This window comes from Cricetulus griseus, chromosome 2 (assembly GCF_003668045.3).
Source record: "Cricetulus griseus strain 17A/GY chromosome 2, alternate assembly CriGri-PICRH-1.0, whole genome shotgun sequence".
NCBI classification, from domain to species: domain Eukaryota; kingdom Metazoa; phylum Chordata; class Mammalia; order Rodentia; family Cricetidae; genus Cricetulus; species Cricetulus griseus.
This window is the reverse complement of record NC_048595.1, coordinates 295,688,985-295,833,163: the sequence shown is the minus strand read 5'-3', so window position 1 is coordinate 295,833,163 and position 144,179 is coordinate 295,688,985. Positions and strand designations below refer to the sequence as shown.

Below are 144,179 nucleotides of genomic sequence, written 5' to 3'. Positions count from 1 at the left end.
TAATATATCCAAACTTAAGGAATACTATGAAAGCAGTGCTAAGAGGAAAGTTCATAGCACTATGTGCTTAGATAAAGAATTTGAAGAAATCTCACACTAGTGACTTAACAGCACACTTAAAAGCTCTAGAAAATAAAAATAAACAAACTCACCCAGGAGGAGTAGACAGCAGGAAATAATCAAACTCCAAGCTGAAATCAGTAAAATAGAAACAAAGAACAAGAATAAGTGATATCAACAAGATATCCAAACCAACTAAAAGGCAGAGAGAATATCCAAATTAACAAAATTAGTAACAAAAAGAAGGACATAATAACAGATGCTGAGGAAAACCAGGCAATCTTTAAGTCAGACTTCAAAAACCTGTACTCAACAAAATTGGAAAATCTAAAAGAAATGGACAATTATCTTGACAGGTACCACATACCAAAATTAAATCAAGACAAGATAAACAATTTAAATAGACCTATAATCCATAAGGAAATAGAAGTCATTAAAAATCTCCCAAACAAAAAAAGTCCAGGGCAAAATGGTTTCAGTGCAGAATTCTACCAGAATATCAAAGAAGAGCTAATATCAATAATCCTCAAATTTTTCCACACAATAGAAATAAAAGGAACATTGCCAAATTCTTTTTATGAAGCTGCAGTTACCATGATACCCAAACAACACAAAGACTCAACTGAAAAAGAGGATTACAGACCAATTTCCCTCATGAACATTGATGGAAAAAATACTCAATAAAATACTGGCAAAAAAAATCTAAGAACACATGAAAAAGGTCATCCACCCTGATAAAGTAAGCTTCATCCCAGAGACACAGGGATGGGTCAACATAGGAAAATCTGTCAATGCAATCCACCATATAAACAAACTGAAAGGAAAAAGAAAAAAAAACACATGATCATCTCATTAGATGCTGAAAAACACCTTTTAGATATGTAAAAACAGCTTAGTCATGAACCCCACTACACCCAAGGCTGTTTCTGATGACCAGACCTCAGTGGTATCACTCACTACAGATAAGCAGACCTGGTCCTAGAACCACATGACATCCATTGGACAGCATATAAACAGAAACCAAGAGCAATACTCTACTCTAGACATGCAAAGAGACATCACCTTGATCAACCCTGGGGATAGAGCATCTCCCTCAAGAGCATGACCCATGAGTCAGAGACTTCTGTTACAGACTGAACCTGAACATCCACTAAGATGCATTGCACAGATGAGCAGCCCTGGTGGGTTAGGCTTAGGACCATATTTGGGAATTCAGAGTGTGAACCTTGGGTGATGACTCTTGGCATACTAAAATGTTATACTAGCTATGCATATCTACCTTCTGGCTCACAAAAGTTAGGGTCACTTTCCTATGACTGATGATTGCCTTAAGTGCATCAGGATAAGGAAAGGAAAACTTTTCCAAACCAAATGCCAGAGAACAGATTTTTAAAGAAACAATGTATGATTTTGATTATACACATAAAACAACTTGTTTTCTATAATTGCTTTATGAGTAAAAAAAAAGTTTTGGAAAAAATTTATCCCTGTTTTTTTTTTATGTGTATGTTTGTATGTTTGAGAGAATGTCTTCCATTTGTGTACAGGTGACACACCAGAAAAGAGCCTATCAGATGCCCTGAACCTGGAGTAGCAGGTAGTTATGAGCCTCCTGATTTGGGTGCTGGGATCTGAACTCAAGTCATCACCAAGAAGAATATATGCTGAGTCACCTGCCAAGCCCAATAATACTTTTCATCCAATAATCTAAAAGTCTTTCACAGATTAGCAACAACACAAATAAATAGATAAAGTATATAAATGATCTTAGGAAACATGATTCATCAATATTAAGATGTTGTTTATGGTCTATTTGCACCATAAAGTAAATACAATCCAAAGACAATGCCCAATAATTTATAAGAGAAAAGCTGATTCCTAAGTTATATGCAAAATGGAAACACTCAGTATGCTGAATGCAATTATTTAAAAAAAACGTATACACATTGATACAACATGACTTCTATATTTACCACAAAAGCGACAATAATCAAGAATGTATACAATATTTGTACAAGAATATAGGATGAAGAGAAAAAGCCAAGAACAAAAGCAAGAAAATCAACTTTTAACCAAAAGACCAAAGGAAACTCAGCCAAACACAGCTACCTATGATTCTATGTGTACAGAAATTAAAGAAACACAGATTTCACAACTCCAAAATATTGATTAAAAGTGACCCTTAAACTCTTAATTTTCTGATCCTCCAGCTACTGATATTTCTTCCAGAAAGGACCCATGCTCTAGAGCCCTCCCAGCAAATGGAGGTGATATCCTCCAGAACCAACTATGACTCTACAGCCCCTTGTGCCCCCTTGTAGTTTTAGGCAAACACAGCACCAATGATGTCCAATCAAAAAACCATGTGAAGCATAATTTAATGTCTGATTCCTGCCATGTGGATTATGTCACAAGATGTGACATCTTCCCTATTCACCTGCAAAATACTATGCTAACCTGAAATACCTCTACAGCTCAGAAACTCCTTTTGTGCCCTAGAACTGAACTTCACTGAATCCCACCATGGTGACTGGAAGTAGCTGTATTGCTGAGGGTGGTGCCCACCCATCAACTTTCTACCAGTTTCTAAACTATCGGTAACATTTGTAAGACAAACCTGAAAGTGAAATGTAATATTCAGAACTTCTAGAAACCAGACTTTCAGTTTTCTAATCTGTATTTCCACTGCACAACAAAAGCAATGCCTGTGTGTGCACACTGGATAGTGATATTACAAGCTCACAGTCTCCCATCCCAGGATGGCAGAGCCTTCCCCTCCCGTGGCAATCCACATTCAACAAAGCTCAGAGGCCAAGTGCCACTGCCCAGGTCAACACAAGGGCCAACAGAACCTCGATTTGGCTCATGGTCTATCCCATTCCAAGCAGTTCAGATTCTGGTAGCTCAGACAACCTAGTGTGGGATCAGTGGCCCACACAATCACTGTGGCATGACTTGTGGTCTTCCTTACAGCTCCCCACTGCAGAACAAGAAGAGAATCCTGGGAAGAACTTGTAAGCTACCTCCCACTGGTGCTCCTGATGGCTAAGCCTTCCCAAAGTTCATCATTAGTTAAGACAACACTGTTGGGCTTCAGGACATTAGCAGTTACCTTACTGGGTGAGCAGAGATCAAATGACTCGGACCACATGGATCCTCCCAGCTTTGTCATTCCACACTACAGTCAAACAGGGTCCTAATCTGGGAAATTCGTAGTTCAGTAAAATCCTCCTATCTCCCAGAACACATCCTGTTCCTCTTCCAAGGCACAGAGTCCTAAATGTGAACATTCAATTACACACTCAATGTCCAGCACAGTCAACCCTTTGCTTCATAGATGGGAGGTCCTGCAACCAAATACAGGTCACATTCAAACAGAATCTGTGTTAAACAAAAAGAGGCCATGGATGAGAACACAAGGAAAGGGCTATGGGAGGCCTTGTAGGCAGAAAAGAAACAGTGGAAATGATGTAATTATAATCCAAAAAATTTATGTTAGAAAGTTGAAAAAGGCTTTATAGCCATGCGCTCCAGAGACTAGGGATTTGTATTGGAGCACATCAAGTACTATTCATTCCATTTCTCTCAAGGCAACACTATTTTTCCCAGTTCTTCTATTTAGGTTGAAATGCTGTAACTACAGTAATTTTGTTTCAATGACAAGTTCTGTTCTTTATCTAGAGTCTTGATTTCGTGATCTGTGCACTGAGAAATGGTCAGTCAGGACATTTATGAAATATCTAAAAATGATTACCTGATTCCACATGGTTAATGTCAACTACTGAACTACTGAACTACTGTCACAGCAGGAAATCTTTTTTCCTTCTTGTTTGCCCCCCTCCCCCACTTTCTGTGCTGTGTGTGACTACACCTGCTTTACAGTTGGTGAATGAGATTCAGAATAAAATATAGAGAATTTGGAGAATATTCATTTACTGGGTTATTTTTCCTTCCCAGAGACCAGTCAAGGCCCAGCTTGGATGGAGTTGCATGACTATCTTTCTAGCACTGGGGAGCAGAGGCAGGATTAGGTGTTCAAAGCAATTCTCAATTACATAGTGTGAGGCAAACCTGACCTTCAAGAGAATTGATCAAAACCAGTGGTTCCTAACCTTCCTAATTCTGTGACCCTTTAATACAGTTTCTCATGATGTGGTGATCCCCCAACCATAAAACTATTTTCAGTGATACTTCATAATTATAATTTTGCTGTTATGAATTGTAATATAAACATCTGTGTTTTCTGGTGGTCTTAGGCCAGTCCTGTGATAGGGTCATTTGATTCCCCCAAAGGGAACTGTGGTCCCACAGGTTGAGAACTACTGTTCTAAACTGATACATATAAATAAATAAATAAATAGCACTTAAGAAAAAATGGAATGAAATTCTTAAATCAGAAAACAATGAAAAATAGGAACAAAGGGATTATGGCAGTAATGCATTGAAAGAAAATGAAAATTTTGAAATGTTATCAATAATTGATTTCTTAGAGAGATAAAAATAATTGAAAGAACACTTAGCTACACTGACTTTAAAACAGAGTAGGCACTTCCCTGGTAGGGAGAATGCCATTAATAAGACATGTACGTCTTTGTCCATGTAAAATGTTAGCTACTGAGTGCTATAAGCTGACACACAGTTACAGCCAATGGCCTATGTCTTAAACCTGTGGCTTACTTAACTTTGTCAAACAGGATTACACATATCTGTATAGGAGAGTTGGCTAATTGGAAAATTAATATTTAGTAGTTCAAGCTATGCTTTCTAACCTGTACACCCACCAATTCTGCCTGTCTTCATTCACATGGAAGGAATTAATACCTGCAGGGAAATTACACAGAAAGTCACTCACCCTGCCCCATCAGGCCCTTCTTTATAATGGAGACCCCTGCAGCTCACTCTCTTAAACTTCTGTGATCTAGCACTACAGTGATCTCAGTAACAAGGGTATTTCTAAACACAGTTCTTCTCCCAGGCCTCTGTGCAGACACAGCCACAAGAGTGAAGTTATTCAGAGGCTGCCAGCCTGGCCCATTGAGTTGCACAGATCACATACGAGCACGCTGGACCACGCAGGACCAGGAAGGAATATGGTGGGTGAACTCTGTATCTGGCCTTGGACTCTCACCCAGCCAGAGTAGAACCAACCACACTGGCTTCTGAGCCTCAGCCAGACACCCCAGCTAGTCTGGGGACATCGCCCCTCATGAACCAAGTAAAGCCGAACGCAATGTGAAGTCAGAGCTAGATGGATAGCAGATAGTTTATTACAAAAGTACTCAGGCAATGGAGGCAGTGACCAGGTTTACACTGGAGCCAGAGTGACCTGCAGATCTCTGCTCAGAGCTGGCGGGGAGGGGGGGATGGAGGGGGGAGCACCATGCATGACTCTCTGATACTTATTTTTCTTCATTTTTTTATTAGAAAGAAATTATTTTACATGTTAATAGCAGGTCCCTCTCCCTCCCCTCCTCCCCTGCCCCCCACCCACTAACACCCTACCTATCCCATGCCCTTTCTGCTCCCCTGGGAGGGTGAGGCCTTCCATAGGGGTCTTCAAAGTCTGTCATATTCTTTGGAATAGGGCCCAAGCCAACACCCTTGTGTCTAGGCTCAGGGAGTATCCCTCCATGTGGGATGGGCTCCTAAAGTCCATTCCTATGGTAGTGATAAGTACTAATCCACTACAAGAGGCCCCATAGATTTCCAAGGTCTCCTCACTGACACGACATTCAGGGGGTCTGGATCAGTCCCATGCTGGTTTCCCAGCTAACAGTCTGGGGACCAAGAGTTCTCCCTTGTTCAGGTCAGCTGTTTCTTTGGGTTTCACCACCCGGGTGTGGACCCCTTTGCTCATCAGTCCTCCTTCTCTGCATCTGGATTTCAGTTCATCAATCTCATTATCAGGAGAGGGCATTTAAGGTAGCCTCTCCTCTGTTCCTTAGATTGTTAGTTGGTGTCATCTTTGTAGATCTCCAGACATTTCCCTAGTGCCTGATTTCTCTTTGAACTTACAATGTCTCCCTCTATTATATTGTCTCTTATCTTGCTCGTTTCTGTTCTTCCCCCAACTCAACCTCCCTGTCCTGTCATGTCTTCCTCACCCCTCTTCTCCCCTTCTCATTCTCCTAGTTCCCTCTCCCCTACCCCCATGCTCCCAATTTGCTCAGGAGATCTTGTCCCTTTTCCCTTCTCCAGGGGACCATGTGCTCTTAGGGTCCTCCTTGTTTACCAGCCTCTCCGGTAGCCTGGGCTGTAGGCTGGCAATCCTTTACTCTATGTCTAAATTCCACATATGAGTGAGTACATACAATGCCTGAATTTTTGTGACTGAGTTACCTCTCTCAGAAAGGTTTCTTCTAGTTCCATCCATTTGCCTTTGAAATTCAAGATTCCATTGCTTATTTTTCTGCAGAGTAGTACTCCATTGTGTAAATATACCACATTTTCTCTAACCATTCTTCAGTTGAGGGACATCTAGGTTGTTTCCAGGTTCTGGCTATTACAAATAATGCTGCTATGAACATAGTTGAACAGATGTCCTTGTTGTAGGAATGTGCTTCTTTTGGGTATATATGCCTAAGAGTGGAATTGCTGGATCTTGTGGTAGGCTTATTCCCATTTTCCTGAGGAACTGCCATACAGATTTCCAAAGTGGCTGTATGAGTTGGCACTCCCACCAGCAGGTCTCTCTCCACAACCTATCCAGCATAAACTGTCATTGGTGTTTTTGATTTTAGCCATTCTGACAGGTGTAAAATGGTATCTCAGAGTTGTTTTGATTTGCATTTCCCTGATGGCTAAAGATGTTATGTGTCTTATGTGTCTTTCAGCCATTTTAGATTCCTCTATTGAGAATTGTCTATTTAGTTCTGTACCCCACTTTTTAATTGGATTATTTATTATTTGGTGTTGTGGAAACTAGCTTCTTGAGTTCTTTGTAAATTTTTTAGCTCAGCCCTCTGTCAGATGTGGGGTTGGTGAATATCTTTTCCCAGTCTGTGGGCTGTCATTTTGTCTTGTGACTGTGTCCTTTGCTTTACAGAAACTTCTCAGTTTTAGGAGGTCCCATTTATTAATTGTGGATCTCAGTGTCTGTGCTACTGGTGTTATGTTCAGGAAGCAGTCTCCTGTACCAATTCTTTCAAGGGTATTTCCTACTTTCTCTTCTAATAAGTTCAGTGTGTCTGGGTTAATTTTGAGGTCTTTGATCTATTTGAACTTACATTTTGTGCATGGCAATAGACATGGATCTATCTGCAGTCTTCTACATGCCAGCATCCAGTTATGCCAGCACCATTTGTTGAAGATGCTTTCTTTATTCCATTGTATAGCTTTGGCTTTCTTGTCAAAAATCAGGTGTTATTGGTGTGTGGGTTAATATAAGGGTTTTCAACACAATTACATTGGTTTACCTGTCTATTTTTGTGCCAATATCAAGCTGTTTTCAGGACTATAGCTTTATAATAGAGCTTGAAATCAGGGATGGTGATGCCTCCGGAAGTTCTTTTATTGTACAGGGTTGTTTTGGCTATCCTGGGTCTTTTGTTTTTCCATATAAAGTTGAGAATTGGTTTTTCAAGGTCTGTTAAGAATTGTGCTGGGATTTTGATGGGGATTGCATTGAATCTGTAGATTGCTTTTGGCAAGATTGCTATTTTTATTGTGTTGATCCTCCTATCCAAAAACATGGGAGATCCTTCCATTTTCTAGTATCTTCTTTAATTTCTTTCTTTAAAGACTCAAAATTCTTATGATACAGGTCTTTCACTTTTTTGGTTAGCGTTACCCCAAGGTATTTTATGTTGTTTGTGGCAATTGTAAAAGGTGATGTTTCTCTGATTTCTTTCTCAGCACATTTATCTTCTGCATATAGTAGGGCTACTGATTTTTTTGAGTTAATCTTGTATCCTGCTACTTTGCTGAAGGTGTTTATCAGCTGTAGGAGTTCCCTGGTAAAGTTTTCGGGTCACTAATGTAGACTATCATATCATCTGAAAACAGTGAAAGCTTGACTTCTTCCTTTCCAATTTGTATCCCCTTGATCTCCTTTTGTTGTCTTATTGCTCTAGCTAGAACTTCAAAGACAATATTGAAGAGATAAGGAGAGAGTGGACAGCCTTGTCTTGTTCCTGATTTTAGAGGAATCACTTTGAGTTTCTCTCCATTTAGTTTGATGTTGGCTGTTGGCTTACTGTATATTGTTTTTACTATGTTCAGGTATGTTCCTGTTATTCCTGATCTCTCCAGGACCTTTATCATGAAGGAATGCTGGATTTTGTCACAGGCTTTTTCAGCATCTAGTGAGATGATCATGTGGTTTTTCTTCTTCAGTTGGTTCATATGGTGGATTACAGATTTATAGATTTTCGAATGTTGAACCATCCCTGCCTCCCAGGGATGAAGCCTATTTGATCACGGTGGATGATTTTTCCGATATGTTCTTGGATTCGGTTTGCCACTATTTTATTGAGTATTTTTGAATCTATGTTCATGAGGGATATTGGTTTATACTTCTCTTTATTAGTTGTGTCTTTGTGTGGCTTGAGTACCAAGGTAATTGTAGCCTTGTAAAAAGAGTTTGGTAATGAACCTTCTGCATCTATTGTATGGAACAATTTGAAGAGTATTGGTATTAGCTCTTCTTTGAATTTCTGGTAGAATTCTGCATTGAAGCCATCTGGCCCTGGGCTTTTTTTGGTTGGGAGACTTTTGATTATTTCTTTTATTTCATTTGGGGTTATATGTCTGTTTAAGTTGCTTATCTGTTCTTGATTCAATTTTGGTAAGTGATACCTGTCCAGAAAATTGTCCATTTCCTTTAAATTTTCAAATTTTGTGGAGTACAGGTTTTCAAAGTATGACCTGAAGATTCTCTGGATTTTCTCAGTGTCCATTGTTATGTCCCCCTTTTCATTTCTGATTTTGTTAATTAGCATGATATTTAAACACTTGCAGGTGTGGTCAGAGGCACCTGTGTCAGCCCTGAGTGGGCGTGTTCAGCATTTCCCTCTACAACCAAGACCAGCCACTCCTACCCAAATGGGGACAGCAAACCCTCACTCACCATGATCAGTCACTCTCCACATGGTAGCAGTGGCTGTAAGGATTCAGGCATTATGCTGGCCTCCCCCTGTCACCTGGCAGAATGCACTCACAGGCAATACCCTGGTCATCCCAGGGTCCCATGGTTGCATAGTCTGCATGAAGGTGCAAAGGACCCCTTTAAAAGAAAGATCCCTGCCCACTTATGCTCTCTTTCCTGCTCTTTTTCCTGCTGTTCCCCTGGGGCAAACAGGACTTTTTCTGTCTCCCTTTTCTGTTCTCTCTCCATCTCTGTGTCTCTTTACCTCTTTTCTCTTTCTTTCTTTCCCCTTCCTTTTCTAATAAAACTTCTCACTTAATCTCTGTCTGCATGGCAAATTTGTCCCCAGCCTCAGTCACCCTCACCTGCCATGGAATATGCCAAGGTTCCTCACACAAGGTTACCCTCATGCTTTATCATAACAGCAGGCCCTCAGTCACCTTGGCATACTACTCTTCCATGTCTGTGAAGAGCAGTGCTCACTCACCATGGTGCAGCTGCTGAGCTGATCAGTGCTCTCCCCTGTTGGGACCCAGCCCCCATGAGGTCTCTAAGAGTTGTTTTCCAGCATAACCACAGGTACCTCCTGTTTTCCTGGCCTCACCCTACTGGGATCAATATCCTGTTGTGAACCCTTGGACCTGGGGTTTTTGTAAGTTTGTATATAAGGCTGCTCCACAATAAAGGTGAGAGACATTCTCTCAGAAAAGGACCAGGAGTCTTGTTCATCCAAATCTCCAGGCTTTAGCCCAATACTCGGATTTAGTGGCCAAGAGCAGCCACAAATGGAGGCCTCACTGAGATTAGGAAAGGGGACCCTGAGAGATCACCCTCAGAAGGCTGGAAAGCAAGTAAGGAGTTGTGAGGGTGGATTGCAAAAGGTACTAGAAAATAGGTACCTCAACTCCTGAGAGAGTTGGATTGGCAAAAGGTATTAGAAAATAGGTACCTCAACTCCTGAGAGAGTTGGATTGGCAAAAGGTACTAGAAAATAGGTACCTCAACTCCTAAGAGAATTGGATTGTAAAGGCACTGAACAATAGATACCTCAACTCCAAAGAGAGTTGGATTGGATTGTAAAGGCGCTAGAAAAGGGGTGCCTCAACTCCTGAGAGAGTTGGATTGTAAAAGCACTGGAAAAGGGGTACTTCTTCTGAGAGAGTTGGATTATAAAAGCACTGGAAAAGGGGTGCCTCAACTCCTGAGAGAGTTGGGATTGGAAAGTTACTGGAAGGGGTGCCTGAACTCCTAAGAGTTGGACTGCAAAGGCACTGGAAAAGGGGTGCCTCAACTCCTAAGAGAGTTGCATTGCAATGGAGATCACAGTCAATCACACAGATAAAGTTTAAAGAGACAAGATACTGGTAAGATTTAATTTTAACTTTGGATTAAAGAAATGTGGGAAATCCACCACTGAGGAATCCCTCCTCCAGAGCTACCCACCAGCAGCCAGCTGACCCAGCAGCCCGTGCTTTTGTCCACTTGAGCCTGCTGCGGGCTCTAGTCAGCCAGCAACGATGTGGTATGCACAGGCTGGCTGGAGAAATTGCCTCCTGAGAAAAAGTTGGGGCGCTATGCTTGGAAGAACCCTGACCTTTAACAAACAAGAGCTCCAAAAGAGTTTTATGTTTGATATCATTACCAATGAGCACACCTTCTACCTGGTGACTGAGACAGAGGCTGACATGAATAGGTGGGTCCAGAGCATCTGCCAGATCTGTGGCTTCAGTCAGACTAAAGAGAGCACTGATGCCCTGAGAAACCTTTCTTCAGTCAGTCATAGTCTCCGCTCTTCTCCAGCTGAATTCAGCAGCTCCAGTCATCACCAGCTCTGAGCAAGAAAGTCCTCAGCCCTTTCACACTCTAGCCAGCTACTTGTGCCAAGACACATCCAGCCTGCCTTGTCCACCAGTGCTCCTCAGGAGTATCAACACTTGCACCAATGCATAAAATGCAAGGAATGCCAGCTTCTCGAAGAGCACCGGACAGGAGAGTGATACAGCCGCACAAAAACTTGCCCAGGGCAATAGACACTGTACAATACTGTTATCAATGAGCTCCCTTTCAAGACACCTGTCACCAAGTCTTTTTCCACGGTCAACCACACCTTTAACTCCAGCTTCTCTCAGTACTGCCGTTCCATCTCCAATACAGACTCCAGAGACAGTGAGGAGAATTATGTCTCTATGTAGAACTCAATGTCTTCATCCCGGGAACCCAGTGGCACTAACAACGCAGCTCCAAAAAAGAGTCCATCCACATCATCTGTCACATCAGATGAGAAAGGAGAATATGTCCAAATAGATGAAGAAAAGACCCAGGCCTACAAAAAACCATACAGAAATGGACAAAGATGCGGCAGTCCTCAAGACCCTCCAAAGATGCCAAGCTATGGTAAGGATGGCCATCCCTGACTCCTCCTCTCCTTTGTGACTTTTGTTCAAAAGATGTATATATGTTCTGTATGTATGGTGTGGCCACACGTGTGTGTATGAAGTGTGATTGTAAATGTGTGACTGTTAACAAAAGAATGCTATTGTGTTGTCTTTAAATCATTAATTGCTGGGGAAGAAGCAACAGTTGTTAAAGTACGGGTTACTTGGGAGGGAAATTTCTGCTTTTATTTCCATGGAGGGTGAAGGGATGCTATGGTACCAGGCTTCCAGAGTGGTATGGTTTCATGGGGCAGGACCCCCTGAAGCAGTGGCCCAGGTGATCTGAATATTTGTTTTCATTTAAATTTGGTCAGTTAGAAATGGTAGTAGTCACAGTCAATCACTTTTAAAAGGAAAAAGGAGGAATATGATATAGAAATGATACTTTGTATTGGAATGGATCCTCATTTGTTGATACTTTGTATTTTAATGGATCTTCATTTATTGATATTAGTTAGGTTTTCTAGATATATAGATATTTCCAAACCTTTCAAAGACCTATAGAAAATATGGCATTTAAATGTTTAGGGTTTTTCTTGACAGTGAGACACAATTGCGCCTGGCACACCAATTATATCTGAGAAGAAGATGGGCATCCAAGAAACTCGTTATAGAGTTTGACTTTGACATGGCAAGACCAGCCATTTGGGCAAGAAGCTACTCTTGCCTGAACTGTTTAATTGTTGCTTTATAAACTGGACATGCAGGACCCACAGGAAAATGCCTAAAGGGTTCCTGCTTCATGGAGGAGTACAATCTGCCAATGCAGGACAGTTTAGAATTCCCTGCTTCATGAAAGAGTCTGCCAGACATTCTACAGGACACAGAAAAAAAGATGACAGACAAACTGCCAATGCAGGTGGACAGTTTAGAATTTCCTGCTTTGCTGAGAAGTCTGCCAGATACATTGTGGCCTGTAGGCTAAAGATGGATGCCCCAAGGTTACTGAGAAACTTTGGGTGACTGTCTAGGAAGCAAGGTGTCTCTGTCAGTTCTAGAATTTATATATTATCCTTCTATGGTCTTTGATGGAGTTGATAGGTAGTTATAGTAACACACTAAGAATGGTTAAAATCTTATAGTTCTTACTTGATAACTGTTTTGTTATATATAAAGAAGGGGGAGATGTTGGGACCCAGCCCCCATGAGGTCTCTAAGAGTTGTTTTCCAGCATAACCACAGGTTATGCTCTTCCTGTTTTCCTGGCCTCACCCCACTGTGATCAGTATCCTGTTGTGAACCCTTTGACCTGGGATTTTTGTAAGTTTGTATATAAGGCTGTTCCACAATAAAGGTGAATCTCTCAGAAAAGGACCAGGAGTCTTGTTGTTCATCCAAATCTCCAGGCTTTTGCCCAATACTCGGATTTAGTGGCCAAGAGCAGCCACACTCTACAGAACGAAAGGCATAGCAAAGGAGACAACTTCTGACTTCCTCTGCAGAAGAGCTGAGCCAAAAGCCTGGCTCCCAGAAGAAACCCTCCCATCTGGCTGGAGGGTCGGCAAGAGGCTCTGATTGCCTAGTGAGGCCTGAGTGACAGGACCAGGTAAGCAGAAGAGATACAGCACAATGGTTCCCAGCCCTGGCTTCCAATATATGGACAGACCTATCCCAGATTGGCTGGAGATTTCTGCCAAATTCAACAGCAAGTGTTTTGTTAATGTAAATCAATGGGTTCAGTTTTAAAAGGAAGCATACAAATTCAGAAGGAGGTTAATAAGACAGTGTTGCTTGTTGTGCCCAAGTCGACAAGATCCCCAGAGACCACCAGGGAGACAGACCCACCAAACTGCAAAAGCAAGGTTTTAATTGTTCATCCAACCATGACATCTAGCAAGCTGACACAGCAGCCTCCAGAGGGAGCAAAGTTCCCTGTCTACTGCTAGGTTTTAAAGACAAAAGTTGCAGGATTGTATCAGTAGGTATGGGTTGGTTTCTGATTGGTTGACATTTGGGAACAATCAGGAGAATTTCTCAAAGCCATATTTTGGCATGAAATACCTATGTACCAATTATTTTCATTGGTTAGTGCTGAGAGGGAACATTCTGTGGTTTCTGTGGCTTTGTCTTGTTACTTGCAGGTGGCCTGTTGTACATAGATACCAGTAGTTTTTAGAACTGTATCCTGGAGACTATAAGGGAGGTTTTGGTCTCCCCTGGAGTTTCGTTTGTGTCCAAACAGTCCCCAGGAACCAAGTATCTAGGAGGTGGGGGGAGGGGAGGTCTGGAGTTTCTTTGGGTTCAGTTTTGGCCCTAGGTTCCTGGAGGCCAGAGGATCTGGAGTTTCCTTGTGTCAGAGGCCTATGTGTCTTTTCTGTAGCCTGTCAAGGATGCTAAAGCAGGGGACTGAGTGAGGGTCTGGTCCCTTCATTTCTAGAAGTGAAGCTTTTGAGTTTAGCTTACCCCTTTCATTGCACAAGAGGAACAAGGGGTAACTCAAGAATGTTGTAAACAAAGCCCACAGTAGCATTGGTACTGATGACCACAGCCCCTTGTGTGCAAAGTGTTGGGTTCTCAGGATCTAAAGCAACCCCTTCCCAAAGGCCCTGGCTCCAGATCATTACCAGTTTTCCTAAGTATATCCCTGGAATTACAGATGGAGGTCTCTTTTTGCTCTATACATCAGGGCCTTCGAGAAACCTCCCTGTTATGTCTTTAAAAAATACTGGTTAGTGGAAACGTTAATGGAAAACCATCACTGGTGATGCAATAAGCCAATCAGACTGAATTAATAAATTAAAGTTTAATCTCAGCAAAGAATTCATGGGTGGTCCCAGAGGAACAGAAAACTAGAAACCACGAAGTGAATCAAGAGGTGGGGACTTTTAATGCCCTCCGGGGGTGGAGCCACCAATGGTGGGCTTTTTAGGGGCAGAGTCTGGACTGAGGTGACTCCAGGGGAGGGCCCACCATTGGCACCTTGGGGGCAGGGTTTGGAACAGGGCTAACAAACCCTCCAACCTCTTTACATAGATATAGAAGCCTGTAGGGCTTCCACCTAAACAACCCAGACTCCTAGGGTATGGGCCTTCAGTTTAAGTCTGGTTTCTTCCTGCTGACAAGGGATGATGTGGGTAGGCGGGGAGTCAGGACTCAGTGGGCTCACATTCAGCAGTAGGTGTGGGTGGGGAAGTATTCAGTTAACTGCCATCCTGTAGACCTCAGGCATCTCTTCCTTGAGGGAGCTGAGAAGGCAGGTTCCAAGGAGAAAAAAATAGATTATTATCATTGGCCCTATGCAAGGGGCTCACTGTGGGAAAGGGGACAACTGCTAGAATGAATGGAATGGAGAAGTATCCTGGTTGTTCAGAAGAGGCAAGGGAAACATGAGAGGGGGTATGCCCTTTAAAAGCAGATTTCAGTTGTTGGATTGGTGCCCATTTGAGCTTGTAGAGGTGGTACCAATCTCAGGAGCTGATGCAGATGCTGGCTTTAGTTGGAGGACCTTCTATGGGCTGGCCTTGGCCCAGGCAGGAATGAACCTACAAGATATGCTCAAATACGGGTGGGGTCAAAATGGGCCTTGGAGACTGTTTTCACCAGACCAGATTTCTTGATACAGAAGCAGAACTTCTCCCATGAACTTGCAGGTATCTGTAAGACAGCTGGAACAGATTTACATCTTGATGTCATAGCAAAAGGCTATGGCTTTAGGTTAAAAGATATGAACATTTTTAGAAAACAGCCAGAGGAAATTTAAAACTCTGAACCTCTGAAGTTACATCTGAAACCTGTTAATCCCTGGCTATGAAGCCTGTGAAAGAGGCACAGCTGTGTTTACTTTCAACAGGAAACTTAACTAATGAACTAATGAGCTACAGGTAGCCTAGTCATCAAACACCATCAGATAGGTCCCAGAGGGATAAATAAATTAGCAGAAGTGACACAGCTTTCCAGCTACATAGGTGATCCCAAGTCTCCATGGTCTTTGGGGAACATAAGTCCCAAACCAAACCAGTACTTGCCTTTAGCTACTAAGCCCAGGAGGACTGACAGGTTTTCCTGTGTGGGTAGGGATTGGTCTACCTGTCTTGGCTGGATGGGACAATCAGTTCCTCCAGTGTCCTGTTGTCCAATCCAGATAGGGACCAGGAAGTGAAGGTGAAAGGCTATGTGACTGGCTTTGTCACATCCAAAGCATGCCTCCAGGTGGAAGTTTTTCTGCAGCCATCCATTTTCTTGGAGGAGATACAGGGTGCAGCCAGAAGATGGCATGTCTATCTGTCAGTAAATGTCTTGTTGTTAAATGTCATACTCTAGCATCTGTAAAAGCATTTGAGAATCACCTGTCAGGTGTATCTAAATTAGATAAAAATTGTTTAGGTTAAATTCAGTAGAAGATAAAACCAAGTTAAACAATTTAGTATTTTACCACCAAATCACTTGTGTTATAGTGCTCACCTCCATCCCTACCCAGAGACCACCTTTCCAGCAGCTTTAGGTAAATAAGTATTACTGACTGACACTGTGTAACCACTGGCTTGTCCCCCAGAAGAGTGGAAGGCCCAGGAAGTTGGGAAATGTTCTACATCTTTATGCCAGCCAGACACAGCAGGGGGCACCTATAATTCCAGAATTTGTGAAGCTAAGGTAAGAAGATGGTGGACCGAAATCTAGACTAGGCAAGACCTTGTCTCAAGAATTTGAGGGGAATTTTTTGCCAGGTACAGGGCAGTGGATTGAGGAGGAAGCGAAATGCTGCTATTACCCAGATGCTGACGATAGTGGGCAATGCTCTCTCTCATGTTCTGGGCCTCTTAAAGGGACCTGGATAGAGAAAGGTAGCCTAATAAGTGTCAGTTGATGGTTGTGTCAAAGCTTTCCTGGGCCCATTATCCAAGGTGCAACAGACGACAACTAAATCAGGCAATGGGGGCTGTCCAGTGCTGGTGACTCAGGCTTTTGGTTCTCACTGCACTGGCTGAGCCATGGCTGCCTAATGGTTCTACCACAGTCAATAAGTACTAGAGCTTGTCTTGTCTCAGTCTGCAAGGAAAGAAGTGCTATTGGGTCTGAGGACAGTTTAACACTCTCTGAGTTATGTTGGAACCAAAGGTGTGACTGAAAGATTGTTAGTCCAAGTAAGATATGAGATTAGAAACCTGGAAGTGGGGAAAGAAATAGAGAGGAAAGGTGTAACCCAGAAAACAGTACTGACAGGAGGCACTGAAGCCAGCTATGGTATACTAGGATGGAGTCCAGTGAGTTTAGGTTCAGTTACCACCACCAGCATCATCAACATTGTCCTTGCCAACAGAAACAACATGGTGGAGGTCTGGCCCTGGCTCAGCACACTGCTCTGGCAGGCAGGGGCCACTAGGACAAAGTTGTTGTAAGGCTCCAAGGTGCAATGAAGTTCTGTTCTTGCACTCCCTCCATCAGGTGCTAATGAAGGTGATGGACAAATATCACCATGTCCTTGCCGTTCTGGATCGAGCTGTCCAATGGCACAGCCATCTGCTGATGGTGTGTGGGGTCTCCTGCAAAGAATGGGTGTTTAGAAGAGAAGGCCAGCACTTCCATGAGCATTCTCAGCCCCTAACCCATGTTAACAATCCTACTGAACTTACTGCTGTCTTCCTTAGTAACATCAGCCAAAACACCATTACAGGGCCTGTAGCCTGGACTGTTGCCATATAGGATTTAGGTAAAGGATTTGCCATTCCAAGCCTTGAAAGAAGCTATCCCTGAAGGGAGAGGGGATGACTTGTTTGTAGAATAGCCTCTTCATGCCTTCCCCTTTTGCCTGGTCACCAGATTCCTACAAGGCAGCAATATCTGCCACACCTACCACACCCACACCTACCAAAGATGGAGGTCCCCTAAGTGTATAGCCACCAAAAGAGAAGATAAAAGAGTGTTCACCAGTGACAAGGATCATTGTGTCCTGCTCACTGGTGAGCTAGTCTGATGGGGATGTCCTTCTGTACATATGTTACCCTTATTGGTTGATGAATAAAATACTGTTTGGCCAATGGAGGCAGGAAGATTGGTGGGACTAGGAGACAAGACAAGGAGAATTCTGGGAAAAGTAGGCAGAGAGAGACCAGGAAGAGATGCCATGTAACCAAAAAAAGGAGTAACAGGTCTGGGCATTCTCCAGTAAGCCAAGATCACATGGAAATACATAGATTTATAGAAGGGGGTTAATAATTTAGACAGAGCTAGCCAATAAGAAGCCCTAGCCATCAGCCAATAATTTTATAATTAATATCACTTCTGTGTGTTTATTTGGAGCTAAAGCGACAGCAGGACCTGGCAGGACAAGAAGAAAATCCAGCAACACTAGTCTGTCTTGTCAATGGCTGAGTCAGACGTGACCTCCTCAGCAAGTGCACGATAAGGTATAAAAATATGGTGGTCATACTCGATGGGTATGGCCCACTGCAGGAAACAGGGATGGGGAGATGCTTGAGCCTGTCTTGGACTCTGTCTCTTCCTGCATTCTCCTGGTCACAACCACCCACCTTCCACAAAGAGAGAAAAATCTTGAGGGTTCCTGCTCAGCATGTGCACAGCCACTTCTATTAACTTCTATTATCTCTACCAGGGAAGGGTCCTGAGTAGATGTCATATCTCATGTGTTCAGGCTCAAAGAGGCCTAAAGAATAAGAAAATCCATAGTGAACAGCAGACCGGGTAGTAGGGATATCACCACACACACACACACACACACACACTTACTTTCCTAATTAAAGGGTTCCAGGACAGGAAATAGGAATTATTACCCATTAGGTGTGTCACAGATGGGTCATTGAATGAGCTCTGTGTGGCTACAAATGTATTTGGCTCCCTGTAGGGACACAGCCAATCTACTACATTCAAATATACAACCCTCACTGATTTCTTACATGTCCTTTGCTTTAGTGCCCCTGATAACTGGTGCTTTGCAAGCCACTCTTGAATAAGGTTCCAGCTGGGCCAGTGTTAGCTGGATATTACTGCTCTGGTGTCTCCTTGGGAAATATGTACATGCAGCCACCACTGAGGTTCATCTATAATCAATCAGAGGTGAACTTGGGATCCAACTGATTCTGTATTTCCCCCCAACAGCACCTGGTGCCAACAGGTCTCAGGGAAGGGACTCTCTTGGGCTGCATCTTCTTTATCCAACCCCACCAACCCCTGGCTACCCTAGAGGGCTCAGAACTCAGATTGTGGGCTGAATAGTCTACAGTGAGTGACACCTTGATCCAGCCCTACTCCCCCACTTTTGGAGCTCAAATCAATGTTCATGTTAGAGATGAACTGTGTAGAGATGTCCTTCAGCGCCGAGGGAGTACCAAGTATGGTTCATTGTGTGTACTTGGATGCTGTTCTGGAGAGGCATGCTGCACAGAGTTAGTGGTCAGCACTCCCACTGCCTTTCCTGCAGAAGATGTCAGGTGAGCCACCCAGTACCCCAGATGTACCCATGTCCTAAAGCCTTGCCCCAGCCATCTGCATTCTTAGTGCAGTTATATTACGAAGATGACTTCATTCCCCATGTTGTGTTGCACTGGCCGAATTGTGTAGCTGCACTCAAGCCGCTAACCTTGAAATTAGTTTTGATACCTGCACTCCAAAAGCAATAGTCAGTATGAGGACAGGGTGTCTTCCTTGCTCTGTGTAGGTCTGGCCTCAGTCAATACTGTTGAGGGCAAATCCTATACCTCCAGTTTCTATGCCAAAGGCCTGGACCACGTGCTTAATTTTGGTGACTGTCCCAAGGTCACCATACTGAGAGCGGTAAGTGCCACAATGTTGCCTAAGTAGTGGGGCTGCAGGCAGAGGAGACAAGAGCAAATGGACACTGCTCATCTTGAACACTCTGTCTCTCTAGGTGACCCCTCATATCTGTAGCAGGCAGCTGTACCCTGTTGTCAAGAGACCTACGGCAGGTAGGATGTAGCCATACTCCCGCGTGGAGTGCAGGAGCAGAACCACATCTCCCACTTCATGGCCTTTGCAGGGGCCTGGAGGCCTACACTGACTGCTGTCTGGCGCCCCCTGCTGGCCAGAGCGGCGCCATCACCCAAGGCCAGACCACAATCACCTCCACAGGCCAGTGCAAATCCAAAGTCACAAACAGCTCTGCAGGCCAGGCCACTGTCCTGCTGTACCTGCAGCTGCTTGCTGGTCAGCACTCTGCTGCTAGTAGGAGCAGCCATGGTGGAGTCCTACGGTCTAGTCCTCCTCTGGGCTCATCCCCGGGGTCCCACCGCTGGTTCCTTTCACTCATGGCTTCCTTTGCACTATCAGGTCCCGTATTCACCGTGCTCCACCCAAGGGTCTTTCTGCTGGTTTTTGTGTCATACATTGAGACACCGGCTCAGCATACAGCTCTAGGGGACCCCTCTGAACAGGGCTTCTGCTTCTCAAATAGCTGTCTCCGTAGTGGGAGGTACTGATTGGTACCCAAGAGACTGAGGCCCAGGGTTTCCCCAGAATCCACTTCACACCCTTCACAGGGACCCAAGGATCTTAGCTTTTCAGGCCTTGGTTTGCACTCTTGTCCTTTCCATGAAAGGAAATCCAAGCAGAGGTCCAGGAGGCTGTGGGGTCTCATTAAGCTGCTCGAAGCAGCCTTTGGCCAACCACCTCTGTCTATCTCAGGCTGTACATAAATACGGAACAAAGAATATTTCCTGCCCTCAGGGCTGCCAGTCCTTGAAGAGACATAACAATAACATCAAGAAAATAAAGCACAGCAAAAGTTGGCAAAGATGCAGAAAAAGAAGAAAACTCTTACTCATTGTTGGTGGCAGTGTAACCTGACTGTGTCACTGTGGAAAATAGTGTGGGGGTTTCTCAACAAACTAAAAATGGAACTACCATATAATATAGCTACTATAGTACACCTGGATGTATACCTGAAGGATTCTATATCCTACCAAAAAAAATGCTTAGACATCCATGCTAGTTGTTCCTCCATTCACAATAGCAAGGAAATTAGATGGTCATCAAAAGATGAATAGGTAGTGAAAATGTGGTACATGAAGACAGTGGAATTTTATTCATCTGTAAAGAAAAATAAAGTTATACAATTTAGAGACAGGTAGGTGGAACTGGAAAATATTACATTAAATGATATAACTTGAGCTCAGAAAGACAAATGCCATGCATATGCTATGGAATATTTCTTTAAGACGTGTTGCACTCATCTGTGCTGTGGAACATTTGTTTAATGATGCAAAGAAATGTTGCATTCCTTTATGTTGCATTTGTTTAACTCTGTGAAGCTGTCTTACTGTGCCTGTCTAAAACACCTAATTGGTCTAATCAAGAGCTGAACAGTCAATAACAAAGAAGAAGAAAGGATTGGCAGGGCTAGCAGGCAGAAGAGAGATCTGGGAAGAAAAAATCGAGGAGCAAATAAAGGAGAAGGAGAAGAGGACATCAGGGGCCAGCCACCATGATACAAGCCAGGGAGTAGGAAGTCAAGAAAGATACACAGAAATAGAGGAAGCTAAAAAAGCCAGAGGCAAAGGTAGACAGGATAATTTAAGTCAAGAAAAGTTGGTTAGAAACAAGCCAAGCTAAGGCTGGGCATTAATAAGAAAGAATAAGACTGCCTGTGACTAAAAAAAAAAGACTCCACGTGATTTATTTGGGAGTTGGGTGATGGACCCCCAAAGAGCAAAAAGTAAAAGAGTAAAAAAAAAAAGACCAACTACACACCTACACACATGCTTTCTCATACATAGACCTAGCTTCTAGTTTTTATATATGTATACTTACAGAGAAGTGAGTGTGAATATAGGCTATGAACATAGAAAGGGGTTCATGAGAGGGAAAATAGTTTTAGAAAGGAGAGTAAGGAGGATAATAGAACATGTGACATAAAGTAGAAAGGCGAATACTGGAGCCAGAGTTTGTAAGTGGAGAGTAAGGGCAGGGAGATGAGAGAGGTGAGTGGGTATGGGAGGAGGGGAATAGAAAACCAAACTAATTATGTATGAAAATGTCATAAGGGAACTTACTATTTTGTATGCTAATTAAAAATAATTTATAAGATCATCTGCTCGTCACCCATCTAGTTTATTTTAAAATAGAAATAAGAACCTAGAATATATTGCAATATATCTAATAACTACCAAATTATCTAGCTGATAAGCAGGAAAAAAACTGGATTGCAGTGTTCTTATTTTCCATGTGTAGGGCTATTTTCATGCTTTGAATTAAGTGAACTCTTTCAGAATGACTGTGCAGAGAATATGTAAATAGCTCTCTCTTTTTTATGCAATTCACCAGGCAATGTACAAAGCATTTTATATAAAATCTAATTTAATACTATAACCCTAATGAAATAGTGATATTATTTTATATATAAAACAAAGGGGATACCACACACAAAATTATAAGATGTGCCCCATACCACTCTAGTAGGATACTGTGGAAATAAGATATTAATTCATGGAAGCAGGCAAAGTTTAAGTAGCACCTGACCCCCACACACATACTATGTCTATGTACATATATGTGCTTGCAGAGAGATAGTATGATATTTATCTAGAGATACAAATTCATAAAACACATCTAGATATCCATAAGAATTATATGTATGTAATTAGCCATTTTGGAGGCATTTTAGTATATATCATGTCATGATTCTTTGAAGTTTTAAGTCTATAGTTTGATACCTTATGGTATGAAATTCTTTGTATTTCTTTAGTGTCTCCATTGATATGAATAAAAATTTAAATAAATGAAAATTAATGGGCACAGTCAAAATTTTGCAAATAATGAAGATGCCAAAACTTACAGAGACATTTTCATTGAGAGAAAAAAATAGGTATAGAAAACAATTGGAAACATCAATTTGCTAAAACTGGTTGTTAAATTAATTAAAGAACCCTATAAACTACTATGAGAATATAAATATATTATCATAGAAAACCATGACATTTAATTCTTTGACATAGTCAAATTATTATCAAATCAAATTTAAGCAGTCATAATTTATTGTTTTGCTACATATATATGATTTGAAACAAATATTTGCATTTCTACAGTGTATACTCTTACTATGAAAATCATATATACTGGCATGTATAGAAAATACTTAGAAGACAAAGCCTAGTGCTATAAGTAGTTACATTTTGGTGATAAGATTCAGGATCTTTTTTGTTTGTTTGTTTTTTGAGACAGGATTTCTCTATGTAGTCTGGCTGACCTGTAACTAGTTCCAGGCTGGCCTGAAACCCAGAGAGTGTTGGGATTAAAAGCATGTGCCACCACCACCCAGCTTCAGAATTAGTCAGAATCATTTTAATATAAATGTCATCCTATTTTTAGTGTGAGAAATAAGCTTAAACTTTGATTGAAGAAAAAAAAGCATAAAAAAATATGAGAAAGTGTGCCAAGGACACTGTTCTACAATGGGTGCAAATTCAGAATTCAGTCTCACCTTGACCCTGATGAGGTTGTGAAGCTCAAAGTCAAAGACTATGTAGGCTATAAGGTATGTGCTTATTCTCATGGTAGCTTCGAAGTAGTCTTCCACAAGGCCCCCTTCAAATTCAATTGTTTTAAACTACAGCAAAGGGAAGGAATCCCTATGTGAAAATGGAATGTTTCATGGCTGTACCTGGTGGATAGCAGGAAAGTAAGAGGAGTTCCTCTTTGTGAAGGGCATTCAATGGCCTTTTAGATAAATGGCCTCTCCGGGCTGTATTTCTTTTATCCCTTTCTTAAAAACACAAAGCACTGCTTTTGTTGCAACAAAAGATGTTCACATGTTGCTGCTTGAAATTACAAAAACATTTTAGATAAATGTTTCTACTTCTAGGCTTCTCAGAAGAAAAAATACTTTAGAATGGCTCTTTCCCTTCTTTTTATGTAAAACAATAACCTCTTTAACAGAAGGAAGCAGGAAGCAAAACTTTTCTAGATGCTTCACTTTGTCTTTGAATTCTCTTATGTGGGTGTGAGGTAGCTGTTATTTCACAGGTGAGGAAATAGACTCAAAAAAAAAAAAAAAAGCTAACTGAAATGAAGGCGGTCACAGGACTAATTTCACAGCAGGCCCAAAATTCGGATGTGATTTTACATTCCTTTACAAACTGGCTGTGTGACAATTTGAACCATCGTCTTATTTTATTTTTGCCTCATTGATTCCTCAATGAAAGCAGTCAGGCCAAGATGGTCATTAGTAATTTAAGCTTCTGCCCATCTACTGAGGAAGCAGGAAGTTTTCAGCCTGCAGTCTGGCTAGCTACATCCATCAAAATCACTAGGTAATTACTGAATTCTATCTTCGTTTAATCTGAGTACCTTTTCCCAGAGAAAGTTTCCACTGTAGCACTGTTCTCCTAAATATATACAGATCCTGTGACCTGAAATCATCACCTCAAGTTAGTTACAATTCTAGCCCTCCCTGCTCCCCACCTCTCTCAACAAGGTGGGTTTCTGGCAAGACTGATATTGGTTTGTTCAGCTTTATGTGTCAGCTAAATGACAGTTTTGTTGAGGAACATGGAGTGACTCAATGCAGTGCTTTAAATGTGAAATTTCCCCCCATAGGATCATTATCTGAACACTTGGTCCCCAGATATGTGCCATTTTGGAAGGCTATGAAACATTCTTTAGAAGAATGGAGCCTCAGTAGAGGCCATGAGTCACTGGAGCATGGCCCTGAGGTATTATAGCCCAGCTCCTCTTTCTATCTGCTGTTGGCTTCCTGTTGCACTGAGGTGAGTAGATAAGATCCTTATCACTCCTGCTACCACAACCTTTGGTACCCCTTCCTATTCGTGGTAGATTGTACTCCCAAAACTGTGAGCCAAAATAGACCTTTCTTTCAATTGCATCTGGTAGTGGTTATTTTTCTATGGTTGTAATAAAACACCATGACCAAGGCAATTTACAGAAGGAAGAGTCATTTGGATTTATGGTTCTGGAGAGACACGAGTCTATCGTGATGGGAAGGAACGGCAGCAAATATGGGCATGGTGGCAGTAGCAGGGAGCTGAGTGCTCACATTTTCAGACACAAGCATGTAACAAACACACACACACACACACACACACAGAGAGAGAGAGAGAGAGAGAGAGAGAGAGAGAGAGAGAGAGAGAGAGACAGAGAGAGAGAGACAGAGAGAGAGAGAAGTATGAGGCTTTTCTACACTCACACTCTGCCCCCAAATTACCATCATTTCTTACTTAAACTACTGCAATGACCTCCCAAATGCTTATTCTGTGCTTTTTGTCTCCATTACATACGTTCAGCATACATGTGATCTTTGTAATCAGCAAGCAGCATCAGAATTTTCCAGTGACTTCCCATTGAAACATAGTAAAAGACTGCATTCCTTTCAAGGGGCTAAGGCATAACATCTTCTAACACCTTTCCACCCAGGTTACTCTCCTCAAACCACAGATACTTTCTCAGTCAGACTTATAATGCAGTCTTTGCCCTTGCCCTAAGATGTTCTCATGAGTGTGCTCTGCTTCTCCCTGACTCAATCTCATCCGTCCTTTGAAGGAAAACTGTAAAATATCTCTATTTTCCTAAAAGTTCATAAATAACACTTTACAGATATTGTTATTTTTATTCATGATATTGAACTTCCTCTCTTTTATTATGTAACATCACCTTGTGTGTATGACTACTGGTGTAAAGGATTCTAGTTAAGTTGTGTGTTAGTCCTCAGCTTATTTTCAACATATCAAAAATCATAGAAATGAAATTTGCATTGATATTATTCTAACTAAAATATTTGTTGACTTGAAACAGACATCCCAGAACACACTGGGTTTTAATGAGAAAAGTTCTGAGAAAGTCCTCCCAAGTTATATGAATTGTCTTCTTAGGTCTGGTTAGGTGTTTACAGGCTAACTAGTATAAATCATGAGTGTTCAATAAAGGAACAGGTGAATGACTCTCCAAGATGATTCTGTAGTGAATCACAGCTCTCTGGACCATGTCCCAGGGTACTGCCCAGTATGCTGTCCTGTAGCCTAAATAGCACCACAGCAACCAAACACCTTGGGGGGTGGAGACGTCGGGATTATATCAATCATGGGAACCATAGAAACAGTTGATCCGAAAGTCTGAGACCAGGTCCTATCACCTACCCTACACAGCATGCCAGATTCATTCTCATTCAGCTGAGAAGACAAAATCTCTTTAAAGCATCTCTACCTTGGGTTTTGGTCACTATTCTCAGTATGAAGTTCTGAACTAAAGATAAACACAAGAAAATTATTGTTGCCTTATTCCATGTCATTGAAGATCTGAATGGAAACCATATTTTCACTTTCTGTTCCCTTACTATCCACACCTGGGATACCTCCTAATTCAAATTGCTAGCTAATTCATCATAGTCTAGTATGAATGCTGCTTAATATATGTTGCCCGCACCTTTTCTATCTGAGACAGGGTCTTTCACTGATCTGAAACTCACCAGTTAAGCTAAGTTGGCTGGCCAGTGAGCCCCAGAGATCTACCTGTCTCTTCATCTTCAGTGCTGAAACAGGTACATGTTATCATGCCAGGGCTTTTTGCCTTGGTTCTGGGCATCAATCTTGTGTCTTTATGCTTTGAAGTTGAGTGCTTCATGGATAGAGCTACTTGCTAGTCCTATGTTGGCATTTTACTACTTAGACATTCAACCAAAAAAATTTTTTAAGAAGCTATCATCTGGCAAATATAAAAACAGATTTATGTTTATATTTGAAACACCCAGAATAAATAAATAAATACATAAAGTGAATGGAAGACAACCATGGTTTTGCAAGTGCTCAATACTAGGTAGTCAAATACAATAACTGCTGAGACAAGGAAACCAGTACAGAAACCCTCTATTTTTCAAGTCCTGAAATTAAACATGTTTTGAACAATTTGGAGGGGAGAGTCTATAAGCAAACCTAATGATAAAAGATTTGTGTTTGAGAGTTCTCACTTATCTATCATTTGTTACAATACCCTTCTGATGGGGGATGTCCTTCTGTATATATATTTCTCTTATTGGTTGATGAATAAAACACTGTTTGGCCAATAGAGTCAGGAAGATAGATGGGACTAGGAGACAAGGAGAATTCTGGGAAAGATAGGCAGAGAGAGACTGTGAAGAGACACCATGTAGAGACTGGGAGGATAAGATGCGCCAGGCATTCTCTGGTAAGATAAGGCCATGTAGAAATACATAGATTAGTTTAATCCCAGCACTCAGGAGTCAGAGGCAGGCAGATCTCTGTGAGTTTGAGGCCAGCCTGGTCTCCAGAGCGAGTGCCAGGATAGGCTCCAAAGCTACACAGAGAAACCATGTCTCGGAAAAAAAAAAAAAAGAAAGAAAGAAAGAAAGAAAGAAAGAAATACTTAGATTAGTAGTTATGGTTTAATAATTAAGACAGAGCTAGCCAATAAGAAGCCCAAGCCATCAGCCAACAGTTTAATTATTAATATAAGTTTTTGTGTTTTTATTTGGGGGTAAAGCAATGGAGGTACATGGCGGACAAGCAAATCTCCAGCAACAGTCTTCAGCTATAAAGAGTATTTTTTATTCAGTGGCAGCTCTCCTGTGCTTTTAATACTTGTACATAGTTTTGTGTTTATGCTAACAAATGATATATTGCTGTATTATGTCATTTAGTACCTAGTAAAGCGTTGTAATGGATTGCATGAAATCAAAGCATTTACGGGGGAAGGCATAATTTCAGACTTGATTAGTCTGGGTTGATATCCTCAATCTGTTACATTTTAGATTTGTGACAGTCAGAAACCTTAAAATTTCTTCAGAACTTCAATTTTCTCACCTTATTTTTAATGATTACTGTCCTTCACAGAGTTATGGGCACACTTTAAAATTTACTGCTTACTATAATGGTTAGCATGTTGAAAATACCTGATATCATGATATAAACTTGTTTCAGTTTTTTAACAGAGTTTCATGTAGCCTAGGCTAGACTTGATCTCACTATTTAGCTGAATTCCTCATCCTTCTGCCTCCACCTCCCAAGTTTTGGAACTACAAATGTGTACCACCATTCCAGGCATATAATAAAATTCAAATTTCATTTCTCAGTGCCAATAAAATTTGAAAGGTTTTTGTAGCACAGTTTCATGTTCAAACTGAGTCTTTCACCATAATAAAAACTGGACATCCATGTCACCTATTGACACTTACAAGGACAATTTAAAGGACCTTGCCTCAAAACAACAACAAACAAATATAAAACACATATTTAAAAAAAACCACCAGTTTTGAAGAAGATTCTGATGTATATATTAATAATGCCTAATCCATTTTTCTCTTCTTAGACACTCTGAATTTACCTGAAGGGATCAGTTGGGTGAAATTCAATATGGAATCATATGGCTACTGCCTTGTTAACTACTCAGGGCAAGGATGGGGCCAGTTGATAGGACAGCTGAAACAGAGCCACACACTAAGACCTAAGGCAGAATAGTTCTGATTCATGATGCCTTCCAGCTGACATTGCAAAATGTCATCTGATGTCATAAGAAACGCCTATCTCATGACATGCTAGACTTCAAAATCAAATTTTCTATGTGGATCTTTCCTACAAAGCCAAATCCTAGTTAACAATGAGATATTTTTAGCAAACATAGAGTTTATATAGATTTAACATTTTCAAATTTGAAACACTATATAAAAACCATGACCTCTGGAATATATATATATATATATATATATATATATATATATATATATACCAATTTGACAGCTCTTGGTGCTTTTTCTAACAGACCAACACAGACAAACATGTACTCAGCTAGCAGCCCTTCCAGCCAGGCCTGCAGCCTCCTATTCACAGAAGTCCCAATGTACAATGACCTGTCTCACTCATCTTGTAGTCATCTGGGTTTGACCTTAAATTGAAAAAAATCATGCTAGCAACCTTTGCATCAAATACCCATCTAATCTAAGAGGAATGGATACAGTTCTGTCATTTCTGAGTTTAAATAAGGTGTTAGCCTAGAGAATAAGCCATTTGTTGCTTTACTTAGAGTGGTAGAAAATGGAGCGAGAACTGGTTGTTCATATTTATTCCTCTTCAGACTTTCTGGGAAAGAAAATGTTTTCTTCTATTTTTGCTTATCATAAACAGAATAGTATAGGATAAATCAAGTTTCAAGATTGCCAGTGTGGGGAAAATTGAAGCTGCAGTTGTACATTGAATACTGTAAACTGTTTCCATCTGAGAAGCACTGTAATGTACTCATTTTATCCAGTGTTGCTTTGTTTCCTTTTAATGCTTACTTGGACCAAACTGAAAGGAGCTGGTAGGACATCTTGCAACTGACGTTTATCAGCACAATAGGATTTCTTAGCCAGAAGGCAGAGGGGAGTGAATCTTCAGTTCCACAGACCTCAGAACAATATGTTGTCACATGGAGGCTGCGATGAGGAAAAAAAATGCCCTCTTACATAAGCATATGACATGGTGGGCTGAGTAGAAAGTAGGCTTAGTAGATTTAAATTTTAAAACTTGGAAAAATGAAGAATATTGACAACTCTGTCAATAGAATCCAATTTTTCAAACAGTAGGAAAATTCCTTCTGTGTTTTTATTGAAAATGTATGTACAGTCTAAAATTATCAGGAAGAAATTATAGTTTTCAATATTTCTGTGAGAAAACAATCTTTCCTTTATGAGGCAGCTAAAAAAAAGAATAAAAGTTTGGGGTTAAAACACAGGTGAATAGATACTACCTCTTCTCTTTCTGAGCTTGAGAAAGTTATTGAACTATTTTATCTAAAACTCCAGTAATAATAATGCCTAGAAAATAACGTTGTTTGAAAGACAGCAAAGCATTAGATAAAGTGGAAGTTTAATCTAACCTGTCCCATGAACATCGGATGTTATTCTTATATGCATTATCTAATACAAAGTGTTGGAGCATCATGTACTGAATAGAGAGTGGTAACAACATAGGAAAGTTCATTGTAGGTATTCAACTCCAATTAAATACTATTGTTGATATACAAATAGATCACAGACCACAAAATATCATGCCACTCCTGCTTTGAACTTGTAAAATTTTAAGGTGTTGTCTAAAAAGAGAGAATGGAAGCCAGAAAGAAATAAAAGAAAAAAAAAAAAACTAAGTTGTTTTGTGGCCTTACTGTTACAATAAAGCGCGAGGAAACCTTAGCGGATTCCACTGTAGGCAAGGGACAACCGTGCCAGGGAGACACAGCTTGTGTGAGAAGTTTTAGTACAAAGGAAATGGGGGGGGGGGAGAGAAAAAGAGGTAAAGAGACACAGATGACTGAAGAGAAGAGGGGGACAGGAAAAATCCTGTCTGCCCCAGGGGAACTGGGGAGGGAGAAGCAGGAAAGAGAGAGCAGAAAGGGAGAGGGAAAGAGAGAGCAGAAAGGAAGAGGAAAAGATAGAGGGAAAAGAGAGCGTAAGTGGGCGGGGTCTTTCTTTTACAGGGGTCCTTTGCCCAGGGGGCTGACCAGGGTACTGCCTGAGTGCATTCTGTCAGGTGACAAGGGCAGGCCCAGCATAATGCCTGAATCCTCACATTCCTCTAAATCACAATGACATCCTGCTTTACAGCAGACAGGGAAAGTTCCCCAAAATTTTCATCTGACGACAGAGGGCTCAGCCATATGCTCTGTGAGTCTGTGGTCTGCCATAGTTTTAAAGAAACAAATCCAAAATGTCATTTGAGAACCACTTTATAAGGAGATGATGGTTTATTTCCTCCACAAAGAGACACCACAGCCTTCTTATTAAAAGGAAATGTAGAGACATTATAACTTTAGAATCTAAGTACTATGGGAAAACATCTGTTTCGTCCTCAATGATGATCGCTGCTTTTCTAATAGAATTAAGTGTTAACAAACTAGGCCTGTTTTTCCACTGCAAAGCACTGAAACAGGTTTTGCAGAAGACAAAGAACTCATTCCTAGTGACAGTGTCAGAGACAAGTCTCAAGCCTATCCTCTGGAATTTAGGATTGGGGACAGTGGTGTGACAAAAAGGCAGGGTGGTCTTTGGTTCAGGAAAAGGTGAGTATGGTGAAGAGAAGTCAGTGGTCCATGTGAGCACAATTAGTCAGTGGTCCATGTGAGCACAATTAAACCTCCTATCTATCTCTTCTGGGTGGGACACATATCCAGAAACTGATGTTAATGTGTTCTAAGAATAAAATTCAGCCTCCTGATCCACAAATGGCACCTACACAAATCCAACAAAAATGTCATTCAAGTCCCTGCAAAGCAATTAATGCCATCAATATCACCATAACTCATGAGTCAAAGGTATTATCTACAACAAAGCCAAGGAGGCTAATATATTGTTTAACTTAGGGATTTCCCAAATTAGGAATTTTTAAAATCTAATGAAAGCAAGTAACTAAAAGCTAAGGAAGCTGGAGGGTTTATTCAGATTCCGTCTGTCTTATAATGACAGCCACTAGGGGTAGGGGTAGGAGGGTGACATGGCATCTCTCCTTAGAGTTTTATGTTTGCTTATAAGAACAATTCAGACACACAAATGAAATAAGAAAGGATGAATATGTAAAATTGGGGGCATTGATATTAAATATTAAAGCTAGACAGTGCTTGTTTTTTGTTTTTTGTTTTTTAAACTTCTTCCTGTGTATTAGGCATCACTAAGTGTTGTTGTGTTTTGTTTTGGAGACAGGGTTTCTCTGTGTAGCTTTAAAGGCTGTTGTGGAACTCAATTTGTAGACCAGGTTGCCTTCAAACTCACAGAGATCCACCTACTTCTGACTCCTGAGTCCTGGGATTAAAGGTGTGCACCACCACCACCCAGCCTTTAAGTGTTTTTAAAATATCAATTAATTTAATCTCCACAGCAAGTTTATGGAGATGCTTCCTATGGCTCTCCATTGTTTAGGGGAGAGAATAGAGGACACAAAAAGTTAGGTAATTTGTCTATCATCACATAGCTAGTCAATAAGGAAGTTAGGATTCAAACTAAGCAGTCTGGTTATGATGAACTATTTCTATTACTGCTCTAAGTATAAATAATTTAAGACTAAGAATATTAAGAACTTTAAGAATATTACAAAACATGCACATTTGTTTTGAAGTAGGGGGATGTCCTTCTGTATATATGTTTCTCTTGAGGCTGAGGAGAGGAAGGCAGAGGGAGGCAAAACAGAAACCTCCATGCTCACTTTAGCGCAGGAAAGTTGATCCTTGGTAAAGCCCTTTAAGTAACTTACTGTCTCCAGCATGAAACAAGTAGTCCTTCACTACTGAAAGGCCTGAACTACTTAGAGATGTTTTTGTTGTTGTTTCTTCGGGTTTTTTTTTTTTTTTTTTTTGCTTGATTTTTTGTTTTTGATTAGTACAGAACATGTCAGCAATGCTTATGGTAGAGTTCTGGAACTTTTATCTAGCCAATAAGGAGTCTCAAAACAAACAAACACAAAACCAAGCAGCTTAGCTGCCTGGGCCCAGCTATCCTCTTGATCTGACAAATACATAATAACTACAAGAAGGCCAGTTCAATAGTCCTTTCAAAGTAAGTTTGCAAAACAATAGATCTGTGTAGATTTAGATAACTACAACTGTGTGCTTCCATGAAACCTTCTCAATGGCCCTACACTGTGCCACTCTTTTCTAATTGTAATTGATTTTTAACTTTGCTTAGTATCCTAGAGTTTTCCCAATCACTTTACTGCCAAGCAAAAATTGGTACATAAATGTGTATGTAGATCGGGATGGGAGGGTACAAGTGTGTGTGTGTGTGTATTTCCCCACCTTTAACTGATCCTTAACTGATTAATGTTTATCATATATGAAAAAAAATCTGATAGAAAAGATCAAGAAACTGAAGACTTTATCACTACATCTAAAATTTCTAGAGATAAATTGTCAAGTTTATCAAAAAAGCCCTGAGAACTTTTTTGCTTAAGCCAAACAGCTATGAAGGGACCCGGGAATGGACTTTGGAAGCTGTCTCTAAAGCAGTTGAAACTGTAGTCATAGAAATAAAGACAAAGAAAAAGAAAGAAAGAAAGAAAGAAAGAAAGAAAGAAAGAAAGAAAGAAAGGAAGGAAGGAAGAAAGAAAGGAAGGAAGAAAAGGAAGACAAAGAAGATATCCACCATAGCACTTTCATTCATAAACTATTGCCTTTTAACAAATCTTTTGAAGGTTGCAGTAAGACTGAACTATATATTCCAGGTTAGACCATTGTTTAATGTATATATTTAAATGTAGCATCACATTTTGCAGTTTAGTTTTAGAATTTCTTCACAGGTTCAGGGATCCTTGTGCTCTCTAGTACACTCAGCTAGATGTTTCTCTTAATTTCTTTTATTGAATTAATTTTGAAAATGCATCTAAGTTGAATAAAACATTAAAATTATTTTCCAGGTAGTTTTAAATATAACTACTTGAAAAATTAATATATATGGAGATCATATTATATTTCTACTTAATGGTGATACTCTAGGTCCTCCATCATAAACTGGATTCAAATCAACAGGGAAATGGCAAAGAGGCAGTTTACCTAGGTGAAAATAACAGCTGGTGTTGGAAAAATTGCTGTTTTCTGTCAGAATTTTAAAATTTATCTTAATATATCATCTTTATTAAATCTCCGACAATTTCATACATGTAAACAGTGCATCTTGATCATATGTAACCCTATCCCACCCTTCCATTTTCCTCAGGACTCTGCAGCTTCCCATTCTCAGATGCTTGCCTCACCCTCTATCTTCCTTCATGTCTCTCTCCTTTAATGTTAACAACCCACAGAGTTCAATTAGTGCTGCCTCTTCAAATGTCGGCTAAATTTGTTGCTTTGAGTTTGTGCAGATAGCCATAGTTAGAATGAGTTCATGGGTGCAATGGCCCCAAAGGTAGCATTTCACAGCACACCTCCCTATCCTCTGCCGCTTACATTTTTTTCTGTCCCTCTCCCAGGATGTTCTCTGAGTCTAATGTGTATGGGGAGAGGGTAGCTTAATGATGATGCCCTACTTAAGGCACTCAATGCTTCTCAACTTTTTGAATGGGGTGGTTTTAAATAAAGAAACCCTATGTATACATACAGGTAGTAAAGTGAACAAATCAGTATGATATAATTAGTTTCATGAAAACATGAATCAATATACTGCTGACTGTATTTGGACAATGAGGGAAGCTGGGGAGTTTCAGGACAGGAGGGGAGATTGTTATCCAATCTGTTTTGAATCTATGCATCTTAGTACTCTCAGAGGTCTGAAACTTAACCCCCCAGGGACAGAGAAGGATGACTGCTTTAGGTTATCTGCTTCCTGATACCTTGACCTTATCAACATAGAGTCCCTAAGTCACTGGGGGAAAAGCAGAAAAGGGACATGGAAAAGGTGTCTGTTGTATGTTAAAGTGTATGTAGGTTTTATATGATCTCATTTTAATAGATTGTTGCTGTATTTTTTTCCCAAGAACATTGTTTATTCACTTTCTTTTCTTCCTTCCACCCTATACTTAACAGCACCAGATGTTAATCTTCTAACTATTGTTATACTTGACATGCAAAGTACTGCTTCCTCTGATGTACCTAAACTTATACCATCAGTCCCTTTGACCTTTGACTCTTTCTGTATCCTTTAGTTTTATATTAGTCTGTTGTAAACAGACTTACTATATCTCAGTTTCATTTCCTATTAAAGTCCTCAGCTTGGGCAGGACTTGAAATATGACATCTGTCCCCAGAATTCTTAAAGGCATGAAAAAAATGAAGCTTCAGATGCTCTTTCCCTCCCATTCCTGTTTTCATTTGACCTACAGTGATTTTATACTAACAGTTCAGAGCATCAACATATCAAAACAAATTTTAATTTGTACTTCATTTTTAGCAAGAAATTCAAGCAGGGCACCTAGTCCAGAGTATTACCAGAAGCCATCATAATCTAGATTCTAATTTACACATGCTTAACATTTTTATATAAGAAGCTCCTTGGGATAGAAATTAGTTCACAGTGTTGAGCTTCTAAGGGCTGATCGCTTATAAACAACATTGCAGCATAATAAGGAAGCTGGCAGAAAAAAAAAAAAAAAAAAAAAAAAAAAAACAAGATCATTTGTCCAGGATTTAAGTCAAAAGGTTTCCCAATATTTATAGGGATGAATGCTTAGAAAGTCTGAGAACTGTGAACATAATTAAAGTACAGAAAAAATTCCTTAGTGTAAATTTTAGCTCCCAGCCGTAAGTTCCAGATCTTTCACTACTTTATTCTTCCATCCACAGATATTCCAGTTATCTCCCATGTTTTCAGGTTGATAAGCTAGTTTTCTACTTTCAGTGCAAGAGTAGCAATTCTGATCTTTACATATCAATCACATAATTTTCTGTATCTTACTCTTGAATTATGACATATTTTTAAGTTAAATAACATTTCAGATGCATTCCTCTGTGAGAAGTTCCCATAACAATACTGTATAAGATATCCCTCTAGTTGACCAATAACCCAGTTTATGCTGTAAACTCATTATAAAGTAATCAGAAAAGATAAAAGAACATTAATTCTCAGTTCTAAAATTGTATTTCCCTTTAATACCTGTTTTGTAGGCTATAGAATTTGGAAAGTCTAATTCACCACTAATGTTTTGAGTTGAATTTGGGAAAAAAGATCACTCTTTTATGACTCAAAAATCAAGAAAGGCTGGGATAAGGCTAGGGAATTCTTCTGGCTAGTGGTCATTCCTTAAAAAACATTTGTTTGTTGATGTTGTTCCTTTTGGTTTTTCAAGACAGGGTTTCTCTGTGGCTTTGGAGGCTGTCCTGGAACTAGCTCTTATAGACCAGGCTGGTCTCGAACTCACAGAGATCTGCCTGCCTCTGCCTCAAATGTTGGGATTAAAGATGTGTGCCAGCACTGCCTGGCTACAAAATGTTTTTATATCTTGTAACCTTTGTCTTGTGATTTGTTTTCGTGGCCAAAGCTGGGCCCATTGTCCTGGTCACTCCTAGACTACCTAGGCCTCTTTTAGTGTGGGTCAAGTTTAACAGAAGATCTGATTGATACTAACTCAACACCCAAACTTGAATTCCTCACGACATCAATTGAAATAATCAGTTTGTAGCAACTTGCTCAGCTACACAGGTTAAAAGTGGCAGAGGCAGTGTTAGACCCCTGTGAGATGGCTTCTGGAAACCAGCTTCTACTTCTGTTTTGTGCCGCTGCCCCTGTATCCCCATGAAACAACTGCACATAGTTAACTGAATGCCACCAGCATAATCACCACCAAGAAAATGAAGATTTTAAGGGGTGGTAGTACTCACCTTTAATCCCAGCATTTGGAAGGCAGAGGCAGGTGGATCTCTGCGAATTTGAAGACAGCCTGGTCTACTGTGTGAGTTCCAGGACAGCCAGGACTACACAGAGAAACACTGTCTCAAAAATAGATAGATAGATAGATAGATAGATAGATAGATAGATAGATAGATAGATAGTGCAGCTTTTGTTTGATGGCCTATCCCATGTGAGAAAAGCACTATCTCTCTACATAGCATACTTCCATAGAAACATTTTAGATGTGTAAATGTATATATTTTAAGAAGCTTCTTCCGTGGTTATTGTGAAGACAGCATCAGCAACCATAGATGGGCAGGTATCTCTGTAGCAGAACACACAGTGATATGCTGAGTCATATGCTAGTTCTCTATCTGCTTGTAGGGGAACCTCCAAACTGATTTCCATAGTGGTTGCTGTTAGCATTCAGACACACCGGGACAGCTCCTGGAGACCTGGGTGCATACTCAGTAAGCAGGCAGTAGCCTGGCCTGCTATGTGGTCTCTGTGAGCATGCATACAACCCTCCCTTTAAAAAGGCGGAACCACCTACTTCCTCCCTCTCTCTTACCCTCTGGTCTCACGAGGCCACTCGGGGCTCCCGTTCTCTCCTCAAACCAACCTCCAATAAACTCTTCACGTGAAAGCTGTCTGCATGTTGTGCCTGTATCTCACCCACTGTGGGCTTCTTGGACCCAATCAGCCAAGGTCCCAAGGTCCCTCTCACACAGTGTGACAGCAGCTGCACCAGTTTACACTCCCACCAGCAGTGCCTTTTCCCACGCACACATCAGCATTTGTGTTTGTTTTCTTGATCTGGGCCGTTCTGACGAGGGTTAAGGTTCCAGGTTCTCTCTCTCTGAGCTGATGGTTAGTGGAGTCCCATAGACCTCCAAGACAATACAGACGATTGTCACCACTTTTCATCATCCTCTAGAACTTGACAGTAAGACCAATCCCCATTACTGAAGACACCATATCCTTGAGTCATAGGGAAATCAAACTGGGACTGTCCTGGAAATGTCATCCCTACTGACTATTCTTCATAGTGCTGGAAAGTGCCATACACACTACTGGAGAAGTAAGGTAATTATTAGTGTTACCTAGCTATGGACTCTTGGAGTTACAATAACAACTGACCTGGCAAGACATGTCCACTGGTACAATAGTGACAATAATGCTTTGAGAGTAAACAACTACTTTCTGATTGCATTTAAGGCTAGTTCCAAAAGATGGACCTTCTATCTGTTAGTTGGCCAAAAGCTCTTGGTTGGGTAGGTCACAGAAGGAGAGAATCTACTACTGTTCATTCTGCTAGGTGAGTATAATAGAAATTGCCCCTTGAGGGTGGGCCCAGGCCCTATCCCAAAGGATATGATAGACTCCGATGACACCCTATGGAAGGCCTCACCATCCAGGGAGAGCAGAAAGGATATGTGATAGGTAGGGTTTTAGTTGGAGGTGGGAGGGGCTGGTGAGGACAGGATGGAGAAGGGAACTGGGATTGTCATGTAAAACAATCTTGTTTCTAATTCAAATAAAAAAATCCGAAAAAAAAAAAAAAAAAGAAATTGCCTCTTGAAGATTAGTGTAGCTTTCAACTCTCATCAGTGAAGCTTTTTTTTTTCTTTGCAGTAGATAGTAATTAATATAGAGGTTCACAACTGATAAAGGTACAAAGGAATAAGAGATTGTGTGTGTAATGCTCAACCCTATGTGGGGCATCTATAATTGTGCTACTATCTTCTCAGGCTCAACGATCATCCGAAGAGGTGAAAGACTATAAGAGCCAGAGGTAGTGGAAGATGGATGAAAAACAGTATTACCCAGATATGACAGGGCCATTGCACACATGGACTCACAGGGGCTTTGATTTGCATGCAAAAGGCCTGCACAAGGCCTACACAAAAATCAAGCCTGCCAAAATTCCACCATGTATGAGGGTTGGGCTCACAAAGTTCTGACCCTGGCTGAAGAGCTATTGGTAATTTATGGCTGTTGCAGTAAAGAGAGTCAGTTTTCTTAGGATGTGGCCTCTGAGAGGTTGCCCATTCTCTAATGGATAGCTCTATACCTATGCACATACTTGCAGCATTATGGTGGTTTAGGAATGAATACATGAGTATTTTCATTATAGAATTATAAGAGTTCCTTATATATTTTTAGATACAAGTTTATTGTGAAACATGATTTGCAAACATTTTCTCTCATTCTACAGGTTGTTTACTCATGGCTTAATGCTATTCTTCAAAGTAAAATCTATTTCGATATTTAACTTTATCCTTATTTCTCATAAAGATGTCAGGAGATGAATAGTTTCCTCTCAGTTTTTTTTTTAATGCTACAGTCATAATTCTCAATATCTCAGAAAGTGTCCTCTAGTCTAATGTGACTGGAATTCTTCTAAGAAGGGGGAAATGTGGACACATGTGCATTCAGGGAGAATGCCACGTGAACATTGGAATATTGCTTTAACTAGGCAAAGACTGCTGCATTTGTTCATGCTGCATGCGTATAACTATGTAAGCATGTGTTGCTTTGCCTGCTTAAGGCACCTGATTGGTGTAATAATAAGATGAATGGACAATAGCTAGGCAACAGGGATAGGCAGGGCTTGTGGGCAGAGAAAATAAGTAGTAGGCAGAATCTAGGCTTGAGAGGACAGAGGAGGAGAGAATGAGGGACAAGGAGAGGGAGATGCCTGGGGCCAGCCATCCTGCCAGACACAGAGGAAGCAGGAAAGTAGGACTTACAGAAGGAGAGAAAGGTAAAAAGCCCTGAGGCAAAATGCAGATGAAGAGAAACAGGTTAAAATAAGTTATAAGAGCTAGTGGGACAAGCCTAAACTAAGGCCAGGCATTCATAGCTAATAATAAGTCTCCATGCCACGATTTGAGGGCTGGCAGTCCAAGAAAGCCTGCTACACACAGGGGTTATCCTTTCACAAGTCAAGAAACTGCCAGTACCTAGAAGACAGTTCTGAAACATATCTTTCTCTAGTGCCTTCTAAGGGTACTACCTGGAATTTGGACTTATATCCTCTAGAAGTACAATACAGCAAATTCCACAAAGTCAGGCAGATTGCAGTGGCCTTCACAGTAGTCCTAGCAATCTCATACTCATGCTTCTTATGGAAATTAGATTTACTTTTCATTTTTAGTAGTTGCATTGTATCAAAATTCAAGGTCTAGTTATATAGTATGTCTTGGTTTGTAATCTTAATTGTATTGCTTATTTATATTATATTATTATGTGCAAATTTATATTGCATTGAGGAGCTTTATCTTAATATTTTTTCTGTATAAGTATCATAGGACACAGAAATTATCAAAATAGTGGACATAATTTTAAATTTGTATTCAAATAACCTCACCCTTCCCTTAACAAGAAACAAAGAAGGTAAACTCTCACTTCAGCCTTTCAAGACTATTGTCTAAGAAAACTTTTTATTTCTAGTGGTTTCTTTATGCACAGAATACATATTTTTTTGTTTTGTTTTGTTTTTTTGTTTTGTTTTTCGAGACAGGGTTTCTCTGTGTTGCTTTGGAGCCTGTCCTGACACTCATTCTGTAGACCAGGCTGGCCTCTAACTCAGAGATCCACCTGCCTCTGCCTCTCCTGTGATGGGATTAAAGGCATGCGCCCACTGCCCAGCCACAAAATACAGATTTAGAAAATGAGACATAAGAATTCTGAGGTGTTTCTGAGGAATGTTTTCTTGTTCTCAAAAAAGAGACATGAAAGTGCTTTCTTCTGCCTGCCCTCTTGAACCTTCATGTGACAGACTTTCAGAAAAATCAATCACTCTGATGGAAGGGCGGACTGAGCAGCTGGGATCCTGGTGAAGCTGTGGTGCTGTATTGAGGATCAACATGTCTCTGGAATCCTTCTGCATAATGACAGATTTTCTTATTGAATGAAAAAAAAAAGGAAATAAAGGGGAAAGGAAAGGACATGACTGCTCTTAGGTATAGCAGAGAAGAAAGTTTATTGTAGATTAGAGGGAAAGCATAGGTAGAGGCAGGTACAGGGACATCTGGGAGAGTCCAGACTGGACATGACCAGACTGAGTTGGGCCATGTTGGAGAGGAAGAGGAGAAGGGAGAGGGGAGAGAGGGGAACAGGGTACAGCAGCCAGGAAGCCAAATGTCTAAAACGGGTGCAGGTAACTAAAATGTCTGGATTATATAGGGAAGAGACTTGGGGGGGGGGGGCTGTGCAACCCCTGGGCTGGAAATTTCAGGGTAAGGTTTTGGGTTTGCTAGCCATACCCTGTAGCAGGTAGGGACTGAGAAATGCAGGGAGAACCTGGCAGCCAGGTCTGCTGTGATATGTGAAATAGTCACCTCAGCTATTTGTCCTAGGTTTGAAACTTAACCCTCCCCCCTTTTTTTGGTTTTTCAAGACAGGGTTTCTCTGTGTGGCTTTGGAGCCTATCCTGGCACTCGCTCTGGAGACCAGGCTGGCCTGGAACTCACAGAGATCTGCCTGCCTCTGCCTCCCGAGTGCTGGGATTAAAGGCATGCCCCACCAATGCCCGACTTACACTTATCTTTTAAACTGTTCTGGTGGAGGAGCTTTGGATGTTGTTGTCCAAAGCAGCTGAACTAGTAGGTAGCTATTCCTTCCTGATAAACCCTTTTTAAAATTGGATGAATCCTCTTGCTGTTATCAGTGCTGCACACACCTTTAATCCAGCACTCGGGAGGCAGAGGCAGCACATCCCTGAGTTTGAGATTAGCCTCGTCTACAGAGTGAGTTCAGGACAGCCAGGGCTACAACGAGAAACTCTTGTCTTGAAAAATCAAAATTAATAAGAATAAGAATAAAATATATTGTGTTTGTCATTCTGTTTTAAACTTAATATAATATCTTCAAATACTATCCATTTTGTAGTTGGAATTTTCTTTGGGCTGCCAACTCCCAAAAAAAGACATGGAGACACATTCCTTTCCTTTCCTCTGACTGATCCGCAACGAGGTGAGTGACCCCTGCTCTTACCCACCTTCCGCCTAAAGTGTCATTCACTCAGATCTCCCCGGGCTTATGCCTGCTTGGAGTAGACATGCCCAGGCAGGGAGGAGCTCTCTGAATCTGGGAACAGGCTACTCTACCTTCCCTTTCCGCCGACCGATCGATCTGCAACGAGGTGAGTGATCCTCTGCTCTTACCCAACTCCCTTCCAAAGCCCCATCCACCCAGATATCCCCGGGCCTGCTACTGCTTGGAGTAGACCTGCCCAGGCAGTGAGGAACTCCCTGAGCCTGGAAACACACCAATCTTCCTTCCCGCCCCCCCCCACACACACCTGACCCCTAAGGAGGCCTAACTCCTTCAGAGTGAGGAGACTACCAGAAGAGGCAAGACCATCCAGAGCTGTGCACATTGAATTCCTGGCCCACACACACCACTGGGTAACAAGAAGAGACAGAGAGACCCCTCCTGCACTCACTGGAAGAAGATATGGGAAGAAGGCAGAAGAACTCACTCAACAACAGAAAGACCAATATGACACCACCAGAATCTAGGAACTCCACTCCAGCAAGATCTGAAAAGCCCAACACAGTGCATGAAGAAGAGATGGACCTCAAAAATTATCTCAGCAAGATGATAGAGACCTTTAAAGAGGAAACAAGAAAATCCCTTAAAGAAATAGAAGAAAAAGCAAGCAAAAAATTACACGAAATGGAGGAAAAGACAAACCAAAAATTTCAAGAAATAAACAAATCTCTTAAAGAATCTAAAGAAACCCAAGAAAAAGAACCAAACAAGCGAAGGAAGCTCTTGAAACAGTTCAAAGCATGAAAGCTGAAATAGACACAATAAAGAAAACACAGAATGAGGCGATGCTGGAAATGGAAAGACTGGATAAACGATCAGGAACTAAAGACGTGAGTATAACTAATAGAATCCAAGAGATGGAAGAGAGAATCTCAGCTATCGAAGACTCGCTAGAGAATATACATTCATCAACCAAAGAAAACCTCAAGTCCAACAAATCCCTAACACAAAATATCCAGGAAATATGGGACACTGTGAAAAGACCAAACCTAAGAATAATAGAAGAAGGTGAGAAACACTGCTCAAAGGTACAGAAAACATATTCAATAATATCATAGAAGAAAACTTCCCCAACCTACAGAAGGATATGCCTATGAAAGTACAAGAAGCTTATAGGACACCAAACAGACTGGACCACAAAAAGAAGTCCCCCAACACATAATAATCAAAACACCAAATCTACAGAATAAAGAGAAAATATTAAGAGCAGCAAAGGAAAAAGGCCAAGTAACATATAAAGGCAAACCAATCAGAATCACATCCGACTTCTCAATGGAAACTCTGAAAGCCAGAAGGTCTTGGATAGATACCCTACAAGCACTAAGGAAGCATGGTTGTCAACCCAGACTACTGTACCCAGCAAAACTTTCAATCACTATAGATGGAGAAAATAAGATATTCCATTACAAAAACAGATTTAAACAACACATATCCACAAACCCAGCACTACAGAAGGTTCTGGAAGGAAAACTCCAACTCAACGAACATAGCCACACTCACAAAAACACAGGCAATAGATAATCTAATTTTACCAAACACAAAAGAAGCAGGAGGGTGAAATCCACACACAATGACACCACCAACAATAAATCCAAAACAAACAAGAACCAACGAACAATGGATATTAATATCCCTAAATGTCAATGGTCTTAATTTTCCCATAAAAAGATATAGGCTAACAGAATGGATATGAAGACAGAATCCATCCTTCTGCTGTTTACAAGAAACACACCTCAACTTCAAAGACAGGTGATACCTCAGAGTAAAAGGATGGGAAAAGATTTTCCAGTCAAATGGGTTTAAGAAACAAGCTGGTGTAGCAATCCTAATATCTAACAAATTAGACTTTAAATTAAAATAAATCAAAAGAGATGAAGAAGGGCATTTCATACTCATCACAGGAAAAGTCCATCAAGATGAAGTCTCAATCCTGAATATCTATGCCCCAAATATGAAGGCACCCACATTTGTAAAAGAAACATTACTAAAGCTCAAACCACACATAAAACCACACACACTTATAGTAGGAGACTTCAACACCCCCCTTACACCACTAGACAGGACCACCAGAGAGAAACTTAACAAAGAAACAAAGGATCTGAAAGAAGTTATGACCCAACTGGGTTTAACTGATATCTATAGAACATTCCATCCAAACACAAAAGAATATAGCTTCTTCTCAGTGCCACATGGCACCTTCTTTAAAATTGACCACATAGTAGGCAGCAAAGCAAACCTCCATAGTTACAAAAGAATTGAAATAACTCCCTGTATCTTATCAGATCACCATGCATTAAAGCTAGAATTCAACAGCAATATGAATGGCAGAAAACCTACATACTCTTGGAAAATGAATAACACCCAATTGCACCATTCCTGGGCTGAGAAAGAAATTAAAGACTTCCTAGAATTTAATGAGAATGTAGAGATAACATACTCAAACTTATGGGACACTCTGAAAGCAGTGCTAAGAGGAAAGTTCATAGCACTAAGTGCCCACATGAAGAAACTGGAGAAAAGCCACATTAGAGAATTGACAGAACAACTGAAAACTTTACAGCAAAAAGAAGCAAACTCACCAAGGAGGAGTAGACGCCAAGAAATAATCAACCTGAGGGCTGAAATCAATAAAGTAAAAACTAGGAAAACATTACATAGAATCAATGAAACAAAGAGTTGGTTCTTTGAGAAGATCAACAAGATAGACAAACCTCTAGCCAAACTAACAAAAGGCAGAGAGAGTATGCTAATTACAAAATCAGAAATGAAAAGGGGGCTATAGCAACTGACACTGAGGAAATCCAGAGAATCTTCAGGTCATGCTTTGAAAACCTGTACTCCACAAAATTGGAAAATCTAAAGGAAATGGACAGCTTTCTGGATAAATATCACTTACCAAAATTAAACCAAGATCAGATAAACAGCTTAAATCAACCCATAACCCCTAATGAAATAGAAGCAGTCATCAAAAGCCTCCCAACCAAAAAAAGCCCAGGGCCAGATGGCTTCACTGCAGAATTCTACCACAAATTTAAACAAGAGCTAATTCCAGTACTCCTCAAACTGTTCCGCACAATAGACGCAGATGGGATATTGCCAAACTCTTTCTACGAGGCTACAATCACTTTGATACCCAAGTCACACAAAGATATGACTAAGAAAGAGAACTACAGACCAATATCCCTCATGAACATCGATGCCAAAATACTCAATAAAATATTGGCCAACCAAATCCAAGAACATATCAGAAAAATCATCCACCACGATCAAGTAGGCTTCATCTCAGGGATGCCAGGATGGTTCAACATATGAAAATCCATCAATGTAATCTACCATATAAACAAACTGAAAAAGAAAAACCACATGATCATCTCACTAGATGCTGAAAAAGCCTTTGACAAAATCCAACATCCCTTCATGATAAAGATCTTGGAGAGAACAGGAATAACAGGAACATATCTAAACATGATAAAAAGCAATATACACCAAACCAATAGCCAACATCAAACTAAATGGAGAGAAACTCAAAACGTTTCCTCTAAAATCAGGAACAAGACAAGGCTGTCCACTCTCTCCATACCATACCTCTTCAATATTGTACTTGAAGTTCTAGCTAGAGCAATAAGACAAGAAAAGGGGATCAAAGGGATACAAATTGGAAAGGAAGAACTCAAACTTTCACTATTTGCAGATGACATGATAGTCTACATTAGTGAACTGAAAAACTCTACTAGGGAACTCCTACAGCTGATAAACACCTTCAGCAAGGTAGCAGGATACAAAATTAACTCAAAAAATCTGTAGCCCTACTGTATACAGATGATAAACCCAATGAGAAAGAAATCATGGAAACATCACCTTTCATAATATCCACAAGAAACATAAAATATCTGGGGGTAACACTAACCAAAAAGTACAATAAGAACTTTGAGACTTTAAAGAAAGAAATTAAAGAAGATACCAGAAAATGGAAAGATCTCCCATGCTCTTGGATAGGTAGAATTAACATAGTAAAAATGGCAATCCTACCAAAAGCAATCTACAGATTCAATGCAATCCCCATCAAAATCCCAACACAGTTTTTCACAGACATTGAAAGAACAATACTCAACTTTATATGGAAAAATAAAAAACCCAGGATAGCCAAAACGACTCTTTACAAGAAAGGATCTTCTGGAGGCATCTCCATCCCTGACTTCAAGCTCTAATATAGAGCCATAGTTCTGAAAACAGCTTGGTATTGGCACAAGAATAGACAGATAGACCAATGGAATCGAATTGAAGACCCAGATATTAACCCACGAACCTACGAACACCTTATTTTTGACAAAGGTGCTAAATCTATACAATGATAAAATGATAGCATCTTTAACAAATGGTGCTGCCACAACTGGATTTGGACATGCAGAAGATTGCAGATAGATCCATACCTGTCAGCATGCATGAAACTTAAGTGCAAATGGACCGAAGATCTCTCCATAATTCCAGCCACAGTGAATCTTCTAGAAGAGAAAGTGGGAATTACCCTTGTACAAATTGGCACAGGAGACCGATTCCTGAACATCACACCACTAGCACAGACACTGAGGTCTGCAATTAATAAATGGGACCTCCTGAAACTGAGAAGATTCTGTAAGGCAAAGGACACAGTCAGTAAGACAAAACGACCGCCCACAGAATGGGAAAAGATCTTCACCGATCCCACATCTGACAGAGGGCTGATTTCCAAAATATGCAAGGAGCTCAAGAAGCTAGCCACCAAAACACCAAACAATGAAATTAAAAAGTGGGGTGCAGAAATAAATAGAGAATTTTCAACAGAGGAATCTGAAATGGCTGAAAGACACTTAAGTGCTCAAAATCCTTGGCCATCAGAGAAATGTAACTTAAAACCAATCTGAGATACCACGTCACACCTGTCAGAATGGCTAAAATCAAAAATACCAATGACAGTCTATGCTGGAGAGGATGTGGAGAAGAAGGAACACTCCTCCATTGCTGGTGGGAGTGTGAACTTGTAAGACCACTCTGGAAATCAGTATGGTGGTTGCTCAGAAAAATGGGAATCAGTCTACCTCAAGATCCATCCATTCCTCTCTTGGGTATATACCCAAATAGTGCATGTTCATACAACAAGGACATATGTTCAACCATGTTCATAGCAGCATTGTTTGTAATAGCCAGAACCTGGAAGCAAACTAGATGCCCCTCAACTGAAGAATGGACAGAGAAAATGTGATACATATATACAATGGAGCACTACTCAGCAGAAAAAAGCAATGGAATCTTGAAATTTGCAGGCAAATGGATGGAACTAGAAGAAACATCCTGAGTGAGGTAACCCAGTCACAAAAAGACAAACATGGTATGTACTCACTCATATATGAATTTTAGACATAGAGCAAAGGTTTACCAGCCTATAATCCTCTTCACCAAAGAAACTAGGAAACGTGAAGGACTCTAAGGGATAAATAGACCCCAGGAATGGGAAGTGGCATGAACTCCTGAGCTAATTGGGAGCATGAGGGTAGGGGAGAGGGAGCTGCCACAATAAGAGCAGGAGAAGTGGAGTAGAGGAGAGGAAATGGAGGAGCAGAGATATTGAGTAGGGGGAAGAATAGAGGAGAGAGAGCAGGATGAGAGATACCATATTAGAGGGAGTCACTATAAGTCTGAGAAGAGATCTGGAACTAGGGAGATCTCCAGAGACCTACAAGGATGACACGATCTGACAATCCAGGGCGAGGATAATCTAAAAGCCCTTCCCCTAAAATGAGATTGATGACTACTCTTTATGCCACCCTAGAGTCTTCATCCAGTGGCTGATGGAAGCAGAGACAGACATCCACAGAAATAATCTGAGCTGAAATCTGGAATTTAGTTGAAGAGAGGGAGAAATGAAGATGGAGAAACCCACAGGAACAGTTGGCCTGAACAAGGGAGAGCACATCGTCCCCAGATGCTATCTAGGAGGCCAGTACAAGATTGATCCAGCCCCCTGAACATGGATGTCAATAAGGAGGCCTCTGCACTCCAGCGAGCCTCTGGAAGTGGATTAGCATTTTTCCCTGGTGTAAGAAGGGACTTTGAGACCCATCCCACGTGAAGGGATACACTCTGGCCCTGGACACATGGGGAAGGGCCCAGGCCCAGCACAGGAAGATTTGGTGGACTTGCAGAGCCTCTGTTGAGGGCTCTACCCTGAATAGGGAGTGGTGAATGGATGGGATGGGGGGTAGGTTGGGGTGGGGGAAGAAGTATGGGGGTGAGGGGAGGGAGAGGGAAGGGGACTTTCATGTAAACAAGCTTGTTCCCTAACTTGAAAAAAAAAAAAAGACAGAGACATATTATGAAGGATGGGTCTTAGTTTAGGTATGTCCCACCAGCTCTTTTAATTTAACCTGTTTCCATTCATCTACATTTTGCCTCAGAGCTATTTTTCTGCTTCCTCCCCTCCCTGGCTGGCTGGCCCTGGCATCTCTTTTCTTTTCTTTCTTCCCCTGAGCCTAAATGCCTCCTCCTACTTACTTTCCCTGCACAGAAGTCCTGCCTATACTGCCTCCCTCGCTATTGGCTGTCCAGCTTTTTATTAGACCAATCAGGTGCCTTGGGAAGGCAAAGAGAAACAGCAACACATCTTTACATAGTTAAGCAAATATTCTGCAATGCCATTTTGCTCTAGATGGTAGGATATTTCTTTTATTTGTGAGTGATATTCATTGTATGTGTGCATGTTTATACACACACACACACACACACACACACACACACACACACACAAACCATTGCTGGTTATCTGGTTTGACTCCTAATCTTTGCAGAAAAGCATGGGTGTTAAGATACCTCTTTGAAAAGCAGATAGAATTTCCTTTGGCTATACATCTAGAAAGAATGCAGCAAGATCCTAGCACAGATCTATTTATAGTATTTTGGGGATGCCCAATACTATTTTCCATAATGGCTGTAATAATTTATGCTCCCACTTTTTTCTTTATGAACAAATGTTAGTTATCCAGGGGTGCTAATATTTTTTATTTCAAGCTATTACTATTTTTTTCTGTGTTGTAATTTAAATGTTAAATAGTATGCTGTGATGACTCTGAAAATGGTAAGATGAATGTATTAGATAATGTCACCCTGCCTCCTCTGGTAATAGATAGTAACTTTGTAATAACCTCAAGTGTTAGACCCTTAAAATAAAGAGGAGAATCTGTGTGGAAGAAAGAAAGCATTAAAGACAGAAACACAATAGATAGCAAGAGCAAAATCTCTGTAATCATTTTCCCTCAGAAAGACTTTACAAAGTCAAGCATAAAACAGTATTTGACAGAACAAAATTCACTATTAGTCCTATAAGCCTAGGCAGGATTCTGAAATATATTGGTTTTATTTACTGTTTGCTTTCAAAAACCAAGTCCTAAGACTAAATGGTCCTCAGTGCCTTTGCTTTTATATTCCTGATTAGTAGAGATGCAAATGGCTGGTAAAGAGAAAATTTATGAATGCAAATTGTGAAACATTTTACCACAAAGTCTTCAGAGCCAGAAACATTTAAAACAAAACCCAAGATGATGTGATTCACACTTAAAAGCATGATAGACTGTAAGCTTACAGGTGAGGTGAGGTGAGGTGATTTAACACGCTGTGGAGTTTTAAATACCTCTGCTGCCGAGTGCTCTGGCAACAAATATAACACCAAAGGAACACAAAATGACCTAATAAGGGAGGAGTTTCTTATTTAAGCAATACCGATGTGAACCGGGCTCGTTTAAACAAAATCCATTAATACAAGAGTTCCTGTGGTTCACTTTCTATTTTTGGTTCAGAATTGCTCAGAGACGGGGACCAGCCTAAGGGCTCAGCATATCTTTCACACAGTGAAAAGACGGAAGCAGCGCTGAGATAAGATGTGATGAACATTTTCTCTGTATTGACCACAAACCCACGCATTGGAGACACTCAGTATAAAGACATTTACTGGAAAGGTTTCAATATTGGGGCAGTAAATTAGAACTCTAAACGCTATAGTGTAGCTATTTAAAATATTTAGGAATTAGGACACATAGACCTAAAAAAAAAAAAAAAGGCAAAAGGCTGCCCCATGGAACTTGTATTCATAAGAGGAAGGTTGATAAACAATAAGCTTTTTGACAGCTACGAGTGCTCTGAAGAAAACTGCAGGAGAAATCTTTATACTCTACTGTGCTTGTTGCTATTTTAGGTGTGTGGCCAGAGGATTCTCAGCAAGGGTGACATATGAGCTAAGAAAATGACAGGAAGAAGTAAGCAAACAAAACACCTAACTGTGGAACAGTTTTATGCAAGGAACTTTCATAAAGGAATGGCTAACATTGCCACTTGGCAACTACTAGCAACCTCTTGAAGGCCTCAGGGGCCAGCAAAGGACAGGCACGTTGAGGGGTTATTCCAAGTACAGGGGGTATTCACAGGACGTTGTAAATCAGGAGTGGGGTTGCACTTCTGTTTTACTTCTTTGAACGCAATTCGTATTTCCTTATCGGTCGAACAACATCGCAGCCTCCCCTCTTTTGCCCACGATGTTTGTGCAAGCCCAGGTTTGTTTGCACCAGACGTCAGGGATGACAGCCTGGGAGGAGTGTGTGACAGTTGGCTAGCACCATGAGGCCCAAGGCCGAGCCAAGTCGCCGCACAGACCTCGGCTGTGCGCGGGCGGGGGAGAGCTGTGACTGCTGCTGGGAGGGACTGAGGCCTCACCGCAGGGTGAGGGACCAGCAAACAAACACCTTGAGAACCTTCCCTGGGGCTCTCCCCTACACGGTCTCCAAGGGTCTCCTAGGCTGGTGGGGGCTGCCCTGATTTGGCACCGGAAACAATGGGGACTCGGAGCCGGAGGCGATGGCTCGAGGCCTGGGAGGGGGGAAGGGGAAATTTAGCTGCCTCTGGTCGAGCTCTGCGGGGCCAGGCCGCAAGCCCCGACCAATGGCTGCGAGCAAGGGAATCGCAGGTGTCGAGTTAGGACCGGACTGGGATGGCGGGCCTCTGCCCACACCTCTTCGCGCATGGACTGTTTTCCCGTATCCCACGCCGGGTTTTATGTTCTGCTCTCATCTCCAAGCCCGGCCCTGAGCAAAAAAAAAAAAAAAAAAAAAAAAAAAAAAAAAAAAAAAAAAAAAAAAAAAAACTGAACTAGGCGGAGCCCCTCTCCCTCCTTCCCTCCCTTGCGTCGGGCGCTTGGTAGAGGCTGGTGCAAGGCTGTGCTCCTCTGCTGGAAGGAAGTCCTGCCGACAAGCGCCGCGGGGCTCGCCCTGGCGGTTAGGAAGAGAGCCGTCGGGGGTGGGGGGGTAGGTGAGGGGTGTAGCCTGCGGCAGAGACCGATGCTCCCCGACCCGGCCCTGCCCATCTTTCAAACCGCGAATTTAGCGACAACCCCTCCGCTATCCACTCGGCCATCACCGGCCGCGTGTCCGGGCTCAGCACTGGGGTTGCCGCACCCCGGACGAAGCCGAACGCAGTAGGTGCCATCAGTTCTGGGGAGCAGGGGTGCAGCTCTGCGGCACGGAAAGCTCGGCGGCCTCGAAGTATGCCGCTGGGGGCGGGGCTTGCGGAGGGGGCCCCGCCCCAGCCCTGCCTCGCCCTGCTCCGCCTCTCGGCGGAGTGGGCCAGGGGTTGAGCTGCGCTCCGCGTCCACGCCTCGGTGGGTTTTTTTTTTTTTTTTTGCAGCTGCGAAAACCCGGAACGAAGGTGTTGTTGCCGCGCGGGGGAGCGGCGCCGCCTCTCGCCGCACCTCCCCGACAGCTCTAGGAGGCCTCGCTGGGCATGCTCAGTCGGCAGGGCCGCTTCAGCTCTCGTAGTAGGAAGCTTGGGGCGCTGGGCTCGTGAGGACCCGAGCGCGGCGGAGTGGAGATGGAGCCCTTTACCAATGGTGAGTGCCTAGCCGGAGACGCGGATTCCCGGGCTTTCAGGGTCCAGAGGGTCGGTTGTGGCACGGGGGTCCGGCCGCCCGGCTTCCCCGCCTAGGGTTTCCCAGGGGGGCCGGGGGCGGCATAGGGGCCCGGGGGTAGTAGGGCGAGCGTGAAGGTCAGACCTCTTCCGGGGGCCCCCACCGAGCCTTCAGGTGAGGCCGTGGCAAAGTTTGGGATGCTTGCGCGGAGGAGGGGACAGCCGCAAAGTTGGCAGTCGCGTTCGTTCCCGGGGAGGCGGCCAAGGCTCGGATGAGCGGCTCCCGGGAGAAAGCCCGTGCTGGGAGCCTGGAGCTGTCCGCTCGCTCCCTCGCTCGCCCTTCAGCGAGCGGCTCGCATGCCTTTCCGTAATAGGGCGGGGTGGGGCCGCTGGGCTGGCAGCGTGATTTAGTGCACCGCAGGGAAGGAAACTGACCCGAGGCTGGCTGGTACTGTGCTCTCCCCCCCCCGTATGGTACTGTGTCCCCTTCCCCCCATTGCCACCTTTCTCTCCGCCGGTGCTGCCGAAGCACTCCGCCGGACGACCAAGTTTCTTTTTGCCTGCTGGGAATATTGATTGGCCTCCTAGTCAGGGACCCATTGAGTATCTATGCTTGTATCATTTAGGTGACGGGGTGAAAGTCAAAACAACTTGCGTCCAGAAAACAGCCATGGCCTTTCACTCCACGGCTTTTGTCTGGGCTAGAAGTGCCCAGTAGGGGTGAGATGTTTCACCATTTTATGGTGCTAAGTATCTGGGTTCCCCATTGGGATGTATAAAGTAGGAAAGCTGCTAATAAACGATAGGACGTGCTGAAATGGTAGGGTCCACTTTGTAGTTGGCCTGCATTTCCAGTGTGGTTGGTTACTTCTGGTAGGTAGAAAATCAAATTAATAGGAGACAGGTGTATTACTATTTGGGTGGCTTGCTTGCCACTTCAGGGACGGGGCGCAGGGCAGGGGGTGGGGTGGGGGGAGACGTTGCCCACTATCCACTCTCCTGCCCGACTTTGTTGTGTACTTTAACTTTATTCCTGGGGCTGTGACTTACTCATTATGCTCTCCTTTTCCCTATTTCAGAATGCTTTATTCTACTGCCATCTTTCTGTCCGCACTGTTTAATTAGGCGTAATGATGACAGCTTTAACTCTGAACTTTTTCCCCCCTCATTTGTGTTCTATTTGTAATACCAAGGCTCCAAGAATAGTATGGTAAAAATTCCCAGATAATTAAGCAAGATTTGAACTGAACGGCACCATAGAGACCATCTAGTACTTGGATGTAAAATATGCTTAAAAACATTCGAAGGCAAATTTCTTTCTTCAAAATAAAGAGGCAGAATTCAACTTTCATATAGGAAGTTGGATTTCTAATTCTTTTCTGTCTACCAGATTTTCACAGTTGATGCTGGAGGCTAGTTGGCAATATGCCATTTGAGTTAATGTGGTCTTGTCCTCCTTTCACAAGGAAAATAGGCACTACAACATAGAAAGTCAACACCTGGGATACTGCTAACTTTAAGTGACTTTGAAGATTTTAAGGTGGACTAGGTACTTCAAAACTTTAGAAAGTTTTTGCTGTAGAATTTTCTAGTGTCTTCAAATATAATATTATATAATGGAAACTACATTTTTATATTTAGTTGTTTTGAGTGCGTAACATGTCCATGCAATTCTATAGTTAGTCTCTTACAGACTATTTTATCATCTTTTGAATGTGATTGAGTGATTTATCAAGCTTAATATTGGCTTTTGTTAAACATTGATCCTCTTTTAGCAAATCTTTCTCATTTACATGGTCTTGTATGTCCCGACATAGACCCAGGACTTTCTTAAAATACTATCAGTAGTTCATTCATCAATCTACAAGTTTATAAAGTAAATGAATTTAGTCTTGTCATCCCAGCCTTCAGTACTCATTGATTTCTGTAGTGTTCCTATTTTCTGTGAAATGTGCTGCTGGTGTGGCTCATTTTCTTGAGCCCAGCCAGCTGCCTAAAGTAATGTAATGAGTTCTTGTGTTAAATATCTTATGTTCGCCTGTCCGATTAATAACTCTTAGAACCCATTTAAAATTCATGTTTCTAGAAAAGGCCTGTAAGGATGGACTTCAGTGCCAGCCTATCTGACTCAGGAAATATTTTTGGCCTTGACCTTGAGAGGGACTGTTACCACACTGAAGACTGGCCTGGCTTTGGTTCTCTGGTGACTTTTTTATGGGTAGAGGAATGTGTTGACTAGTGCTTAAGATTGGTTTGACAGTAGCTGCCTCATCCTGTTCAGCAGGTCTAGGTGAAACCTTTAGGAGAAGTGACTTGCTTCTTTACCAGCACCACAGAAAGTTGATGGAGACTGACTAGGTGTTCTGAGAGAGATAGTAAAGATTAAGAAAGCCAATTATTTGATGTCCATGTGCCTTTATCCCCATTTATTTGGAATATTTCATAATAGCTTAAATTTTTGTTAAGACATGCTAAAAGTTGGGACTCAATTGCAAAATCTGGTTGAGGAGGTCCAGGGTCAGGTCTGGAAATCTCTGACTAAATTTTGAAGCTACTAGAAATATTCACTTAAAGAGGATTAGCAGGTAAACAAATACAGTCTTCCAAACATGGGGAAAAATTGTTATTATTTAGTGTATGTTTTGCTAGCAGATGCTAGTTTGTGTTGTAATTACAGGCAAATCTAGTGGTTGGAAAATCACTGGTATATTGAGGTGCCGTAACAGAAAGCCTAATAGAGGTTGCCATTTTTATGTGAATTACATATCGCCTCCGTAAAGATCATTTTATTAGGGTAAACTGGTGCATAATCAAACAAGGGAGATCTCCTGTCTTTCAGAATTGGGCATGTTTATTTTTAAGTTGGTATCCAGTTGAAAGTGTTTTTCAGCGTTTACAATGGAAAGTCTTACCAAATTATGTATGAGTTGTAAAGCAATATAAAATTGTGATGCCATCTTTTTATCCTATAAATAACAGGTTTTTTTTTTATGGTTTTTCAAGACTGGATTTCTCTGTGTAACAATCCTGGCTGTCCTGGAACCTACTTTGTAGACCAGGCTGGCTTTGAGCTCACAGAGATCCACCTGCCTCTGCCTCCCGAGTGCTAGGACTAAAGGTATGTGCCATCACCACCTGGCAACAGTTGTTTTATAGAAATGTATATCTTTCTAAAAACAAGTTTTATTGTATAGCTCATACATTTCTTTTGTTCTGTGGTGAATTACTTCATTGAAAAAAAACTCAAAGTTTTTCTGTAATGGCATATGAATTAAATGTGTGTGTGTGTGTTTTCCCTTTCTGCCTTATCTTTTAAATTTTAGCTGGGAAAATCTGATATAGAAATTAAGGGTTAACCAGGAATGATGTCCCATGCTTTTAATCCTAGCACTAGACAAAGGCAGGTGAACCTCTATGAGTTCTGGGCCATCGTAGTTGACATAGCAAGTTCCAGGCCAGTCAGGGGTAAGAAGTGAGACCTTGCCTCAAACAACAACAACAAAAGGAATCAAATGCTAGCTAACATCATAAAAAATAGGTAGAAAGGGTAGCTAGAAAGTAGTACAGTTTAAACTAGGAAGCAGTGTTAAAAAAATTCTTTGCTATTATGTATTAATTTTCAAATGTGTCTTAAGACAGAGTTAAAGACAGACTATTTTAGGAACTGTTATAGCAATGATTGTCATTTATCTGTGTGTGATCTTTGAGAGTTCAAATCTGAAAGAGATAGAACCAAAAAGAGAAGGAGTCATATGGAAAATCCAGTGATGATTTCCTGCTTAGTAATTAGTCACACAGCCTCATTTAAATGGTCACTTTAGAGATAGATTTTCTGCTTCATCTCACAAACCTATCATCAAATAATGCTAGCCCAAATAAGAAATGAATTGAAATAATTTAGTTTTGTTTTCATGCTGGCATAGAAATGTATAAATATAGAAGAGGCAAAGCAATACAACTTGGCCTAAAATAATATTCTAGTTGTAAGAGAAATATTCATTGTTTTTCTAATCTAACAAGGTTACATTTCACTAATGTCACACAATATCTCTATTAGAAACATCATTTTTATCTTCTCCAAAACTTAACCAAGATTACCCTGGACTAAGTTGTGTGTGGTAACAGATATGTTCTGTCAGTTACTTGGTATCTGGAAAACTGTATGGGGTTTAAGTTGAGCTTTTGGTAAGGACATATCCCCACCCCACCCCCCCTTCGTAGGTACACTTTCCATTAATGGAAAACCAGGAATATGAATGGTGGGAAATTTTGGAGCCCCTTTGGTGTCATAACTCTTTTTATGTCTAGTGACCTTTATAGAGAATGTTACTTTTTGCTCTAGTGTACAGCACTGAAAGTAACAACAGCAAGGGCTGTTATATCCATGGCAGGGTCATCATCAAGGAATGATGATACTGGCAGGAAATAGAAAACATTTGCTAGGGATTTAACTGTACTGCCTTCTTTTCTTCTAGTCAGTCACTTTAAGGTAGGGCTATTTAGTGTCTAGAATATTCTGGATTTGAAGAGAACAAAATATAGACAAGACTGTAGTCACCCTTTTCTACCATGTTCTTATTGTTTGATTTGTTTCACTTTGCTTTTGGTGCTTATGGTTGAACAAAGATACAGTTGATTTTAATTTCAGCCTTAGCATCTCAACTAGGAACCAAGCCATTTGCCAAATAAAATTGAGGCTTCCAAAGAAGTTTCCGAAAAGAATGGAGTGTTAAGTTTAATTATAGGAGACCTAGTGAAGTTCTTTTCCTTCTCATATGTAATGCTTAATGAAAGGCCTCCTGGGCATTCCAGAATGTAGAATATTTCCAGAATGTAGTCACTGAAACAAAATTTGACTGAGTTATCTATACCTGCAGATTTTTTTTGGGGGGGGGGCTAAACTTTTCTCTTAACTAGAGGGTTCTACTGGAGGAGGCCAACTGATGAGGGATGAAGGGAGTTAGAGAAGGCTTCCTGATTCTGTGGGGAAAGCTGCTTCAGTTGAGGGAGCAGGAGAATGGCGAACGCAATGAGCTGTTACCTTCTTGGGTTGGTGTATTTCCCTTTTCTTATAGCAAATGATAGCTCATGGAAGTGTTTCCCAGGCAACTGCCTCAAGTTTCATAAAGGAAATTCCTGATAGCAGAGGAGGCTGTGGTCATTGGTCTTGTTTGCAAGTGTGTGTGTTACTATCTTCTGTCAGTCTCTGCCTTAATTCCCTTGAGATGGTCTCTCCCTGAACCTAGAGCTCATTGTGTTTTATGGCTAGGCTGGCAGCCAGCAAATCCCGGGGATCATCTTGTTTTACTTCCTATGGAGATAGAGGCACATGTAGCCATTCCCAGCTTTTTCAGAGAGAAGAATGATTCTGATGAGTCAAACTCAGATCCTCATGCTTGTACAGCAAGTGTTCTTACTCATTTAGTCATCTCTCCAGCTGGGGGCATGGTGTTTCTTACAGCTGAAACTTACTTTGGAAGATTTTAAAACAACTGTCAGAACATTCATCACCAAAAAGCATTACATCATCCTAGGAGTGAGAAGACTTGCATGGAGTTTAGTAGTACATGTTGGGGAGAGCTCAGTGCCTAAAAGACTATTCTTTAAGTGGGTGTTGATACAATGATATGAAGATATATAATGCTTATCCAGTTTTGACTACCAAAGAAAGAGTCTATGGTTTGGTTAGGGAAAGTTACTGTGGCCCTTGAGACTTGGTAGGAAGAACTGGTTTATCTAGATTTACCAAGATCCTATATAGGATCTTGGGCTGGCCTATTTATATACTTAGTAGCAGTAATTTTTCTGCTCTTTGAACTGGGTGCTGTGTCAGCCTTTGGGGTCACTGATAGTGTCTCATCAGTATCTAGAGTGGGTGGCTGGATTAAGAAATAAGCATAGTGGATTGGGTGCTACTTAGTGAGGATGAGAAGTGTATTATTCTTTCATACATCAGCTTTACTTATACAGTGATTCCTGAGATGTTTGTTAAATTTTCCAGTTGGTGATAGCATGAAGAAAAATCATTGAGTCAAAGTAAGACAGTCTTGAAGTAGAATAAGCACAGGTTTACTGTGATGCTATTAGCTTTGTTCCAGTCTAGTTGTTCCTTGCAGGTGAGCATACAACCTTAGCTTTTTAATTACAGTTATTTTAATGGGTTAAACAAAAAACTATCCTATAGATGGTTGTAAATTGGTGAGAAAAATTACTGCTTTAGTGATTGAAGATTGTCATGTACCTTGCATTTTGTTAGTTGAGGAATCAGATGGAAAGTATTTCAGAGATTTGTCACAAAAAAGTATTTCAACAAATTATCTGCAAAATAATTACCTGGTAAAATCTGAGATTGGGTCTGGCAAATTTATTCACTAACCAAAATATTTTCTGATATAAGCTTTTTGTTTATATTGGAATGCTATTAATTTCCCTTAGAGCCCATTGTTGGTATTTTAAGGTGCATTCTCCTGTTCCTCAGTCTGAACTCTATTTCCCTGGCCTCTGATCTCAGTAAGTAGAGTGCTGATACATAGGATGGCATGTTTTGAGAATACATGAAATTCATTGTGAAACGACACTGCTGTATCCAGTCCTTCATTCCATCTTCAGAGATTAAAGTTTCTGGAATGGTAGAGGAAATGTGAATTATATAAAAATTTAAGGTATAATTACGAAAATCATAAAAAGTATACAATTTCTGAAAATTTGGTGATGACCTACAAAAGCTTGGTCATGAAATCAGTCTCCCCTCCACCCTTCCATAAGAGCAATTCTTAAGGCCATTTATTGCTATGATGTGAAACTGCTTTCATGAACATGGTCACAGCTTCAAAAGGAGATAGTGAAGAAACAATATGAGAAAAACAAAAATTACAAATATTAAATCTGACTCAGTATAAAAATGTATATGCTTATTCATACAGGAAGCATTAATTACATACAGCATATACATAAAAACATAATTTCTAGTTGAAAATGACATTTATCTGTAATGCTAACTCTTCAGCGTCTGAGGCAGGAAAATCCTAGTTTGAAGGCAACCAGCTGAGACCTTATCTTAAACAAACAGATGCAGAGAAAGCAGGACATGCAGGAGGAGAGAAATGGGTTAATTTACATTGTAAGAGCTGGTTAGAAACAAGCCTAAGCTAAAGCTGAGCTTTCGTAATTAATAAGTCTCTGTGTCATTATTTAGGAGCTGACTGGCAGGACAGAGAAAGACTCATTATGCCCAACCAATTATACTTCACTTTTAAAACTGAATTTTCTAATATCCCATAGAGCTAGTAAGAAGGCATGAGCAGGTCTCACACAACCTTTGATAATGGATGATTATGAAAAGATTAAAGAAGGTGAATCTGTGTTGTAGCTGTTGATAGCAAGGCCATGGAGAGGCAAGGGTGTCAGTGATATAATGGAATGACTAGTAAATTCACTAGTTGAGTTTGAGCTAAGGTATGAAAGCATGAATTTTATTCCTGACTACCCAGGATGAAAAATTGGAGGGCATTTCTATCTTGATGTTAATTTAATGATAAAAATCAGGTAGCACTTTGAGAACACAGCCCAAACGATACCTTAGTCTCCACATAGAGCCACAAAATTAATTCCTATATATTGTTGCAATGTGCATTGTGATATGTGATAGTGTGAAGATTGATTTCACTACTGAATTCTCCCTGTAGTTCTCATACATTCCTGCCTCCATTGCTCATTCCATTTATGGAGTGGAGATATATATATATATATATATATATATATATTATATATATATATTTTTTTTTTTTTTTTCTTATGGTTCTGATGTTTAGCCAAGAGAAAGGTACCAGCACAATTAGATTTTAGTGAGGGTTTTCTGTAACAGTACATCTTTCTGGCAAGCCGCCTGAGCCCTGCCACCACGTGGGCGCCCCAAATAATATACAGAGACTTATATTAGGTACAATGCTGCTGGCCAATGACTAGGATTTCTTACTGCTAGCTCAGTCTTAATTATCAACCATACCTATTAATCTATACTATTTATAAGGACTTATTGAGGACACTGGCAGAATGAATCCTCTTCCCGGGATCACATGGCGGCTCCTCAGAAAAGAGAGGAGGAGGAAGACAAAGAGAGTGACTTCCTGCTTGTCCCTGCTTATGTTCTGAGGCTGCCTGCTATGTCACTTCTTGCCTGGATTACAAGACTTCTCTTTCCTGCATTTCCCAGAATTCTCCTCAACTCCTAGTCCCACCTATCTTGCTCCCCTATTGGCCAAGAGTGCTTTATTCAGCAACCAGTAAGATAAACATACACAGAAGGACCTCCCTCATCAGTTTTCTTATTTTGCTTGTAGACATCCATTTTCTTTCTGTGTCCCCAAGTGACCTTTCTTTTGTAGACGTGAAGCAAGCAAGCAAGCTTTGGTGTTTTTTTCTTCTTAAAAGTACACCATTTCTGTCAGATTCAGAACCCGCTCTCATGGCCTCATTAAATCTTAATTAGTAGAGTACAGTGGTACATACCTGTGATATCAGCATTTGGCATGAGGATCACTGTGCAAGCATGAGATCAGTCTGGTCTAAGTAGCAAGTCTCAAGTAAGCCTGGGCTAAATAAGACCCTGTTTTAAAAAAAATAAGTCAGGGGGATATAATTCAATACAAAAGCGTCTTCATGTGCAGGCGCAACACACACAGAATAAGAATATTGATTCATTGTTATTCTTGTTTCTATTTATGTCTACAGGGTTTCAACATGCTGCTCTTTTCCCAGCACTCTTAGACTTCTAACTCCAGTGAAGCATAGATGTATCATTTCACTTCTTAGCCCTTTTCTATTTTTGGCTTATTTTTAGTGGGGTTCATTCTTTCTCTCTGTCTCTCTCTCTGTCTGTCTGTCTGTGTGCCCCCCCCCCTGGTGAATAAGTGAATAACTAGGATTGATCCATGTTCTCAAGTTAGCCCTGAGTTTTTTAACTAGGTCAGCTGGGACTAGCCTGTGGGGTTAGGTAGTAATTTGACATTACCTTGTCAAAATTTTAATTCCTATTTGACTGACTGTGTGAAGAGGAGGATATTCCTGTGAGCCTTGTGCTAATTTTATCTAAATACCTGAGTGGTGTTTTGTTAGTGTAAAATGTCAGTCAGATATAAACAGAAACAGGTCTTACCACAGAAAGGCAGAAATCTTTTGTCGTATCCTCTTTTTAATTTTTTTTTAAGATTTATTATTATGCATACAGCATTCTTGTCTGCATGTATGCCTGCAGGCCAGAAGAGAGCACCAGATCTCATTATAGATGATTGTGAACCACCATGTTGTTGCCAGAAATTGAACTTAAGATCTCTGGAAGAGCAGTAACTCTGAGCCATCTCTCCAGCCCCCATATCCTTCTCTTAGAGCAAATTTAATAAAAGTTTACCATGTAAAACTTGCTGAGGTCCAAACTACTAATTTCTTTATATCAGCAATACTTGACCACTCCAGCAACCACATGACTGTCACACAAAGACTTATGAGGCCAGTTAGGGTTCATTTAATTTCATTAAATAGGCTAATATGTAAAGGATATTCACTCCCTACATTTCCTTTATGTTTATGAAACATAAAATGTGGGCAAATAATAGGTTGCCATGCATGGTGTGCTGTTAAAGGGTCTTTGCTGTGGGTCTGAAACTTTTCTCTCACCCAGTTGTATTTTGGTATTTTCTTTTTTTAACTAAAAATATAAATTTGTAGAAACAAACTAGACTTTAGTTTGTATAAACTATGGTTTATACTTCTGACTTTTTTTTTTCCTAGCAGAAGTTAATACATAATACTTGTAATGATTTAGAATGTTAAGTAATAACTTTGGTGGGTTGAAGCCAAGGTGTGCCAAAAAGTCACACCAAGTAACAGATCTCTCATGAAGGGTTTATGGGGGTGGGGTAGAGACTGCCTCTGAGCAAGAGTGGAAGAGAAAAAGAAAGCAAGGAGAGAAGGCTCTTGCTTTTTATAGGGGATCTAGCACATTTTTATAGGGAGAGTGTATGTGTGTCAAATCTTGGTGGCTGATGAAGACTGTCCTGCCGTTGATTGTCCCTGAGGGCAGGCCTATGGGAATGCCTGAATGTTAACAATACTTCTATGGCATAATTTAAAAGTTATTTTTAATTCTGAGCCTGGGGCTGTTTCTAACCAGTATTTATCAGTTTATACTTGTTTTTATTGTCCAAGTTAAGGAATGCTCACTAGATAATTAATAATACTTGTCAGGCCTCTGACTATCAGACATACTGTAGAATAAATGATATTGCATTCTATATATCTATATTAATGTGGCCACACAGCAGGTTTGTCAGTTGACTTAAGGATTTCTGCAGATGTTAATTATAACATAATAAAATACTGGTCATTGAATCTGTGAAGTTCAGTTTATATTATCAATGGCTGTTCTAAAACTGTCTTCCCTTCCGTTCTTGCTAAAATTAGATGATGTGCTAAACTGTGTTCAGATATAAACATGTACATTCTGCAGTGTGCGTGTAGGTTCTGCTGACAGAAGTAGAGCCTTGTTAAAAGTAGATGATATGCCTGTACATTCTGATCCAGTCATTTGAAATACCTATTGTTATATTTAGACAATTAGCCCTTCACTTTGCTGATTTGTATCATAAGTATTAAAAATACTTTTACACAGATATTTTTTGTGGTTTCTTTGTGTGAATGAACTGAATGAAGGTAATTGTGAAACAAAGACCTAGAATCTAGCAATATGTGTATGTAGCAATTGTTCAAGTGTATCAGCCTCCCAGACTGACCTTCAGTGTGATTAAAATCAGAGTACCCAAACTCCTGAATTGGGGTATTAAGCTTTGTAAACTCAAAGTCAGGGCAAACATTCATAAAAAGCAAAAAGCTTCACAGTGCATTCTTCCTTTCCTCCTACTCAAACAGTGCCACCAATTAGGAACCAAGTATTCAAACATCTGAGCCTAGGGCAGGGGAGGCATTCTATTTCAAACCACCACAGACACTGTTCAGGGTTTTGTTTTTCTTAATTTTAGAATTTTCTTTCAATTTAAAATTTTAACTTAATTTTTTTCTTCTGAAACTTTTGTTCTCACTTAATCACATCATGTTCTATTTTAATTCAGATCAAAGTTATAACAACAGCTTAAAGCTGAAAATGTTGTGCCCAAACCCTGAACCCCAAAATTGCCAAGAGGCCCAATCTGATGCAAAAGCAAAGAGTCTTTAATTTATGAGTTAACTGGGTCCCCTGTTGTGTCTGTCCATCCTGTCCCCGTGTGTCAGTTCCCCCTCCCCCTTGTTCTTCCCACACAGCAGAGACCAGGAGGGCAGTGACTATATTGGGGTACAGCACTTCTGGGCTTGGGCAACCTCTCCTGAGGTTGCATGGTCAGCTGCAGCTGCAGCTGCAGCAAGGTTGCTATGCCTGGAGGCCCTCCCAGGGAGGTTGCTATGCTCTGCATTCTTGAGTCCACCAGCTAACTTCTGATTGGTTCCTTGCCACATGGAGGGTATCTGGCTTCCTAGTGATTAGGGCAAGGTGTGTGTGGGGGTCTGGGGGTGCTCAGCACATGCTGCTGCATCAGGGGCCTATGTCTTGCTGGGTCTTTTCTGCAGCCTGTCCTGGCTGCAAAGCAGGGGGCTGGGTGAGGGTCTGGCCCCTTCAAAAGTTCCATCAGATCTTAATTGCCTTTTACAAGGAAAACTAACATTTTCTCAATACTTTATATATGAAGTAGTCTTGGATTATGATTTGTAGGATGCTAATATTATGCAGTATAGATTCAGTATCTAGTTTAGTCCTCTTGAAAATGTCAATGTTTTTATTTTGGCAGGCAGTCAGCCTTTTTGGGTTCAGCTCTTAAGACCTGTTTCTTTTAGTGTGGACAGCAGTTCCAGTCATTTCAGTTCTAGCTTTTGCATGGCAGGAATAATGATGGTCCCTAAACACCTCCATGTTCTGATCCTGAAACCTGGTGGTAAACTAGGTTAATAATTAAAGGGAAGCCAGGTGGTGGTGGCTCACGCCTTTAATCCCAGCACTCGGGAGGCAGAGGTAGGTGGATCTCTGTGAGTTCGAGACCAGCCTGGTCTGCAGAGCAAGTTCTAGGACAGCCTCCAAAGCTACATAGAAATCCTGTCTCTAAAAACCACAAAAAAACTAAACCAAACCAAAACAAAATTAAAGGGAGTTAAAGTTTCAGGTAGGTGTTATACAATTCTGTCAAATGTGGTGGTATACACCTTATACACCTACAATTTTAGCATTTGGGGGGTAAGCCAAAACTATGTAGTGAAACACTGTTTCCAAAAATAACCCCACAAAACAAAAAAAGTATTTGTCAGCCCTTAAAAGAGATTATCTAGGATTATCCACTTGAGCCCATTGAAGTCATGAAGATTTGTTAAAAGTTTAACATAGTCTGATACAGTATAAGGAAGACTCACCTGGCCTTTGCTAGATGTAGTTTCTAGAATATGGAAAAGATAAGAAAATGGGTTCTTTCCAAGAGCCTTTCAGAGGAATCAAAGCACTGTTAACAACTTGATTTTGCTGCAGTGAGTCCCATTTTGGACTTTTTGAATCTAGAACTTGGTGATAATTTATTTGTGTTGTTCCAATAAGCTTTTCAGGTTTGTGGCAAGTGTTGTCACAATGTGTGGTATGAATGTTATATTCTCCATAGGTTCATATATTTGATCCCTAGTCAGTAATGATGTTTTGGGAAGTTATTGAACCTTATGGACATGGCAGTGGGTGGTGGGTGTCGACCATTAGGGGTGAGACTTTGAGGTTATAACCTGGCCCTTGCTTACAGTTCTGCTTTCCCCATCCTTTCTTGTGCCCCAAATCCCATTGTTACCGGCTGAACACTCTTGAGTCACAGTGCATTTCTGCTCATGATCATCTGTTCCTCTAGACAGTGTGCCAAAGTAAATGCTTTTGTTTCTGTTGAGTATTCTGAGGTATTCTGTCACAGTGATAAGAATAACAGCTAGTGCAAGCAGTGATAGGACATTAATGCACATTGCTACATTGTATTTTTTGATCCATTCTATACCTATATTCTGTAATTCTGGTTATTCTGTAACTTTTTGTAGATTCATAGATAATTGTCTTTCTGATTCTCTTCCCTTTGGCATTCTCTCAACACTGTAGCCTTCAGGGACTACTTTTCCTTGTTCCTCTATATACAAAGATCAGACTCAAATGAAATTTTACCTAATTGGCATCAGCATACTACTTTGTGACTGTTCCTGTCCTAAGGGCAGACTGGTCAAAGGAAAGGGAGCTTAGTAATAAAATAGACACTAATCCTCATGTAGATTGCTTTGCCAAGTTTTGTCTCCATTATCTACTATAAGGTGAAGTTAACTGAACAGCTATGAAGTAATCTGAGGGCAAAGCTTGTCTAGTTTAGTAGTTTTCCCCATCTCTTAGAGCAGTTTTAGGACCTTTCCTTTATTGAACTTTTCCAAAGATTTCACCCAACTTCTCAGAATGAATTTCCTCATGTTGTGTAAGCTAGCTGAATTACCTAATAGCTATGCTGAGCATGTATGACTGGAAATATTACTTGACTTTGGGTGTGCTCCTACCTACTGTCCTGGACTACAAAAGGGAGCTAACCAGCTTCAAATGTGGATATGCTGTGTACAGCAGTTTATTCATTTTCCATTGCCACCATAACAGTGATCACTGATCAGAGAATAAAATATAAACTTACTCGTCTACAATTCTGTAGGTCAGATCCACAGCATGTCTTACCCAGACATTGCCAGTGTAGTAATGCTCTCTGTGGGCTCTGGGTAGGAGCTAGGGCCTTCAGTCTCCCAGCTTTTAAAGGTCACTTACATTTATTTCTTTGCTCCTGCTCCCCTGTTCATCTTCAAAGGTGCAGAAGGCAAGCCATGCTCTTTTTATATTATTTTACTCTGATCTCTGTCTCACACATCCACTTTCAAGGACTGATTTGATTATTGTTTTTGCAGGATTGATTCTGGTTTTCTTCATGATTATTAGACAATTAATTTTACTTTCTCTGTGTTTTGTTGAGGTATTCTATGTACAGAATTGAGGAGAGAGATGATTATTGGGATTATTGTGACTTGGCTTATGTGATACCAGTCTTTGATTCTTGGTCATTTCGCCCAAATAGCCACACAGTAATGGTAGTCACCTAATTTAATAATTTGTTGAAATCTTCATTTTAACTTTTGATAATGTATAGTCATTTATTTATTTATTTATTTATTTGGATTTTTTTTTTATTTGAGCTGGTGACAGGAATTTCCTCTGTATTTAAAATCACAAGTCTTTTTTTTTTTTTTTGGTTTTTGGTTTTTGGTTTTTCGAGGCAGGGTTTCTCTGTGGCTTTGGAGACTGTCCTGGAACTAGCTCTTGTAGACCAGGCTGGTCTTGAACTCACAGAGATCCTCCTGCCTCTGCCTCCCGAGTGCTGGGATTAAAGGCATGCGCCACCAACGCCTGGCTTTAAAATCACAAGTCTTATAAATGACTCTAATGGCCATAAATAGTAATACATGTATACTTCAATATATTTTAATTCAATCTATTTTAAATAGTACTATAAGTATGAGATTGCATAAACTATCAATTAAATATTTTAAATATAAGTGCTTGTTACCTGACACCCTAAATCATAACCAAATTAAAAATCCCCTGAAAAATACAGCTACAGTAATTTAGTGCTCAAAAAAAAAAAAAACCCTAAACTTAAAAAAACCAACCAAACAAACAAAACGGTGCTAGGCATGTAGCTCATACTGGTGTTCTCAGCACTAATAATCTTTGCCAAGGTCAAAGCAAAGAGTATCACTACTAATTGATGCCTGCCATGGAATACATAGTGAGTTTAAAGCCAGCCCGAGCCAAGAGTGAAATCCTGCTTAAAGAAAACTAAACAGCAAACTCAGTGCAGAATGATTTGCGATAAACTTTGAGTTGTTAATTGGAAAGAGACATATGAAAGAAAGAAAAAGAAATGGAAAATAGTAATATGTAATTAAAAGATTTTCTAAAGACACAAGAATTTTGTGGAGCTTTATCACTTAGAAAACATTAGAACACAGTATCTCACTCTGATACTTATTTTACCGTACCGGAAATCAACAAGTAGTACAGGAGAAAAAGAAACAACAGAGTTTTCTCAAAAATATCAACTATGATAAGATGAGCGTTCTCTAAAAGATATGAAACCACCCGTGTCTAGTTTGTTTTGTCTAAGATAGGTATTGAACTTTGTTGCTTAGTTTTTACCTGTAAGTTTGACTCTTACTGTGATTTTAACCTTTCTGATTAGATTTTAAGAATTTATTTTAGCATAAAAGTATTAAAACATGAGTTTCCATTGCTATTTGAAATAATGAATTCAAATAAATTAAAAAAGAGGAATAAGAATATCTCAAACAACAGTAACTTGTAATATCATAGTGGACTTGCTTCCACTTGTGAATACTTGGATAATTCTAAGATATCTTATTATATGAAAATAATTAGTTTGAAAAAATATTTGTGCTACAAAAACAAAAGACTGCTCCAAGATTGCTTAACCATTTCCTGTGACTCTGAGAAAGTGGTTGGTTTCACAATCACTATGCTAAGCCTGTGTGGACTGAATTGTTTCACTTTCATCTTCCTGTAGAGAATTTAAAGTTTACTGACTGAGCAGGTTGTATTTATATATTTAAGGGTATGTGTATGTATGTATGTATGTATGTATGTATAATATGTATATGTAAGTCAACGATGAAAAGAAGAAGGCTGTGGATTTAAGAGAATAGGGAAGTTTTAGAGGGAAGAGTGGAAAAGGGAGAATAATGTAATTATAATCTCAAAATTAAAAATAATTATTTATAAAAATGTTTGTTCCTATCATTTTTAGTAAATACCCTTCAACAAATTTAATTGTTTAATGCATGAGATTTCTTGGGTTCTCTTTAAAGGCTTATTTAAGATCCCAATGTTTGCTTTCTTATAATAGCACTTAGTTTTCTAACAGCAAACTTGAAGTTTCGGTACAGGAGACACTAGATGTTTATTTGTTGTTGTGATAGGATTTCTCTCCATAGCCCCAGCTGTTCTGTAGATCAGGCTGGCCTCAAACTCAGAGATCCACCTGCCTCTGCCTTCCAAGTGCTGGGGTTAGAGTGTGTGCCACCACGTCCAGTTCTAATTTCTTAATTTTAATGAGAGAGAGAGAGAAAGTCCGTCTTATTGCCTCTGCTTGGTAAGATGGTAAACTTAGTGAACAACATAAAGAAACATTTTCGAATATTTATGACTGAGAAGTGAGATGTCATATAAAAGTTTGGTCATTAATACATGAGACTAATTATTAAGTACTTGTTAATGTGATAGGTTGTGTTCTGAATGCTTTATGTCTTATGTGACTTAGTGAGTGGGATATTTCTTCCCATTGATTTTAATATATTATAAAAAATATACCACAATGATAGAGTTACATACACAGTGGCAGAATGACTGGTTTTTAGCTAGCCTTCTGTTATATCTGTTGCTCAATCCAGTGTTATTGTGTGAGAGAACCTTTGGTAAATGTTGCTGCTCACCATCCTTTGTAGGGTGGTAAGATTGTTTTGTTGATAAATGAAATCATACCCATCAAACCCCTTCCTTAGGCTTAGGATGAAAAACCTACATGTGTATACAGGAGTTTTTGTGTGGAATTGTTCTAATGACAAATGTTCTGTTTCCTGTTTCTGAGTTGAGTCTGGGGCCCAGCATACATTGCCATCTCAGATGTGACATGGAACTGTAAACTAGTGTGTGCAGTGTGCTTTATGTTTGTCTTCAGGGAAAATTTGTTCTTATTTCAGGGACATGTAGCTCAGTGTAGAGCTCGAATTCCTCAGAGGATAAGATCACTGAAATATTGATGAATAATGATGATAATACTGAAATGAAGCTCATTAATTCACGAGCTTTCTATGTGAAATATATAAGGGATAAGGAGATCATATGTTATGATGTAGAATTTCTAAAATTTATGGTTTAAGACAACCATTTTACTTGGCAATGATTCTTTAGCTCAACACTTTGGATTGGGTTTTTAGGTGAGTGTTTCTTCTGCTCTTCTTGTCTGAAGTCACTCTTAAGCTGAAGTCATTGGCTGTCACCTTGACTTGAGCCTAGATGCTTCTAAGACAGGTTCACACGTGGTGAATCTGGCAGTGGCTGCTGGCTGTTGGCCGGATGTTTTTTAATGTGGTTCCCCCACCCACAAGGAAGCTAGCTAGCTTGAATTCCTTCTCATAGAACTGTAAAAGTAGTAATGAATAGTAAAGTTTACATAGCTTCCCAAGGCCCAGCATTAAAAATTCTGCCAAAGTCTTTCTGCTTCATTTCATTTATTAAACCAAGTTACAAGGACTATAAAAATTTAAATAGTAAAGATGAAATTCCACTTCCTAATAAGAGATCCCATAAAAGAGAAACAGCAAGTACTATCCTGGTATATAGGTTTCCTGATTTCTCTCTAAGCCAACAATATTGCTTTTTCATTAATTCATGAGCTTTCTATGTTAGCATGCTTAAAACATTGTGTGTATATGTGTGAAAGTTTTTTCCATTTACTTATAAAATAAAAATTGGGTAATAAAAATATCCAGCATACCCAAGCTCTATCTTTCAGGAATAACCACTGTTAATGTTTTTTTTTTTAATTTGCATTGTATCCTACTGGATACATGTTTATTTAAAATTCTGTAACCTGTTTGTCTTCCTTTAAACTGTATTTTTGAATATGTTTCTATATTTAAGGTAAAACCCATCTACTGCTGTTAAACAATTAGCTTTGTTCTATGGTTTGTCCACCAAAGGTTCACAGATTCCTGGGAACTTGTTTCTCAGTGTGCTGTTGGGAGGTGATGGAACTTTTAAGAGGTAGAACTGTGGAAGGCCTTTAGGTGATTGACGGCACTGTCCTTGGAAGGGAATAATGTACTTTTCCAGGAATTCTGAGTTAGCACTGCTGAGGGGGTTGTTACAGAACAAGTGAGCCTAACACCCCCTTGCTCTGGCTGTCTTCCTGTCTTCCTCTTTGTTTTTGTCATTGTGGTGCCATCCAGCATGAGGTGATACACTCAAGGGAGGCTAATCAGAGCTGCATGCTTTCTGGATTCAGCAAGATCTAAAACTATGAGCCAAGTAATCTTTTTTCTTTCTTTTTTTAAGTACCCAGCCCCAGATATAGGACTAAAAAGGATGAGTAGTCTTTTGTCATTTCCTTCCTTCCTTCCTTCCTTCCTTCCTTCCTTCCTTCCTTCCTTCATGAAAATACTGCTATAAACATTCAGTGAAATTATTTATTACATTTATTGTGTGTGTGTGTGTGTGTGTGTGTGTGTGTGTGTGTGTGTGTGTGTGTGTTGAGCAGAGGTTGCATGTGGAGGCCAGAGAACATCTTTTGCATGTTGGTTTGGTTCAGTACTTCCACCCTGTGATGAGACACAAGGTTCAAACTCAGGTCATAGGCTTGGCTGCAAGAGCCTTTTACTCCTGAGTTATCTCACCAGCCCCTAAACACTTTTTTTTTTTTAAGTTAACTTATTACTATTTTGTTTGTATGAAAGTGTGAGTATTTCGTAGTATATGTGTGTGTGAATGCAGCTGTCCATGTACCGAAGCACAAGTGTGGAGTTCAGAGGGCAGCTTTGAGGAGTCAGTTATCTCTTCCCACCTTGTTGAAGCACTGAGTCAGAGTTTTGTGTTATTTCTGTTGGGCTGTGCAGTCCAGGCTGTCTGACCCACCAGCTTCTTCTGTCTCTGCCTCCCATTTGCCTTGGATGTGCCATTGTACCCATTCTGTACCCATTGAATCCCATGGGCTCTGGGAATCAAGCAGGTCATCAGGTTTGTTCAGCAAACATTATTACACAGTAGGCATCTTGCAGGCTTTAAAAAAATTATGTACACCTCTGTCTCTCTCTCTGTGTCTGTGTGTGTGTGTGTGTCTGTCTGTCTGTCTCTCTCTCTCTCTCTCTCTCTCTCTCTCTCTCTCTCTCTCTCTCTGTGTGTGTGTGTGTGTGTGTGTGTGTGTGTGTAAACATTCTCCAACATATATCCCTGTGTAATTGATACTTTTCTCTTGTGGACTTACTTGGTGAAAATTTTGTAAGACCTTGGTATGTATTCATGAGGCATGAATTTAAGGATCTTGGTACAAGCTCATCAGTAGGTATAATTTTACCAAGCTGGGTTTGTTGTGTTGAGATCATGTTAAAGAGAGATTTCTAAAAGCTAATGAAAAATGTAAGCCATAGAGAAAAATCTTCCTTTAACATTTTACTTGTAGATTGAAATATACATAGTTGCTATGTTAGCTAATGGACTAAATTTTTATCTAGTATATGGATCTGCTGATGGAAGTTCTTCACTTTGTTTGTCCAGGTGAAAACTTTGTTCCTTTTCTACAGGAAATGACTTTTTCATTTTTTTCTCTTTTGTTTGTTTCTGTTAAGGATTGCAGTTTGCTGTTAAGGTCTGCAGTTTGCTTGCTGTAGATGTTTCTTGCCTCTACCCTTGATCCCTTAGGTTTCTTTGCAGAGCTTCCAGGCATTGATGCTTTGCACCCTGATCACAGTTTTTGCTAGGCTGACAGGCCAGCAAGCTCCTGATTTCAGCATGTCTTCTCTGTCCAGTGTTGGGGTTACATGCCCACTTTTTTTTTTCTTGAGTATTGGAGACTTAAACCCAGGTCTTCATGATTTGGCAGCAAGTATTCTTTCCCATTGAGTGATCTCCCCAGCCTCTGGTCCCTTTTATTTAGTTGCAGTTTTTCTGGTGAAAGTTTTATCTATTGACATAGTCCTCTGTTTTACTTTTTAAAGCCATTTTCCTTATTCTTTGGGACATATTTACAGCAGCTGTTCTAAAGTTAAGTGCAGCAGCTGACTTTTGTTTTCTTATGGATCACATTTTGTATGTCATTGAGCAGAGCAATGCTTATTAACTATTACAGCCTTATTTGAATATAGCAGGCCTTGTGTCTGCTCAAGAAAATTTGTTTAAATTAGGCTTTTGCAGGGATTTTGATATGTTAATTTAAATATATATACCCACTATGTTTTTCTGGGTATTAAGTAGCTAATGTCAGTCTTATTCTACTGATGATGAATAATATTTTAATAATTTCATTGCCAGATACCAAATTGTTAAAAGTGCTTCCCTTTCATTAAATTAACATGGGTCAGAAGATGTAGTACACTAATGAGATTCAAATTTGAAAACATTTTTTTTAAGAATCTGGGCTCAAATATAAATTTTACCAGTAAATATCTCTCTGGCTTTGAAATTGTCAGTCCATTTCTGTTTGTTTTTTCATGACTTAATTTTTTTAAGATTTTATTTATTTTTTTTATTAAGTATACAACATTCTGCCTCCACAACAGAAGAGGGCATTATATCCCATTATAGATGGTTGTGAGCCACCATGTGGTCTCTGGGAATTGAACTCAGGACCTCTGGAAGAGCATCCAGTTCTCTTAACCTCTGAGCCATCTCTCCAGCCCATGACTTAATTTTTGCCACTTTATAGAACTGCTGTGCAGATTAGAAATGTTAATTGTAAAGTGCCTTGTGAGAACAAGTTAAAGATGATTCAATTTGTTAAACTCTTAAAATCCCTTACAAGATGTGATTTTTTTAATACAAAATATTGACTGTCCCAATTCTAAGTCATTGATAGATACATAGTATTATTTACCCCTTTGCTTCTTGAGACCTTTCTCCTCAGTGACATTTGGCAAATGGGAGGAGTGTAGCTCAGAAGAGCTCCCACCACTTCCTGACTCAAGATATGCTGACACTCATGGTGCTCGTTCATTCTGTTTTTAAGGATGGGAAACATTGTACTGGTGAAAGGTACACAAGGGCGAAAAGGCAGGTTTTGAACTACAGTTTGATCTGTTTTGTAAGTTTTTTTGTCCGTGTTACTGTTTCTTGCTTGTCAAAATTTTATAAGTAATTTTCCTCTTTCAGTGTACTGTCGTACAAAAACATCCTTCTCCTGAGGGAAACAATAGCCCATTCTCTTGATGAGCTGTCTCTTAAGCCTAGAAGCAGGTAGACCCATCTTTAATTTGCCCAGGATAGAGTGGGACTCAGGAAGAAGACCCACACAGGCCTTACAACCTGGTTTGCAGTATTTGGCCAAGAATTCCAGGCTTCAAGTGTCCAGACCCAGAAGAAAGGCATTGACTACAATCCTTTTGGCCCCACTCAATCCTAGCTGTTTAGGGACATACATGGGCAGAGATGGCCAGAGTGACATACTCTAAAGTCAAGCCTGGAACCCAGGGTATTGATTGGGTGGTACCATTTTAAAGAAAGTACTATAAAATCACATCTGCTTAAAAAAATTTCTTTACTTTCATTATTAACAGAAAACAAATTCAAATGAAATAAATATCACACACCAAAATTACCCAGGCCTAAAATCCGTGTACATTTCAGTAAGCTTCTATACAGATACAATAGCCACTCTTTTTCACTATCAGATATATTTTTATTCACTTAGTGACCACTAACAATGAAAAAAATCTGTGACAGAAAAACAATTAGCTTTATACTATCTTTCATTAATATTAGCCCATTTACTAGTGTTTTTGTTTTGGGGGTTCATGACTATAGTATGCTTTTATATATATTCTTGATTTTTAATGAACAACTCAAGAATTCCATAAAGCCTCTATTTAATTCTAATAGCTTTAAGGTGGAAATAAGTCTTAGTGATTAAAAAAAAAAAACATTAAATTTGGTCTTTCCAAGAAACATTGCATTGTGAACTCTCCCCCACTCCTGTCTTATCTTTGTGTCTTATATTTGTAGATCGACTTCAGCTTCCAAGGAATATGATTGAAAACAGCATGTTTGAAGAAGAACCAGATGTGGTAGATTTAGCCAAAGAACCTTGTTTACATCCACTGGAACCTGATGAAGTGGAATATGAGCCCCGAGGTTCAAGGCTACTGGTTCGAGGTCTTGGTGAGCATGAGATGGATGAGGATGAAGAGGATTATGAGTCATCTGCAAAGCTGCTGGGCATGTCCTTTATGAACAGAAGCTCAGGACTTCGAAACAGTGCAGTGGGCTACAGGCAGAGTCCAGACGGCTCTTGTTCAGTACCCTCTGCCAGAACCTTAGTGGTCTGTGTTTTTGTCATCGTGGTTGCTGTCTCTGTAATCATGGTGATTTATCTACTGCCTAGATGTACCTTTACCAAAGAAGGCTGCCACAAAAAAAACCAGTCAACGGGACTAATTCAGCCAGTTGCCACAAATGGGAAATTGTTTCCATGGGCACAAATTAGGCTTCCCACTGCCATTATGCCTCAGCGCTATGAACTTAGCCTACATCCAAACCTAACCTCAATGACATTCAAGGGTTCTGTGACAATTTCACTTCAGGCTCTTCAAGCCACATGGAATATCATTCTCCATAGCACAGGACATAATATTTCAAGAGTGACATTTATGTCAGCAGTTTCTAGTCAAGAAAAACAAGTTGAAGTCCTGGAATATCCATATCACGAACAAATTGCCATTGTTGCCCCTGAAGCCCTTCTAGCAGGGCACAACTATACCTTGAAGATAGAGTATTCTGCAAATATATCTAACTCTTATTATGGATTTTATGGCATCACCTACACAGATAAAAGTAATGAGAAAAAGTATGTAAACCTCCTAAATGGTTCTTATTCTGTGCTCTTCTGCATGTGACTTCCACAGTGCAGGTTCTTTTGCCCACACCATATTTTTTTTTTAATTTAGGAAGCTATGTTCAAGTTAGAATGGTAAAATGCAAGAATATACAATTCTCTTAGGCAGAACTTCGAGTGAGTATTGTGATGGAAGAGAGTAGAAGTGTATGGTGGAAGGGAATGAAGGAAGATTATATTCTCTATTACAAACTAACAAACTTTTCTTGAGCTTTTCATGTTTTATGTGATGAATAGTGCTACCCTTCCCTGAGGCTGTAGGAGGCAGAGTGAGTGGTCCAGGCTACCCCGATGGCAGGCAGAAGTTTTAGGAGTCACTTTATGAGTTGGAGAAAGAGGGTATGAGAGGTGGCATATAAACACACATCATCTTAATGTTCTTAATCTTTACTGGTTTACTTTTTAAAATACCAGGTTGACTGTGTACTCTTTAAAAGTGTAAGAAAGAATCACATCTCAAAAAAGAAAAAAAAGTGATATACAGTGTAAGAGTATTCTACAGCCTATTTGGATCATACTTTGTTGTTTAATTTTATTAGCCATATCATAGATGGGTTTCATGAAAGATAGTGTATATTATAATGATTCCATTATAATCATAAGTAATGATAATTTCATCTCTGTGCACAAAGGCCATTTATATGTGCTTTATGTTAGTAGAGCATTCTTACATAATATACTCATAATACTCTGTAGACCAGTTAAGGAATTATTTACACTGGCCAGTTGGCTAATATATATTAATATATTGTTGTTGTTTTGTTCAATGTTTCAGAGTCTTTTTTAATTTTCAGTTCATTGAAAGTAAATAATTTTTTAAATATATGTAATTTCAATCATACATTTTATTTCTTGTTTGATGGACCCAACATTTGGTTTGGTTATAGATTTTTTTTTTGACAACTGTGGTTTTCTATATGGATTTCAAAGAAGAAAATACATTTTTTTTAAAAGAGTAATTTTACTAATTGAAAATAAAAAGAACACGTTAGTTCTTTATTTTTTCTACCCAAGACATTGAATTTGCTATAGAATGGATGTTTCTCTCTTAGCTTTTTTCCGAACAGTAGAAAAAAAAAAAAAACATTTTTTTTCTCAGTCATCAGAAAACACTCAAGTACTGGATGAAAATTTGAGACAAGGCTGCAGCTCTCTGTTGGGAATTAAGAATCATCAAAAGCTGCTACAATTTTCTTTTCACATCAAATTGTCCATCTGCTTCTCACATATATTTGAGGGTTTTATACTGATAGTTTGAATTTGAAACATGGTTATATTTTAGTAACCTCTACTTAATAAGAATGTCAGATAAACTTTTTCTTTTATATATGCTTTTAAAACAAATAGCATGCTGCCTTTATATTTCAGTTGTTGAATGATTATCTAAATTGAACACAAATTTGTGATTGTAGTGGCAGCCTTGGAATGTTTAGCGTTAGTTATTGGTTTGTAATCTTTGTTATCTTTGTAGGAACTACAGTATTTTGCACCCTGGTTTGCATTGTACATTTTTAATGTAGAAAGATCCACATATATAGAGAGATAGACATGTAGACAGACACACCATGCACACTATAACACAGTGACTTAATATTGCAAACAGAACTCTAAGCCCCAGAGCTATCTCATCCAATTAGATTGGAAACCTGGAATCTTTGAAACTATTGGTTTTTATGGGAAGAATGAATGCTGTGTAGTAGGAACCAGTGATTTTTTTAGGATAAGCATGTGTAAATTCTTGGTTCACTTGTGGTGCATGCTAGAAAAATGTAGGCCCTTAAAACTAAGAAGTAGAGAATTCAAAATAGTATTTTAAGCTGAAATATTGGAACAAACAGAATATAAGCTTATTTATCTGCTTGTTAATTACAGTGAAGGCCCCACATGATTGTGTATCTTGATAGAGGATAAAAGTTTAAATCACTCTGACTTTCACAATATCTGAAAACTACTAATATTAAATTTTGTGTGGGTGTGTGTCTCACAATTTTACTTTATTTTACTGGATACTTTTATACTAACCCCCACTATAATTAGAATAAATATTTAAACTGATAAAATGATTAGGGGGATGCATTTCTTGTTGCTTGGAAGGCACCTTTTCTCACCATTATACCACCAACGCTCTTGTTGCCTAGAAAATCATAATGTCTGATGCTTTGAATAGATCCTGCTTGTGATCAGGAAACTTTACCTACTTTCCACACTATTATAAATGTAATCTATGCCTATTCTTATCTCTGCACTTGTTTCCATTAGTAGGAAGGTCATGCTGGCCTTTGGTGTACGGTCCTTTTGCAGTTCTTATTTCTAATAATTTGAAGGTGTTCATTGTCTGACCTTTGTTTTTCCTCACAGCTCTTACTCCCCTATCATGTTGAGCTCTGTATTCCTAAAACTAAGCATAACAGTAGCCAGTACTTATTGGGAACTAAAACACTAGACACTGCTTAGAGCATTTTATGTTTCTTTAGTCTTCTACCTTGTCAAACTCACTAAGAAATGATAATGTATTTATAATAGCCAAGGAAAAAGGTACGTAAGAAATAGTCTGGCAGAGAGGGAACTCAAACCTGTTTCATAACCACTGTATTGAACTGCTTCTCCAGTTCACACTTTGCCTTTGCAGGTTGTTTTTGCCATTGCTTAGGATTCTCTTATTTGACTTCCAGGTAATTCCTGTCTTCAAATAGACTTGAGGAAAATCTGTAACAAGTTTTTCTGAAAGCAAACATAGTCACAAAGAAAGAATATGCATGAAGTATTCTGAATAGAGAAGACATTGTATCTTCAAAGCAGCATTCTCAGAGATGTTTGTGTGAAATAGTTATATTACTTTAACAATAATTTAAGGTTGTTTTTGTTTGTTTTGTTTTAGTTTTTCTTAGAATGTTAGGATATATAATCAGTCATGAAGGAATGCACTTGTAGTCCCAGCACTTGGGAGGTAGAGGCTGGAGGATCAGAGAAGGGTCTGTGTGTGTGTGTGTGTGCGCACATAATGAATATGAGGTAAATTTGGGCTATTTAAGATCCTGTCTCAGCTGGCCAGTAGTGGCACATGCTTTTAATCCCAGCACTTGGGAGGCTGAGGCAGGTGGATCTTTGTGAGTTTGAGGCCAGCCTGGTCTACAGAGTGAGTTTCAGTACAGCCATGGATACACAGAGAAATCCTGTTTTGAAAAACAATAATAATAATAATAATAATAATAATAATAATAATAATAATAATAATGATTTTAATTGTGGGAAAGATTTGTAGTTTCTTAGTATTAGTAATAAGCATCTATATAGAACCACCTATTTAGTATATAAATGTTTTGTTTTATTGTAAAGTTTTACTGGATTCTAACAAAACTCTGGGCTTCGTGCAGGGGATTCTGTCTCAATCATAATTATATATATATAGGTTACAGACTTTACAGAATCCAGAATCATATGTCTAATCAATGTAAACTCCAAATCCAATTTTCTGTTTTCTGCCTATCTTCTAAAAGTGGAGTCTAAGAATTGAGGAACAGAGGGTGTCATGACTAGAGTGCCTGTGGCTGGTATATTAGCAAGTCCAAGAAAGTGCTTTTGCCTGATACTCCGTTTGTGTAGTCTTCCACATAGAGATCCACTTTCTTCCTTGATTAAAAATCTTCCTTGCTTCTTTTTTTGTGCTTTTTATATGACCTGTAATTCAGTTTCTTTGTATGTAGTATAGCCTTGTCTGCTGCTGTTGTGGTGTGGAAAGGAGATCATCCTTTCTGTTTATCTCTGAAAAGTAAAAGGAATGCAGAGTACTGTTAAAGAACAACTTTTCTATTTTTGTGAAAGTGAATGTTGAAATGCAGTGTTGTAAACCCAGGTGTTTAGTAGCAATTAATGGCAATCCTTTCTACGGACTTTATGTCGAAAACTTTTTATGGAGCTACTTTTTGAATACCATCACACTTAGCAGCTGCCCCCTTTTATAGACACATACTGCCTCCTTCCCTTATGCTGTCTTCTTTCTCAAGTGTTTTGTTCCCCTTCTGTACTTTATCAAGTATTCTTGGTGTCCAAGGACCAATTCAGACTTTGTACTAGTTTCTCTACAGTGTCTTTAACTCCAGCAAAATTTGTTTAATGCTATTTGATCCTACTCATGTGCTTCCACTGTTAGGATATGATTTAAACCCTGCTAGAAGATGGTGTACACTCTTGACTTCTGTCTCTCTTAGTTAATTGGGGTCCTTTAAACTTTGTAATTGTAATGTGTTTGTCTTCACACCCCCAGTACTTGGCATGGTGCCCTGTCTAGTAGACACTCAATAACTATTGTATTGAATTTACATTTGTTTTTAGGTACTTTGCAGCAACTCAGTTTGAACCTCTGGCAGCAAGATCTGCTTTTCCCTGTTTTGATGAACCAGCATTTAAGGCCACATTTATCATCAAGATTACAAGGAATGAGCATCACATTGCATTATCAAATATGCCTAAGGTACTGTGACATGAAGTAAAATCTTTGGATGGATCGCTTGTCTCTGAGAACAGTTGGGTTTCTCTTTACTGTACTATTGGTAGGAATACTTAGGTTTATATGTGTCTATATTTCTGAGATAGTTAAGTAAAAATGAAGATTTGTCAGTCTGAGGATCACTCGAGGAAAGAAAGGACCCCCCCAGGTATTAGAATGCATGGGCAGGAGGTGTGAAGTGTCTTCTTGCTCTACAGTTGCACAAATACTAACACTGTGAACTAGTGCAAGCCCAGTAAATTACTTGAGACATAACGAAGTTGCTCTTCTAAGCAGTGTTGAGAGTGTGGAATTGTGATTATTCTTGGTGTTTTGGCAAATGAAACTTTGGATTGTTGTCATGAGGAAATGAACAACAAAAACAGGAGCCTTTTTCTTGAGTATTAATTGTGGGGTAGGTATTAGGGGTAACAACAAGCAGAGGAGTTTTATGCTAAAAAGAACTTAGGGTTCCCTTTGCGTATACCTGAACAGCAAGGTGAGGTCTATGTGATGCTTCCCAGAACTTGTGTAGCTAGGGTGAGGAATAGCCAGAGTCAGCAGGTAATGCAATCTGCCCCCTAGACAGTAGACAGCATGTTCTTGCATTGTCACAATCCTACTCATAGCCAAACTCTTAAAGAGGTGGGCACCTACTTGTCTAATAACCCAAAGCATAATCTGATTCATGGTTGGAAAATCATGAGAGTTGCTGGCATTTCTCCACTTTCAGTCTGTTTCAGACTTCTCTAGTGACCTAGCACATTTGATTCCACTATGTTTTCCTGGGGGTTCTCTATGGAGCACTAGATAACGTTAAAGGATATCTTAGCTACAGTTCCTTCTTGAAGTCAGTTATCATAAGGTTCTGGGGTGGTTGGAAGGGTTTGAGTTTTGCTACATTTTTAAAAACCACTGTTCCCTGTAACTTAAATTTATTGAGAGCCATGTTAGGGTTCTCATTGTACTCAGTGTTTCCTCTTGATGAAGGGTGGTAGAAGAAACTGAAACAAGGGGCTTTGCTCTCTCGAAGTTTGTGTTGAAAGACTAAAATATCCACTTAACTGCCTACATGATTTTTTTAGTTTTTCAGTATATTTGCCATTGATTGCCTTAATTACAGAACTGTCATCTTTTTTCCTTTGGTTATAGAAGTCATCAGTCCCTGCAGAAGAAGGACTTATTAAGGATGAGTTTTTTGAAAGTGTGAAAATGAGCACGTACCTGGTTGCTTTCATTGTAGGGGAGATGAGGAACCTGAGTCAGGATGTAAATGGAACCCTGGTATGTTGGTATTCTAATTGTCTGAAAATCTGCTTATAGCAACCTAGGAAGAATTCTTTCAATGTTTCTTGGTAGTTTCCTTAGGAAGACAAGCCTTTAGATCAGATTCTGACATTCTGTAACAGAAATGCTACTCTTACTTAACTGTTAGGTTTATCTGAGTTGCTCTATTACCAATAAAGACTTGGGAGTCAGATACTGGGTGAAAACATGATTAAAGAAGTGGTGGAGGAGTGACCATCTGTCCTTCTCTCCATACTTCCTACACCAGAAAGGAAGTCCAAAAAGCCTTTGAATCACCAAGTCCCTCCCTATTCCTTCCTGTGCCTCTATTGTATTTGGGGTCCTCCATAAGCTCTATGACTAGTTCTTGTAGTTGACTAGTCACTGGCTTTACCCCTTGATTCAAGGTTAACTTTATTAACACAGTCTCAGTGTCACAGTGCAATCAAATATCCCACAAAACTTAACTCTTATTTACTGCTATTTATTTAATACTTAAAAGCCAATAGTTTTCACATTTCCTATTTTATAAGAGAATTATAGTAATACAACATAATACACTAACATTTCTAGAACTGTACTGTAGAATATGATGTTCAGTAACCTTATATAGCTCTTAAGGTTTAAACTAAAATAAAATGTACCATGAGTCTCTGCTTGCCATACTTCAAGAGTTATAGTAGTTTGTGTGGCTAATGATTATCATATTGGCTATAAAAATGAGATGAATACTCTTTCAAAAAATTTTAGGTGCTGGGCTATACATCAGAAGTGGGTGGGGTTTTTTGTTGTTGTTTTTTGGTTTTTTGTTTTTTTTTTCTTTTGGTTTTTTGATACAGGGTTTCTCTGTATTGATTTGGAGGCTGTCCAGGAACTCTGTGTATACCAGGCTGGCCTTGAACTCACAGAGATCAGCCTGCCTCTGCCTCCCATGTGCTGGGATTAAAGGCTGGGATTAGATGTGCATTCTAATCTCCTCTACACCTCATTTTTCAGGACTATAATATATACAGACACACACAAAGAAGAAAATCCATTCATGTATATCATATATGCATAGATGGGTACACATTCCCTTTTTCCATATGTAACTATATCATTTAATCTTTACACACCAGAGATGTAATCTCATTTTTAGTGCTGCCTATAGTAAACATATTTTAACAGCACGAATAAACAATAGTTTTACTATTTTTCTCCTTTTTTTATTAGGAAATGGATATACCTTGTGCTAGCCGGTATGCTAGTAACTCATTTCTAAACATTGGGTTTTATAAAATAAAGATGGCCACATCATTAGCCCCATACCTCTGATGAGAGTATGTCTCAGAAAGGTTAAGTGATTGACCTAGATCACAGAGCCAGTGGAAGACAGTTTTACTTTGCACTTCTATTTAGTGCTGACATCAGTAACTTATGCAGGTGTTGCAACCAGAAGTTCAAAACTTGGAAGGTAGTGAAGGATGTTTCTATTCTAAGATGTTGAAATCCAGCTTCTATTTTTATACTATTAGGTGGTAGGTCTATTTAACAAGACTCAGGAATAAAGAAGTAGAGTTATACTAATAAACTGATTTTTATCAATGACTGTAGATTATTATCTATGCCCTGTTTATTACTGAAGTCTGCTTTGATATCAAAGCCTCAGAGGAAGAATAGGACTTAAGGATATAGTCCAGTTTATTGGACATTAGCCAAGCCCTAGGTTCAATACCCATAACAGCACACACACCCCCCAATTTGGTTTTTACCTTTTATATTTTCACTTTTCGTTCATTAAACTTCTCTTTTCCTTAGCAGAAAGTGAAAGATCTATTTGGTCTGGAAAAAAAATGAATTTTTCTTCTTAGCAATGTCAGAATTATCTGGAAAATTATAGGCCAGCTGTGAAAAATGCTGGCTGCTTCATGCTTTACTTGAGGTTTTTGTTTTGTTTCCTTGCTTTCTGCTTCTGTTTTTGTTATAGATGGGCTAGTTTGGTAGAATCAGTTTAATCAGTCAGATATGAGTACCACATCTGACACGTAGATTTAACTAGACCCCTCAACAGTACTATCATTATAGCCATAATTTTAATTTATTCACAAACATGTTATTGTTCAAAACTTCTAAAGTCATTTATATCATGTCTTAGGGTTACTATTGCTGTACTGAAACACCATGATCCAAAGAAACTTGGAGAGGAAAGGGTTTGTTTGACTTACACTGTTCATTGTTGAAGGAAGTCAGAACAGGAACTCAAACAGGGCAGGATCCTGGAAGGGTGCTGCTACTGGTTTGTTTCTATGGGCTTTGCTCAGCCTGCTTTCTTAATAGAACCTAGGGATAGTACCACCTACCATGGGCTGGGCCCTCCCCCATTAGTCACTAATTAAGAAAATGTCTTAGAGCTGGATCTTATGGCAGCATTTTCTCAATTGAGATTCCCTCCTTTCTTCTGACTCTAGCTTGTGTCAAGTTGACATTAAACTATCCAGGACATATCTCACGTGTCTTTGAATCATCCTGGTACACTTTGCCCATTTGATATCATTCCATTCTAGTTCATCTAATAAGTCATTAGGAAGGGACTCAATATATTCTTTATGTTAGGAACTCGTTTTGTTACCCTGTTTTGGAAAGCCAGTGTATCCTTTGGAGCCTACAGGACATGTTACCCTCATGGGGGTGAAAGGTTTGGTTCTGCTTTTGTTAGCTAGTTTTTGTTTTTATTGCTTTAAGGCACAGACAGGTTAAACCTATCAAACCTTCTATTTTTCAGTTGTAAAGACCCTTTGCTCTGAGTAAGCAGGGATCTTCATAGCTGTGGTAACAGAAATCTTTTAAATGGCCCTGGCAGTAGATGGAAAGAAAGCATTTAGGCTGAAACCATTACGGCCTAGTTGCCAGTAGACTTACATTTGAGCTTGACTAAGATATTTGCTTGTTTTTTCTTTTCTTTACTCTTTTTATTAAGTTTCAATCCAGAGCCTTAGGTTTGCTCATCTCCTGTACCATCGAGCTGCACCTCAAACCACTATACAGTTGTAATTGGTGTTCTCTTATCCAACCCAAAATGTTTAAGGCATTTTCCCCCCTTATATGCATGGTAGTGAGGAACTGTAATCCCAGCTACCCAGGATGCTGAGGCAGGAAGATTACAGGTTCAAGACATGCCTGAGCTACAAAATGAGTTCAAGACTGAATCTGGAGAACTTAAAGAAACCCTGTGTCCAAATAAAAACTAGAAAGATGCCTGGGGAAATAGCTCAGTGGAGGAGTGCTAGCCTGATATCCCCAGGACCATATTTTAAATCCTTCAGACCACAAAATGGCAAAAAAACATTGCTATTGAGACATCATTCTCTTTGCTTATTTTATTACTTTTTAGAATAAAGTTAGTATAAATATAATTAACAGATGATGTGTGTGTATTAAGAAGTTAAAATCACATTTTTTTTTCTGAGACAGAGTTTCCCTATGTATCATTCATTGGCTGTCCTGGAACTCGTTCTATAGACCAGGCTGCACATGTTCTTTTAAGGAAAAGAAAAGTAGAGAAGAAGAAGAGATCTTAACAACCCTTTCTCCTAATTATATTCTAGGATTGAGAATAATTGCATCCCTTGGTCAAATTTCAGTTTTATTTTATAATCTTATCATATGTATTTAAACTATACATTTATCTACCAAATGATAGATAGAAGGCATAGGTATTGAAGCAACCTGTGTGCTTTTTATATATGCTTTTTTCCTGAGCGTGTAGCTAGAAGTGAATTGGCAAGGTGAGACCTGAATCATAGTGAGGGTGTCTAATGATATGATTTTTTTTTATATTACATTATCCACAAAAGCAAGCCAACAACTGAAGTTAAGACTTGTTTACTGCCGGGTGATGGTGGCGCACGCCTTTAATCCCATCACTCGGGAGGCAGAGGCAGGCGGATCTCTGTGAGTTCGAGAACAGCCTGGTCTACAAGAGCTAGTTCCGGGACAGCCTCCAAAGCCACAGAGAAACCCTGTCTCGAAAAACAAACAAACAAACAAAAAACAAGACTTGTTTACTAATATGTATTTAGTGTTCACTCTAGTACAGGCACAATAATAGGTGCCAAAAGGATTAACACCTTAGTTTTATGCTACAGATACCACATCATCTTCATAGTTCATAAATAAGAGCATCTCTATGTCATAGGAGTGCAAGAATGTAAAATTAGATAGAATAGTGCTTATAATTTTGAGATATTGAGAAAACTTTTAAAAAATTAGAACACAAGGTAATTCTTTTGTGTAAGTATGGATATAGATGACTTGTTCTGTGTGGCTAGAAGAATTATAAGCAAAGTTCTCATACAGTATGCACTTCTTGAATTTGCTTGTCCTAACGGCACTCAGCTGAGTTCCATGGCATTGTAATTTTACCTGTCTTTACATAATGGATTATGCTTCTCTTTAGGTTTCTATATATGCTGTACCAGAAAAAATTGGTCAAGTTCACCATGCCTTGGACACAACTGTAAAGCTCCTTGAATTTTATCAAAATTACTTTGAAATTCAATACCCACTTAAGAAATTGGGTAAGAATTTAATAGTGCCTTGATTTTTAGTAAAATTTAAAATGAAGATTTGCTTCACAAATGATATTTTAGAAAAAGCTTTTGCCAAAGTTATCTTTAAAAAACACTAAGAAACAATGTTGTAAAAATTGTACATGTTAAGTTTATTTACAATCTATAAGTTTTCTGAACCTGAACTTTAAATTATATAACTTCTAAGTTTATGGGGTTGTAGGAATTTGTTTAGGACTCCGTCTGGAGTTTTCTAACTCCCAAAAAATTTCTGATTCAAATAATAAAAAGTACATTCTGGGAACACATGAAGGCAAGAAGATTTAAGTTCTTTTCAGCATGATGCTGGTTCTGAAGAATTTAATGGGGTTCGATTTGGGCTTTGTCTTGCTTACTCCAGTCTGAGTCATTGTGAGAGAAATGGGCTATTGTTTTCTTTGTTAGGGGACAGTGGGATTTTTGATCATCAAAGGGTTTGATCAGGTGTTCCTCAGCTGACAGCAAGGGACAGAGCATGTAGATCCAGGAAAAGGAAGACTTTGTCACTGTCTTACTGAGTAGAGATTCTTGACTCTTAGATAAGAAGTTGATCTCTTCTTTCTTATTATGTCCAGATTTGGTGGCCATTCCTGACTTTGAAGCGGGAGCAATGGAAAATTGGGGCCTGCTTACGTTCCGAGAAGAGACTCTTCTGTATGACAATGCCAGTTCTTCAGTAGCAGATAGAAAATTGGTTACTAAAATCATCGCTCATGAGTTGGCACATCAGGTATTGCCATCCAGTGCCATTACGTCTAAAGCCCTAGAGTTTTAGTAAACACCTGCATATTATTAAATATCTATTCTGTGATTGTAGTGTTGCTGTTATATAAAAAATGCTTTTAAACAATCTGTTAGAACTTCATTTTTAAGTCATTTTCACGTCCATTATCTCATTTCACAGTGTCCTAAAGTGAGTGGAAATCCCATTTTACACATACTGAAACTGAAACTAAGCTCTAAGAAATGATTGGTTTGAACTCACACAGGTATTAAATGGTAGCATTGGGCCTTGAACAATAACTCTATCTTCAAATTATCTTTTTTATTTACCCTAGTGCTGGGACCAAACCCAGAACTTTGTGTTAGACAGTACTTTACCTCTGAGCTAAATTCCTTAGCCCAAGAATATCATTTTCCCCATAATAATACATATCTGTACTACACCTAGCCAGCTGCTCAGTGTAACCTTGTCGGATAGAACTTTTTCCCTTAGTTACACCATCTCCCTTACTATGTGACGCAGATTTCTCCTGCCTCAACTCTTGAGTACCAGGTCATATATATGGGCTCTCATACCCAGCTTCTACTAACAATTCTTGAATCACAATTATCAGGACCAAATCCTTTTTCTGTTTCCTGCTAGAATGGGGTTCTCTATTAATGTGTGAGAATGAGCTCTTCCCAGTATAGAGTGCAGGAATTCTTTGTTTAAGATTAAAAAAAGAAAAGACTTGTCCATGTACATCCCCATTCCCAAGATATTATCTCTCTTGTGCCCTATATATGAGTGTAGGGTATGGCCAGTTAACTCTGTCTCAAACATCATCTGTACATGACTCTGTGACCCTTGTAAAAACTTCTTGGCAAGATTATAAATGATACATATTTTTTCTAACCCTGTCATTTCTGGGACCACTCATTACCACTTTGAATATTTCTCTTATATTTTTCTTTCATTTGGGGCTTATAACTCATCTTCCTGTTAAACGTATTTTTAAGATAGTATCTTAGAAAAATTAATGATTGAATTCTCAAAAGTAATTTATTTTGTTGTGGTAATAGCCTTAATTTTTTTACTACTGATATGAAATAAACCCCAAACCATATTGACAAATATGACCACTTTTTATTGAAAGTATTTTAAAAAGAAGTTTGGTGTGTGTGTGTTTGTGTGTGTGTGTGTGTGTGTGTGTGTGTGTGTGTGTGTGTCTGTCTGTCTGTCTGTCTGTCTGTCTGTCTGTCTGTCTGTGAGTGTTTGAGTACGTGGGTGCATATGTGGAGAACAGAAGAGTGTACCAGGTGTTCTCTTCCATCACTTTCTACCTGTCCTGAGGCAGGGTCTCTTTATCACATTTAGTGAGGTTGGGAGCCACAAACTCCAGTGATTTGCCTGTTTGTACCTCCCTAGAGCTGGGATAGCAGACTTGTGGAGAATTACATGGTGGCTTGTTACATGGTTGCTGAGATCCAATCTCAGGTCCTCAAGATTGCAGGCCAATGGTAATTGTTGAATCATCTCTACATATCCAAAAGAGACTTAGGACGGTCTCTTACCTTTTGCCTTCTTTTTACTACTATATATAAGAAAGCATTTAAAGATTTCTCTGATTTCCTCTGTGTGTGCGTGTGTGCGTGCACACCAGCTTCTATAAGAATGTTTCTTGAATCTTGTGTGAATCATGTCTTGAACTCAGGTAATGGAAGAGAAGCATGGAATCCAGACTCTGACAGTAGGAAAACTTTTGCTTGTCATAGAAGACTGTATATATAATGGAAAATAATTTTACTAACTTGGTATTAGATCAGATAATTTCATTATTTAAGATGTCTCACTTAAATGAAACAGCTTAAAATTGTTATTATCTGTATAGTATGAATTTTTAACACACATTTTAGTAAATATATTCATGGTCTTTCCTGATTCTTCCCATTTAGCTAAGGTAAAATGCTGAAGTTTTTATTTTACTTCTAAAATAAGTTTATACAACTTTTAAAGTCCTTTATTTTTTTGGTACAGTTTATATAACTTTTATAAGTCCTTAATTACTCTGGATATAGTTTCTTTTAAGATTTTAATTTGATTATCTGTAATTAGCCTGACAGTTAATCCAGTTAAGAAATTCCTGGAAATATACATGTCATGCTGGTCACTATCTTGTCTTTCTTACAGTGGTTTGGTAATCTGGTTACAATGCAATGGTGGAATGACCTGTGGCTAAATGAAGGCTTTGCGACTTTCATGGAGTATTTCTCTGTGGAAAAAATATTCAAAGAGCTCAACAGTGTAAGTACTGTGTTTCTTTATCCTGTGAGGAGGGAATAGTGAGGTTATGAGTTATTTACCTTGTATTTTCTACACATTTGAGGTAATTTTTAAGAAAGTTACAGCAAAATCTGTAATTCTGGAGATTTTATAATTAAATTCACACTCTTGCTTATTGATGTATTTCATTGAACATTGAAATAGTTATGTATGATCTTATTTTTTTTACATTGGATGAATATTTTAAGTGCTACATTTTATTTTTGATATGGTTTGTCTGTTTCAAGGAATTTAGATAAAGTTGGAAAATTTGTTAAAATTAAAACTATGTATAAAGAGAAATGAAGACTGACTTTAGTACTACTTTTTATATTGTCACTGAATGTAGTCTTTGAACAGTTCTTAAAAAACATGTAAGTTAATTTAAAAAACATGTAAGTTGCTAAAATAAATGATAAATTTGTCCTTGCTGCATATAAACTGCATATAAAATTTGTCATCCAGTTTCCAAGACTTGAATACCATCATGTTATAGAGAGGCATTATGCTTTGAGTTGCATCATTAGAGTTTGGAGATATTTCCTGTACTCACAGATGTTCAGACATAGTAGGCCATAATTTGGCAGGTATTGCTGAAATAATTCAAGCATTTTTGGTTAGCTGAGGGGCAGTATGAAATGTGGTCTCCTTAAACTATAGGAAAACCTCCCACATAGACATGTTTTCAACCCTAAAATCCTATGACTTGCTTTTAGACTCCCTACGGATATTATCCAGGTACTTTCAGTAATATTCTTGAACATTTAAAGTTTGGCAATTTTTTATAGAGAGCTTAATTAAAACTGCAAGTAATTTTCAGTTGGAATACTAGGTGGGTAGTTTAATCAGTATGTTACTAAATTAACCAATGAAATACACAGTTTTACCACTTGGGGGTGCCCAGAATGCTTAAAATGTAATGTACATTCTAGGGGCACTCTCTTGGCTGAACTCTCTCTCTCCCTATGCTTTCAGACTGAGTTGTACTTTATTTAAAATAACCTTAACTAAGAATTGTATATTTTAATAGAAACTCAAGGGTAAGGACCAAGTTTCTGTCCTAAGCTTCAATTTTTATTTTAAAAATATACTTTAACTTTTGTTGAATATTTATCTTGGATATTCCGATTTGCAAATTTGCTTTCATTAGTTTGTAGATTCTTACTTTTACAGTTATGCTCTTCTTTTGGAAATAATTCTTATACCCCTCAATTCTAAGTACAGTTTTAAATTTAAGGAATATTCATACACTGTAGTTTCAGTAGCTTTTTTGCTAAACTTTAGTGAACCCAGGTTTTTTCATTCTGTAGCATAAATTGTATAAATGCTATAATTGCTATAACTGGTCATGACTTCCTACCACTTTATTTTTTTGCTAGTATGAAGACTTCCTAGATGCTCGATTTAAAACTATGAGAAAAGATTCCTTGAATTCATCCCATCCCATATCATCATCTGTTCAGTCTTCAGAACAAATAGAAGAGATGTTCGATTCTCTTTCCTATTTTAAGGTATTACTATGCACAAAGAAATGTACTTTTTTTTTTTGAGACAGTGTTTCTCTATGTATCCCTAACTGTCCTGGAACTCACTCTATAGACCAGGTTGGCTGTGATCTCAGGGATCCTCCTGCCTCTGGCTCTCAAGTGCTGGGATTAAAGACATGTGCCACCATCACCCAGCTAAGAAATATACTTTTAGTGGACTTCAGACTCATTTTGTAAGTCAGCAAACAGCCTAATTCATATTAAAGATTGAATAAACATTGCTTTGGGTGTTCTTTTAAACTTTAAACTGTTTAAATTTTAAATATGTAAGTCTGTTTTAACTTTTGTGAGTGGTTCTTTCTTTGTCTCCCTCTTAGTCACTATGACTAGTATTCAGGCAGTGAAGCAGATTCCTGTCAGAATTCATCTCTCAGAGTTAGTTTTCTCTATTAATCTACAAGCAGAATGTGTCCTGAGCAAAGCTCTTTATTGTGTTACTCAGAATTGTGGTATTTTCCAGAATCAAGATCTCCAAAATAATTAAGCAAAAAAGTTATTTTAGTAATTGATGATTCTGATTACCCTTCAGGATGTGAATCGTAAATACCAGGTTTGTGGATGGAAAGTAGAAGCTCTGATGGGAACTGAACATGTTGGAGAGCAGAGGAAGTGTGGCACCAGGGTTACTTGAATTTATAATATCAGGGGGTGATGTTAAAACCAGTTAAGCTTTTGTTTTGTTTCTCTCGATGAGCCCTTCATGTTTTGTTGTCAGATTACTTGGCTAGTAAACCCCATGCTGTATAGAGAAGAAAACATATAGAACACGAGAGGATAGAACCCACATTATCAAAAAGCTCAAAATTGGGTGGTAAATACACATTGAATAGTAGGAGAAATTGTATGTGCTGAAATAGTACACAGAGTAGGAGAAATTGTATGTGCTGAAATAGTACAGAGAATTTGTGCATGTTGAAGAGATACTCTGGAGAAAAATGAGGTTTGGAATACCTCTAAGATCACAAATGACCACAGTAGTGTGCTCTGCAGAGAAGAACAGGAGTGCTGATGGCTGGGACTGGACATTTATGCAGAGATGGAGCCAGAGTGAGTTAGGAAGATAAGAAAGGAAACATGAGCCTCAGCTGCCACAGGTCCTGAATGCCATAAGAAAGCTAGGCATTTTTTAAATATAAGGATGATTTGATTAAACTTGATATTTAGAAAACTTAAAATTGGATTCAGTATATAAAGTGGATTAGTAGGGAGAGAATAAAGATGGGACGTGGTGCTGAACATCAGACATGCAGTGGTGAATGTTTGAAATGAATGGTCAACAATGGGAAGAAAATAGATCTAAAAATAAAGGTGAGGTTTTGAACTTGAAGGACTTGGTGGGTGACAGGGTAAGATAAAGGCAGAAATGTTTTCCAGATTCGAGCCTTCATCAGGAAGTAATTTATAGTACCTTTAACAAGAAATCAGGAGTTTAATTTGATCTAAAATATATACTTTAATTTCCCTTTATCTGTAATTTTACTTTCCGTGGCTTCAGTTACCTATTATTAGCCATGTTAAAAGGAAAAGTTCAGTAATAAGCAATTCATAAATTTTAAACTGCATGCCATTCTGAGTTGTGGGACAAGCTTATGCTGTCCTGTCTTGGTATGAGTCAACCATTTCCCCGATATCTGCCTCCACCTGTTCATCACTGAGTTCCATCTCAATTATCAGATTAATTGGCTTAATTAGGGTTTATAGTCAAGTCATCTTATGAGTGATCTCTCATGTACAAGAAATGTCTGGTTACCGAAGCAAAGGTATGAAGTGGTTCCTTTAAGTGACAAAGTCAAAGTTCTCAACTTTATAAGAAAAGAAAAATTATAGGCCTGTCTAGCTAAGATCTGCACTAATAAGTTTTATTTATCTTATTAGGAATTATCAATATTTTTTTATATAATTCATAGATTAAATTGTAGAGGAAAGCATATCATATGTAAATTTCTTGTGCCATGTGATCATGTGATGTCTGGCATTCACTAGGGGTCCTAGAAATTATCCCCTGTGGATAAGGAAACTACTGTATTCTATTTTTTTTTTTTTTTTGCTATGGTGATTTTTAAAGCTCATACTTCAATGTTCAGTAAGGAACAGTTTAAAACATGTGTTTTTACTACTACACACAGGTTAAACAAAGTTATTTCAAGACATGTTATAACAGAGCTCTGACACCAATCATCTAAAACCAGAATACATTCCTTCTGATCATGAGATCAGTAGCATACTTAACCCCTGACAATATGGTAACTACATATTTTACAGTTGGAAATTTGGTCATATCCCATATCACTGAGAAAAATAGAACACAATAATTTCAGTATTTTGTGCAAGAAGGAACAAATGGCTGGGGAGGTGTGTTTGACAGACATATTCCATTTGTTCTTCATAGTCACCAAGCCACTAATACAGGTTGCCTTGTGAGGGTTCATTCATTAGCCAGTTTTGAAAGTACCATGTACCAATCACTGTTCTAGACTCTGGGGATTCTTTAGGAGACAAACTGGATGTTTCTTTGGAGTATCATTTCATGGTTCAAATGTAGAGGCAGGTATTAGATAGATAGAATTAATAGGTGCTATATTAGATGAAAGAGAAATGAGAATAACAAAGAAAATGCCGTTTGATATAGCATAATTGGTGAAGGCCACTTGTAGGCAGGCAATATTTGTAACCCATTTGAGAATGGAGCCTATAGGCTCCTGGAGACAAATATTTTAGGGAGAACTAATTAAAGTATAGATTTTGTATGCAGAAAAGAGTTAATGTCACAGTGTTAGAACAACTGGCCTTTGGTAGTCTACCTACAAGGCCATTCCTTAGCTGGCATTTGGCAGTCCAGATTTGGTGGCAGCTTGTACTGTTCATGATGAAAATGATTTACTCTCCTAAGCTATACAAAGAAAATGTAGTTATGCTGAATGTCTGCTATTCTTTGGAAGCTCTGGAATTTGGGTATATGCAAATAAGAAGGTACTTCTATGCTAATACTGTTATCTTTAAAAAGTGGCACCAAAGAAAGATGCCATGTGACAGAGTTCAAGTGGAGGGCCTTTTTATTAGGGAAAGGGATCATAAAAAGGGAAAAGGGGAAAATTAGCCTTTGGGGACAGGAGCCGGGCATAGGAAAGAGAGGCGGGGGGGGAGGGAGGGAGGGAGAGAGAAACACAGGGAAAAAAAGAAAAGAAAGAGGAGGATGGGAGGTGGGCAGGGCCCTTTTAGAAGGGAACATAGTGAATTGCACAGGTGGTGCTCTTAGTGGCTGCAGCTGAGGGCATATTCTGTCAGATCCCCAAGGACAGGCTGGTAGAGATGCCTGAATACTAACAGCTAACCCTCTACACCTAGGCAAAACAAAGTTTGGATATTGGATTTCTTTTAACCGTTACTTTGGTTATCAATATTTCATACATTATCACAGCTTGCTAAAGGAAAGCAGCACATCCTGTCTGCCAGGAGCCAGCCCTGGAAAATTGATGCCTGCCTTCCTTTAGACTACATCCATGTAACTACTCCTCAGTTGATTTTACCCTGAATGTTTTCATTGTAATGGATTATAATTATGAGTGTGCCTATCAGCTGAGTTTCATGAATCCTTTTAGTGCTACATCTAACCTGGGACTGGTGTTAGGAAATTCCACATAGCTTAAGGTGACGGATTACTTTTCATGCTCAAGCATAATGTAGGAGCAGGGTACTTGAAATAAAACAATAGAAAACTAATAGATGAAGGCAACAGAATTATAAAGTGCACTCATTGTGAAGTGTCATATATAATAAGGCCCTTTTATTCTAGGTGAAGAAAAAACAGTTGATCAGGGAAGTAACATGATATGTGTTACTATGCCCATGTTTATAACACATGGACTCATGATTGATTAGGCAATTGTCATAGATGGACTATGATGGTAATGAGATATGATTGGACACGGAATGTGTTGCAAAAAAATAGCATTTGCTGATATATTATGTATAGAATGTATGAATGTAGTCCAGCATCACATTAAGAGTTTGTTCTTTTCTTTTCATTCTTTCTTTTTTTTTTTCCCCTGGGATCTGGATAGACCTGAGTTCTATTCCAGGGATCCACATGGTAGAAGGAGAGAACCAACTCCTGAAAGCTATCCTCTGTTTTTCACATTTACATACGTACATACACATACTCTCTCTCTAAAAAAAAAAAAAAAAATTCTTTCACCAAAAGGAAATTAGGATCATCTTTACTGAAATGGAGAAGACTACTGGATAAGTAGAATTGGGGCAAATAAAAAACTGAGTTTTTAAGTATGAGATATAGAGACATATAAGTGGAGACTCCAAGTAGGTAGTTGAATATGAATCTGGAATTCCAAAGTAAAATCAAATTAGATGTATAAATCAGGGGGTTAAGGCCCCTAGAGTTGAGAGCATCTAGAAAGCAAATTTAGGTGGTGAAAATGAGATACCCAAGGGTTTAAAGAGCAAACGACAGGATACACTGAAATTCAGTCATTGGGAAGATAAGACTCAGTAAAAAAGACCATGGATAGAGCACTGAATTAGAGGTAAAATTAGAAAGACTATCCCAAGGCTGGGTGCATAAAGTCTTTGGAGCAGAAGTGGGAAATCAATCATATGAACTGCTACAGGTGCATTATTGATAGATAAGGTGAATTAGAGAAGAGAGATTAATCTGGCACCAAAAAATTCGCCAGTGACCTTGTTTATAGTACTGCTAGTAGAATAATGGTTAGTCTATAGTATAAAAGAACATGGGAAGAGAGCAAATGTAGATGACTGTAGACTTTTCCTACAAATGAGAAGCAAGAACTAAAGTGATGACTAGAGGAGACATGAAGTTAAGGAAAGAGTGAGTCAGTGTTTAACAGTGTGTGCTTTATTAATGGGAATAACATAATACAGAGGAGAAAGTTCATTATGTAAAAAAAGAAAGGACTATTGAGAATAAGAATGCTTAAATTTATAGAAAAAATATAGCTATAGAGTGGAAACCGAGTGAAATAGCGATTACATTTATCTTCACTAATAATCTTGATGATAGTACTGCATACATTTTTGTCATAAGTAAAATTTCATAAGTAAAATAAAAACATTTCATTCAAACACTGTAGTTCTGTAATTGCATCTTTGAATTGTTCACTCAACTAGCTCTCAGTATAGAAAAAGAAATAAACATGTACCAGGTATAGAAAATATCAATTGCAAATGGGGCAACTTGACTTCTCAATTCAGAAAAGACACCAAACAGGTAGTTGCTTCCTGGTTGGAAAGGTAAAGTGTACGACAGGGGTATTGTATTGCCTGAATTCTTGCAAGCCTGGTTATGGAAGTTCAGTGTTTGCTTGTTTCTCTGAATATTCATTAATATATGCATTCTTCAGAAAACGAAAGATCCTTATTATTTCTGCAACATGGGAGATTAAAATTAGAATGTAATTACTACCAGCAGAGAGATTTTGAAAGCTCTGTTAACTAATTGTGTCTTCCTTGCTGTATGTGCATGGATGCAGCTAGCACTTTAAGCATTGGAGGTGGGAGAAGAGATGTCATAGAAAATTTTTCATGTGTTTCTATTAAAAATACACAAATGTTGATCATTTTAATATTGACATGAAAACAGCAAAGTACACTAATAAGTCACAAAGAATGGCTCATGGTAGATTTAGTGTGTATAAGAATCTAACTCCCTTTGTTAATGTTTATATCTAAGTAATTGTATTTGAGCATGGTCTACATTTATGTATATATAGCTATGGTGTACATATGAAATCATGTGTTTTAGAAATAATATATTTTCAGTCTTAGAGTCTTGATTTATGGCCTTCAATAGTTGTTATTTTTTTTCCTCTTTTTCTCAATTTTTGACAGGGAGCGTCTCTCTTGTTGATGTTGAAGACTTTCCTCAGTGAAGATGTGTTTCAGCATGCTATCATTCTTTACCTGCACAATCACAGTTATGCATCCATTCAAAGCGATGACCTCTGGGACAGCTTTAATGAGGTAAGTAGACTGGATAATTCAGTGCTATCTATAAACTATAAGAGATCTTGTGTCTATATTTCTATCACACATACAAATAGTACCAGTGAGACAGAAGACAGAGCTTAGCATATAAATATTTGTTATTAAAATAAAGAAATGAAAATACTGTATATTGTTACAAAAAAAGGGAGGGGGAGGAAGTCTGGCCATGGGCAGCCATAATTATTCTGTACCTTAATCTCCATTCCTTTTGTTGGGTAAGAAAAAATTTTCTTCTCAATATTAATGACCATTACATATTTTTGATACTTGATTTTTTCCCAAAAAGTTATTTTCCTACATCTTTCCTAGTTTTTCTACCTTCAGTAAATGATACTATATGACGCCTTATGAATCTCTTTATTGGGGACCCAGATCCCTCTTAGTAGATGATTATCACAAGATGACTACCACGAGTTACATATTGCCCTTGAGTTGTTTGTCTCTTTGGATTTTGTTACACTTGCATTTTCTAACAAGCACTGTAATTGGTAATTGGATAGGAGCTATTCTTGAGAGCAGTGTGTGAACCCAGCTTGCCTGTGCACATATGTTGGTTGCACAATTTCATATGCTTCTGAGTTTATTATCCTGATCTAAATGGATAGTTCTTAGTGCTCTTCAAGATCACAGATGCATCTGAGAATCTGATAATAAAAGTTATTGTCATTTGCCTCAGAAAAACGACACACATACAAGACGTCATATATAGTTTTATGGATGCTGAGTCAAGAACTCTTGCTTTGGATGTGTCTCATGTACTCTTGCTTTTCCACTCTGAATGATAATATTTTCTAGTATTAACTTTTTGCTCAGAAGACAGGACTTCCATATTGAGTTCTGTGTGAGAGAAGGGATTAATTCTTACTACTTAACACTTTCTTCTGTATTATTATTATTTTGTTCAATCATATATTGGCATTTCAGTGGAGCACAGTCACTTACTTGGTTCCTATTCATACATATTTTGACATATGGAACATTTGCCTGCCTTTATCACTTACTACAAATAATGATGTTGTCCTATCCCAACCTAGTTTCTAACAATATTTTCATTTTTTTAAGCATCCATATCAAACTGTACACTAGTCTCTTCTTTAAAATTCTCAAAGTACCTTGCTTTTCTTCTCAGGCTCTGGTCCGGAAATAAATAGGTCAGAACCATGAGAAAGATAAGATTAACACCTCAGTGAAATTGGGAAACATTGTTCCATACTTTTGTAACTTTAAGCAGCCATATAGTGATTGAGTTAGAGCCTTCCATGTAATAGTGCAGTTTTTATGATGTTGTGGTTGCTTGAATTTACATATATGTGTAATCCAGAAAAGTATGCTAAATCTTTAATTTAACCTTCTTTAACGAGACCATTTCTTTTGTAAACTTCTTTTTTGTTGTTGTTTGGTTTTTTGAGACAGGGTTTCCCTGTGTAGTTTTGGAGCTTCTCCTGGCACTTGCTCTGTAGACCAAGCTGGCCTCGAACTCATTTAGGTCCACTGCCTCTACCTCCCAAGTGCTTGGATTAAAAGTGTGCGTACCACCACCTAGCTTGTAAACCACTTCTCAATCATTGATACCAGATATCTTGGTACAGTGAGTTTTACAGGGTCTAAAAACCTGAGACATCAGCTTTTAGATTTTGCAGAAAAGTTTAATGTATTTTTGGGAAATAAGATCTATGATCATCGAAAAGAGTTTGCTGTCATTCTCTAAGAGACTCAGTTAAAAGAGTAGAGTTTTCTGCAACTGCTGCTGACATCATAACCTTCTAGCTCTCCCCCAAGACTGGGCCTTTAAAACAGTGATACTGAAGAAGCAGAGTAGGAGAATAAGAGGAGTCTGGACTTGCTGCTTCTCAGAATTGAGTTGCAATGCTTCCATTCTATAATACTTCTCACTAGTCATATCTTTCAAGTCGTAATGCTGTGGGCTGAAAGTGCACTTACGTTGTCTGTGGATTCTAATGTTAAACTCTACAAGTTGGTAGCACCCCTGCTGCTTTTCAGCATGGTACTACTCATGTCTTATGTAACACTCACATTACAAGCTAGTTTGTTTTACTTAGCTTGACGAAAAATGTAAACCCAACTCAGCATCAATTCTATATGGTCTTCATGGAGTACAAGAGGAAAAGACAGGCAAATTAAACTAAAACTTTTAAACTAATTTTATCATTAAGCAAAATTAATTCTTCTTAATGGAATAGGTCACAAACAAAACACTAGATGTAAAGATGATGATGAAAACCTGGACCCTACAGAAAGGATTCCCATTAGTGACTGTCCAGAGGAAGGGCACCGAGCTGCTTCTACAACAAGAAAGATTTTTTCTAAGCATTCAACCAGAAATTCAGGCTTCAGATGCCAGGTATTGTTCTTTTTTCTTCCCAGCCCATCTCGTTGCTACCTTCAGGTATAAGGATTTTAGATATTTTCTAACCATCATTCTTATGAAACCTGACGAGGTCTTTCCTCTTTGGAAAGAGCTTGGAAACTCTCTGTTACTGTCCCAAACCACCAAATCTTGAATAACTAAAACATTAAGAAGAGAACTAACCCTCTAATGTTTTATTTCTGCAGCTACCTGTGGCATATTCCAATATCATATGTCACGGATGGAAGAAACTATTCAGAATATCGATCAGTTGCACTACTGGACAAGAAATCAGGTCAATATTTAATACCTTTCTGATAAAAAATTACTAATAATGTAATTTTAAAAATTCGACCATAGGACAAATAATAGATTGTATTTTCCAGTGTGTACATTATCTGATCTAGTGTCATAAATAATTATCCAACATTTGAATACAGTAAGACCAACTATTTATATGTATATAGAGTTGGCTTTCAGTTGTAAGAAATAAGGTTAAGAAGTTGCAAAAAATATCTTGTCAATGTTTTATTTTTAGGTTCTAGATAAATATTTTATGTTTATATATAAAATAAGTAAAATAACCAGAGCATTTGCTTAAAGTGCTGTTATCTACTTTCAAGGGCTAGCCTGGGCCAGTGCATTTTAACAAGCATTTTATAAATTATTTATATGCATAATAAAGGTTAATTTATGACCTAGATTTACAGTAAATGCTTATTACAACATATCCTGTAGACATGTATGTAAGTGGACTTTCTTTGGACCACCAGCTGCCAAATAATGACAGTGAGACTTATTATGAAATCTTGACCTTAGCTTAGGCTTGTTTCCCAACTAGCACTTAAAATTTAAATTAACCCATTTATATTAATCTGTGCTCTGCCACGTGGCTTGTTATTCTCAGTACAGTATGTCTGACTCCCTCCCTGTCTCATGGCAGAACCCCCCCCCCAGATTCTTCTCCCGAGTTCCTCTCTTTCCCTGAAATGCCCACCTATCCTTTGCTTCCTAGCTATTGACCCTTCAGCTTTTTATTAAACCAATCAGGAGGTGTCTTAGCAGAGACAAGTATAATTTCTAACCATTTGTGAAATACATCTGCGATGTGTACACATATATCATTTTAATTTACATCCCAAAAGAACATAAGGTTCTTGGGTTCTGTAAGAATCAGCCATGAATACTTTAGATTTAGGAAAAAGAGCAAAGTTCTTGCTTAGATTTGGATCTGTTTTCAAATCTACATTTTTTGATTGGTGAATTAAGTCCAATTGCCTGGTTCACACCATGGCTCTCTCATTTACCACTTAACTGGATTTTAGATGAGGTATTTGGCTCTGAGCCTACTCTAAAATAGGTTTGTGATAAGGAGTTTTAGAGTTTATTTATATGGAGCACCTAAAATCATGTCTGGCATGTGTTAAGTCCATGTTAGACACCATTACTAGTGCCCTTACTAAAGAACCTTTAAGCATAGTGTATCCACATTACATAAACTATGGAAACAGTCTTCTAATGCTATCATTAGTTCTTTTGTGCTGTCTTTATCATTTTAATTTTTTGCTTGAAATCATTATGTACATATGATTTCTATATCTTACAGTCTTTCATTTTTATGATTAATCAATTGTCTTTATTAAAAGCATTTCCTAATAAAAATATCAGATGTTAAGTTTTTTCCCCGTTTTGTCTTTTTTTTTTTCTTTTTAATCAGTGCTTCTCAAAATTGCAGACTATTACCTTTTGTGATCGGGTACTCAGAACTAAGTTGCTCTTCTGTATTGTGTGGTAATAATGGGAAGTGTCAGCTCCACTGTATGAATGTGTCATTTCATTGCAGCTTTACCACACACTGCAGAAGAGTCACAGTAGCTACAGAACAGTCTCACTGTTTAAAGCCCTGAGCAGAAAGTGATCCCACCGTCTCTTTGATTAATGTGTGAAAAAAGTGTTGCCTTCCCTGGTGAAGCAGAACTCTAAACATTAGAGTTCCCAAGGAGGGTACTCCGACCCATGTCAGAGGAATACCCTTCCCCTCTGTGCATTCAGCAGTATAGTCTAAATACAATAGAGCATTAAAAAAAAAATTAGGAAAATTTGCAGATTTCCTAATAGTGTTTAAATTTTTGCTGGTATTAGAAATAGACAATAAGAAATCTGCTTTTGTCCTTTAAAAAAGCTCTGTTTATATGTGAGTGTGATAAACCATGAGATTAATGGTGTAACAAAGTTCCAAATTCCCTACTTATTCCTTACACTAGTCAACTCTTTGTTACAGAATAACTGGGTTTTTTTTTTTTTTTCTTTTTGGTTTTTTGAGACAGGGTTTCTCTGTAACTTTGGAGCCTGCTCTAGAGCTAGCTCTGTAGACCAGGCTAGGCTGGAATTCACAGAGATCTGCCTGCCTCTGTCTCCCTAGTGCTGGAATTAAAGGTGTGTGCCACCACTGCCTGGCTGGAATAACAAATAATTTAAAGGGGGGAAAGATTTATTTTGGCTCTCAGTTTTACAGGTTTTAATTCCTGGCTCTGGGAGATGGGGAAGAGAAGAAAAACATTGACAAGTTATATCTTTTGAAAACATTCAAAAGCAGTAACTTACTTCCTCCTCCAGACCCTACCTCTTAAGTGCCCATTCTCTACCCACTTATCGAGTTAACTAGTTACCTCTTAATGATTAGATCCAAGCCTTTAACACATGAGTGTAGGAGGGACATATTATATGCATGAACCATAGCCTGCCTCCTTTCATCCCCCCACTCTTTCTCTCTCTTGCTCCCCCTCTCCTTCCTCTCCACCTCCATCTCTGCCCCCCTTTTCTTCCTCCCATTACCTTCCCCTCTTCTCCATCTACTTTTCCTCCTGTCTTTCTCCCTTTTCTCCCTTTCCCTCTCACTCCCTATCACTCTTCTTTACCAGGTGTACTATGATTTTGCTGCATAGAAATTTTTCCAGCATCTTAAACAGGCCATACTGTCTGTTATGTTTAGACCCTTTTGTGTGCTATTGTCTTTCCTTGAAGAACACCCTGACACCCCACTCCCTTGACCTCCTCCCATTCATTCCTCTGCCCTTAGCTAAGCCATGGCTTGTTCCAGGAAGACTTTCATATTCCAAGTCAAAGCAGATTTCCAGGTTATAGTTTCAAATAACATTTTGTACTCTTTACACAAGAGTATTCTGTAAGTACTATCCATTTGTGTCTCTCTCCATGTTATACTTGTCTCCCATTGAGGATAAATATTTCGGTTTATAAATTATATTAATGAACTTAGATGATTACTGAATGAATAAATGAAATCAATGAGTTTTAATTTGACTGTGAAAACTTATAAGGAAAGAACTTTAAAGCCAAACGAAATGCCTTATTTCCCTTAATTGAAAAGACTCATAGTTGAGTAGAATATACAAAAAGGAATATAATTATTGAATCTGAGGCTGGAATTGGCCCAGTGTGATGTAAGCAGCGTGCGCTTCCTGTTAGTAACTGTGTAGTTCTCTGGTGGCTGTTGCTGCTTTAATTTCTGCCATTTCAGTTTGAAGAGTGCACATTGAAAACACTCTGCTCTTATAAGAAAATGTGTGACCCCGAGGACAGTTGAATCTTCTTGGCTCCTGACACCCCAGTATTAATTACTCTCAACTTTTAGTTACATTTTAATATTTTTCTATCCTCAAAATATAGCAGAGAAAAGGACTTTAGGCTTATTTTATTTCATACATTGCTGCACTATAGGATCCTCTTTGGTTGCTTAAGTTTATAGTAGGGCTCTGACCTTAGCTCACTGGTTTGGTTGTGTGTAATAATTATATTCAATTAGTATCTTTCCCCCCTTCCCATCTTTGAATAATTGTTGTGTATAAATAACAGGGTAAAGGAGATCACTAAAATTGTCTACCTTGTCCTTCCTATCTTTCTGTTATCTATATTTTTTCCAAACCTAAAATCCTTAGCTGTAGTAAGTAATTTTAATTGTAAATGTTGTTTCTAAAAATGTTTATTACCATACCAGAAATATTGCTATGAAACTAAAAAATGTATCATTGGAAGAAAAAGCAACTAGAAAGAAAAAGAAGGAGAAGTGATTTGCTAACATACCTTCGTTTGCTGTTATCTGATCCTTTTTTCCTACTTACTAAGATAAAGAGTAAAGGAGGTTACACCAAGAAGGGAGGGCTTTCTGCATGGAGTGCAGTTAACTGTGTACTGTGCTGACCCCTGGAACAGACTTGATGTCATGCTTTCTAATTTTATAGTAAAAACATAAATTTTTTGTCTCAGGAATTCAACATTTCTCTATAAAACAGTAGTTGATTTTCATAACTTATTGACAAATTTTTTTTGTAAATCTCAATTAGATTATTTTGTCTGGGTTTTTGCCATTTAAAGTTAAATTGCCCACTCTTTATTATACAATAGACTGTGAAAACTGAAATGCTAATCTGTTAACGGTTATAATAAATTAAAAGCACATGAGAGTAGTCTCATCTCATCTATATTTAAGCTGGCAGCCAGTTAGGGTCCCTTACGTATAAAACAATTACTTTTGATACCTATGGTTTTGAGGCCCTGTATCTGAGTTCATTCAGAAGACATGAAAGGTACTCCTGTGCTATTCTTTAAATAAGTCTCCTCCCTCCTTCTGCTGTTGGCTCTATTGTTTATGTTCTGGCAACTTGATGACAGTAATAATTTGAAAGATACGCCCTGCTCCCAGCTGCATTCCTTCTCTCAACCATCTGGAGTTGGCCATGTTTATAGCATAGCATGTGCTCATCAGTGAAAATAGTTATTATCGCACCATTTCCTGAACCTATCCAATGAAGCAGTTGCCATTGCTTATCCTTTCTTTTTAAGTCAGTGGAAATTGGGCTACGTAATCCTTCTTTCACAGTTTGTCTTTAAGAGCTCCATAGAAGATTGTGCTCTCAAATCCAAATGGAAAATATTGGTACTTTTTGGATTAGCTAATTATGCAATTATTCTCATCAGTTATAAGCCTGGTTACAGTGTCCCTAACCTGGAACCATGTCTTTTTCCATCAGAAATCCTCCCCAGAACTCCATACTGCTCTGGAAAAATAAATGAATTTATTTCATCTAACTGATTGTTCCCATCTGTTGTTATGTCAAGAATAAAACAGAAACTAATATTGAATCTTTTAATGAAAAAGACTGACAGTTCCATTAACACATAATTACTCCATTTTCATAATATCCAAAATATCAGCAAAACTAGAGTAATTAAGGGAATCAGATAAATTTTAGTAATTCATGCTTTTGAATTTGACAAATTATAAGTAAAACTTCAAGTACTAATGTTATCTTTCATTTTAGAATGTGTTTCTAAAGCACTTTGTATAAAAATAATTCACTATACAAGTATTGTGAGAAGGAACAATTTTAAATAATGTTTCAAAATAGGAGATTGACTAAAGTGGGACAAATCCTGAAATGGAAAGTTGAATATTTGAACATTGCATATGAAGACAATGGAAGTGTGAAGGGTTGGGGAAGTCTTAAAGGTAAAAATGCAGGATGAACATCAATACATGTAGGGCAACTGTAGAAAATACTACATAAAATTAAAAAAAGTATAAGAAAAACATGACAATAAATATACTCCATACTTCACTATGGTATCATCGTTGTTTTGTTTTGTTTTTTGAGACAGGGTTTCTCTGTAGCTTTGGAGCCTATTCTGGAACTCGCTCTGTAGAGCAGGCCGGCCTCCAACTCACAGAGATCAGCCTGCCTCTGCCTCCCTAGTTCTGGGATTAAAGGTGTGAGCCACCACTGCCCAGCTGGCATTTAGCTTCTTAAAAGAATTATGGATATAACACTGAAAAAAAGGTGGGGGGAAGCCCCTATTGTCTTCTCTTGTTGTTTTAATTTTTCCTCTCTTTTAGATATCATCAATCTTACAGAACAAGTGCAGTGGGTCAAAGTCAATACAAACATGACTGGCTATTACATTGTTCACTATGCTGATGATGACTGGGCAGCTCTCATCAATCAGTTAAAAAGAAATCCTTATGTTCTGAGTGACAAAGACCGAGCCAACCTCATCAATAACATCTTTGAACTTGCAGGGTATAGTATGCTTGATTTACATTGTGGTTGCCATTTTTAAAGATGTTATTGCAGTAAAGAACAAATTTTGAAATAAGTATATATTGACTATTAGGTATAGTTTTAGAAGATTTGGAAAATGTATGGTGTGTTCATAGCTTTCAGATTTTAAATGTATTATAAACATCAGCCTAAATACATTGAATAGATGGATAGCATAAAACAGAATCAGCTACTGGTTCACAAATAGATAACAACAAGCAGGGTATATATTTTGTAAGAATTCAAGCTTCACATTGTCTTATGAGAGAATTATCTTCAAGAAGTAGTTGGCTTCTGCCTAAAGCTTAGTGCCAACCTATTGGTTGAATAGTATCTCTAGTAATTGGAGTATCCTTATATGTGTGTGGCTTGCCTTCCCAACTACCATGTACTATATAGAAGCCCAAAGCCAAGAATGGCAGTGGTCTTTTATAAAGGTATCTTCTGAATAGTTTACAAATTTATATTGATTCTAGGCCTAGAAACACAAAGAATACTCACCATTATTACTGTCCATTTTTGGCTTACATTTTAAATATGAAGTAACCTTTTTATGTCCTTTCAACCATCACTGCTATAATTTTCTACAAACTTCCTATTGTGTTTGCTTGTTTGTTTGAGACAAGGTGTCACTGTGTAGCCTTGGCTGGCTTGGAACTATCTGTGTAGACCAAGTTGGCTTTAATCTCCCAGAGATCTACCTCTCTTCCTCTTGAGTGTTAGGACTAAAGGGTTGCAACTCCCAATCCAGCCTAACTGCTTAGTTTTTAGAAGCTATTCACTGTAAACTCACAATGGACCTCGTCTTAACAAATGTGGCAGGCTGGTTGCAGCAAGAAATAAAATTTGTCTGTTTTCTGATTCAGATACTTTGAATCAGATACTGATTCAGATGGGGAGTATGCTACCTAATCATATGGTAAATGGAAGTAATTAGTGAATAATATCAATAGTAGTCATCTTTTCCAATGCAATGTGATGCTTTAATGAGCCAGTGGCAATTAATAGATGACTTCTGGATCCAAAAGTGAGCTGTTGTATATCTTTCCATTAAAATGCATCTTTACCTGTGAGCCACTTAAATATAATTACCTGAGTTTAACTTTGCCCAATGTTACTGTAAATTTAAGTGTTTTGTCTGCAGAACTCACTAGCTCCTTATAAAGTTATGTTGTCTCAGAAAATTTATACTTCCTATTCATTTATTCTTTAGCCTTGGCAAAGTGCCTCTTCGGATGGCATTTGATTTGATTGACTATCTTAGAAATGAGACACACACTGCACCCATCACTGAAGCTCTGTTCCAGACGGACCTCATCTATAACCTCTTGGAAAAACTGGGACACATGGACCTGGCCTCAAGATTGGTGGTAAGTTGGCACCAGACTGGTCCAAATGGCTCAAAGGCAAGCTGTTTTGAAACAGTTGTGGAAGTTTTCCTTAGTGAGAAATAGGCCGTGTTCCTACAAAGGGCGCCTAGTTGAGGAAGAAATAATTGTGAATCATTAAGTTACCTTGGTCTATTGATGATAGAATAAATTTAATAAAAATGTAATTTGCATAGTGTCCTATCAGTACATCATGGGCATTGGCAAAATAAGCTAAATAAATCAATATTACTAAAATTAAAAAAAAAAGATTGTTGGTAAATCTTCCTTTTTTTTTTAGTTCCTCTTGTGACCTATCTTTAATACTGTTATTTGCAATTCTAGTCAACTCTTAACATGCCTTAAAAAAATCAAACAGTTAAATTCAATTTTTATTTTTTATTTTGCTGGTTGTAAAAACTTCTATTCTGTATCAAAAATGTCAGTACTTACCATGAAGAGTTGGTGAAGCTCTTATATGAAGTAGTATTGTTTGAATATAAAAATGCAGATCTTTGACTACTATCAAATGGAGCCATCTATAAGGAAAATGTCCCTGGGAGCCCTCTTTTGTTTTTACACAACATTAAAATAAGGCCTTTTAGAAAGAAGATATCCTGTTAATGATCCAGCGGTCTTTATAAAATGCAGTATGTTTGTTCTGGAAATAATTGTTGCTGACTACTCTCCCATGAGTAATGATGCTGGTAGGTGTAGCAGTGACTGTATAAGCTCTAAAGGAGTCTTAGACCTAGTATTAGACTTCACCTCAAAGCCAGTTACCCAATCTTCAGCTGTTACTTTTTATACTTCAGCAATAATTAAGATAATATATTAGTTCCCTGGGAGTGCCTCAATGTGTTACTACAATTTGATGTACAGAAAAAAAAAAAAAAAAAAAAAAAAAAACGAGAATTTATTTTTCATGCCTCTGGAGTCTAGAAGTCAAGGTGTTGGCAGATAATCTACTACTTGCCTTTCCCTTAGCTTTAAGTGAATGTTAGCAACCCTTTCGTAAATCTGTGTCACTCCTGTCCTATCCCGGTTAACAAGGCACTGTACTGTGTTTCCGTGCCCCAATTTTCCAGTTGTCAGAGATATACCAACCCTTAGGCTAGACCCCATAGTAACTCTGTATAGCTTCATTTTCACTTGGTTATATCTACAGAGACACTGTTCCCAATTAAGGTTATGCGAATCTGGGGAAGGTACACTATTCAATGTGGTATCAGTAGTAGCAGCCATGACTAGTACACATCACTCATTTTTACCACTCTTGAGGGACACTGATTTGAAGGGTTTAAAAATTACCAGAAAGGGAGGCAGAATGTCTGCCTGTTCTAAAGCTATCAAGCTAGTTAGTTCCATGGTAGCAGAAGCCCTTCTTCCATGTGCTTTCTCTATTCTGTTTAAAATTAGTCTTCTGAAGCACTTGGTAATTATCTCAAGTTCTCCCTTTGTTGAAATTGCAAATTGGTGTTCAAGTAACCTGTCTCCTGTTGCATCTTCATCCTCTATGGTTTCAGATGTTTGTTTGGAACATACAATAGAGTAGGATCCAGGGGACGAGTACAGGGCAAGGAGAGTCTTGGTGTCTGTTTCTAAGACTTGGATGCTTTTAGTGCTATGACACCCTAAATGTGTAGTTAAATACCAAGTTTGTTTTAGTTTATTATAGAGGGGAAACATTAAAATTCTTGTTTATTCTTAGGGGATTTTGTTAGCATCAAAACTATCAAACTGTGAAACCACTTTGTAGTTAGGAAGTGGGATAGCAGGCATCTCCAAGCCCTTGAGTCCAATACTCAAGTGTATTGGTGTCTGATTAATATTTATGTCACTTTAACCAGAATACTACACATATTAATTTGTCATTTTTTAAAATGAAAGCTATGCACGATGTACACAGCATTCTGTGGAATATGCTGTGGTGTGGTGGGTAGAGTCTGGAGGTACATTTCATTGTGTTAAATTGTTAACATCTGAAGTTAATGTCTGGTTTTAGCCATATTCCTATTTTATAAATTAAAATCTGTCATTTTCTTACATATGAAGCATTGGTAGGGTAAACCTTTGCAAATAAAACTGGCAGTTCACTTTTAAGAAACTTTGTTAACTTAGCAAAGAACCTCCCTGAGTGTATTGATGTAAAATTAAAGCAGTAAATCAAAATGTGATATATAGCAAATGTCAGCATCTTTTCCTGGTTTATTTTTAAAATAATTTGTTACTGTTGCTGCATTTTATTGCATATACAGTGTTGGAAGCTTATGTGATACATCTCTCTATTCATTTCCTCTTCTGGCAATTCTTTATAAAATTAGTGTTAGATCCTATTGTTTAATTACCTTAACTTCAAAAGTTTAACTTAGAAGCCATATGAAAAGTATATTTCATTTTGTAAGAGAAAAAGGCAACTTGAGGTACCTACTATGCTCTTATTAATATAAATAATACTAAAAAGACATAACCTGAATCATTTAAATAGTCACGTTTAAAACAGCAGGATTTTTATGAAAGTAGAATTATGTTAGTAAAGTGCTTATCACATTTTCAAATATACTGAAAATATTTGAGAATCTCTCTGAATCATTTGGTATAAAGATTAGCAAAGTCATCCCCTGATAGTTGGGTGTGAGTGCTTAGGACTTAGTCTAAGTATCTTCAAGTGTCAGGCTTTCTCTGCTCTAGTGCTTCAAAGTGTCATTTCCATAGGTGTTGCTGTGTCTCTCCACTGAGGTTTTAGATAGGATTCTAAGCTCTAATTTTTCCACACATTGTTTCTTTGTTTCTGAATGTAAGTACCTTTAAATTTTCTTTGATTCTGCATTCATTTGGGACAAAAACAGCAAGCTTAGGGTCTATGTCTATAATCAGGAATAGTGCTCTTTATGCTTTTGAATGGGTCAGTCAATTGAAGATAGCAGGTACCAATACAGCCATATGAGCACAGTGGAATGCCCTGCATTGACAGATATCGTGACAAGTATTTTCCGATTCCATGTTCTCCTAATAGCTCTCAAGCTCTACCACCTCAAACATTCCACAAGGTATCTAGTCTCTATTTCATTGTCTTTAAACAAGCAAAGGCAAGTTGGTGTGTTTCCACAAGCTTTGAGAACTTCTTATACCAATTCTTGGCTTTAGGGATGAACAGTGATCTTCAAGAAGAGCATAATACTTTGAAAGAACTTAAACTGAATTTTGGGGATTAAAAGGTTTTTTCATAACTCAACTGTGATATTTTATTATAGGGATAAGGTAGTGTGTGTGTTGGGGTTTCTGTTGCTGTGATGAGACACAGCAACAAAAAGCAACTTGGGGAGAAGTGTTTTTCACTTACACTTCTAGATAATAAGCCATCATTAAGGAAAATCAGAAACTCAAATAATGCAGGAACCTGGAGACAGGAGCTAATGCAGAGGCCAAGAAGTGCTGCTTACTGGCTTGCTCCTCATGACTTGCTCAACCTGTTTTCTTATAGCACCCAGAACCAATCAGCCACCTATAGTGGGTTGGGCCCTTCCTCATTACTAATTAAGAAAATGCCCTGCTAGCCTGCCCACAGCCAGATCATATGGGGACAGTTTCTCATTTGAGGTTCCCTCCTCTCATTTGACTATAGCTTATGTCAAGTTGACATAAAAGTAGCCAGCATAGGTAGGATGGTGGTGGGTGATAGTAAAGAAATAGCTGGTAAGGAGAAACTCGCTGGTGCTGAGACACTGAGGAGAAGGGATGCCTGTCATTTTTTTTTTTTAATTTGATCCTCCTTATGTATAGCTTGAAGATATTCTTTACAGAGGAAAAAAAAAAAAAACCCTGATCATTTTATATCAGAGATTTTCTCCTCTAGGATTTCCTGGGTGCATATTTCTTGTAGTATTTTAAAATCTTGTGTATCTTCTCCCTCCGTGGTGCACAATAACTTGTAACATGGAAGGACTTCCACATACTGTGAATAGCTTTTATGCTTCTGCAGAAGGAAGAGATGAAACAGTGATTGCTGATTCCATGATAGACATGTATTTCACAATGGCTTCTCATTCAGAAGTAACTGTAACGGTGAATTGGATAGAATAACAGATGATACTGAATACTTGTTCACAGACTATTTTGATCACATATAGACTAAGTATATATAAATGAAATTTCATGGTCTCTATAATTTATGAGCAATTCAACTAAAACAAAAAAGTGTATATGTATCATGTATACAAAAATGAAGAATTAGAAATTGATAAATTGCCGGGCTATGGTGGCACATGCCTTTAATCCCAGCACTTAGGAGGCAGAGGCAGACAGATCACTGTGAGTTCGAGACCAGCCTGATCTACAAGAGCTAGTTCCAGGACAGCCTCCAAAGCCACAGAGAAACCCTGTCTTGAACCACCCCCTCCCAAAACAAACAAACAAACAAAAAAAACTGATAAATCTAGCTGAATAACGTTTGGATGTACATTAAACATCTATTTTTGCATTTTTCTGTAGCTTTGACTTTTTTACATTAAAAATGGGAATATAACCATACTCTTTCCTAGAGACCTCATTTTCTTTTAAATTTTGTTAGGTTAATTTGCTATTACCTCAAATTAGGTGGTATGTTAAATACACTTTTAATAATGGATTTGAAACTATTTAAACATTAAATCATTGGTAAAGAAATGTATTTTAGCAGAAGATGATGACATATACTTGTAATCTCAAGAAGAGAATTGTACATTCAAGGCCAGCCTGGGCTGTATAGTTAGACTGGGTCCAGGCGGGGGGAGAACCAATAAGTAGTAATAGTGGTATAGTTTTTCTTTTATTTATGGACTTGCCAATTCAAAAGTCATCAAGCAGGGAAATTCCAGCAGTTTGGGATGATATTTTAGGCAGAAAGGTAGCTTTTAGCCAAGTACATGCCGAATAAAGGTTCTCTGCAGTTCAGATGCCATCAGCTCTTTCTGAATTGAGTTGTATCATTCTAAGTCCTACTTGTCTGTAGCTTTGTTATTGGATAGCTTCGTACCAGCTAAATGTGGTCTTTATGTGTCAGTTACAATTTAATATCTTGTAATTTTTCCTTATTGGAGAAATCTTGGAGAAAAGATATGTAATTACACTAATTTCCTGATTGATTGAATGATTAATAATGCTATTATAATCATATTTCATCTCTATAGAACAGAGTATATAAATTGCTCCAGAACCAGATCCAGCAGCAGACTTGGACTGATGAGGGCATGCCATCTGCACGAGAGCTTCGGTCAGCCTTGCTGGAATTTGCCTGTACCCACAGCCTAGAGAACTGTACCACCGAGGCCACGATGCTGTTTGACAATTGGATGTCATCAAATGGAACTCAGAGGTGAAGTACACATCTACTTGAATGGGCCTTCTCATTCATTATTTCCTAAAGAAGGAAGGAGTGATATTCCACTGTATGCACTTGCCATATTTAATATTGTTTTTCATGAGATTTGAATTGCTTCTACTTCTTGGTATTGTAAATATTACTGCCATGAATTTGAGCATATAATTAGCTTTTGCAAATCTGATTTAGATTCTTTAGTGCTTTTTTATATCTCCAAAAGTGCTATTGCTGGAGCATAGAGAATTTATTATTCATTTTATCATATACATATATATGTGTTTGTGTGAGTACCCACGTGTAGGAAGGCCAGAAAACAGTCTTTCCTGTTAAATCCTCAGAAACACTGTTTTTTGAGATAGTGACTTTCCCTGGATATTCTATGTTGGCTGGCCAGAGAGCCTCTGGAACTGCCTGTTTCTGTCTCCTGAATGTTGGAATTTCAAGTGTATACCACCCCTTTGACTTAATTATGTGGGTTCTGGAGATCAGATTCATGCTTGCTCAGCAAGCACTGTACTGATTAAACTATTTTCCCTAACTTTCCATTTTTAATTTTTAAGGACTTTAATGATATCATATTTCTAATAGTAATTGTGTGATTTTCTGTTTCTACCAACAGAGTATAAACATTCCAGTTTTGTTTGTTTGTTTTTTTGAGACAGGGTTTCTGTGTGTAGGCCTGTCTTCCTGGAAATCACTTTGTAGACCAAGCTGGCCTTGAACTCACTGAGATCTGCCTGCCTCTGCCTCCCGAGTGCTGGGATTAAAGGTGTGTGCCACCATTGCTTAGCACATTGCAGGTTTTTTTTTTTTTTTCTTACAACATTGCCAACACGTTTTCTGGTTTTGTTTGGTGGGTTTTGTGGATGGAAGTTTCTGTCCTGCTCCACCCTGCAGCCTTTTATTCCCAAATAAATACACAGAGGCTTATATTAATTATAAACTCTTCAGCCGATGGCTCAAGCTTCTTATTGGCTAGCTCTCTCTTAATTATTAACCCATTTCTATTAATCTGTGTATCTCCTCCTGGTCTTGGCTTACCGATGATACCCAGGCCTCTTTCTTCCTTGGCAGCTACATGGCATCTCCCTGACTCTGCCTACTACCTTTCTCTGTCCCTGTTTGGATTACCCGCCTGGCTAAATCTTGTCTGTTCATTGGCTTTATTCATCAACCAATAAGAGAAACATATATTCACAGCATACAGAAGGACATCCCCCATCAGGTTTGGTTTTGTGATAGGTCTTCCTGTGTAGCCCTGGTTGGTCTACTCCTGCCTCCTGAGTGCTAACATTAAAACAAGTACTTCCATACTTGTTCTAGTTTTCTGTTTTGTTTGTATTTAAAACTTCTTTCCTATGGTGCTGAGGATCTGATTCACGGTCTCACACTTGCTAGACAAATGCTCTACCACTGATCTCTCTCCACCTGTCTCCACCTCCCCAGCACTGGAATCACAAGTGCGTGCCCCATACCCTGTTCTGTTGTTGTGCACTTGAGTGCTAATAACTGAGCTTGGGTCCTCATTCTTGTGTCTCCACAACCCCAATTTTCTGAGGTTTTTGATAACAGATATTTCTCAGAGTAAGATAGATATCTCCTTTAATTTAGAAGTGAAATGACTGGTAGAGTGAGCAGTTAGGAGAAATGCTTTGGGATGTGATTAATTCTTTCCAGGTTCCTTTCTGAAAAATTTGGAGCAATGATTAAAATATCATTTAGAAAGTTGAGATGAGGAAATTGAATAAGGTTCTGAAATCTTTATCTCTGAGATCTAAATAAAGGCAGTTGACTGTGTTTCATCCCCTTCCTGCCTCCCAAACATATATTTACTGCGCTAATTATACCATGAAACTTAGTACACTGTATTATAATATTATGTAGTTATTGTGTATATTTTGAGATAGTCCATGATCTACAGAAAAGGGGGTGTGTCTCATTCCTTTCTTTAGCCCTCCCCAATATGCAGGCATGTGTCTTCTCAGTAAATAATATATTAAATTCAACTTATGCTGTAGGAAAGTAGCAATCATTGAATTAACTTCTTACTTATTTCTAAAAATTATATGAAGATTTATAATTATTAGTTTATCCTGAACCTGGAAACACTACCAGCCAACTCCTTGCCTTTGCTGTCAGCTATTTTTCCTTGTTCTTCTCATGTTTTACTATCTCTTTTGTAGCCTGCCTACGGATGTCATGCTCACTGTGTTCAAAGTTGGAGCAAGAACCGAGAGAGGCTGGTCATTCCTCTTAAACATGTATTCCTCCATGGGCTCCGAAGCAGAAAAGAACAAAATACTGGAAGCTCTTGCCAGCTCAGAGCATGTACAGAAACTCTACTGGTAAGGAACCATTCAAAGAACATGACACAAAGAAGCCAAAAGATAAAATCACTTTGCCCTTTAGGACAGGAGCCAGTTTTCTCTTGAATTCTCACTCTGGCTTCTTCCTAGACCTGACTTAGACAGGGTTGTAGGAGTTTGCATGAACTGGACTTCATCCTGGGGATTGAACCTTAGCCAGATGGTGCAGAATACACTTTGTTTAAGAGATGTGAAGATATTAGTAATCATAAACCCCATCTGTGCCCTGCTGGGAAATGTCCTCCCTTGGCGTGATGTGCTAAACCCTGCTGGTACTAGATATTAATGTGTTTATGCTGTCACTTTGAAAATGTAAACACTTGAGAAAAAAACCCTATTTTTCTATCTTGTTATGAATTCATTGCTCATACTTCTTCCTAATGTCTAACTACCTGGCCAAGGAATGGGAGCTTCATGTGGGTAAAAGAAAGTCAGTAAGGCCTGACAGAACAGGAAGGGAAGAGTTAAAGGTTCAAGTGTCCAAGGGAAATCAAAGGTGCATGCTCCTTAGGACATGGACACTGAAAGCCATAACAGGGATAGAGGGGGCATCTTAGGGTCATTGCTTCTCTTACGTACATTCACTCAGTTAAATCCTAACAGTGTCCCAGAGACATCCTTGAACCCTGCCCAGACCTACTTTTAAATGATACTCTGTAAATAAACATTATCTTTAAGGCAATGGCTAGCCTCTGACCTTAGCACAGTATACTATAGTCTCCCATTTTAAATAACAAACAGCACCTGAGCATAGAGAGTAAAATGTGAAAATATTTTTTAGGACCCTACACTTTGTCCTATTTTTTCTTTGCCTTTTAGTAATATCAGATCTGTGGGTTTACATGCAGAAGTATACAGGCTAAGTATTTCTGACCTGAAAAACTAGAAAATGTACTAGTTTCCAAAATTGTTGTAAGGTGCAGAATTTTTCCTTCATATATTGTAAATCATGTAACAACGTGAGTGTGTACATCGTGATGAGTAAAATACTTGACTGGCTCTAACTTGTGTACTAATCTTAGCCTGGTCCAACCTGACTTATCTTGAATTGATAAAGAGGTTTGCATTGGAACCCAGTGCTAATACAAATTATTTTAAAGGCTAAATCTGTTTTCTTCAGGTTAATGAAAAGTAGCCTTGATGGTGATATCATCCGAACACAGAAGTTGTCGCTTATCATCAGAACCGTGGGAAGACACTTTCCTGGACACTTGCTGGCATGGGATTTTGTTAAAGAAAACTGGAATAAGCTTGTACATAAGTAAGTTTCTTGGGGGAATGACTGAATTTCATATACTCAGTCCATGCATTTGCAAAAGGCTCCCAGTGCTTTGCTGGCTCCCTGGGTTACTATGTACCTAAGTGGGGAAGCACTTCTTTAGCAGCTGTTTCCTATATTTAGAAACATTGCACTTAGTAGTGGTGCCCATTGATATGCTGATCAAGGCCAGGTACATCTGGCAATCTGTTCATCCTAGCATAGTCCTGGGTGATTTCAGAATAGTCGTTCAGTTCCATGTGTTAGAACTATTTCTCAATTGCCAAGATATCAGTTAAGGAATCACACTTAGCCAGGTAGCACAATGAAGGTGCTTCCTTCTTCTCTGAAAGCAATGACAATTTTTCTGGGTAGAGATGATTTTTGAGAACCGGATTGAAATTCTGTCTGCATACCCCAAGCTCCTTTCCTGTCCAGTGGCAGTAGTGTGCAAAGATGCCCCAACTTTCGGGCTGCATTTCCAAGAGGAAAAGTATTTCCTTTCCTTTACTCTTCTAGAATGCTTTGGTTGTTAGCAGCTGCTTCATTTTCTCTCTTAATATTTGTGTTTCTTCAGGTTCCATCTGGGCTCCTATACCATACAAAGTATCGTTGCTGGATCAACTCACTTGTTTTCAACAAAGGCGCATTTGTCTGAGGTTGGTTGTACAAAATGCCTGCAGGGAAGCTGCATGGCCCTCCCCTTAGGCTGCTCTGTTTAAGTGAAATGGAGGCTTTTCATGCTAATTCCTGTCCCTTCTGTCTTCTTTTGTCAATGCTAATGATTCTGCATTGAGATTATTTTTAAATGGTTGCATGTATAGCAAGGAGGTGAAATTCTGGTTCCATTGTCAGCACTACTTGCTGTCTCCTCGATACAGATAGTTTAAGTAATAATGAAATTATTGTGAGGAATTTCATTCAAAATGTGAATTTATTTATCAAGCCTAATTTTAGATTCATTTTTCTTCAGAGTTCCATTTTCTATTTTAAGAAATAATAAGGAAAGAAGGAGTAGAGGTACCAGCAGTGAAGAGACGTTGGTTTTATTATAAAAATCATTTCAGATATTACCACGCTTGGTTGTTGCAAGTACTTTGACTGTTAAAGTATAGGGCTGCTATTTCCAAGGTGTCAGATCTTGGGACCACCATCACAAGGTTAAAACTTATTTCAAAAGGCTGACCAGGGAATCATCGGCCTTTCCTAGTTTAAAATGCTTCTCTGTGGAACTTGCAGGTCCAGACATTCTTTGAAAATCAGTCAGAGGCAACCTTGCAGCTTCGGTGTGTCCAGGAGGCTTTGGAAGTCATTCAGTTGAATATCCAGTGGATGTCAAAGAATCTGAAAACACTGACATTGTGGCTGTAGCACTGACAACTGACTTTCCGGTGCCCATGGCTCTGCTGCTTTTGCAAAGGTTGAAGTGAAGGCAGGCCCGCTACTGAGTTGTTTGCACTGTTAGGAGTTCTAGTAAGCTCAGGGCCCAATTATGTTTTTCATGTCATTTCTGAAATGTCTTTAGGCAGTAAGTAGTTATTTATTACAAAATTATATTCACCTGTATACCAACCATCTACAAAAACAATGAGTAATTTTTCTTTGGACACACAAATGGAGAAAAAAGTCATATTTGAAATTCTGTTTTATTTCTTAGTGTCCAGAGAATTTCTGATAGTGCAACCAAGGAAAGTCTGCTGTAAGAAACACCATATTTACAGGTTGCTGATTGGTCAGCTGTTTGTTATTCTTGTTGATAAATGCATATGGTATGTGATAGTTAGCCTGTAAGAGTCTAGTAAAATGATGCAGTTGTAGACAACTGGCCTCAGGTGTGCAGTCTGCCCTGACATGGTGGTGAGGCAGGGAGTGTCCTTTAGAATAGTTTATATCTGTAATTTATCCTGCCAAATAACCAGGTTCTAAAGAATTTTCTTGTTTCTGTTGAATTAAACAGATGAACAAACAGACTCAAAATTTCAGTTTTCCAAATATCTAACACTTTCTGCTTCATCTTTATGGCACTACTGTAGGAAGGTGTTCTGAACTGAGTTAAGGTTAATTATTTTATCCATGAATCCCAGTACCTCCCAAGTCTATACACCTGATTAGTCCTGCTTAGGTAGACTTTCTGCTGTAGAGGAGTATTTCTATGCTTTGGCAGGCTTTCTGTTAAGCACTGGTGTTTTTGTCATTACTTTGCACCAAGAATATAATTTGTTTAAGTTGCCTTTGACCTAACAAATCATACCGTTTTCTCTGTGAATCATACCCATGTGTTTGTTTTTACTTTATATTACAGTGTGTATTACAACCATTTCTCAAGAAATTAAAGCTTTTTATTTTGGAGTTCACCATAGTACCTTAAAGGGACAATGAGAATGTGGAAAGGGAGTAAGTTGAAAATACAGTGGGTTATGAATTTTGTTTTCACTGTTAAAAACAGTGCTTTTGTTTAGTTGAAAAAATATCTTTTTTTTTATTATTATGGCCAAACTAATGTTAAACAGAGTGGCCAAGGATCAAGCAAAGGACAGCTGAGGGAAGGTGTCCAGAGCAGAGTGCGGGCGTTCTCACTCCTTCTGAAGGAGAAATACTGTACTTGAATTTTTTGAGCTATGCAGACTTATTCCTAGATTGTTTTGTTTCTTTGATTCTTAGGAGAGAAATTTTCTTCTTAATAACTCACGAGAATCCTATATTTGTTTGAAAACTGCCCGTGTACATAAAAAGGGAATCACTCATTTGTGAACACTGAAAACACTCCACAGACTCAGATCATACAAAGGCCACTTTTTTATTCAGCTGCTGTAAAGTTAGAAGATGTGGAGTTGTATACAAAGTTATAGTTTATTTTATGAAAATATTTTTATATAACAGAATTTTAATGGCTGACAGACTGAAAATAGCCTGCTTTAATCCTAGTGTTTGCTCCCCATTTAGTCTTTTCTAAACATTTTTGTGTTTTTGAGTAGAAAATGTTATCCCTGAGAATCACAGAATCATCTTGATATCTTTGTGAAATAGTTAATTGTAGATCTTTATTTCCTTTGTGCTTTTGGTAAATGAATAATAGTTTAGTTGATACTGAAGGTTAGGGGGGTTTTGTATTTTTAGAGTGAAGGAAAAATACTCTTGTGAGTTTTGGTTGCCCCTCCTTTGTTTTTTACCATGTTGTATTACTAAATTCTACTTTGATACAGAGTTTAACTTTTGCTACTTCTCAAGATAAGTTCATTCTTGAGATTTACCTGCCCATCTTGGCATTGATCTTAAGTCTGTGTAACTCTGCATATGGCAAATCTTGTCTTAACTAACACTTTTTTCCATGTATGAGTGAATGTGTTTGATGTGCAGTGTTGTAAATAAAACCTTATGAGGGTATGTGCTTAAAAAAAATAGTAATTCTTGATTCACTGCTGTTAGAAGTCGTTCATTCCCAGGGTACTGTAGCCATGATATTTTCATTCATACCTATAATCTTTATCTCAATCATTTCAAATTTTGATAGACTTCCTCTTAATTTCCCCACAGATTTCTGTAAGTGTTCATGTTTTGTTAGCCCATTTATGTGCAACCTCTTAACAGCTAACTCAGAGTCAGGAATGTAAGGCTGAGAGGTAGTATTTATAGTCTGATAAGTATATTGGTAGTGCTCAGATCGTCCTCCTCCGAAATTTACTTTGCATTCTGTACTTCTGTGATGTAAGGTTGAGCCACAGGGGTCAACTTATGCTGTGGGTATAAGCAAACAAATATCTGACATCACTGGGTAGCAGTGGAATGAGTGTACTTGAAAAGCATGAAAGGCACATCTTGATTACTAGGAAAAATAGAATTGGAAGTCTGCATTTGTGGAAAACATTGATTTGGAGATCTGAAAGTTAGGAAACGGAGGAGATAAATCTGTGCCGATATGGAGTTAGCTATGATAGAGTAATGGCAGTTTTCCCCCAGAAACTTGTGCCTTCTTTTTCTCATGTTGTCTTTAACAATGAAATTGTATTTTTCAGTGTTCAGTGTTTACAAACTTTCTTGCTATCACAGTTTCCACTTAACTGGTTCTCTGTGTCATATGTGTTTTCATTTTATGAGACTTTAGCCACCATTAGATCAAGAGCTTCCAGAAGAGTCCTGGGTATAAAAAACAAATCCAGCTGAATCAGGTTTACTGGGTACCAAACAATCCTTTCTGATTGATTATTGGGAAGCAAGAAATTAAAATTAAGTTTTGTGTTTGTTGCATGATTAGTAGCCTATTGTTGAATTGGGTTTTGAAGGTGTTTACTTAATCTAAAGCACCTAGAATGATAATCTTCAGCCAGACTACTGAGCACTTATACACAACAATGTGTTTCATGGGTTTTGGGGATGGCACAGTACAGCTCAGGTGCATTTTTGCCATGGACTGCAGTCCCAGGCAGAGTTCACAGATAGGAATGTGTTGTTTTATATAGGCCTCTAAGAATTGGGATCATAGGTGTAATATGGATACCCCCTCCCCTCACACCATCTTACTTATTCCTTTTTTTGGAAATGTTACATCTTCTTACATTTGTATTCTTAAGACTCAGATGTATATTTTTCTGGGTTTTGTGTTCTTTTATTTTGTTCCTTAATCTCTGAAATGTCAAAGAAGTACAAAATGAAAAGTGGAGGTCTCAAAAGTATGACATACCTACTCTTTTTTTCCCCATCCTTTACTGCCTGGTTGGGCAATAATTAGCAGAAGTGATTGATTTCTAGAGGGTTTGTGGGATTTTTTGCAGGGAGGTGATGTGTACTTTTGAAACATTCACATGTATTTTTATATGTTTTTGTATTTTACTTTACAAATTTTGTCCTGGTAAAGAGTGAAATACTGCTCTCTAATAATCTCTCCTCTTCCCATGTTGCCTAATGTAACAGCTATAAAATAATTTGGTTTTAATTTTTGGAAGAATGTGGTGGGCTTCAAGAGGGGAGCAAGGTAACTTCTTTTAAAAGTGTGTAGAAATAATTTTGCTGCTATTTGGGACTTACTTAATGCTGCCCTCTGTAAATTCTTGTGGACATGTACATAAACCATGAAAGTCCACATGGGATGCATTGGCAATAACAGAATAATAATAGTGCCTACTGTTTTGTTCTAGTCTTAGGAACTTGAGTTGACTCTCATCCTTTCAAGCTCATTTATAAATGCAAAGCTACATTTTATGTATTTCACTTAGACTTTTTTCTTTGCATGGATATAATTTAATTGTCATTGTGATTGAGTATGGAAGAGTCTTCCCTTTTCCTTGTTGCCTCTTAAAGGCAATAACTAATTGTTTTGTTTGAGAGAGTGTGGAAGAGAGTAGTGCTTGCTATGACTTTTTGTTACTGTTATCATTTGGTCCTATGCCCTTGAAATGCATGTGAAAATACCTGATGAAATTGGCAATAGCCAATAGAATGGCTGTATGAGTGGAGTGTAGGGGGTGCAGGGAAGTATACTTAATGTCTGTATATATGTTCTTACTACCATGTTCTGTTAATTGACTGGGCGCTCAGAGTGGAAGGTACCAATGGAGTTCAGGTGTTTAAAAGTGTCCTCTTTCCCTTCTTACTGCCTGGGTGTAATACTTTTTAAAGTAGTTTGAGTTGGTTGAAAGTGGTTTGAGTTGATTTGAGGTTTTGGTGGGTGGGTGGTTGGTTGTTTGGTTGGTTGGTTAGTTTTTTGCTAGGTTGGAAAAGTAGTTGGGGGGCAATAGTATATACTTTTTAAGTGTATAAACATGTTGTTGCTGCATTTTTGCTTCCTTGCTTGCCCTGTCCTTTCTGTGGATTTATGAGGAAAATGGGGGATCTCTCTAAGAGGTTTCTTCCTGCTCTTACATTGGGCATTCAGTGAGTGTCCGGTAGCACAGGCAGTGCTTTGGGGCTGCTATGGGGGGGGCACTGGCATATACTTTCACTGATGATTTGCCATGTGCTTTTGCTTCTTGCCCACTGCTTTTCATTGGGTACCTGTCCTGACTTGGGTTTATCCGTTCCTGACAAACCATGGAGCTCTGAATTTAGTGTGCTGCTGTTCTTATTCCATCCATATGGGAAGGATATTCTTCTCATTTTTTTCTCTTAGCTTTAGGGGGGACTAAGGGCGGTAGATATACTCTTACAATTGTATATAATTTTGTTTCTATACTGTGTTATTTCATTTGGTACTGAGTCCTTTACATGGGCCTATAAGTACCTAATGAGATGTGGAGGTCCGGATGTATGAAAACTTCCTCTTTTCCCCTTTCCTCATTGCCTCTCTGGGCAATTGTAGAGTAGCATAGACTTTCTAACTTTGTTCCACCCGAAGGGGTCGGGTATGTATATACTTTACAATGTAAATACAAATTTTTAAATCTTTTTGTTGTTGTTACTTCATTTGTACCTAAATCTGTCCGTGGACACTTAGGTACATAAAGAATATTGAGGTTCATTCTATGAAAAATCTCCCCATCCCCTTCCCTCATTGCCTGTCTGGGCAATGGCTTATAGAGTAGTTGTGTAGCTTTGGCACTTGGGTATGGGGTGAAAGACTTCTGGGTTTTTACTTTTTAAAATGTATTTAAAAGTTTGTCAACAGTTATTTCATTATTTCACTCTCAATGTGCTTTTGTGTTTGAATTTACTGTCAGATGAAGTGAGAGTCTCTACCCAGAGGCATGGGACATCTTTCACTCTGTCACCTGTGCCATACTGTAGTAGTGTATGAGTACTGTAGGGCTTGGGTTCTTGTCTGTTTGTTGCTTATAGCATAGCTTGTTAGGGAAAAAGGTACCTTGGGCTATTATACATATACATATCTATATATCTATATATCTGTATCTATATATACTAGGTTGTAAATGCCTTGTGATATTAACTTCATTTTGAACCTGGTCCTTGGCGTGACTGTTTTTTAAATATGTACTTAATGAACACTGAGATTGATTCTATGAAAACTCTCCACACTCCCTATCCCTCATTGCCTGGTGGGCAGTGGTAGACTAGATGTTTTGATTACTTATCTTTTGTTTGCTTTGTGGGAGGGTACTGGGTGTACATATATTTTTAATGTATATAAATAATTGCTACATTCTATGTGTTATTCCATATAGCACCAGTTCTTTGCTGGGATTTGTAGATATATAATGAAACTTGGAGGTCCAAACGTATGATAACTCTCCTATGCTCCCCTTTCCTCATTGCCCATAGAGGCAATACTTTTGTAACTTGGGTTTTGTTTTGTTTTGTTTTGTTTTGTTTTTGGCGGGGGCAGGGGTGATTGCTTAGGTGGGTAGTGGTTAGGGGATACAGTGCATGCTTTTAAAATATATTTTTTCATATGGTACTGATTAGGTCCCAAGTCCTTTGCATGGATAAATGGGTACCTAATCAAAATTGAGGATCGGTATATGACTTATCTCCAATTCTCCCTTTCCCCTTATGCCTGTATTGGCAATAGTGAGTAGAGCAGCTACATGTTTTTTACTCAGTTGTTTTGGATTTATACTTTTGGTAGTAGACTATTATTATAAATATTTTTGTTTATTTCATTTTGTGTTTATTATTATTAACTATGAAAATTAGTTTTATAATATGATAGAGCACATTCTTTCTTGCTTAGCAGTAACTAGTGCAATTGTTTTATGATCCTCCTTGCTCCTCCCCCCCCCCCGTTATTCTCTAGGATATATATCTTTAAGGATACAAATATGTACACATATATTCAATTTTCTTCCTTGCCTTTGTTGTTTCCCTTTATCATTTATTCCCTTGAAGATTTCTAAATGCACCAAGGAAAAAACAAAAGCCCATTACATCTTGGGCACCCAGCTGGAGGTGTAGCCCTGTGACTCCATGCTGAACAGTAGCAGTGAGTGTATAGAAAATAAGATGGGAGAAGACACTCAGATATGGCTGTAGTGTGGAAACTAACCAGGCCCAGCAATTCTAGTGTGGATTTAAACTGAGACGGTGAATGGATGTTTTGGTTTTGTAAATACCAGAAAAACAGAGGGTGGTGCTAAATAAAAGTGTTTTTAAGTGTCCTCACTGGTTGAGGTAAGTTGTTGAAGCTTGTGAGCCAATGTTAGTGTTTCCTCTGACTGATTTGAAGAGCTCTTAAGGATAGTGTTGCTGTGAGGCCTGAATTGGGATTCATCTCCAGAGTTCTGTTGTGTTTCTTGTGCACCCAGAACTGTTGTGTTTCTTGTGCACCCAGAAGAAGTCACTGGGATCATTAGAATTGACCATTTGAGTGACTGACAGAGGACATAGTCCCAGAAAGAACTTTGGGGGCAAGCCCTTTCTATCTTAGAACATCTACAGATGACAGGGCAAATTGGCCCTTTCTTACCCAGAACTCTTTTGTGTGGCTACATCTCTTTCCCCAGTTCTCTTTTAACTGGACCATTCCTATTCTGTTTTTTTTCTTTTGCCTTCAGTGCCTTTATTGTTGTTAGATGCTGTCTTAAGTTGTACTCACAAATTTAAACTAATGCTGGCTCCTGGTTAGCTTTGTGATTCTGGATGCATTTCATGCACCCGAGCCTGTATGTTTGTTCCCAGCATTCTTATATTTCATATTGTTTCTTCGTCTACCACAGGGTAAATGTTTTGACTGCACATTTGTCTGCATCAAAGAGAATGCATGTGTGTATCTTCCCTGCCCTTCCTGCATCGTAGCTTGTTTTTTTTCCCACATTTCTTTTTTAACTGATACTCCATGAGAAAGATTTGCCATATCCATTTAAGAAACATTGAGTGATAGATAGGACTCCTTGAAATTCTCAAAAATGTGTCATTTACCATATCAAACTCTCAGGAATGTGTTGGGAAATTAGCCTAGTAACATTGCTGTTACTTCTACCTGCTGCTGTAGGAAAAAGTTATTCTTGACACATTTACCTTTGATCATAAATAAAAGAGAAAGGGCCACCTTTTTGGAGTTAGTCATGGTAGTCATTAGTGATATTTTTGAACCGTTTTTAATTTGAAATACTTCAAAGGAAGTAAAGGTCATGGCTTAGCTCAAAGAAATGCTCCAGAAGTTGGGCTGTATAAATCATCAGTACAATAATACACTGTGTGTGTGTGTGTGTGTGTGTGTGTGTGTGTGTGTGTGTGTGTGTGTGTGTGTGTAAGAGTAATGAGAATTGCTACATAATTAGAGCATTTGCCTTCATCAGCAAATCACGTTGAGACTAAATGTAGTCAGCTGTCTTGATTAAAGCCAAGTGTTCCTTGTGGCTGTGAGGAAGAGTCTCTTGCAAATAGTTTGGAAAGTAATTACTTGGCAACTTACGAAGGTATTTTTTTTTTTTAATTTGAACACCAGTAGAGACCTTCTGTTACTTCAGTCTGAGTTTGTGGGTAGAATTCTAAATTTGTATTCTAATCTGTCTTTTATGGAAAAAAATTGAAATAGTATATATGTGTAATATTGTATATGCAAATTGTGTTGTTCTACTTGTAAAGGGAAAATGCTTATTTTTTTGTACTTGTTTTGCATATGACCAGCACTGATTGAAAGGCATGTTTAACTGCAAACACTTGCTTTCTTTGTGAAATGAAAATAAAGTATTTAAATAAAAACACTGTGTGGATTAATCTTATTAGACAGAATATATGTTATATGTCATACCAGATTCTGAGTTCCATCAGAGCTACCTCCATATACATTAATTTATCTGATTTGCTCACCCTAGTGTCCTTAACACATAAAACTCAAAGGAACCCAAACTCACACTGTCTACATTTTGGGCAGGATAATTGTTTGCTTTGAGAGACTCTTATACTCACCGTAGAGTTTTCAACATCAACCCTGACTATTAATGTCAATAGCATCTACAGATAATCAGCTGCCCATCGCAACCCCTCATTCCCATGACCCTTGTGAGCACTAAGGATGTTTACTTCATATATATAGACAAATGTTCCCTGCATTGGCAGTTAAAACTGTGTGTGGATTCTTGGGAGAGTGGGCTCAGTAATGATCAGGGGAGCTGGTTTTAAGACAGTTACTTTTACACAGCAGCAATCCTTATGAACATCCAGATCCTGTAAGTAGCAACGGGCTTCATAAGATACTGCCTAGTTTAGTGTAAATCCATTGAAAACTATCAGTTCCCCCTGCTTTGATCATGCAAGTTGGAATATAGGTACCAACCCTTCTGGAAGGACACTGCTACAGTTATGTTCCTAGTTAGGCCCACAAAAGTAGTCTGTTCCCTTTCCATGAGTAATCTTGAATGAGAATTGGGAATTTTTTAGGTTTCCAGAAATGGGAATGAAAACTAGTATTCTTTTACAGTAATTATTAGAGTTTAGTGTTGGGCATTTAAAGACAAGTCTAATGAGTTTTTTAATTCCCACACAGAACCCTGTTCTGGGAATTTAGAAACTTTTATACTGTGCCTTTAAAAAAAATATGATGATTATTGTCAGTATTTACAGAATGCTCAGATATTGCAAGGGGTTTTATTTTTAAAGACTGGTTACATGTTTTATATTCGCAGATATCAACAGTAAACAATTGAACTAAAATTCAAAAGTGTAAAGAACACTTAATTCCACTAGATTTTTCGGGGGAGGGCGGGTAATGGGATTGATAAGCCTCTCACTATTTTTCAAAATCACAGCCCAGAAGAATTTGATTTAATGTTGGCCTTCTGCTTTTCTTTGATTCTTTCCATAAAGTCTCCCTCCCCTCTTCCAACACACACACAAAGCTTCCAGTGTTTAGTTAGATTTGTGTGTGGATTGAACAGTTGACATATGCTATAGAGTGGTGTTTTATTATCAGAGCAAAAACATCCCTTTAAATTACCAATTTCACTCACCCCACTCTGGTAATTGGTGGTAAGTTTCCAATGCTGGTGCTTGTGTGCTTTTATTTTCCTTTGTGTGTGACATCCAGTTAACTGGTCAAAGTCTACTTGAGGTTGAATGCAATTTTGAGACCGTATTATTTTTGGTTTGGGCTGAGCCGAATTGCATTCAAGACCTTTACTTACAGTAATTTTCAATCTTTCCCACTCATTTGTATAAAAGAACATAATGCAAGTAAAATAGTTAACAGAATTAAACTGTTGACAAGCACCAGGTGGCTGTCATTTGAAAGGGAAGTACGGGTATTTGGGAGAGGCCAAAGAAGGGCAGGGGGGACCTAGGATGCCAGTGTATTGCGTATTAAGGCAACAAGTTGGTGTACAAGCTGAATCTGAGAAATGGAGAGCCTTTTTTGTTTCCAATGTCTCTTCTCCTTACATGTTGTCGTGTGCAGCTTTGCACAGTAACTGCCCTATCTTGATATCATCCTGTCTTTCTCAAGGGTTTATAATTTTTAATTTCAGCAGAAGTTATTGAGATAGTACTGTTACCACACCATTAACAAAAGATTCATGATTTCAAGAAATTATAATATTGAAAAACTTCGGGACAGAGAGACACTAGTCAGAATCAGGGTTTCTTTCACACCTGTTATTCCCTACTAAAAGAAAAGATGATTTTAGTCCAACTAGCCAGGATGCTTCTCACCTTCCTACCTTGCAGGAGTGGTTAACATGATATAAAAAACATCTGGAACTGTAACATTCTATGGAAACATTCTGCTCATCCCAGAAAGCATAAATTCAACTCTGGTGATTGAAAGGACTTCCTGAGATGTCTTATGTGTTCACATCTTGTAACATGGAAAAGATACCTGTAAATTGAATAAGGTTTACAACATACTAGCTAGGAAATAATAGGGATAAAGTCTAATATGATTTTCTTTTGCAAATTTAATCCTTGAATTTGTTTATATTTTATTTGAGAGTATTATATGTTAGAAAACAGGCCAGTGGGATGCTCAGTCAGTAAAGGCATTTACTGTCAGGTCTGGCAACCTGAGTTTGATCCACATCATGAAATTAGAGAACCGATGGTCCTGACTTCCACACGAGCTGTGGTATGTGCATCCTGTCCCCACTAATACACAAATAAGAAAAGAGAAAATGCATGCAGTCATGTTGGTTTCAAAACTGAAATAAAACACTGACTGTTGGTGAATTTTGGTCAATTATAAGGGAATTGCAAACTAAACTCTTGATTGATTCATATTGGAGATGGTGTTTACTTGGCCATCAACACATGAGGCACAAATAGGTGGGAAGATGGGCCGGGTACTTCAAAGGTTCAAGAAATTTACTACTTTTCAGCTTCTTTTGCTTTTAGTAGGTAAAAGAATCAGATTCTGGCTAGAAAACATTGTTTGCAAATTATGTCATACAGAGAAATTGGCCAAATGTCCTAGGATCTCTGATTGCTAGAACTGGAAGGAACCTTGTAAGTGATCTAGTTTCCCCCCACTATTTTATAGACTAAGGGTACCAGAGATTACACCTTAGCTAAAACCTCACATAGCATATGTTTAATTTATGTGTTTCTAGCGTGGATGTATGATGGCAGTTGCCTGTAACTAATTGTTTTCTTGGATAAGGGAGTTACTTCAATAAAAAATTACCCTATTTTTCATTCACTATCGAACAAGGTGGTACATTATTGTAAAGTTGAGCTTGGAGCTAAATTAAATGGTTTAAACTTACTGATACTTTAAATGACCCAAATATCATGACCTTGCAAGGGTAGCCCTTTTTATATGTGTGCGGATAAAGTGCATTGCACTGAGGTAGCACTGTCTCTGTAGAAGGCAATAATGGAACCTCTGACTCCATTAGCACCAAATCATGCACAGGGAAGAGAGTAATTAACACTGGTGAAGTGGCGAGTGCGGTAATGTGTGACAAGCCAAGCAGAGGGAAATAAATACTAGCTTTATTAACTAGGTTTTTAAAAATCCATTTTCCTAAAGTAGTTTGAATTTAGCCTGAAGTGAACCATTTACCCTCAGCTCCAGGCTTTTGTCCCATCTGTTGCCAGGAAGATAGGACCTTCCCAAAGTTTAGTTCTAAGAAAGGTGTTATTAAGTCAGTTTCTCATTTTGTCTTGATTTTTTGTTGTTGTTTATTTGTTTGTGAGGAGGCATAACCCAAGTGTCAGATGCCCCTCTTCTGCCTGGTGTGTGTGCTTGTAATCTCTTTTGCAAACTTGGATTCGGAACTTAGCACTTAGTTCAAGATTCCTTTCTGCAAAATGTGATAAAGCCAACATGCTGCTTTATCAGTGTAGGATTTCCCAGACATCCAAGTGAGAAAATCCAAAAGAAAATTAACCTTTCTGAGCCTCTTGATTAATTATCTTCTCCAGAGCCGTTTGCTTACCTGGGCATTTCTCGGGATCTTCTTACATAGACAAAAATGCACATGTGCACACACACATTCTCACAGACATTCTTGAGTGTGCACAAATGAGCACGTGCACACACACACACTCACACACACAGACCCCTTGCTGACTCCTCACTTCTGAACACCTTAAACTTGAAGTGTCTTTCTCCTTTAGAGCACTGTAGCTCAGTTTCAAAATCCAGAAGCACAAGGCCAATATGTCAGGAATTCAAAATGGCTCCACAATTTTTAAAAGGCTGGTTTGTGGCCTTTTGTGTTTTGGTCATATCTTTGACTCACTTCTTACAAGCTACTAGGTATTTATTTATTATGGGAAAAACTATTGTCCTAAAAGGAAATTTCAGATCTTTATGTTGGCAAAGTTTTATCCTATGACTTTCTAGGATAACATGAAAATTGGTTTATAATCCCTGAGCACACCCAGACTTTGGGTAAGAGAAACCAGCCTCAGACTGAAGAGGCATACAGGATGTATTTATTGTAAATGTTTTTCATGGGTAATTTATTCAGTAACTCTTGTGATCTATCTACTGGGCATTGGCTGGGTGCTAGGTGGGTACATGAGGCTTAGCTACAATATGAGGTACAAGTGCCTCCTGGATTTTATAAATGCAGACTTTGTAGTGGGCAGATAATCAAGGATATTTGATTCATGAGGCACATATACAAGGGAGGTCACAGTGGGAGGTGTAAGCTATTAGATGGATGTTGCTGTACTTGACTTCAATAAATGGCAGAGTGTAGGGGGCACAACATTATTCCCAGCCATTATTTCCCTCTACTCATTTGGGTGTGCAGGGGGATATCAGAGCTCTCCATACATTGGGTACATACATGCATTGGATTCCATATTTCACATCTGTGTCATTGACTGGGACCTAGAGGCACTTTGTTCCCCACTGAGTAAACCATGCAGTTGAGTATTGGTTCCTAAGGGTGTTCCAAGTGAATGACAAGAGGCAAGGAGTTGATTCCATGTTGCAGTTTCACCCAAGGGCTCCCTTCAATCCCAGTTAGTGAGCTTGGCTCACCTCAGCCTGAGTTGTGAGGGCATTTTTCTCCTCTGCTTTCCTCTGAATGGTGAAGCAAGAATATGACAGCATTTCAAGACAGATTCACAAAGCAGGTAGTCTCGACTTAAACTTGAGTTTTAGGGAAGTGGGGTCTGCAAACACTTGAATATAGTCAGTTAAATGAACCAATCAGGAAGTGCACCTTGGCATCAGCTTGCTTTCTAGATGACAGGCACAACTGCCTGACTTACTTCATTGACATTTAGCCTTGGCAATAAGGGCAAGAATTGTCATATTCTGTCCTGTCCTGCAGGACATCAACCTGGGGCAAGAGAGTCAGGGATAGGGAATGGCGACAAGAGATGCAGAAAGAATGACCACAAGACAGGATTCTGATCAAATGGCAAACTTTACTTTTCTCAGGCTAGCTAATATATAGTCAGCGGAGCAGGATATGGGGAGGGGCAGAATGGGTTGTTTGTGCACCAGATGTTAGTATAGGCAGGATGTTAGGAAGCCACAAAGAGGATGTTTGGCAGGGTAAAGAGTTCATGAGTAAGAGGTCCAGGAAGGGGTTGCCTAGGTGACTGAGCCTGTGGGTGGAGGATTGGGTCAAGTTGTTTCTTTTCTTGAGCTGAGGTTCTAAGGAACTGCTATGTAAAGGTTAATATACAACTATGTGGCTGGCCAAGAATGATCTAGGATCTCATGCCAAGCTCTGAGATTTGGCTCCCAACATATTCCCCCTTTCTTATATAAAAAGAAGTGGCCAAATTTTTCAGCAGAGGGGGATAGAGGCCGGGCCCCCAATTGGAGAATCTATGTAGATTTTATAAAGGACATTTTTCTCTGACCTTGGGGATGTCTTCTCGGAGCTGTCTGATGCCTTTTGTGGGGGTGTGGAATCTTTAGGACATCGACCCCATTGTGCGCAGGCATATTCCTCAGAAGACGAGGTCTCCTTGCAGTACCATCCAGGTCTGCACCTCTGAAGCTGGCCGTGGGGAAGTGGGTTAGTACTGGACCAGAACAGGCTTAGTGGCAGAGTCCACTTGTTGCTTGACAAAGGCCACAAGTTGATTAAAGCCCAAGGGCCAAAGGAAAATAATAAGAGGATCCCTATCAGGAGTCCAAGGAGGGAAGGAAGGAGGGTGGTTAACCATGGGGAAGTAGTAGGAATGGGTAGAAGGGAGCAAAAAGGAGTAACAGGAGGCTATTTTCCCATATGAGCGAATCCAGCCAAGCTGATGGTTGAGTCGGTGTCATCGAGGTCATTTTCAGGGAACGTGTAGTGTGGACTGATTGGGACATTGGACAGCAGTGTCAGAGACGCAGGACCGTTAGCATGTGTTCAAACATACAGCCATCTTCTGACATTGAAGTTACGTCACAGCATAACGATATTGAAAACACTGTACTTGCTGTAGAGCCAGAAATCGAAACTGCAGCAGCAGAAATAATTACTGAAGTGGAAATTCCAGCACTTAATAAATGTCCCAGAAAGTACCCCAAACACAGAAGCACTTGGTCAATGAATGGTTAAGTGAGAAGAATGAGAAGACAGGAAAACCTTCAGACATCTTTCAGAAAAGCCTCTTCGCATAACTACAGATCAGAGGTGTTAGCTACACAACTCAATTCTTTGCCAGGTCTCACTTACAGCCCCCATGTATACTCTACTCCTAAGTATTATATTAGATTTACATCACAATTCCTTTTGGAAAAAAGAAAAGAAACTACTGAAAACATTTTTGGCTCATGCAAAAAGTGAAAGTGGAAACACCAAGAGCGGTGATTTGGACAGGGATTTCTTCAGGCCCAAAAGTCTCATAATAGGAGTCCCTCCTGACATCCACATCTCCTTACCCTCCTGCATCGCAGAGCCAGCTTTTAACATCTCTAATTCCATGACCTCACTTTCAACTTCCCAGCATTCCCCAGGAATTGACAAGTAGAACGTTGAAGTTTTCCCCACCATTGGCCACTGTAACAGTGGACAAACTCGCCATGAATCTGCAAGCCAGGTGCAGAAGCAAAGTAATGCTGCCAGTTTCAAACATAATAGCATTAAGAAGATCGTGTAAAGCTTTCAAACCAACCAAACGTGGGCTTCTCACTAGTGACCCTTCCCTAACCTTTTCCTTTCCCACACTGTAATGTTGCACTTCCTGTCTTATGAACTCATCTGGTCTGCCATGTTGTCAGATGATCAACTCTTGGAGGCAGTTGCCAACTCTAGCCCATTTCTTTTCATTAATGGTTCCTTCCTGAGGGAACCATGGACAAAGATCCCGATAAACAGGAAGAACTTTTTTTTTAATTGTTTCTTTTTAACCCGAGTTTCTCTCACCATGAGGGATTCTTTGATCCCAGAAAGAAAGAAATCTTCCTTGTTAAATGCTTGTCCCATTACTCACCTTTTCCATGTAGGTGGTGCTCATGAACCGAAAGTCCCAAGCGCTGGGCAGGCTGCTGGGTCTTCCTCCAACCGAGCCTCACAATCAACCTTGTTGTGGATGCCTCACTGCATGGACGGGCCCATCCCTCTAATGAGCACTGATGTTCCCGGATCCCCAACTCTATCCAGCCCCACGTTGGGCGCCAGTTGTCCAATCCTGCAGGACATCAACCTGGGGCAAGAGAGTCAGGGATAGGGAATGGGGACAAGAGATGAACAAAGAATGACCACAAGACAGGATTCTGATCAAATGGCAAACTTTACTTTTCTCAGGCTAGCTATATAGTCAGCAGAGCAGGATATGGGGAGGGGCAGAATGGGTTGTTTGTGCACCAGGTGTTAGTATAGGCAGGATATTAGGAAGCCACAAAGAGGATGTTTGGCAGGGTAAAGAGTTCATGAGTAAGAGGTCCAGGAAGGGTTGCCTAGGTGACTGAGCAAGTGGGTGGAGGACTGGGTCAAGTTGTTTCTTTTCTTGAGTTGAGATTCTAAGGAGCTGCTATGTAAAGGTTAATATCCAACTATGTGGCTGGCCAAGAATGGCTTAGGATCTCATGCCAAGCCCTGAGATTTAGCTCCCAACAATATTCTGTATCTCCAAGGTCCTTGCTTTAATAGCACCCTTGGGGTATAGCTAGATGGTGTGTAGGGTTGTTAGGGGAGGAGTTGGTAGTTTTGCCCTTACTCAAGTTTCACAGTAGGTGGACAGATAGGTAACAATACTGCTTTTCTTGAGATGGCTTAGAGTCCACATAGTCCCCAAGGAAGCAGCCCCAGCCTCAGAGACTAAGAAAGACTCAGAATCAATCTGATAATCAGGGGAGGGTGACTAACTTATATGCCATCCTATAGCCTTCATCCAGCAGCTGGTGGAAGTAGAAGCAGACACCCACAACTAATCACCAAACTGAACTAGAATCCAGATGCAGAGAAGGATGAGTGAAAAGCACAGGGGTCCAGACCATAGTGGTGAAACCCACAGAACAGCTGACCTGAACATCCGGGAACTCTTGCTCCCCAGACTGATAGCTGGGATACCAGCATGGGACTGATCTAGACCCTAGGAACATGGGTTTCTGTGAGGAAACCTCAGAAATCTATGGGACCTCCTGTAGAAGTTCAGTGCTTATCCCTAGCATAGGTGTGGACTTTGGGAGCCCATTCCATATAGAGGAATACTCCCTGAGCCAAGACACACGGGGGTGGGCCTAGGCCCTGTCTCAAAGGATATACAATAGACACTGATGACACCCTCTGGAAGGCCTTACCATCCAGGGGGAGCAGAAAGGATATGTGATAGATAGGGTTTTAGTGGGGGGAGGGGGCTGTAGTGGAAGATGGGTGGGAGAAGGGAACTGGGATTGTCATGTAAAACAATCCTGTTTCCAATTCAAATAAAAAAGTTGGAAAAAAAGAAATGGAAGGAATCCTGGCAAAAGTGCTTATTTATGTATTTTTTAAGTGAAAATTTTAAAAAAATAAAAGCAGTGCTCTTGGTTGAGAAGGTGGTAGAGAGGAAATTTCAAGTAAAGTGATCTAAAATCAACACTGTTCCTTTCATATTTTAAAGCTGATCTAAAGGATGGCCTATACATTCCTAGAACATAGCTGAACAGACCTATAGTCCAATTTACATAGCTTAGAAATTCTCACTTGCCAGAAGATGACCAGTAATGGCAGCAAATCATCTTTGGTAAAGTTATGTTCAGCAGGAACTATGAAAGGTGATACCTTCCTGGGATGGGAGTGGGAGGCAGAGGGTTTTCTGAGAGGATATGGGGCAGGCTTGGAATCACTACATCCCAGAACAGGGCCTTGCAACAAGAGGGAAGTAACAACCTCCACATGGTAAAATCCCCTGGATTGTAGCTGTTTCTCACCAAAACCATGGAGACCAAAAAGAGTGTAATGACATACTGACAGTATGACAAAAAAAAAAAAAAAGAATTCTATGCTTCACAAAACTATTCTTCTAAAACAAGGGGAAGAAATTCCCAAATGATGAATTGGGAATTCAATAGCTATTGTACATGGACCTTTTGAGTTGAAATAAAAAGACACTAGATAGTAAAACCAAAGGAAAGAAAGATACAGTATAATTAACTACATAGATAAATGTAAAAGACAGTACAAATCATTTTTATTTGTAAATATTTTCTTCTTTTATCTTATTGAAAAGACAACCACAGGTAGACCTCACAGAAATGAGGTGGGTGGGAATAGAATGAACATAACCAAAAAGTATAGATGAAATTCTCAAAAAATATATAAATACTATATTTTTAAAAATGAAAGACAACTACATTATATAAGCATTATAAATCAAAGCTGATAACACGTAAAGACAGTATTATGAGAAAGGGACTGGAATTATGAAAGGAGACAAATTTTTCATACTACTTAAATTATCCAGGTATTGTTACCTGGCCATTACATTGTTGTATATTAATATGTAATCATAAGGTAAAAGAAAAAACAAAATTTACTTCTTTTAGATTTGTATGTGTATGGGTGTTTCGCCTGCATGCATTTCTGTGCACTGTGTACATGCCTGGTGCCTGCAGAGTTCAAAAGATATCAGATCCCTTGGAACTGAAGTTAGAGTTGGTCGTGAGCCACTATGTGGGTACTGGGAATCAATTCCTGGTCCTTCTGGAAGAGCAGCTGGTGCTTTTAACTGCTGAGCCATCATCTCTCCAGCCCAGAACTAACAATATTTGAAATAGTACACTAAAATATGTACATAAACAGAAGTAGACAATTATGAGGGAACTGAAATCCAAAAAGAGTCAAAATTCATAGAAAAGAAATGGTAGGTAGAAATACTACTTTATCATCATAAGTCATATGAAATATGAGTAAATGAAGCCCACCCATTAAAAGTCTAAACTGGTACACTAGATTAGATGACCCAACTGTATATTGCCTACAAGAAACACACTTTGATTAAAAAATACAATTGGGTTGATGGTCAAAGAAGGAAAAAATATAAGTCACCAAATAAAGCTACAGTAGTTAAACTGGTAACAAATAAAATAAATTGAATACCAAATTATTGCTGAAGACAAAGGATTCTACCTTATGTAAAATGCCAATGGCCAAGAATTATAAACAATATTAACTTTAAAACACAGCCACAAATTACAGGAAGCAAAAACTAATTGACTTGAAATAAGAAATAGAAAACTCCAATTCAGTAATAGCTAGAAACTTTAAATTGCCCTTCCAATGATGGCTAGAAAGTGACATAGAAAGCAAAGCTACAGAGAATTTTAAAATAGCACAAATTTACTTACAAGACTGCCACAGAACATCTCACTCAACAAAGTAGAATATACAGTCTTTGCAAGTGCACATAAAACATCATCTAACACAGACATGGTTGAAGACCATAAAACAAACCTAATGGCGAGAATAAGATATGAACTATGCCATCTGATCACACTGGAATGGAATTGTTAATGAGAAAATATGAAGGAGTTACAGGTATGCAGAAACTTAAGTACTACACTTATAAATAGCCATTAGGTTATTTAGCCTAAACAAGAACAAAGAGAAAACACTGACTACTATAGTCAGGAATGAAAAAAAGGACATTACAAAGGACTTAACAGAATAAAAAAGATTGCAAGGAATCATAGTATGAGCAGTTGTGTGTAGCAAGTCAGATAACTATATGAAATGATCAAAATCCTAGAAATACATAAGCTACTAAAACTAAACTTTAGAATAAATAGAACATTTGAATAAACCTATAATAAGTAGAAAGTGAGGTATTGCTCAAAAAATTTGCCTATACAAGTAAATCCATAACCAGACATGAGATTTGCTGTCAAGTATATCAAATACTTAACATCAATTTTTGACAAACTCTTATGAAAAGCAATAGAGAAGATCCAGCTACCTAACCAATTTTGTGATGCAACTATTACACTGACACCTAGTCAAAATAAAGAAACCACACACACACACACACACACACACACACACGCACACGCACACGCACACGCACACGCACACGCACACCAGATAAGTGCTCTTGGTAAAGGTAAATAAATACCTGTTATAGATACAGGTGCAAAAATACTGAATGGCTACTGGGATTTAACAACGCACATGAAAAATTACAACATCACTACAAAGTAAGGCATGCCAGAAGTGAGAGGATGGATTGCATCTAAAAACCAATTAATATAATAGATCATACTAAAGAGTTAAATATAAAACCCATGAATTTGACTAGATACTAACAAAGAATTTCATGATTAAAAATATAAGTTAGTAGTAAAAAAAAAAAAAAAGCCTCCTCAACTTTTAAAAGAAACCTGTGAAAAACCCACAGCTAAAATCATCTTTAGTGCTGAAAAAAAATGAAATATATTCCTAAAGGAATACATATAAGAAATAATGGTGTCCAGGCTGAGGAAACCCACAGAAATAGCTGACCTGAACAAGGGGGAGCTCATGGTTCCCAGACTGACAGCTGGAAAACCAGCATAGGACTGAACCAGGCCCCCTGAACCTGAATGTCAGTTAGAAGGCTTGAGCAGTCTATGGAGCCTCTGGTAGTGGAACAGTATTTATCCCTAGTATACAAATGGACTTTGGGAGCCCACTCCCCATAGAGGGATACTCTCTCAGCCTAGACACGTGGGTGAAGGTCTAGGCCCTGCTCCAAATGATGTGACAGACTTGATGATTCCCACATGGAAGGACTCATCCTCCCTGGGGAGCAGAAGGGGGATGGGATGAGGGAATTGGTGGGTGGCATGGGAGGATGGGAGGGAGAGGGAACAAGGATTGATATGTAAAATAAGATTGCTTCTAATTTAAATTAAAATATCTGGAGAAAAAAATAATAATGGTGTCTTTTCTAGCTACTTCTATCCAGCATCGTTTGACACCAAATACACATAACAAATTTTTTAAAGGGGAAAAAAAGTTAAAGAATAAAATAGGCAAAGAATCTGAACATTTTCCCACAGAGAATATGCAAATAGACACTAAACATACAATATTGAACATCATTAGTCACTAGAAAATACAAATCAAAACATCTGGTCAAATACCTGGATTTAGACAATAATGTACATTAATATGTTAGAGTTATTCAGAATAAGAAAGAATGCTACAACATGAATGACCCTTTAAAAATTGTGCTAAATATAAAAAGATAGATACAAAAGCCCACACATTTCTTATCACTGTTCATTTGAAACCAGATTTGTGACTGCCAGATGGAGAGGGAAGGTGTATGTAGAATGATTTTTAATGAGCATGAGGTTTCTTTACAGGGTGATGAAAATGTTTCCGAAATTGGACACAAGTGATGATTTTACAATCTCATTAACTCAAAACTATTGAATTTTATACTTTATCCACATTTTATAGGGTGTGAATCATATCTCAACGAAAACTTAAAATTACAAATAGCAGAACAGCGGTTCTCAGACTCTTTGTTCTCTGTACTGCTTTACACTCTTCAAGTTATGGAAGACCCCAGTAAGATTTTATTTATATGCATTAGAACTGATACTAACTCTATCTGAAATTAAAACTAAGATTTTGAAAAAATACTAAATTGGAAACTTATTTTTCAACAGAAGAATCTGATTACCAACTAACATAAATTACATTTTATGACAAATAACTACATTTTTCCAAAACAAAAAGCTATTGTTTTACATTTTTGTAAATCTCTTTCAATGTCGGACCTAATAGAAGGCAGCTGGATTCTCCGATCTGCTTCTTCATGGGTCTGTCGTTACATGTATTTTTTGGTTGAAGCATAAAAGAAAATCCAACCTCACGTAAATATGCAATTGGATAAGGGGAGATTTGGATAACTATTAATATCCCTTGTGGATCACCAAAGACACTCAAGATGTAATTTCTGAAAGATAAATTGAAATATTAATGGCATGTGAAGCCATTTCCATGAATGTTTTGTCTTCTATCTGTTTAGAGACCATTGGCTTATCTAAAACTTTAATTGAGCCTGCTAGTCATGAACACTTTGAAATATCATGTACTAGTTACTAGAATGGCTTTATTTAGAATCATGAAGATCCTCCAGATGGCTACTAGTCTCATTATATCATCAAAAGAAAGTCACACCTATTAATGTCACTACCCTTATTATAAATATGAAAAGATGTAGCTGATGAGAAGCTGTCTATACATAGTAACAGATGTACAAATGTTATCATAGACAATATTGCCTCTTAAAGTAGCAAGCTTAATTCTTTCCTTTTTCTCTTCCTTCCTTCTCTCATCTTTTTCCCCTCTCTTTCATGCCATGAGTCCAGACTGTCCTTGAACTGGCTGTGTAGCCAAAGAAGAAGTCTTTCACCAGTGCTGGAATTGGAGGTGTGCACTACCATGCCCGGTTTATGCAATGCTCTGGATTGACACTGGGAATTCATGCATGTTAAGTATGCACTTTGCCAAGTAAGCTATATCCTCAGTACTCATTTCCATCTTCAGGCTTTTAAATTTAAAATAATTTTAGTTTCACAAGATGGAGAAGGAAAGATCCTATGTATTCTTCACCCGATGTCCTCTTAATGACTACCTATATGATTACAACATCTAAGCAAGGGAACTGAAAGTGGTATGGGCAGTCACTTTGGTTACATGTGTAGGCTTATGTAACCGCAGTGATAACCAATCTATAGAACCTTCTCATCTCCACCCCTCTCCCCTAATAACCTAACTTCTAGCAAAAATTAACCTGATTTCAATTTATAATTTGATTTCTAGGATATCAGAAAGATGGTTTCATAATACATGACCGTTTCATCTTTGCTATTTCCACTCTTCATAGTTCCCTTGAGAGCCATCCAAGTGATTGCAAGTTCCAGCAGTTCATTCCTTTCTTTTGACAGGCAGCATTGCACAGTATGAATGCGCTGCAGCTTGTTTAACCCTTTCCCGATGAGGTTCCCACTTGTTTTCACATTTGACTATTCAATATGAAATCTCTAATTTGCATTTTCTTAGTGCAGAGATCTTTTACAGGTAACATCTTTTATATGTTATTTCATTAATTTATGTAAACGTATCCACTCAATACTAATCGTTGGGAAACCATGACTTGTTAGTGTTCTTTCAGTTAGCCATAGTTTGACTAGTTCAGCTCACAACTCAGTTGTGCAAGTAATTTGCCCTTGTATAACCATTTGCTTCAGAAATGAATAGAAACAACTATGCTGTAAATAGTTTCCAGCCCGGTATGTGAAACATTTAAAATTCACAACCTTAGGGATTTAGATTTGATAAGATGAATACCTGTTATTGTGCTAAGAAACCAATATTTTGTTTCTTTTAAAATAAATTTTACTTTAAAACATTTTAGATTTTATAGAAAACAATCAAAATAGTTTGGAGAATTATATACCCATATCCATCCATGTTGTTTCTTCCCTCCCTCTCTCCCTCTCTCCCTCCCTCCCTCCCTTTTTCCCTCCCTTCCTTCCTTTCTCTCTTTTTCTATTACCTCGCTTTTTGAAAAATAAAACCACTAGTATGGTTTGGTGTCATTGTCTAACTCATTCTAAAGCACTAGTTGCTTTAGACACCCATGATTTTACACTATCAGAAAAAATGTCAACATAGTAAAAGTAACAATGATGCTAAGAAAATTAGTTGTGAACCAGGATTCCCCCAAAAGAACCTTGCATGTTTTCTCAGCTTCTTTTCTTGTTGCTATGATAAAAATATCCTGGCAAACGTAACTCAGAAGAAAGAATTGATTTTAGCTCACAGTTCAAGGGTGAAGTCCACTGTTGGGGGGAAGTAAGGGAAGCAGGGGCTTGAAACAACTGATCATGTTACATCCATAACCAGTGTGCAACGAGCAATGAGCTTTTGTTCTCGGATCACTTTCTCCTCTTTGTGCAGTTCAGAATCCCAGCTGGAAGAATGGTGCCACCCACGGTGAGTGAGTTTTTCTACTATAATTAGCTTGAGCTAGAAAATACCCCTACATGCATACCCAGAATCAAACCTACCCTAGATAATCCCTCAGAGCTGTGTCTGGAGGATTGTATTCATATTCTAGAGCTCACCAAGTTGTCAATCAAGATTAACCACTGTTGTGTATACACAAAAATCCACATATCATTTCTCCATTAGAAAAAATGTAGGTAGCTATTGATGAATACAAATGGAGTCAGAGATAGGTTAATAACCGGTAATTTATTAAGGGATATACTCACACAAGGGAACCAGTGACCAGGCTGGCACTCTGAGCAGGTCGGACACAGAATGCTTCCCAGTGCGGGCTCAGCCTAGACAGAGACAGCATGCTGCCCCCCCCCTTGCTCTTATACACCCAGATACTTACCTGTGACCACCTTCAAGCCATCGTGGTCTGCAGTACCTGTAATCAGGGTCTCTCCCTACAGGTAGCTGATGTTCATTGTCATCAAATATGTCAAAATAAAGGTAGATCTATAATAGAGTCAAAAGCAAATAGAATAAGGAAAGGAAGAGAGTGATCTCAGGTACCTGGCAATCTCACCATTTTTCTTCACTCCTTTCCCTTATCCTGGACAACTGATTTTGTTGGGAACCTCTGAATGACATGCTAGGTTACTGGACTATTAGAGTCCGCAATGCTTCAATAGCCTCCTCCTGAAGAACTTGATGCACTGAATTGTGCATGGGTTTTGTATTTGCATATGGCTTTCAAGGTATCTCAGTCAAGACTGATTGGACCAGGCAGAAAAACCAGGTGTGGAGAAAACAAACCAATTTGTGCTGACCTAAAGAGGTTCTTTAAATCTCATGATGTTGTGTCATAGGCAGGCTTAATGATTTAGTTCAAGGGGACTACAAGAGTATAAATTTATGAGTTAATTTGTAAGGTGCCCTGAGGCAATGCATGGAAAGAATGCTGTTTTACTTGAGACTTTCCTTATGTCAGCTCTAAAAGTCCCACATTCCAGAACTCCATAACAGATCAATGGATAAGCCAGACATCACATAGAAGAACCACAATAGAACAGCTGTCTACGTCTATCAGAAATAGACAAGTGGAGCTGATACTTGTAAGCAGATCAAAGACTACAAGGACAAATTTAGAGCCAGTGAGATCATCTACTTTGATTCCTGATGCTTGTCTGTCCCTTTATCTACCTACTCATTTGCTCACTTTTCCAAAGTTTATTAAGCATTGTCTTAATGCCAGGAAACCTGGTAGGATAGGAGGACCTTTAAGGCCTGGGGATACTTCCCACTTATCCAAAATACCTACTGTTCTTCCAATAAACTTCAATTTTCATTGAATGGGTCTTTGTTCCTCGTAACCAACCCCCCTCATTTATTTATTTATTATGTATACAGTGTTCTACCTGCATGTCTGCCTTCACACCAGAAGAGGGCACCAGATATCATTACAGATGGTTGTGAGCCACCATATGTTTTCTAGGAATTGAACTCAGGACCTCTGGAAGAACAGCCAGTGTTCCTAACCGCTGAGTCATCTCTCCATCACTGCTATCTCTTAATAAAAACAAAACCTCACTTCTCTGTTAAGATAATAGAATGCTCAGGGAATATGACTTGAATATTACAACTTTTGAATCAATGAATAAAGGACTCTCACCTATGGTTTATACTCTCCTATTTGTTGCATATGTCAATCTATGCTCTCCTAGGTGGGGCCTGTTTTGGAATAGTGACATATGTGCATCTTAATGTTTGAGAACAGCATAATTAGGCAGTTGCTTTTGGATGAGGAAGAGTTCTTTAAGGAATCTTAGGTATGTACTGAACCAACTTGTGTTTAAACCTTTTTCAGCCTGACCTGGAGGAAGGCAGACTAGAAGTATGGCACATGCCACATTACTGATTGCTCTTCAGCAATGAAGGGATATTAAATAGATGTACACATATTGTCTTTTAATTCACATAAATTTGTGATCTTTAAAACATATTTTTTTGAAAGATGCCAGAACACACACATAGCAAAGCAAATATATTTATCACATTGAAATTGTTGCCTGGGGGGAAAGGAAGTCAACGGAGTCTGAGAACTGAGAGAAGAAATGAAGCAAGAAAAAGTTGTGCTGTAGAGTAATTAATATAATTCTGATTTTTTTAAAAAAATCTTTCCTCCCAATTCAAAATACAAATAAACAAACTTTGTTGCAGCAATTATTTTATAATTATTTGCCTTCAGTATATTCAGTGTTCTGTAGTCTTTTTTTTTTTTTGAGACAGGGTTTCTCTGTGTAGCCTTGTCTATCCTGTAACTCACCCTGTAGCCCAGGCTGGCCTCGAACTCACAGAGATCCTCCTGCCTCTGCCTCCCAAATGCTGGGACTAAAGGTGTGCGCAACCAACGCCCTGCTTCTGTAGTCTTATTCTTTCCTTTTTCCTGTTCTGTTTCTTTCTTTCTTTTTATAATGTGTATAAGTCAGAGGAAAACTTTCAAGGAGTCAGTTTCTTCCATCCATGCTGTGGGTACCAAGGATGTACTTGAGTCCTCTGGCTTGGCCAAAGATGCCTATGCCAGCGGATGCCTTGCCATCTTAGTGGTCCCTTATTCTTTTATTTAGTGTTTACAACCCACTAAATGACTTTTCCATTTTCATAGTGTCATAGGATACGTGAAGATGGAAATTTCTATACCACCCCTCCGAGAAAAGGTGCATTCCTAGGTAGCAGCTCTTCCTGCTAGATCAATTTGTCAAGGACTCCAAAATCAATTAAGCGCAGAAAAGGAGCAAAAATGTTGTTGCTTTGCTATTCTATGTAGGTACGTTTTGGACTCAACTCCTCCTCCTTTTTTGGTGCTGGAGATTGGACCCAGAGCTTCACCTATCCTAAGTATATGCTGTACCACCCAGCAGCATCCTCAGCCTTCTTGTTTCTATTTCTGATTAAGATTTAGCACTACTGTGTGATAAGCTATTGGTCCCCTAAAGACATCCACATGCTTCATCCCAGAACCTTTTAATTTATTACCTGGCATAGCAAAGCAGAATTGAGTTTGCAGATAGAATTAAGGCTGTTAATTTGCTGATATGAAAACAAGGAGATTACCTTGGATTTTCTGACTGGTCCCACTTGAATCACAAAGACCCCCGAAGCAGACAGGAATTCAGGGATCTGTGAATTACCACTGAAACCCATGGTACTTTGTTACAGTAGCAAATGTGATATTAATGTGTATAGTTTATCTGTGAATATAATTTGAAAAGTTGAATATAATCACTTTGCTGCAGAGCTGGTTACTACAAATCTCAACACTGAGAAAGGAGCTCTAAGCCAACTCTACTAATGCCAAGTAGAGTTGCTTGGCAATAAAGGAAAAAAAAAAAAAACTAAGCAGTTTCAGATGCAGTCAGCTGGAGACTAGAATCAACTTTTTGCAGACCTGCCTCTTGGTACAAATTCCTAGTGTTTTTTCATCTTTAACTATTTTCTCTTTTTGTAAAAGAATAAAAGGAAAGGAAGGAGGGAGGGAGGGAGGGAGGGGGGAAAGAAAGAAAGGAAGGAAGGAAGGAAGGAAGGAAGGAAGGAAGGAAGAAAAGAAAGATTCCAGAGACTAATTCAAATGATATGCAAGTATTACCGCTCATGACAAATTCCTCAAATATGAGAATTCACTAGGTAGTAAGAAATTGGCACTCAGAGAATTCCTTAAGTAATAACCATATCTAAATCAGCATTTGTTTACATTTTTTGGATCTTACATCCATTTGAGACTTTCTGGAGAAGTACAGATATAGACCTGAAAACAAAATTTGCATTTCAAAGGTTTTCCAGCATCTATAATGTTTATAGTTACATACTGCAACCAGTTACACTGATATTTTTAAATGCATTTTATTTTAGTGATGAATACATTTCTTATAAATTATTCAAGAAGAATAAACATCAGGAAAAAGTTTTAGTTAGGTTTCTATTGCTCTAATAAAGATCATTACCAAAAGCAAGTTGGAAAAGGAAAGGGTTATTTCACCTTGCAGCTCTCAGGTCATACTCCTGCTATGAGAGAAGTCAGGGCAGAAACTTAAAGCAGGAACCTGAAGGTGGGAACTGAAGAAAAACGCTAATGGGAGGGCTAATTTCTGGCTTGCTTCCCAGTACTTGCTCCTCAGTCTGCTTTCTTACACAACCCAGAACCACTGCCCAGAGGAGGCACTATTGACAGTGCCTCCAGGTTATCTAATGGAAACATTTTCTCCATTGAAGTTCCCCTTCCCCGATAGTTCTAGCTGTGTCAAGTTGACTTTGGGGTGTTAGAGAACCAGCGAGGACAGAAATGAGGACTATTTCTAGTTAACTGTGAGGGACTAGATTTTCTTTGAAGGGCTAATGTTACTTTTTTACACCAATAAAATCTAACTTATGGGGCAAAGATGAGGACTCTGAAACTCACTAACTGTGAGCACATGAGGGAGATTTTATGAGCCACACAGCCCTGAAGTATCACTTTCAATGGAAGCATCTCAGAAAAATTAGATATGAAGAAAGTAGCCATGAATTCCTGAAGGATAAGATCTAAGAATATGCTAAGGAAACACTATGGGGATTTCCCCCAATTTGTCTATACAACACTTACCTGAATTTTTTAATTTCATTAACAGAAAAACTTAAAAATGAAAGCAAACACTGTGGTCATATGGCAAGTGATGGGGCACTGTGGTAAAGCTGAAGTTCTCTCAGCTATGAGATACCACCTCATAGGGCTTTCATGCTGAGCACCTAGCAGGCTCTGATATGTTACATACAGCAGCTGATATTATTGTAATTTTTATTACCGTGTGCACTCTGTAGTGACATGATCCCCAGACTCCTAGGTTGTTCTCCTTAATCACATTTAGCCTTTTGTCTAAGTTCAAGTTTAACTTTTTATATTCAATTTGACTTTGAAGGTAGCTTAACTCTCTATCCTCCTCCCCATTTTACAAGAAAACCAAAGACCAGGTTAGGTTATCTGTTTTGTCCAAAGCTAAAAGTAATGCTCAGAATACTATCCTATGGTACTTGCTGAAGAAAAAATCTTTCTCCAGTCCATTTAAGACCTTTACAGAAAACTTCTGCACCTAAGGCTCAGGTAACACTGCAAAAGAGGGGAAATAATGATTGTAAAAACCAGAGGACCAGTGACTTTGCTGTGAGATTGTGTCTCCTAGTAATATCAGAAGCTACATCCATGAAGTCTCACCAACAGGACTGCCTAAGCATGAAACAAACTAGGATGACACCAGTAGACATGCCAAAGTGGATGGGGGAAGAGTCTATGAAACTTTGAACCTACACAAAGAACTACAGGCAACTAAGGAATGTCAAGAGTAGGAGAAATAATCTTCTCCAGGGAAGAGCATATCAATGGTTACCCAATACCAAATGATCAGCCCTGAAAACATACATATGAACAGCATGATACAGATGGAGAATATTATATTTAGGAATATATATGTACACATATATGCATGTAATAGCAATTAATAAAAAAGAGGACATGAATTTGAAAGAAAGCATGGGGGTGTATATGGGACAGTCTAGAGGGGCAAGGGGAAAGGAGAAATGTTATCATAATTTCAAAAAGACTAAAAAATATTTTCAATTCCTTTCAGCATTATTGTAGTGGCTCACTTCTTAACAAATCTGCAGCCGTTTTCTGTCTGTATCAGAGAAGCAATTCTGTGTTCAAGAACTTTAGAGGACAGAATTAATATTTACTATGCCCATGAATGGAAGCATTCATGAAAACAAATAAGTTCAGCAGGCCTTTATAGTTCCTTGTTAACTCTCAATCTGGGCATGACAGGCTAGTCACACAGACACACAGGCTTTACTGGAAAAACCTAGCTGAAAGAATATAAAGCAGATGATTACAAAGATATCGAACGCATGTAAGATGTGTTCTAAGCACTTCATCTTTACATGGGAGAGCATGAAATGCAAGAGTGTCACTTCACAGGCAACAAGAGGTAAAACAAATGCCAGCTGATTCCCTTCTGTGGTTGTTCATGCAGCATACTCTGGTTTTCCTTCAACACAAGACATTGCTGACTGTCTCTAGGAATAGGCTAGAAGCAGAGAGAGGAGAAGGGAGAGCTAGCTGCACAAGACTTGCAACTT

General features: G+C 38.8%; 1 protein-coding gene across 1 annotated transcript; it reads left to right on the top strand.

Annotated features, from left to right (window-relative positions):
* Positions 1-50,597: 50,597 nt before the first annotated feature.
* Lnpep (leucyl and cystinyl aminopeptidase) lies at positions 50,598-122,910 on the top strand. The gene is made up of 18 exons (XM_027401213.2): positions 50,598-50,759; positions 72,645-73,485; positions 77,866-78,004; positions 79,172-79,303; positions 83,742-83,862; positions 84,468-84,622; positions 86,786-86,899; positions 88,297-88,428; positions 94,330-94,461; positions 96,687-96,847; positions 97,060-97,148; positions 102,765-102,948; positions 104,183-104,339; positions 109,505-109,689; positions 111,879-112,040; positions 113,182-113,322; positions 113,897-113,978; positions 114,559-122,910. The coding sequence occupies exons 1-18, from the start codon at positions 50,741-50,743 to the stop codon at positions 114,688-114,690; spliced, it is 3,078 nt and encodes a 1,025-aa protein (XP_027257014.1). The 5' UTR covers positions 50,598-50,740; the 3' UTR covers positions 114,691-122,910.
* The last annotated feature ends 21,269 nt before the right edge of the window (positions 122,911-144,179 follow it).

Coding starts and splice junctions, on each gene's coding strand:
- Lnpep (XM_027401213.2), top strand. Junction 109,690..111,878: donor TCATCAAATGGAACTCAGAG/GTGAAGTACACA, acceptor TCTCTTTTGTAG/CCTGCCTACGGATGTCATGC. Junction 113,979..114,558: donor CAAAGGCGCATTTGTCTGAG/GTTGGTTGTACA, acceptor TGGAACTTGCAG/GTCCAGACATTCTTTGAAAA.